The sequence below is a fragment of the Oncorhynchus tshawytscha genome, linkage group LG01, assembly GCF_018296145.1.
Source record: "Oncorhynchus tshawytscha isolate Ot180627B linkage group LG01, Otsh_v2.0, whole genome shotgun sequence".
NCBI lineage: Eukaryota > Metazoa > Chordata > Actinopteri > Salmoniformes > Salmonidae > Oncorhynchus > Oncorhynchus tshawytscha.
In genome coordinates this window covers 44996785-45113943 of record NC_056429.1, presented here as the reverse complement: position 1 = coordinate 45113943, position 117159 = coordinate 44996785, and the positions used below count along the sequence as shown (strand labels likewise).

At 42.6% G+C, this 117159-nt stretch overlaps 2 protein-coding genes across 4 annotated transcripts; one reads left to right on the top strand and one right to left on the bottom strand.

Annotated features, from left to right (window-relative positions):
- Positions 1-26129: 26129 nt before the first annotated feature.
- Positions 26130-38864, bottom strand: LOC112251186 (zinc finger Ran-binding domain-containing protein 2). Of its 2 annotated transcripts, XM_042321826.1 has the most exons (10): positions 38661-38859; positions 33174-33226; positions 32742-32850; positions 32543-32625; positions 32357-32433; positions 32067-32219; positions 31543-31703; positions 29417-29497; positions 27500-27643; positions 26130-27284 (listed from the first exon to the last, which is right to left on the bottom strand). In XM_042321826.1, exons 1-10 carry the CDS (start codon positions 38726-38728, stop codon positions 27227-27229), a joined length of 987 nt encoding a protein of 328 aa, XP_042177760.1. In that variant the 5' UTR covers positions 38729-38859; the 3' UTR covers positions 26130-27226. The 2 variants fall into 2 exon arrangements, with proteins under 2 accessions (XP_042177760.1, XP_024277783.2); XM_024422015.2 differs by having other exon boundaries at positions 26130-27643; positions 38661-38864.
- Positions 38865-38894: 30 nt separating this feature from the next.
- On the top strand, positions 38895-107367 carry LOC112251177 (rho guanine nucleotide exchange factor 18). 2 transcript variants are annotated; one of them, XM_024421997.2, is made up of 17 exons: positions 38895-39023; positions 70939-71122; positions 72453-72565; positions 73219-73359; positions 73668-73918; positions 80772-80894; positions 81104-81221; positions 86781-87035; positions 87142-87218; positions 90040-90218; positions 94085-94155; positions 94362-94547; positions 96297-96437; positions 96718-96836; positions 98689-98874; positions 99103-99310; positions 106949-107367. In XM_024421997.2, exons 2-17 carry the CDS (start codon positions 71007-71009, stop codon positions 106951-106953), a joined length of 2289 nt encoding a protein of 762 aa, XP_024277765.2. In that variant the 5' UTR covers positions 38895-39023; positions 70939-71006; the 3' UTR covers positions 106954-107367. The 2 variants fall into 2 exon arrangements, with proteins under 2 accessions (XP_024277765.2, XP_024277756.2); XM_024421988.2 differs by lacking the exon at positions 38895-39023 and adding an exon at positions 61321-61387.
- Positions 107368-117159: the final 9792 nt, after the last annotated feature.

Here is a 117159-nt window from a genome sequence, read left to right as displayed (position 1 = left end):
GCAGCCGAGGTGAGTAAGACATTTAAACGTGTTAACCCTCGCAAGGCTGCAGGTCCAGACGGCATCCCCAGCCGCGCCCTCAGAGCATGCGCAGACCAGCTGGCCGGTGTGTTTACGGACATATTCAATCAATCCCTATACCAGTCTGCTGTTCCCACATGCTTCAAGAGGGCCACCATTGTTCCTGTTCCCAAGAAAGCTAAGGTAACTGAGCTAAACGACTACCGCCCGTAGCACTCACATCCGTCATCATGAAGTGCTTTGAGAGACTAGTCAAGGACCATATCACCTCCACCCTACCTGACACCCTAGACCCACTCCAATTTGCTTACCGCCCAAATAGGTCCACAGACGATGCAATCTCAACCACACTGCACACTGCCCTAACCCATCTGGACAAGAGGAATACCTATGTGAGAATGCTGTTCATCGACTACAGCTCAGCATTCAACACCATAGTACCCTCCAAGCTCGTCATCAAGCTCGAGACCCTGGGTCTTGACCCCGCCCTGTGCAACTGGGTACTGGACTTCCTGACGGGCCGCCCCCAGGTGGTGAGGGTAGGCAACAACATCTCCTCCCCGCTGATCCTCAACACTGGGGCCCCACAAGGGTGCGTTCTGAGCCCTCTCCTGTACTCCCTGTTCACCCACGACTGCGTGGCCACGCACGCCTCCAACTCAATCATCAAGTTTGCGGAAGACACAACAGTGGTAGGCTTGATTACCAACAACGACGAGACGGCCTACAGGGAGGAGGTGAGGGCCCTCGGAGTGTGGTGTCAGGAAAATAACCTCACACTCAACGTCAACAAAACTAAGGAGATGATTGTGGACTTCAGGAAACAGCAGAGGGAACACCCCCCTATCCACATCGATGGAACAGTAGTGGAGAGGGTAGCAAGTTTTAAGTTCCTCGGCATACACATCACAGACAAACTGAATTGGTCCACTCACACAGACAGCATCGTGAAGAAGGCGCAGCAGCGCCTCTTCAACCTCAGGAGGCTGAAGAAATTCGGCTTGTCACCAAAAGCACTCACAAACTTCTACAGATGCACAATCGAGAGCATCCTGGCGGGCTGTATCACCGCCTGGTATGGCAACTGCTCCGCCCTCAACCGTAACGCTCTCCAGAGGGTAGTGAGGTCTGCACAACGCATCACCGGGGCAAACTACCTGCCCTCCAGGACACCTACACCACCCGATGTTACAGGAAGGCCATAAAGATCATCAAGGACATCAACCACCCGAGCCACTGCCTGTTCACCCCGCTATCATCCAGAAGGCGATGTCAGTACAGGTGCATCAAAGCTGGGACCGAGAGACTGAAAAACAGCTTCTATCTCAAGGCCATCAGACTGTTAAACAGCCACCACTAACATTGAGTGGCTGCTGCCAACACACTGACAATGACACTGACTCAACTCCAGCCACTTTAATAATGGGAATTGATGGGAAATGATGTAAATATATCACTAGCCACTTTAAACAATGCTACCTTATATAATGTTACTTACCCTCCATTATTCATCTCATATGCATACGTATACACTGTACTCTATATCATCGACTGCATCCTTATGTAATACATGTATCACTAGCCATTTTAACTATGCCACTTTGTTTACATACTCATCTCATATGTATATACTGTACTCGATATCATCTACTGTATCTTGCCTATGCTGCTCTGTACCATCACTCATTCATATATCCTTATGTACATATTCTTTATCCCCTTACACTGTGTATAAGACAGTAGTTTTGGAATTGTTAGTTAGATTACTTGTTGGTTATTACTGCATTGTCGGAACTAGAAGCACAAGCATTTCGCTACACTCGCATTAACATCTGCTAACCATGTGTATGTGACAAATAAAATTTTATTTGATTTTGATTTGATTTGAAGTGGTATTTAAAGTGCACAATAATTCAACACTAACCAATGCCCCATTGCCCTGACTTCATGAAAATGTGTATTTTGCTAGAATTCACAAAGTTGGCAAAATAACTGAAAGGGCATACGTGAGACTGTAAGGGGGGATTGGTTTCCTCTACTGGAGCTCTGTCAATTGGATAATATTCATAAAATAATGTATATCTTTCATAAAATAATGTATATCTTTCCTCTATCCAATAATGCTCTCACCATTTCATATTCCGGTTTTCCTTCCTTCAATCACAATGAATAAGATCACATGGGATAGAGGACCTGATCCTAGATCAGCACTCCTACCCTGAGATGCTTTATGAATACAGGTCCTGGTTTTTACAACGGAGATTTACATAACTAAGGCCAGACAGGAGCTACAAGCAAAAATCACAACAAAGACTGTCAGGAACATTGCCAGAAGAAAATACTTAAAAAAAAAAAAATGGCCACTCAAATGGTTGATTGCTGCTTGATGACATCATCCTCCTGTAGTTATCTGTGTCTGTGGCCTTCATGCTCTTTTACTGGGAGTAAGAGCCAGATGTCCATCAAACAAAGAAAACCAAGCTCTCTGTCTCCATGGGAGGAGATCATATCAATTTAAATCCAAAAATGGTAAGACATCAAATGAAAGGTTTGGAGAGCATGGCACTTGCAACGCCAGGGATGTGTGTTCGATTCTCACAGAGGACCAGAAAATGTATGCAGTCACTGCTGTAAGTCGCTCTGGATAAGAGCGTCTGCTAAATTACTAAAATGTAAAATGTATGATAACATTAACACTAGAACAGCTGGGTGTCGATGCCCCCCACCCTTCAAGCTAATGAGAAGTCATTTTGACTGCAACATTCTTGGTGTAATTCATATATGCTAAAGCAAAAATAATCATTTTGTTGTGTTTATGAAGGCCTTGGGTAACATTAGAAAACAATTTGTATTTTATTTCAAGTAACACAATAGCAGACGTGTGGTCAAATGATGAAAACATCAGTACCCTAAACATCATTATAAGCGCGAAGTGGCCTTAACAAATTGTGCAACTCAGCACAAAAGCAATAATGGCATTATAATGAATACAGTATGTGTCGATATGACAGCAGTCCAAAATAAATTGTCAGCTCGTGCTTGTGTGCATCTTCACGAAGTAGCATTAGTTGGGGCATGACATTGATACGGCGGTAAAATGCGTACATGACATTGAAGTGAAGAAATTGTCCATGGTGACATTGCTCCCCTTGCCAACATAAGGTTCCACAAGCCTCATCACCACATTCTCCAACTCTCACACCTGCTAACCGATGTGGATATTTTTGATAGCCATTCAGCATGTACAATTACGAACGTTTTTACCGTGTAGTCTATTCCAAGTAGGCCAGAGTAGACTGATAAACCTGCTTTGATTTGGTGAACTGATATAGGGTACATACCATTTTAAGATTAGACATATAATTAGAATGGATCAATACAATAGAATGGCCTGCCCTCATACTTTAATTTATTTTATCTGTTATGTGTGAAATTAGTTTCGGTATAGTTTAGGTTCAGTTTCTAGGCAATTGTTGAGGCGATTATCAGTCAAAATGACTGCTTAGTGGTTTTAGTGTTAAGGCATTTTGTCATCTACAGATGCATTTAAATGTGACAAGAATCTTATCAAAGTAACAACACAAATGTTGTTCCTTTTCAGGAACCTCTACATTTGTCAAATGTAGAACCAAACACTAGCACATATTGTATCAACACCTGATATAAACTTCAATATTACCTCATTCAAATTCAATATTTTTTATGTACATCAGGAAATAGTCCATAGTTTTCCTGCAGTTGGACTGTGTTGGTGACATCTTGAAACCAAACACTGACCCTGGTGTTACAGACTACATGTGCTATGCAGAGGCAGGGAAAATCACCCAACTCTCAGGGAGTTCTGGGAGTACGATACAGCCAGCATGCAGAGCTGTGAGCAAATCCAAGTCAACAGCAACGCCACCATATGTTCCTGCAATGACCTCACACACTTTCGCCATTCTTCTGTCCTCTGGACGGGCCAACGTAAGTGTCCACAGCATCGATGTGAATGTATTCCAATCCACTGTGAATATCTTGTTGGTAATCTAAATGTCTTGGATCAAAGGCAAAATTGAATTATTATCTTTGATGATATCCAATTGGTGGTTACTGTCTTAAATACAACATTGCTGCAACTCCCATATGGACTTGGGAGAGGCGAAGGTCGAGAGCCATGCGTTCTCCGAAACACGACCCCACCAAGCCGTACTTCTTTTTGACACACTGCTCACTTAACCTAGAAGCCAGTCGCACTAGTGTGTCAGAGGAAACACCGTACAGCTGGTGACTGAAGTCAGCGTGCATGCAAATGGCCCGCCACAAGAAGTCGCTAGAGCGCGATGGGACAAGGACATCCCGGCCAGCCAAACTTTCCCTAACCCGGATGACTCTGGGCCAATTGTGCAAATCCTCATGGGTCTCCCGGTCGGGTCGGCTGCAACACAGCCTGGGATCAAACCCGGCGCTGTAGTGACACCTCTAGCACTGCGGTGCAGTGCCTTAGACCGCTGCGCCACTCGCGGGGCTTATCTTTGATTTCAATAGAAAACACTCGCTGACTTGTATCTATTATTTTTTTTTAAAGGGTACTGGAATTGAACAATTTTTGTTTATTCAAAAATATAAGTGGATATACAGTGGGGCAAAAAAGTATTTAGTCAGCCACCAATTGTGCAAGTTCTCCCACTTAAAAAGATGAGAGAGGCCTGTGATTTTCATCATAGGTACACTTCAACTATGACAGACAAAATGAGAAAAAAAAATCAAGAAAATCACATTGTAGGATTTTTCATGAATTTATTTGCAAATTATGGTGGAAAATAAGTATTTTTAAGCACCATTAGACATGCACCTGCATTAGGAGTATGTGTCTGCATAATATTTTTGTATTATGGTTACGCCACCAATAGAATCTATGCCCTAATGTCAGTGCCAATAAGAGGAGGGAAAACCAAGTTAACTTCATATGGCTGCAGGGGCAGTATGTAGCTTGGATGAAAAGGTGCCCATTGTAAACGGCCAGCTCCTCAGTCTCAGTTGCTAATATATGCATATTATTTTTAGTATTGGATAGAAAACACTCTAAAGTTTCCAAAACTGTCAAAATATTGTCTGTGAGTATAATAGAACTGATCTAGCAGGCGAAACCCTGAGGAAAATCTAAACAGGAAGTGGCTTCTATTTTGAAAACTCCATGTGCCATTGCCTCCCTTTGCTGGATTTAAAGGGATATGAACCAGATTCCTTTTCCTATCGCTTCCTCAAGGTGTCAACAGTCTTCAGACATAGTTTCAGGCTTTTATTTTGAAAAATGAGCCAGAACAATAAAATTGCGTCAAGTGAGTTTTGCTTGCGCAACAGAATTTGGACAGCCATTTCCTTTCCCTCTCCTACTGTGAAAGACATTTGCGGTTGATATATTATCGAATATATTTTAAAAACAACCTGAGGATTGATTATAAAAAACATTTGATATGTTTCTGTGGACATAATTGAAGCTATTTGGAATTGTCGTCTGCGTTGTCGTGACCGCTCTTTCCTGTGGATTTCTGAACATAACGCGACAAACAAACGGAGGTATTTTGGATATAAAAATACACTTTATGGAACAAACGGATCATTCGTTGTGTAAAAAACATCCGAAGATCATCAAAGATAAACAATTAATTTGATTTGCTTTTCTGATTTTCGTGACCGAGCTACCTGATGCTAAGTGTACTTAATGTTTTATCGTGCGATCGATAAACTTACACAAACGCTTGGATTGCTTTCGCTGTACAGCATCATTTCAAAATCTGACACGACAGGTTGATTAACAAAAGTCTAAGCTGTGTTTTCCTATATTGCACTTGTGATTTCATGAATATAAATATTTATAGTAATATTTATTGTATGTAGCGCTATGCTATTCAGCGGTTGTCGATGACACTTATCCCGATAGGGGGATTGCAGCCATAACAGGTTTTAAGATAGGAGTCAACAAGTTAGAAGCAAGACAAAGAGTTAATGGTGGCTGAATGCCAAAGGATATTAATCATTAACATAAAGAGGAGTGACTATGTATGTGATGTAAGGATGAAACTGTATAAAAGGAGTGTGCCGAGACTGGGAAGACAGTTGCTCCATGGACCAGCTTGGCTTGTTACTTTGTAATAAAGTTTACTTTGAATTCCAGTATCTGAGAAATATTATTGGACCAATATTTCTATGACATATGATAAAACATTACTTTTTACTGTTCTAATTACATTATTAACCGGCTTATAATAGCAATAAGGCAACCTGGGGGTTTATGGTATATGGCCAATATACCACGGCTAAAGGTTGTACCCAGGCACTCCGCACTGCGTCACGCTTAAGAAATGCCCTTAGCAGTGATTTATTGGCCAAATACCATACCCCCTTGTGCCTTATTGCTTAAGCATAGCAGTCAAACAAGTTCAATCTACATTAATTGGAAAATATTTTCTCTTGCCACATATTCAAATTCCTTTTTACGTCATGTCATAGCTTGCAATAATTATGAGGAAACCCAAATTTAGCTTCTAACATCATTACAAGTTACTATGATATTCCTTCTTAATTGGCTTGATAACGTTATGGAAAAAGAGTTTATTCTATAAATATGACAACTCCTCTCTTACCGTGGGGAAAGAAATAGGGCTTGTTTTCAGGGCTTTAGGTGGGCTAGAAATTGGGCAATTTGTTTTAGCTTGACCTGGCAACCCTGCTAGAGACAGCCATTAGTTGAGTTAAGAGAGCTACTATAAACTCACTGTACATTATTTTTAGCAAAATAATAATTCTGGTCGACCAAGGGTGTTCCTCAAAATGCATACTACTGTGCTCCGAGGATGCAAAATTGGAGCATGGGAAGGTCGGAGTATCAAAGTATGCGAAAAGCGAGCATGGAAGGCACTTCTCGAATTTGTACTCAGTTTGTAAATATTTTGACAAATGCATCGATGCAAGCTTCAACGGGAAAGTAGGCAAAGAAATATGACGCACCAATGTAAAAAACAATGCCAAATTTATTGAAATCAGTGGCGGACATTATTTGAACTGAAGCAAGAGAAAAACAACTCAGAATTCGGATTAAAATGTTGCCTATTCACATCTCATATGTTGCTTGACTATAATATTTTATCTTGATACGTTATTAAATACATGCTGTGTCAATTTTGGCATGTTTATCTGCCTACGTACCCTAGCCCCATAATCAATCAATAAGGCTAACTGGCTAGCTACTAATATAGGCAAATTAACTGATAGACTGATATCCATGACCAGTCAAATGTGTTTTCAGCTGCTAACCAACTAACAATTAATTAATTATTGTTGATCTATCCTCAGTTCTCTTATCACAACCATTAAACTCTGTAACGGTTTTAAAGTCACCATTGGCCTCATGGTGAAATGCCTGCAAAGTTTCCTTCCTCTCTGGTAACTGAGTTAGGAAGTACGCCTGTGTCTTTGTAGTGACTGGGTGTATTGATACACCATCCAAATTGTTCAAGGGATATGCAATGCCTGCTTTTAAATTGTTACACATCTACCAATAGGTGCCCTTCTTTGCGAGACATTGGAAAACCTCCCTAGTCTTTGTTGTGGAATCTGTTTTAAATTCACTGCTCGACTGAGGGACCTTACAGATAATTGTACTTATTGACTCAAGACATTTCAACTTGAATTTTTTTATTACATTTGTAGAAATTTCTTAAAACATAATTCCACATAGATATTATGGGGTACAGTGTGTAGGCCAGTGACAATATCTCAATTCAATACATTTTAAAGTCAGGCTGTAACACAACTACACGTGGAAGAAATCATGTGAAGTGTGAATATCATTACCAAAATTACATCTCATTACCGAAACAAACCTAAAAAATTATGTGGGGATGAGAAATGTCTGTTTTGTTAATGAGAAGCAATTAGCTCAATCTGCAAATAATAGAAGACCGACATTATGAGTTGGCAAACAATTGACCACATCAATGAAATGGTTCTCTGACTTTTTCCACTCACATTTGAGCTTTTTAGTCATTTCTTCTCATGAGAAGGCCAAGTGGGGTAAAGGGATTGTTTGAGAATAAGAACCTCCTTCTGAAGGCATATAGGCAAATACATTCACTTGTGGATATCAAAAGACTACTCCTCTAGGTGATGCATATTGGTGAATAAACCTTTTTTTTATGATTGGAGTTTGAAAAAGTGTTACGTAATGAGACACTGTTTTTACGTAATAAATATCATAATTTAATGTCAACTTCAACTAGTATACAATTGTTTATGGATAAACAGCAAAATCGTATTTTAGTAGAATAAGTTTGGTTTTTCTAAAGTAAAATTGTATAAAATGACCCGAGACTTTAATCTGGATGCATTTCAGTAATGAGAATTTGGGGTGAAAAATGTTGTAAAAAATTCTGCTGGAAATGTAAGAGAGTTTGCCAAAAACTAGACATCTTACTCTTCAGAATGACAGTTGGTTTTGTAACTCAATTTGCTAGAGACATGTTTGAAAACTGGTTTCATGAGAATCATCCACCTGATAGTACAACCTCACCCACTGTAATTAATGAATACCATTACACTTATCTATAGCCTAATCATTTACTCACACTGACCAGAACTCAATGACATTTTACACAATCTACAGCGGCAATCCCTTTTTCTAACATACATTGCATTCAGAAATTATTCGGACCCCCCCCCCAATCTATACATAATACCCCATAATGACAAAGTAAAAACAGGGTTGCAAATTGATTTTAAAAAATGTCAACTTAAAAATCACATTTACATAAGTATTCAGACACTTTACTCTGTACTTTATTGAAGCAGGCAGCACCATTTTCTTGTTTTTACATTTTATGGGATAGCCCTGGGCACACTCCAACACTCAGACATCATTTACAAAAGATGCTTGTGTGTTTAGTGAGTCTGCCAGATCAGAGACAGAAGGGATGACCATGTGTTGTCTTGATAAGTTTGTGAATTTGACCATGTTCCTGTCCTGCTAAGCATTTAAAATGTAACAAGTATTTTGGGATGTCAGGTAAAATGTATGGAGTTAAAAGTGCATTGATATTCTTTAGGAATGTAGTGAAGTAAAAGTAAATGTCAAAAATATGAATAGTAAAGTAAAGTAGATATCCCAAAAATGACTTAAGTAGTACTAAAACTGATTTTTACTTAAGTACTTTACACCACTGGTATTTGGGGAGTTTCTCCCAATCTTCTCTGCAGATCCTCTCAAGCTCTGTCAGGTTGGATAGGGAGCATCGCTGCACAGTTATTTTCAAGTCTCTCCAGAGAAGTTTGATCGGGTTCAAGTCCTGGCTCTGGCTGGGCCACTCAGACACTTGTCCCGAAGCCACCAAGGATCTCTTTACTTTGCTCTGTTCATCTTTCCCTTGATCCTGACTAGTCTCCCAGGCCCTCCCACTGAAAAACATCCCCACAGCATGATGCTGCCACCACCATGCCTCACCATAGAGATGGTGCAAGGTTTCCTCCAGATGTGACGCTTGACATTCAGGCCAAAGAGTTCAATCTTGGTTTCATCAGACAAGAGAATTTTGTTTGTGGCTTATGTCTTGCCACTCTACCATAAAAGGCCTGATTGATGGAGTTCTGCTGAGATGGTTGTCCTTCTGGAAGGTTCTCCCATCTCCAGAGAAACTCTGGAGCTCTGTCAGAGTGACCATTGGGTTCGTGGTCACCTCCCTGACCAAGGCCCTTCTCCCCCGATTGCTCACTTTGGCTGGGCGGCCAGCTCTAGGAAGAGTCTTGATGGTTCCAAACTTCTTCCATTTAAAAAGGATGGAGGCCACAATGTTCTTGGGGACCTACAATGCTGCATAAATGTTTTGATACCATTCCATAGATCTGTACCTCGACACAATCCTGTATCGGAGCTCTACGGGCAATTCTTTCGACCTCCTGGCTTGGTTTTTGACCTGACATGCACTGTCAAATGTGGGATCTTATGTAGACAGGTGTGTGCCTTTCCAAATCATGTCCAATCAATTGAATTTACCACAAGTGGAATTTACCACAAGTGGACAATCAAGTTGTAGAAACATTTCAAGGATGATCAATAGAAATGATGGATGCATCCAAGCTCAATTTCGAGTCTCATAGCAAAGGGTCTAAATACTTATAAGATATTTCTGTGTTTGTTTTGTCATTGTGGGGTATTGTGTGTAGATTGCTGAGGATTTTTTTTTTTAAATCCATTTTGGAATAAGGCTCTAACGTAAAACAAAAAGTGGAAAAGGGGAAGGGGTCTGAATACTTTCCGAATGCAATGTATGTCAACTCCTGCTGTCTTTGATTTCATTCAATGTTACAAAATTACATAAGCCTAATGGTACAACTAATACAAAGACAAGAAACCACTACCCTCTACTACGTCGTCATCCCGGCCTACTTCTGCTTCGACAATTCATCGTTACAGGAAAACTCTGACGACAACAACCGTCTGTGCACCTGACCTACATATAATTCACAGACATCCCTGGACAGAATCACATGCTCAGAGCAGCCTCAGCACCAGGCTCACCAGTGACGTCATTAGTCCAAAAAGTTTCAAAGTTTTGTTTCTTAGCATAATAGTCTTCCATTGCACAAAAACACAGAAAGTTGTTACTTCCACCATATATTATCCATCGGCATCTTTCTAAACATTCCAACCTACTGAATAGGCTCTTGGTGAGGGGGCTGATCTGCCCTGACTGAGTAGCGTAGCCTGTCCAGTGCACCTGACCCAGCCCTAGGGTTAGAGGCCAGCAGAGCAGTCAGTCAGGTGTGGAGAAGCTGTGTCCTAACAGGGGTAAACTCAGAGCCACTGGAGTAAGCTATTTTGCACTGGCACACCAGCCAAGCACAATTAGCACCATGTGACCCTGACCCAGTGAGCTAAGAGCACAGAGGGTTTGGTGGGAAATGTGAACACCTAGTCCAGACATGGGCCTGAGTGTTTGAGTGTTTTTCACTCCCAAATTAAGCATGCCAAAATGTGATAACATTTATTCTTATGAAGTAGCTAGTGCATTAGTTTGAGATTATACTTTGAAAGCTACAATGCCAGAATGCAGTTCAGAAGTGATTTTCTAATTTACACGTGATATGTTTTAAATATACATATATTTTAAAAGAGAGCCAATGTCATCTTAAAAATATAAACAAACCTTTGTGAGGGAAAAGCCTGTATATTGTAGCCAATGAAAGTTTTCGGGACTTGGTAGTATTTGAGAGCATACAATAAGCAATACCAGGGTTCATACACATTTTGACAAATGAAATTATGACTTCTCCATGACCTTTAACCAAATTTCCATGACCAACGATTGGCGGCGTCTCTATGTAAGTATGAAAAAAGTAAGCTTAATGTGGTAAGCTTAATGTGCTCTCTGATCCCATACCATCTCCTGTTGTTGAGCAAGGCATCTAACCCCCCACAATGTAGAATATCTGTTTGGCAACTGTGTAAAACACATGTGGTCAACATTCAGTCTGGAGAGCTACTGGATGTGCAGGCTATTGATGAAGCCCTGCTCAAACACATCAGTCAGTTATTTGATTGATACAGTATTTAAAAACAGTGCCTAAATTATGTACATTAACATAAATTATTACATTCATTTCCATGACTTTCCCAAAATGTCAGATTTGATCATTTTCAAAATGCTTTCCAGGCCTGGAAAAAAACATTTAAAAAATCCATGACTTTTGCAGGATTTTCATGACCGTACTAACCTTGCAATACACTATTGAAAACATATGGATGTACTTTTAAACTAACATGAAAAATGGCTAGCCCTGTTTGCTAACAGCAAGCTAAACAAAACTGATCAAGCTAATTAGCTACTAGCTCAATGTGTGTGGAAAACATTTCATCACAGGTAAAAACTTCTTCTTCTGTGGGGTTTATCGGCGGTTGGCATCCAACGTTATGGTGCATTACCGCCACCTACTGTACTGGAGTGTGGGCCAGAAACTAAATCCCACCTGCCAGCACCTTTGCTCTTAAAAAATATAAAATATTTAAGACGATATCTAATGATGTTCTACTCATTATACTCTTTAAACTGATTTCCTGTATCCTCTTCTCCCTCATACTATATCTCAGCCTCCCCCTTTCCCTCTGATACTACCCACACTGTAGCAATAAATGCTCCACAGTCTCTGTTTCCTGGCAATAATCACACTTTCCTGTTTGATGCTTTCCTATCACATTTAAAGGTCTTATTCAACCGGCTGTGTGCCCCCCTTTATCTTGTACAAAATAGCCTCCTCTCTTCCATCCCTTCCTGCTGTCCTCCCATCCCCGACAATCCTCTGCACATTAAATAAATGCTGGCCCTTATTATCTCTATTCCACTGCTTCTGCCATCTCTGCACCATCACTATCCATACCAGGCTTTTTGCCTCTGCCTTGCTCATACAACCTAAACATCCCCATTACTAAGTACTTGTTTAGCCAGTACATCAACTGCCTCGTTCCCCTCCACCCCCACATGGGCTGCGACCCAAGTAACTCTTATCTGTGTACCCATCTGTCTAATCCTGCCATGGGCATGTAGCACCTCATAAAGCAGGTGTTGTCTGCTACATGAGTTAAAGGACTGGAGACTCCTAATCTGCAATGGCATATCATATCTCCACCTGTAGTGCAGCCAGCGGGGAGGTCCAAAACAGTCCTTGCCCCTGTATGACATCTAACCTTTCCAATGAGGTCCGGGCTGCCCAACCATACGCTATACTGCCATAGTATATTACAGATTGGATCACTGAAACATGCATGGTCCACAATGAGGAACGCCCAGCCCCCCACTCCTTCCCCGTCAGACAGCGCATCACATTTAGCACCTTCTTACACTTTCCCACTACTCTCTCAGTGTGTTCTGCCCAGGTCAGTCTAGTGTCAAAGTATACCCCAAAGAATCTGAAGGCCAACACCCTCTCCAAGTTTCTCCCATATAACCTCAAGTGTACCTCATCTCCCACCTTTCTCCTGGTAAAGAACACTGAGTTTTCTCTACAGAGAACCTGAATCTCCACATTAATGCCCACCACTCTACCTCATCAATTGCATCCTGTACCTTCCTGACTATGTATGGCATATTTCTTCCCCTCTTCCATAAGGCAGCATCATCTGCAAATAACGACCTCACAATATCCGGCTGTACCTGAGAGTTAACATCACTGATCATGAATGAGAACAACAGAGGACTAAATCCCACTCCCCTGTGGTGTACCGTTATCTACCTGGTAGCTGCCTTATAGAGACTTCCCCACCCTCACCTGGCAAATCATTTATCCAGTTGTACGTTCTTCCTCCTAACCCCATAATATCAAGCTTGATTTGTATTTGTATTTAATGTGGATCCCCATTAGCTGCTTCCAAGGCATCAGCTACTCTTTCTGGCGTCTGGCAAAATGAAGGCCGTTATACCATTTTAAAAACATTACAATACATTCATAACAGATTTTCTGTATCCTCTTCTCCCTCATACTATATCTCAGCCTCTCTCTTTCCCTCTGATGCAAAACTCTAAGTGTGTACCCTCAGGCCCCTACTCCACTATCACATATATACAAACACAAAATCCATGTGTACGTGTGTGTATAGTGCATGTTATCGTGTGTGTGTATGCATGTGTCTGTGCCTATGTTTGTGTTGCTTCACAGTCTCTTCTGTTCCATATAGTTTATTTTTATCTGTTTTTTTATCTGATTCTACTGCTTGCATCAGTTACCTGATGTGGAATAGAGTTCCATGTAGTCATGGCTCTATGTAGTACTGTGTGCCTCCCATAGTCTGTTCTGGACTTGGGGACTGTGAAGAGACCTCTTGTGGCATGTCTTGTGGGGTATGCATGGGTGTCTGAGCTGTGTGTTAGTCGTTTAAACAGACTGCTCGGTCCTTTCAACATGTCAATACCTCTCACCAATGCTAGTAGTGATGAAGTCAATCTCTCCTCCACTTTGAGCCATGAGAGACTGACATGCATATTATTAATGTTTGCTCTCTGTGTACATCCTAGGGCTCTGGCTATCTACCCAGCTAGATTTCAAGACGATCAGTGGTCATTGGGTTAAAATACAGTCAATCAACGAAACAGAGGTCATATCATTGGTGCACAATGATGTCATTACTTGTTGTCTTCAAATCGGTTTCTTTCAGTCAATACGTCCCGCGAAATGACCCATCAGGTTTGGTTGTGTTAGAAACAAACCAGTTGATTGCAATGAAACCAAACATGACTGGACAAGTCACGTTTAGTGTGTGTATTTTCATCGAATGTGTCGTCGAAAATGGAATGAGACGGAATTCACGACACAAGCAGTTCACAAAATGTTTCGTGTTAGGCTATAAAAATGGATTTTATCAGAGGAAGATCGTCAAAGGTAAACAATTTATTTTATTGCAGTTTGTGATTTTGTTACGCCTGTGCTGGTTGAAATAGTTGTTTTTTATGGGGCTCTATCCTCAGATAATCGCATCGTATTCTTTCGCAGTAAATCCTTTTGTAAATCTGACAACGCAGTTGGATTAGCAAGATTCTAGGCTTTCGAAACATGTGAGACACTTGTATTTTCATGAATGTTCATGACTATTTCTGTAGCGATCACCGTATATTGACGAATTTCATCCCGCTAACGGGTTCGGTGCGCAGAGAGGTTAATGAAGGATGAGAAAGACCAGGTGAGAAAGTTGGAAAATGTGACCTCGCTTCACTGGATCTCTCACTCCACACTCGAGACCTCTCACTGCAAACCATGACAGATAAGTATGAGGCCGAGCGGTGCAAGGGCTACACCTACGTGTCTAAAATAAACACCCTCAACTCCCAGGTTGATGCGATGCAGCAGAACACCACCCTTAAGTATCATCTGGAGAAAAAAAATCCAGAAAATCACATGGTAGGATTTTTTATGAATTTATTTGCAAATTATGGTGGAAAATAAGTATTTGGTCACCTACAAACAAGCAAGACTTCTGGCTCTCACAGACCTGTAACTCCTTCTTTAAGAGGCTCCTCTGTCCTCCACTCGGTACCTGTATTAATGGCACCTATTTGAACTTGTTATCAGTATAAAAGACACCTGTCCACAACCTCAAACCCCAACCCCAAAGAGCTGTCAAAGGACACAAGAAACAAAATTGTAGACCTGCACCAGGCTGGGAAGACTGAATATGCAATAGGTTTGAGTTTGAGTTTAAGTTTAAGTTTATTTTTATTTTTACAGGGACAGTGCACATTAATCAACGTTTCAGTAAATGTGCCGGTTTTAGCCAGCCGGGCTAATTTTCAACCGCAGTCCCTGGGCAGGTTATTAAAAACAATTACAATATAGACAATAGCAACATAGAACAAGCAAGACATAGCAACATAGGACAAGCAAGACATAGCATACAGACAGAGCAACATAGGACAAGCAAGACATAGCATACAGACAGAGCAACATAGAACAAAAAGCAGCAAGACAAAGTTCATAAAAGCAACAAAGTGTTTCCACACCTCACAAGCTACAGACAACAGACAACATGGAGAGCGGCAACACACAGCTAGGGACCATGTTCACAAATCTGATTGACCTTTAGCCATGTCTTCAAGCATTTTGTGAAAGTGTGATATGTGGTGCAGTTATGTGTGTCTGATGGCAGTGTATTCCAGACATGGGAAGCTCTCACAGAGAATGCAGATTTACTAAAGGTGCTTTTCCTTAGGGGAACTATACAGTCACCTCTCATGGCAGACCTTGTGGATCTGCTGCCATATGTCTGGGTTTTCTGTTTAACAAAAATATTGAGTGGAGGGGGAGCCAGGCCATTAAGGATCTTGAATAAAAGACATGCGTCGGTGTATTGCACAAGATTTTCCCAACTCAAGAGCTCATGCTTTCTAAGGATGTGACAATGATGATAAGGTAAGCAGCTTGGTTTGAAGAAATCAACTGTGGGAGCAATTATTAGGAAATGGAAGACATACAAGACCACTGATAATCTCCCTCGTAAGATCTCACCCCGTGGGGTCAAAATGATCACAAGAACGGTGAGCAAAAATCCCAGAACCACACAGGGGGACCTAGTGAATGACCTGCAGAGAGCTGGGACTAAAGTAACAAAGCCTACCATCAGTAACACACTACGCCGCCAGGGACTCAAATCCTGCAGTGCCAGACGTGTCCCCCTGCTTAAGCCAGTACATGTCCAGGCCCGTCTGAAGTTTGCTAGAGAGCATTTGGATGATCCAGAAGACGATTGGGAGAATGTCATATGGTCAGATGAAACCAAAATATAACTTTTTGGTAAAAACTCAACTCGTCGTTTTTGGAGGACAAAGAATGCTGAGTTGCATCCAAAGAACACCATACCCACTGTGAAGCATGGGGGTGGAAAAACATCATGCTTTGGGGCTGTTTTTCTGCAAAGGGACCAGGACGACTTATCCGTGTAAAGGAAAGAATGAATGGGGCCATGTATCATGAGATTTTGAGTGAAAACCTCCTTCCATCAGCAAGGGCATTGAAGATGAAACGTGGCTGGGTCTTTCAGCATGACAATGATCCCAAACACACCGCCCGGGCAACGAAGGAGTGGCTTTGTAAGAAGCATTTCAAGGTCCTGGAGTGGCCTAGCCAGTCTCCAGATCTCAACCCCATAGAAAATCTTTGGAGGGAGTTGAAAGTCCGTGATGCCCATCAACAGCCCCAAAACATCACTGCTCTAGAGGAGATCTGCATGGAGGAATGGGCCAAAATACCAGCAACAGTGTGTGAAAACCTTGTGAAGACTTACAGAAAACATTTGACCTCTGTCATTGCCAACCAAGGGTATATAACAAAGTATTGAGATAAACTTTTGTTATTGACAAAATACTTATTTTCCACCATCATTTGCAAATAAATTCATTAAAAATCCTACAATGTGATTTTCTGGATTTTGCAAATAAATTAATTAAAAATCCTATAATGTGACTTTCTCATTTTGTCTGTCATAGTTGAAGTGTACCTATGATGAAAATTACAGGCTTCTCTCATATTTTTAAGTGGGAGAACTTGCACAATTGGTGGCTGACTAAATACTTTTTTGCCCCACTGTACATTAGTTGACACTATTGATATCGTCCTGCGCTGTACTGTTTCAAAATAAGAAAACCAGAAAAATAGTTACAAAAACAAATAACTTAAATAATCCAACAATCTCCGATTATGCGTTTCTGTAGGATGGAGTTCCTTTGGCTGATCCTGACACTCTGTGCCCCGGTCAAAACCAACCCAGCAGACATAATCATGAACGGACCCCGTACGGGAATCATTCTCCTTGATGACCCAGGACTCCTCATAACTAACTGCAGAGTACACACGCATAGGGTGTATGTCCGCCTAGATGCAGAGAATGCGTACCGCCAACACATTCCACCTGCGGCGCATTTGAGTTGGGCCGAGGCTGACTGGACCAGCCAGGCAATTAAGCACGCCCAGCTAGACACTGCCTTTTGGCTCAACTCCAAAAGTTCACAGTAACTCAGTCAGAACTAGCCGAGCCCAGGCGAGAGAAACGATTTGTCGGGTGCTACTATCGACAGAGGCAGCCGTAGGGTCACTTTTTGCCCTAGGTACCACTGCCGTCAACGCAGTCAGTCTAGCCACAATCAAGAGGAATGTTAGGGACATTACTGAAGAGATGCCACTTATCCAGCAGCAGATGAAGGCACAGGTCCTCAGGTTGCAACATGTGGGAAAGTCTTTCCAGGACACTATTCTGGTGGTCAACACACACGCTACTCTCCTGAACAAAACTATCCTGTCTGTAGGAAAGCTGGCAGAGGTCATGAACCATGACTATGCCCATGTCCAATTGGTTCGATTGTTACTGGAGGATTTTCTCCATGAAGTTAGCTCTTCTATGGACCATTTGGCCATGAATAGAATCCCCTCATATCTAGTGCCCCTCTCAATGGTGCACAACATATTGACCTCAGCTACTTCAACCACGATAAGGCCATTACAGTCACATTTGGCCTATAGTCTGGTGTCAACCATCCCAATACACGTTGATGTTGTTCGTAAGGAAGTGGGATTTCTACTGATGCTGCCGGTTGTTGAACTGGAGAATATCTATAGATCGAAAACAGTTCTCAATGTAGGATTTTGGTGCGACAGTACCCACGTAAAGATTGCCACGCCCCCAGTTGTAGCTCACCAAGAAAACAACCCAGATTTCTATCTCACCCCTAACCTGTTAATGTGTACTCTAACCAAAGATGTCCACTACCTCTCTCCTAGCAAACCGTTTGTCAGGGATAACACTGAGCGTCTTTGTGGTATTAAAGCTATCACCAGCGAAGAACGCTGTAGAGCCAAACTAACAGCCAGGGATGGGGCCACCACCACACAAGTGGAGGTGGTAGGGAAACGATGGTTGGTCAACACACCGTTCGCGTCCGCCGCTATGACTTACGAATGCCATGACTCCATCACCCAATCGAACCTCCCCAACCAGACTGTTTTTGTTAAGGTACCAGAGGGGGCGATTATTCACATAGATGACCTCGCTCTATACCAACTTCCCGCCGACAGGATAGACACAGAGATTGAAATGCCAGACACTTTTGCTAAACGTTCCCTTGAGTTACCACAAGCCATTCAAAACCAAATCCAGTACGAGGGACCCATGACTGTTGATCTTAGCGTACTGGATGAGGCACTTTTAATTGACCCGACTGACTACAGGCCAAAAGATTGGTCTGTCGCCCGCTCTTGGACGGTGCCGGACAGTATCCTGACTGTTACCATGATCCTTGGTCTTATTTCCCTTGGCGTGTGCACCTACTACGTACACAGGTGCACACGTGCAATGGAAGACCTAATGAGGTCTTATACTAGGATCACCCATGGGACGGAAGCGATTCCGATTTTTGGAAAGTTGGCAATAGATCCTGAAACCCCCTTAGGGGGCCCAGTCCCAGCCTCCTCTCCAACCCCGAACCTCTCTCTCCTTCCTTCTGTACTCTTCCAGCAGTTCTGGGTTGGCGTAGACCTTTTCTCTGAATTTTGTCAGCCTTCGCTAAAGCTTTATTTTTCTGCAATTAAACAGGACAAACAAAATATCAAGTTAGTAAATAATATTTAAATTACTAGTTAATTATATATATTTATAAATATAGTCTGTATGATTACATTCTCATTACCAAAACAGAAGTTCTCCACCGCAACTGGCCTTAAATTACAGCGGTAAGTGAGAATGGTGTTGCGGAGGATGAGGAACCTAAGCATGTTCTGCTAACAATAGAGAAGACATGAGGACAAAGCACATTTTTACTCAATGTACATAATTAGACATGAATGAAGTATAATTTTAAATCTAACGTTTGTCTTAATGTGGAAAACTCCCTGGAACGGTAATGATTATCAATACCGTCATGTACGCAGTCTGCCAAGAGAACGTTTAACTTTTAACTGGATAAATATAAAGAGATCTGCTTACCTGGTTGTCATCTTGAAGGTACTGGCAGATGTGTTGCTTCATTCAAAATCAAACCTTATTTAAAAATTTGTGTGTGTGTAAACAGTCCTTCAAAAATGTTGCAGAGGATGAGAACATCAGTCATGGACACTTCATTTTTCCACAATTATTATTATTATTTTAATTAATATTCAGTTAATAATTTCTGTCATTTGAAAATATCTAGTAGAACATCAGGGAGACAGGGCGGACAGCTGATGGTCCACGCAGTGGCAGACCACGTGTAGCAACACATGCACAGGAATGGTACATCCGAACATCACACCTGCGGGACAGGTACAGGATGGCAACAACAACTGCCCGAGTTACACCAGGAACGCACAATCCCTCCATCAGTGCTGACTGTCCGCAATAGGCTAAGAGAGGCTGGACTGAGGACTTGTAGGCCTGTTGTAAGGCAGGTTCTCACCAGACATCACCGGCAACAACGTCACCTATGGGCACAAACCCACCGTCGCTGGACCAGACAAGACTGGTACAAAGTGCTCTTCACTGATGAGTCGTGGTTTTGTCTCACCAGGGCTGATGGTTGGATTCACATTTATCGTTGAAGGAAATAGCGTTACACCTAGGCCTGTACACTGGAGCAGGATCGAATTTGGAGGTGGAGGGTCCGTCATGGTCTGGGGTGGTTTGTCACAGCATCATCGGACTGAGCTTGTTGTCATTGCAGGAAATCTCAACGCTGTGCATTACAGGGAAGACATCCTCCTCCCTCATGTGGTACCCTTCCTACAGGCTCATCCTGACATGACCCTCCAGCATGACAATGCCACCAGCCATACTGCTCGTTCTGTGTGTGATTTCCTGTAAGACAGGAATGCCAGTGTTCTGAGGACTAGGGCCATTCCCCCCATAAATGTCCGGGAACTTGCAGGAGCCTTGGTGGAAGAGTGGGGTAACACCTCACAGCAAGAACTGAAAAATCTGGTGCGGTCCATAAGGAGGAGATGCAGTGCAGTATTTAATGCAGCTGGTGGCCACACCAGATACTGACTGTTACTTTTGTCCTTTTGTTCTCCCGACCTAGAATACCTCACAATCAAATGCCGACCCTATTACCTCCCAAGAGAATTCTCTTTGGTTATAGTCACAGCTGTTTATATTCCCCCTCAAGCCAATACCACGGCGACACTCAAGGACCTACACTGGACATTCTGCAAACCACATATCCTGAGGCCAAATTTATTGTAGCTGGGGATTTTAACAAAACAAATATGAGACCAACACTACCGAAGTTCTATCAATACATTGACTGTAGTACTCACGCTGCTAAAACACTCGACCACTGCTACTCCAATTTCCGGGATGCCTACAAGGCCCTTCACCGACCCTCCCTTCAGCAAATCAGATCATGACTTTATTTTGCTCATCCCTTCCTATAGGTAGAAATTAAAACACGAAGTACCCGTGCTAAGGTATATTCAACTCTGGTCTGACCAATCGGAATTCATGCTTCAAGATCGATTTGATCACTCGGACTGGGATATGTTCAGGGTAGCCTCTGAGGAAGTGTATAGCAGATGTTGTTCCCACTGTGTCTATTAAAACATACCCAAATCAGAAACCATGGATAGATGGCAGCATTCGCGCAAAACTCAAACGGCGAACCAAAGCATTTAACCATGGCAAGTTGACTGGGAATATGGTTGAATACAAACAGTGTAGTTATTTCCTCCGTAATGCAATCAAATAGGCAAAACGTCAGTACAGAGACAAAGTGGAGTGAGAACTCAACGGCTCAGACACGAGACGAATGTAGCAGGGTCTACAGACAATCACGGATTAAAAAGGGATAACCAGCCACGACGCGGCCTGCTCCCAAGGATTGTGGGCTCTCGTTCTCTGTGGCCAACGTGAGTAAGACATTTAAACTTGTTAACCCTCGCAAGGCCCAGACAGCATCCCTAGCCACGTGCTCAGAGCATGGCGCAGACCAGCTGGCTGGTGTGTTTACAAACATATTCAATCTCTCCTTATCCCAGTCTGCTGTCCACACTTGCTTCAAGATGTCCAGCATTGTTCCTGTACTCAAGAAAGCAAAGGTAACTGAACTAAATGACTATCGCCCCGTAGCACTCACTTCTGTCATAATGAAGTGCTTTGAGAGGCTAGTTAAGGATCATATCACCTGTACCTTACCTGACACCCTAGATCCACTTTAATTTGCATACTTCCCCAATAGATACACAGACGATACAATCTCAATCGCACTGCCCTATCCCATCGGGACAAGAGGAATACCTATGTAAGAATGCTGTTAATTGACAATAGCTCAGCCTCCAAGCTCATTATTAAGCTCAGGGCCCTGGGTCTGAAGCACGCCCTGTGCAACTGGGTCCTGGACTTCGTGACGGGCCACCCCCACGTGGTGAAGGTAGGAAACACCACTTCGCTGATCCTCAACACAGGGGCCCCACAAGGGTGCATGCTCAGCCCCTTCCTGTATTCCCTGTTCACCAATGACTGCGTGGCCATGCATGCCTCCAACTCAATCATCAAGTTTGCAGACGACACAGCAGTTGCTTATCGACTGAACTGATTACCAACAATGACAGCCTACAGGGAGGTGAGGGCCCAGGCGGAGTGGTACCACCTCTTCCTCAATGGCAACAAAACGAAGGAGCTGATCGTGGACTTCAGGAAACAGCAGAGAGAGCACGCTCCTATCCACATTGATGGGACTGCAGTGGAGGTGAAAAGCTTCAAGTTCCTCGGCATACACATCCCCAACGATCTCAAATGGTCCACCCACACAGACAGTGTGGTGAAGGCGCAACAGCGTCTCTTCAACCTCAGAAGGCTGAAGAAATTTGGCTTGGCCCCTGAGACCCTCACAAACTTTTACAGATGCACTATTAAGATCATCCTGTTGGGCTGTATCACTGCCTGGTACAGGAACTGCACAGCACACAACAGCAGGGCTCTCCAGAGGGTGGTGCGGGCTGCCTGCCTGCTTTCCAGGACACTAACAGCACCCAATGGCACAGGAAGGACAAAAAAATCATCAAGGACTTCAACCACCCGAGCCACTGCCTGTTCACCCCACTACCATCCAGAAGGCGAGGTCAGTACAGATGTATCAAAGCTGGGACCGAGAGAAGCTGTTCATCAGTCTCTCAAGGCCATTAGACTGTTAAATAGCCATCACTAACCAGCTACCACCCCACTACTCAACCCTGCACCTTAGAGGCTGCTGACCTATATACATAGACATGGAACACTTGTCACTTTAATAATGTTTATAATAATGCCTTATTAATTTCATATGTAGTGTATTCTACCCTATTTTAGTCAATGCCACTAACATTGCTCATCTGAGTATTTATACATGTCTTAACTCCATTCTTCTACTTTAGATGCTGTGTACTGTTGTGAATTGTTAGATATTACTGAACTGTTTGAGATAGCGAAATGCTTGTGTTCCTACACCTGCAATAACATTTTCTAAATGTGTATGTGACCAATAAAATTTGATTCGATTTTACCTAGTGTTAGGTTTAGGGTTTATTCAACAAAAAACTGTATGGGTTTATAGCTCTATTCCTCCTCCCCGTGGCCATCTGAGGGACTACATACCTCATTTGCAACACTAGCTGGGCTCATAATCTGAGGTAGCAACTGCGTCAGATCAACAAATCGATACACTAGACCCATCCATTTGTTTTGCAAACCAGTGAACCTGCGCAGCATACGCACAATTCGATGCCTACGTACAAAGGAACAGATTGATGCATATCAAATTACCCAAGCAACTAATTACCCAGAAATAATTTTAAAATATATATATATTTCTATTTTAAAAATTATTCTGGCAATTTAAATTGGCCAGATCTTGGAGAAGAAGAAAAAAGACAGGGACACGCGTTTTGTTTAAGTTTTGATTTACAATTTAGTCTAACGCAGTGTCCTGTGTGAGGTTCTACAGAATTTAAAACACAGCCAAAAAAGATGGAGTGATTGTTCGGATGGAATACAGCCATACTGCACAATCCGTCTTGCTTTAGGGCAGGACTAGCACCAAAACTAGGAGAGAATTTGTAAATAAACGATTATAAAATAATTAGTCTATGTAGTTTGTAGTATCTGGGATCTACATCTGTTTATATTAGTTACTGTGCTGTTACTAAACAGTAATGCATTACGGCAGTGTTACGTTACTACACCTAATAGGAAATGCACATGCGCACTGGAATGCCGCGAACTGTAGAGCACGAGGGGTTTGGACTAAACGAAAACTAACAGTACTCTCGTCTCCTGCCTGGTCATTTCTCCACAACACAAATATTACATAGTTGTGTAGGTAAATAGCACTACTGTAAACGCACTACCTCTGTTGCGAAAAGAAAATGTGTGAAGTAGGTAAGAATTATTTTAATTTTCAGCATCAGACCTGCCCTATTCTCACCTGAAATATAGTTTGATTCTACTTTGATAAATTACACATTTGGTTAACATTGACTTCAGTGATTGGATTTGCAATTGGTAGTATGACATTTCAGATTTAGATATAATTTCTCAGTCATTTAGATAGTGAGCCACTTAATCATCTTTATTTTCTTAAGGGTAGCTTAAGTTTAGATGAAATTCTTCCAGTGTGAAGTAATTGTTAAACTATATTTTCACAGTAGCTTCCCCAACACTGCTGGCATCACCAAGATTTATGTGCAAAGCGACTGCATAAAAGCGCATCAGACCATTTAAAGCACAAGAGGCGGGCCTATCGTTCAACACTTATGACTCCAGCAGGAAAATTTTGCCAGCTAGACAAGGGTCAATTCATTGAATACATTAATTTAAATCATGTTCACTTTTCAGCTGAAATTAGACAACAAAAGTTGTAGCATATGCTAGTAGGCAGCTATGCCTTAAATATAATATAGGCTATCATCGGCTTTGATAGGTCCATGATTGATCTCACCTGGACTAAGTGTTCTGATTCCTTCTGGGTTAATCAGAGTTTTCAAATAATCCAAGACACCCCAGTAAAAATATGAAATTACACTATGCCGGTCAGTTCTTGCATTAAATGAGACATTTGGGCCTTGCTGTTGATATTTATTTTTAAAGGTCCCGATGCCCCTTGGTCCAATGGTTGAAAATCACCGACCTAGGATACTTCAGAGCCATGGGCAAGCCTAGGCCTAGTTGTTGCATTTAAGAAAATGAAGCAACCTATATCCTTCACAGTGCAGTTTTAATGCCATTTTCTGCCCTGAAAATGAACCAGAATCTGGGTTTAGAGGAATGTTGAATATGGCAATTCTCCTTTAAACCCAGGAAACAGCCATTCAACATGCCATGCACCAGCTTTAAGCTTAATGTCAAAATATGTTCGGTATTTATCAAGAATGGAGTTTCACTGAGCAACTATCATTACTGCTGTTATGTACTCCCAAAAAAAGGTCTAAATAGAAAGTATTGTTATTGATCAAGTGTGCTGTGCCAACTCCACCTCTTCTGCACCTCCAATAAAATCCCTCATTGCTGCCACGCACAGGTCGGCTGATATAGAAGTAGGAAAGGTAATTGATTTTAATCACCTACAACAGTATATAAACGCATCATCAATCTGTTGTTTCATCCATGCTACACGTAATGCAATATTTCATGCAAGTAGATTAAGTAGACAATAGAGAGTACGTTTTTACAGTGGTTGTATATTTCTAGATAAGCTTTGTGTATTTTAATTCAATTCTTAATATTGTAGGTGAGGAATAGATGGATTTGGCGCATACGCACTTGGTCAAAAACAATATTCTTTCCAGACAAGGCATTTTTTCAGTTGCATGTAACTTTTTATTTAGATTTTTTTTTGAATTACCGCCCGTAATGACAATAGTTGGTAAACAAAACTCTCGGTAAGTACCGAATCTATTTTGATATAATTCATGAAACGCTGGTGAATGGCAAGTAGAAAGGCTGCTTCCTGGATTTAATGTAGAATTGCCATATTCAACACGTTTCCTGTAAACCCAGATTCCTAACCCTGTAGTGCGTTTCTACATAGCCTCCTGGACGATATGATCTGGTCTGAAAATTAACAGTGGGCTCCATAATTTAGTCTGCTAGTATTTTAAGTGCCACCTAAAGACAAGACTGAATGTCAATAAAATAGGATTAATCCGTAACATTATGTGCTTTGATTATAGTAGTGCCCTCAAGGTCAGTAGAGGGTGGCATTTGAAATTCCTGGACAGTGGGGTTCAAAACTGGGAAATCAGACTTTTGAAGTCATCCAACTCGGATTCTCAAATCGGAAACTCGGGCATCTTTCCAGAGCGCTGACTTTCCGACCTGAAGATCACTGATCGTGATTTGAACTCTTTTTTTCCCCCCCGAGTTCCCGGTTGTCTTGAAAGCGCCAATAATTTGCATACTTTCCCCACGAGGATGCATCGGCGTGCATCATGGATTACATAGAACGCTCAGTCACCTGTGGTAGGCGATTATTGCGACAACCAGAGATACATTTCCCACCGTATTAAGTTTACACAGGCCTAGATCGGGCACGCTGTCATTTAAAAATGGTCTCCTGACATTCACACCTAGTGAGTTTTGCATTTAAAAATAGCACAGCAATGATTGACGGGATTTTATTCATGCTGCTTACATTTCAGTTTATTTTTAGAGATCGAGATCTTAACACATTCTATTGATACTGTCATTTTGAAGAGAAAAAATATGTTTTTAAATTAATCCTTACTGCACAGTAATCATGAACTGTTTGAGTATACAACAGAGCAGAGAAACAAAGCAAAAAGATTTTAGCTTTCACAATAGAAAAAGTAATTTCATGAAATCCTGTTGAGTTTCACATACACACTTACCAAAGTTGAGTAGTGATTTTATAGGCTCTAAACATGAATTACTGTAAGACATATACTTAGTATTACCTCAACTGTCATTGGTGGCCTAACAACTGTCAGTACCAAATCATTTAGGGTTATTTCCTAAGCCTAAAACACCATTGGAATATCTTGCACTTATTTAAAACAAGAAATATCAGAAAGTAAAGAAAAATACTTACCTTCACTTTACCTCAAAACATAGAAAAGACTTAACAGGACATCAAATTAGTTTAGCAAGCTTATTGGTGAACACAATAGATATTTCAAGATGGTTTTACAGACCCGAGTTGGTCATTTTTGCCTCACTTATACAATTTCACACACACACAAGAATGTTCCCGAATCATTGAAAATCAGGGGTTAAGACCAACATCTGTAAAACATCCTTGGTAAAAAATGAAAGTTCATTCTATGCTATTTTCATTTCTCAAAACCTAACAATGACTGGATTAAAATGTTTCCTGCCATGATATTGTGCAGTTTGGATTAAAATTGGATGTTGCCTCTTCACAATATTATTCTGTTTCAACAACAACAACAAAAAGGACCAGACACCATAAGCCTATTGAACACCTAAAGTTACACACTTGATACAGACAGGGAGCTTAGTGAGCTCTAAAAAGGCAGCATGTAATGAATGGTAAAAAGAGACATGTCACTATTTTCTTTTTTTAAGGAAAATATTTGTTGTGTACTGCAAAGCTCTGGTAAAATGAACAGCATAATGAACGGATCTGTCCTGTTTCTTTTTTTTTTTTTTTTTTTTTTTAAACATCATTCACTGGCATTAAGATTCCTTTTTCCTGTTTTACGGGCTGCTTTAAACTTATTTCTGTTTTGAACTTGAGCCAGAATGGGAAGATCCAGAGGACTGGCCACGGCGCCTGAAACGAAACAAAATACCAGAGAGGTGAGTAGGGTGGACAGGCACGACCCTCTAACTAAGGCTTAAATTCAACACATGCACCTGATATTACAGCATTAAGATAAGGTACTGTAGTAAGTCACATCAAAATCTTGACTCTCGTAGTGAAAAGGGTAGTAGATGGCAAGGCTAATATTCAGTACACCATTTGCGGTATTCCACAGAAACCCAAACCTTTCGGACGATCGTGATCTAGAGCGCCTTTTTTTCCTCTCTCCAGATGAGGACCTGGAGCGACTACGCTTCTTTTCTCTCTCTGGTGAGGAGGAGGGCGAGCGAGTCCTCTTCCTGGGAGAAGAGGCCTTTCCAGACCTGGAGCTTTTGTAGAGATAAATCAAGTAATCAGTGAGGCAAAAACAATAACAAACCAGGTACAGTGCATACGGAAACTATTCAGACCCCTTAACTTTATCCACATTTTGTTACGTTACAGCCTTAATCTAAAATTGAATAAACACATTTCCATCAATCTATACACAATAGCCCACAACGACAAAGCACTTTTTTTTTTTATTTTTTTATGTTTGCAAATTTATAAAAACAGAAATACCTTATTTACATAAGTATTCAGACTTTTTGCTATGAGACTCAAAATTGAGCTCAGGTGCATCCTGTTTCCATTGATCATCCTTGAGACTTTTCTACAACTTGACTGGAGTCCACCTGTGGTAAATTCAATTGGTTGGACATGATTTGGAAAGGCACACACCTGTCTATATAAGGTCCCAGAGTTGACAGGACATGTCAGAGCAAAAAGTAAACCATGATGTCGAAGGAATTGTCCATAGAGTTCCGAGACAGGATTGTGTCGAGGCACAGATCTGGGGAAGGGTAGCAAAAAAAAAATCTGCAGCATTGAAGGGCCCCAAGAACACAGTGGCCTCCATTCTTAAAACAGAAGAAGTTTTGAACCCCCAAGATGGTGAAGCATGGTGGTGGCAACATCATGCTGTGGGGATGTTTTTCAGCAGCAGGGACTGGGAGACTAGTCAGGATTGAGGGAAATATGAACATAGCAAAGTACAGGGCTCCCGAGTGACGCAGTGGTCTAAGGCACTGCATCTCAGTGCTAGAGGTGTCACTACAGACACCCTGGTTTGAATCCAGGCTGTAACACAACCGGCCGTGATTTGGAGTCCCATAGGGCGGCACACAATTGGCCGGTGTAGGCCGTCATTGTAAATAAGAATTTGTTCTTAACTGACTTGCCTAGTTAAAGGTTAAATGTGTATATAAAAATGTAAATAAAAAAGACATCCTTGATGAAACCCTGCACCAGAGCAATCAGGGCATGTTGGAAGGTTCACCTTCCAACAGGACAACAACCCTAAGCACACAGCCAAGACAACACAGGAATGGTTTCGGGACAAGTCTCAATGTCCTTGAATGGTCTAGCCAGAGCCCGGACTTGAAGCTGATTGAACATCTCTGGAGAAACCTGAAAATAGCTGTGCATCGACGCTCCCCATCCACCCCGACAGAGCTTGAGAGGATCTGCAGAGAAGGGAGAACCTCCCCAAATACAGGTGTGCCAAACTTGTAGCGTCATACCCAAGAAGACTCTAGGCTGTAATCGCTGCCAAAGGTGCTTCAACAAGGTACTTAGTAAAGGGTCTGAATACTTATGTAAATGTGATATCAGTTTATTTTTAGTGCATTTAATAACAACCTATTTTTGCTCTGTCATTATGGGGTATTGAGTGTAAACTGATGAGGAAAAAAACAATTTAATCCTTTTTAGAATAAGGCTATTACGTAACAAAATGTGGAAAAAGTCAAGGGGTCTGTATACTTTCCGAATGCACAGGAAGTGAAACACTGGGGACGCAGCCTTAAAATGGATATGAAAAAGACCAACGGACATAGAAATAGTTGTTCAGAAACAGGGACAAACTTGTCATTATGTTGTGACACTTTCCATAATTAAATTGGGGACATCCAAGGAAGGAACCGTATATGGAGAAACTGTAGGATTTGAGGTCATCAATGCACAGCCTCTTCTACACTTTAAATAGGGCAACATGGTTTCTGGAACATTCTGCCCAGTCACATACACTCTCTCCTAAGGGGAGTGCATGTCACCTCATTCACCTGGAGTTGGACCTGCGAGACCGGCCTCGCTCTTGGGAACTGGAGCGAGATCTGGAACTGGTTGAGCTTCTAGATTGGGATCTGAAAAATAGAAAACAAGAAATGTAACAATATTTTCTAAAGAGTGAAAAACAAGGGGCATGCACATGGATGATAACAAACAAGTTACACTAACAGTCAGTCAGTGGCAAAAGAGATAAATGTTGCACATAAACCAATGATCACTGGCTACTTTGGACCATTTGTGACAAATCAACTTATCTAAAACTGGACTATACAAGGGATTCATTTTTAAAAAATTTAAAGTATCTAATTCAAGCTAAAATAAAAAAGGTCAATCAACAATAAACCAAGTATTAAACTGGCAAGCATTAACCAACCATTCTAAAGCATGAAAAGATGCACACTAGTGAATATGCCCAGTCCCCCCCTGCCTTTTGATGTCATACGCCATCTTACATTGTTGTATCAACTTTTAAGTCATGGCAGTAACCTTCACTTTGTAACCAATTGACCGCAATACAGAAATCAATAACATATCTGAAAACATTAGTTGAAACAAATTACAAACAGATTATACTTAATAAAAATATAAACGCAACATGTAGTGTTGGTCCCATGTTTCATGAGCTGAAAAATATTTCAGAAATGTTCCATATACACCACAAAAAGTTAAATTTTGCTTACACAATTATTATTATTTTTAACATCCCCGTTAGTGACCATTTCTCCTTTGTCAAGACATGCCACACTTGTCAGGTGGATGGACTATCAAGACTGATTAAAACAGCATGATCATACACAGGTGCACCTTGTGCTGGGGACACTAAAAGGTCAAAAATGTGCAGTTGTGTCATGCCACAGAAGTTGAGGGAGCGTGCAATTGGCATGCTGACTGCAAGAATTTCCACCAGAGCTGTTGCCAAATAATTTGTTAATTTCTCTACCATTTTAGAGAATTTGGGAGTACGTTCAACCGGCCTCAACCGCAGACCACGTATAACCAGGCCAGCCCAGGACCTCCACTTCCAGCTTCACCTGCAGGATTGTCTGAGACGAGTCAGCCAAAGAATTTCTGCACAAACTGTCAGAAACAAACTCCGAATTACATCTTGTCGTCCTCACCAGGGTCTTGACCCGACTGCAGTTTGGCGTCATAACCAACTTCAGTGGGCAAATGCTCATTCGATGGCTATGCATTTGAGAAGTGTGTTCTCGGATTAATCCCATTTTCAACTGTACCGGGCAGATGGCAAACGGTGTGTATGGCGTGGTGTAGGTTGAGCAGTTTGCTGATTTCAACGTCGTTAACAGAATGCCCCATGGTGGCGGTGGGGTCATGTATGGGCAGACATAAGATATGGACAACAAACAATTGCATTTTATCTATGACAATTTGAATGCACAGAGATACCATGACGAGATCATGAAGCCCATTGTCGTGCCATTCATCCTCCGCCATCAACTCATGTTTCAGCATGATAATGCACGGCCCCATGTCGCAAGGATCTGTATACAACTCCTGGGAACGTCCCAGTTCTTCCATGGCCTGCATACTCACTAGACATGTGGCCCATTGAGCATGTTTGGCATGTTCTGGATCAACAGCGTGTCCCAGTTCCCGCCAATATCCAGCAACTTGGCAGAGCCATTGAAGAGAAGTGAGACAACATTCCACAATCAACAACTCTATGCGAAGGAGATGTATTGCACTGCACGAGGCAAATGGTGGTCACACTAGATGCTGACTGGTTTTCTGATCAACGCCCAATCAATTTTTTTAAATTTAAATGAAAGGTATCTGTATTCCCAGTCATGTGAAATCCATAGATTTGGAACTAATGAAATTATTTAAATGGAAATTTCCTTATAGGAACTGTAACTCAATAAAATCTTAGAAATTGTTGCGTTTAGATTTTTGTTCAGTGTACAAATAAGCACAAGTACCCTTTTTCACATTACGATTAGGGGATAAACCCACACACATACTGAATCACTTAAAAGACAAAACAGGAGAAAAAAAGTAGCACAAAAGTACATAATTCATGAGGATCAATAGGTTATAAGGAATATTGAGCTGATACTGACATTTTGCCTGGAGTTACCCTTGACCTGTACCCTTTTACCTGGACCTGGACCGAGAGCTGGAGGAGCCCGAGGAGGATTGGGAAGACCCTGGGGTGCTATCCTTTATTGCGACTGGCTTGTCCTTCTCCCCCTCATCACCACTGGCATCCAGATCGTACTTTGACAAGTCCGCATCATCGTCGTCGTCGTCATCCTCATCCTGGGGAACCAGAGATCACGGTTTCAAAATATAGCGGTGTGGTGCTAACTAGGTACAAATTATATTTTTAACTTTAAGGTTATGGACACTTCCATCCCTGTTTAACTGAGGTCCTCTCTGAAAGTGACCAATAAGAAGCTAATTTTCCTTTAATGTTGCACAATATTTTACTGCAATATGGCCTATTAACAACTCGTGTGGCGAGCTTTCTGATGCAATGTGGGTTCTCCACATTGTGCTGCATACTGATATTGGACAAGAATGTTAAGCTATGGAAAAGAGCCATATTGCCCCCAAACTTGTTCAGTTAATGCGGAGCACAGGTTGCATTTTATTTCCCCATCTCAGGGACCATGTCCTCACATCTAGTTTGTATTTTGAAAGGTCTCCTTCCTCTTCGTCGTCATCCTCCTCCTCCTCCTCTTCTGGCTTCACTGGTTCCGCCTTCTTTTCACTCTCCTTCGAGGAAGACCTGCTACCAGGTTTCCCACGGTACTTTTTTTTTTTTCTCCCAAACTGGCAGATATTGAAATCCAAAAGTATTAGTGTAAACGGAATGGCAACATACATTGTTGTCTAAAGTATACCAAATCATAAACCAGTATTACTTGAAAGTTATAAGCCCATAGTGTGGCTTCTTAAAAGAGATTCACCTCGTCGTATTCTCCATCAGATTCCTCTCGGTCAATGTACTCCACATTCTCCCTCTCATTGAATCCTCCACCATATCCTGATAACAGGAAAGGGCAATGGAATTAAGAATTAACTAGGAATATCCAAGGAGGCAATGCATTTCAAAACATGACAGAAAACCTCTAGGGCAGTGTTGTGTAATGTACCTGTTCTCTCCTCGAGCTTGGCATATTTAGGTGTGTTACACATGTTGCACTCAGACCTCCTGGCCCAGTTCACATTGCCGCAGCTATATATTAAAAAGGAATACAATCATGTGCTTATCAGACACAGTCAAAGCATAACCCGTGTCGAGATCCACCATGCACGAGTCAAAGTTTAATGAAGAGTTAGCTAATCACTTACGTTTTACACTGCCAATCGTTTGCACTAAAGAGGCCCCGACTCTTCTCAGCCAGGGTCTTGCCAATCTCTGTCCCTCCTGCTTTCATCATCTTTGCCTCCGTTGTCTTTTCTGTTTTGGATAGATAGGGATTCACATTGGTGTGACAATCCTTTGACTCCGAAGTCAGTGAAACAAATCCTGGTCATGTTATTCCTTGATACCGCCTAACATGAATTGTCAGTGCTTACTTTTCTGATGGACTCACAGATTCCTTTACAGGCTGACTGACATCAAGAGAACTAGCATTTACAACTGTAAGTCTCATCACAATGAATCTCTCTATTCCTCCAACCAAACGATTGTACATTTGCAGAGCAATTCATCTTGACAAGTGTAAAGAGTCATGACAGGGTAGTAAGTGTAGTACTGGGTCATATAGAGACATAACTTACCACTACCACATCTATTACAGCTTGTTCTTCTTGCAAAGTTCACATTTCCACACCTAGAGGAAAATAATGTGTCAAAATGAGCACATGTCCAATCAAAAACTCTTTTGAACAATGGGTAAAATGTTCTTGCGTTTTTGGACACCCTACATAAAGCACAATACAACAATTATTTTACTGTACAGAGACAGGACAGTGAAGCCATTTATTTTGGATCGATACTTCTGCATTTTGAAACACAGAATGTCAATCAACACTCCTTGAGGCCATGGCCATATAATGCAGGGGTTTACTGGGTCTGAAGCCAGTGAGGAGGAAGAAGGGGAAAACAAATTCAAACGTTTGGGGATCACTTAAAAATGTCCTTGTTTTTGAAAGAAGCACAATTTTGTCCATTAAAATACCATCAAACTGATTAGAAAGTGTAGATATTGTTAATAACTATTGTAGCTGGAAACGGCAGAATTTTAATGGGACATCTACATAGGCGTACAGAGGCCCATTATCAGCAACAATCACTCCTGTGTTCCAATGGCACATTGTGTTAGCTAAATCCAAAGCTTTAATTTTAAAAAGGCTATTTGATCATAACAAACCCCTGCCTAGAAGCCAGCATCCCGGAGTCACCTCTTCAGTGTTGACGTTCAGACTGGTGTTTTGCGGGTACTATTTAATGAAGCTGCCAGTTGAGGACTTGTGAGGCATCCGTTTCTCAAACTAGACACCAATGTACTTGTCCCCCCATTCTATTCTGGTTAGAGCCAGTTTGCGCTGTTCTGTGAAGGGATTAGTACACAGTGTTGTACGAGATCTTCAGTTTCTTGGCAGTTTCTCGCATGGAATAGCCTATATTTCTCAGAACAAGAATAGACTGATGAGTTTCAGAAGAAAGGTCTTCGTTTCTGGCCATTTTGAGCCTGTAATCAAACCCACAAATGCTGATGATCCAGATACTCAACTAGCCTAAAGGCGGCCTGTTTTATTGCTTCGTTAATTAGCTTAAGTTCAGCTGTGCTAACATAATTGCAAAATAATTTTCTAATGATCAATTAGCCTTTTAAAAGGATAAATTTGGATTAGCTAACAACGTGCCATTGGAACACAGGAGTGATGGTTGCTGATAATGGGCCTCTGTACGCCTATGTAGATATTCTATTTTTTTTTATCAGTCGTTTCCAGCTACAATAGTAATTTACAACATGAATAACATCTACACTGTATTTCTGATCAATTTGATGGTATTTTAATGGACCAAAAACAATTGCTTTTCTTTCAAAAACAAGGACATTTCTAAGTGACCCCAAACTTTTGAAAACACCCCAGTACCAGTCAAATTTGGACACCTCATTCAAGGGTTTTTATCTTTACTACTAGACATCAAAACTGAAATAACATATGGAATCATGTAGTAAATCTAGATAGTTGTTAAATTTGAGAATCTTCAAAGTAGCCAACCTTAGCCTTGATAAAAGCATTGCACACTCTTGGAATTATCTCAACCAGCTTCATGAGGTTGTCACCTGTAAGGTCAGTATAGGTGCATCAAAGCTGGGACCGAGAGACTGAAAACAGCTTCAAGCTCAAGGCCATCAGAATTAAATAGACATCACTAGCACATTACAGGCTGATGCCCTATATACAGTTGAAGTTGGAAGTTAACATGCACTGAGGTTGTAGTCATTAAAACGAGTTTTTCAACCACTCCAAAGTTCTTGTTAACAAACTATAATTTTGGCAAGTCTGTTAGGACATCTACTTTGTGCATGACACGTAATTTTTCCACCAATTGTTTACAGACAGATTTCACTGTATCACAATTCCAGTGGGTCAGAAGTTTATATACACTAAGTTGACTGTGCCTTTAACCTCTTAAAGCTAGGGGGCAGAATTTTCACTTTTGGATAAATAGCGTGCCCAATTTCAACTTCCTGCTACTCATGCCAAGAATATAAGATATGCATATTATTCATATATTTGGATAGAAAACACTGAAGTTTCTAAAACTGTTTGAATCATGTCTGTGAGTATAACAGAACTTATGTAGCAGGCAAAACCCCAAGGACTAACTGTTCAGAATTTTTTTCTCCCTCTCTGTTCCCTATATTGTCTTTGCCCTTGGATATTTAATAGGAACCTATTTTCAGTTCCTACCGCTTCCACTGGATGTCGCCAGTCTTTGGAATATGGTTGATGTTATTCCTTTGTGCTATGAAGAAGTAGGCCAACTCGGAACTGGGGACACTTTTGTGAGTTGCGCAAGACGTGAAAAGTAGTGCTGGTTTCCTTCCTTTTCTGTATTGAATACAGATTGCCCAGTCTACAATTTGATTGATTATTAACATTTAAAAATACCTAATGTTGTATTACAAAAGTAGTTTGAAATATTTTGGCAAAGTTTATAGGCAACTTATGAAATATTTTGTAGTGACGTTGCATTTTTGTAAGCCGTTTTTATCTGGATCAAACGCGCTTTATAAATGGACATTTTTGATTTATGGACGGAATTAATCAAACAAAAGGACCAATTGTGATGTTTATGGGACATATTGGAGTGCCAACAAAAGAAGCTCAAAGGTAATGCATGTTTTATATTTTATTTCAGCGTTGTGTAGCGCCTATTATGCTAGCTCCTTTGTTTACTGCTAGTGCAGATGGTGCAGGCTATCAGATAATAGCTTCTTATGCTTTCGCCGAAAAGCATTTTTAAAATCTGACATGTTGGCTGGATTCACAACGAGTGTAGCTTTAATTGAGTATCTTACATGTGTGATTTAATAAAAGTTTGAATTTTATAGCATTTTATTTGAATCTGGCGCTCTGCATTTCCCCCAGCTATTGGCCAGTTGAGATGCTAGCGTCTCCCCTATCCATAAGAGGTTTTAATCCACATGAAAGTTCACATGTTCTAGAAAGCATTTCTGCAACAAAAAAAAAACACATTTTGGGTTCAAACTGCTCTCATGTGAAGTAGTGACCCTCGACATAATCCTAGTTTCCTGAAATGAGTCACAAATGTGAAGGGGTCTGAATACTTTCCGAATGCACTGTGTGTGATATATACACAAACATGTATGCATGTATATCTATAAATCTATATACACACACATGCACATAGCAACCACCAACCACAGGAGGATTCAGGAGCCTGTCTCAAAGAGTGTAGACAGCTGCTGCCGCTCTGCTATTTGTCAGATTTGGAGGCGACGAGGTAGGGGGCCCACACATGGGTAAGTGGGGGGGCCCTGCCTTGATTAGATAACTGATTAATAAAAATAATCCATAATCCATTGCATAATAAATAAATGTGACTGGTTATGTGGGAGTTGAGCCCAAGCCCTATGCCCAAAAAACAAAAACATGTATTTTTTACACAGGAACGTAAAATTATCAAAAAGCATTTTTTGGCAGAAATGCCTTCTCAAACATGTGAAATTTCATGTGCCTTAATAACAAACTTGTATGCCATCTGTAAATACGAATACAATTGTTAAATTACAAGCCTAGTTGGTTTAGCCACAGAAAAAGGCAGCAACGTTCCCACTAGCCATGATTGGCTGAGATAATGAGTGGGCTGGACATGCAGACCAATCCAAACTCATCTCGGCCATATAGCACGCCTCTATTTGAGCTGGTCAGTATGTCAAGGTAATCCTGCTAGTGCGGCATTTAAAAAAAAAATAGTGTAGTAAAACTGCATAAGTGTTGCTCTCCACTTTCTGGAGGACCAAGTTTCGAAAACAGTGGAATTCGAGTATGATAGGTGTTTTCTCCATCTCCGGATTACATCTTGAAACTAAGGGCAACCACGGAATCCGACAGGAGATGCGTCCATCCATGATGTATACGGTTAAGAGTCTACATTCAGATATTACACATTTCTAACGGGCAGAAAGTGGTTTCATTTCAAGTGTACCGTTAGCTAGTTAACATTAGCTGGCTGTCTCACTAGCTAATATTACATCTGTGATGTTATTATTCGTATCTCAGAGCCATTTGCTTGGCTAGTTATAGCCTAATGTTAGCTAGCTAACATTGAACCTGGTTGGTTAGCGACCTGCAGATTCATGCAGGGTATTAACATGAGTTGGGATTATGGTTCATTGTTTAGCTAGCTAACAAAAGACTCCACTATGCATGTAACCCTTTTGGGTGCGTTCATAAATTCAGTTTGGCCATCTACTCCTATTTCAGAGCACTCGCATCCAAGTGTGCCAGAACAACTAATTTACTTACACTCAACACCCATTGAATATGTCCAGTGTCAGTAAACGTCTGCTAAAAATCGTAATTAAATTGTTGCCAGCAGCAGTTAGTCACCAACACTCTGGATAACACGAAAACAGCCTAACCAGTTCTACTATGGTGAGTAAAATGGTCCGTTTGGGTGAGGGCTAAAGCTTAAGAGGGTGTGAACGATGCTGAATGGGTGTACACAATGAAGAGCTCTTCAGTAGGTACCCCAAAAAATGCGAGGGCCACTTTTTCAGAAGTGAGGTTACAAGTTTATCATCTTTCAAAGCAGAATTTACTTTTCCATTGTTACTCTAATGAAGTATATGAAATACAATTGTGTAGCTCTGTGTCTCTGCTTTTATGCAATGTAAACACACAGTTTCAAATTTTGCTACATAAGACCGAATCAAGGCGATCGGACAAATGTTGGTACACGGATTTGTTAATAGAAAATTGTGTGCTGGGAAGAGGAAAGCCCCGGGGCCTAGGATTTTTTTAAATTTCAATACGAATTGGTTAGCTAGCTTGTATCACTTGAATTAGTGATAGAGAAAATGTTATCGTACAGTGTGGGCCACTTTAGTAGAGAATGCCACTTGCAACGCCAGGGTTGTGAGTTCGATTCTCACGGGGAACCAGTATGAAAATGTATGCACTCGGTACTGTAAGTCACTCTGGATAAAAGCGTCTGCTAAATGACTAAAGTATGACTGTAAATTGTCGAGTGGACAAATAATTGACCAACAATAGCGAGCCACCATCTAACGTTAAACCCCCACTTATCATTGGCACACTGGCTAAAATTAAACCAGTTTTGACATAACTAACGTTAACTAACTAGCCAACACTAGGAAGTGTCGCTAGTGTGTGCTAGCAAGCCATCCTTTCATTGAACATCGGGGTTAGTTGCCCAACAAGCTGCACCACACATCAAGGGGAGTTAGGCTCGCAAACGATTTTATATGCACTGGCTGCACACACGTAACGTTAGCTGGCTAGCTAGTGAGTTCTGGTTAACAATACAGCTAACGAGATACGTTAGCAAATATAATTGTTGCTAGCTATAACTACCTTTAGTGATTTTAGTATCAAGGTAGCTACAATATCAAATCGTTTTGGGCCTTGTCCTTTGTAACGTTAGCTAGCTAATTCACGTTTCGCTAGCATGTGGTGAAAGCTAGACACATCAAGCCTAACATTTTATTTGAATGCTTCATCAACATGTCTGCTCAAAATGTAGCTTGTTCGTTATCTTACTTCTTATCAGGGCAAATCCAGTCTCCGTCGCTCACGCGAAAACTCTTCCCAGATATTTTTGTATCCATTGCTAATCGCTAGCTGGCCTCACGACGCCTGAAAGAAAGAACCTTCTTCTTCTTCTATGCTATCATGGTGGTCCACAAACAAACGTTTAAAGTGCATGCCGCCACCTACTGTGCTGGAATGTACTACCAATCATGATCTGCCAAATTCTGTACTACCATGAAAATAAAACGCAAAACCAAATAAATGCGTCAGCGCTACCATGTGCCTATTAATACAGCGCGCTGTGACAGTTGAAAGGTCATGTCAATATCATGTAAACAAAACCGATTGACCATTTTGCAGGATGGATTTCTGGTAAGTTTTATTGCAGATGGCTTGCCGTTCATTTTATTATATATTTTGAAATGCGTGAGTAACAGTCTTGTGGCCCTGATTACCCGTTGTCTGAACATTATGACAACTTATTACAGTGTTTGAAGTAGCTAGGTCTATAATTGTATGTTGTTGATCTGTGCACGTGTATGGACTACGGTAGCTAGCTGTGATGGAGTTGGCTCGTTATGACGTTGTGTGGTACTGTAGATTTGGACATAATTGTGTCAAGTTCTGTACCTGATCACATCCATGATCATGATTGGTTTATAATGGCACAACAATATTCACCTGAATGACCCCTGATTTCCTAGTAACCACAGAACAGTCATGAGCTGTTAGTCTGCTACAATGGATGGCCGACCGACTGCCTGGTTGGTTATTTGGGTAGCTGTTTCCTCGCAGAGGGTTTGGAAGGTGCTCCTTTTCAGTCTGATGTGCATTTTGAAGTCATCAATCGCACAGGTACACTTTTCGGCATAGTCTAGAATCCGTGTGTGTGTAAATTACGGATTGGGTGTTAACATATTCCGGATTTCCATGTCAATGTTGGCAGTGTCATACTCTTAAAAAAAACATGAAAGACTGCTGTAACAAGCTAGTTACTGTATCTGTCTAGAATAGCCTGATATGTTAATAGCTAAGTAAGTTCCGTTATACTACTCTAGCTATTGCCATTCCAGCTGACAATCAGCTGATTGCACTTGCTAACGTTAGCTAGCTGGCTAGTTAGTTAGCTTGATGTTACTGTAGCTAAACAAGGTTAGTGACAGACGGTCACGCCAAATGCAAGTTAAGTTGCAAGGCCAATGTGTTGATCTTACATTGTCTTCAACACTGTCGCTGTCAGCCAGTCTAAAAAATAGATGAAACTACATTGTTTACTAAGCAAAAGAGAGCAGTCACGCCTTCTCTCTTTTCAGCCATCTTTATTTGGGAACCTTTCATCGTTCGTAAATTCGTCCTTATCAAGCTCTAGATGCTCGAACCAGAGCGCTCGCATTTCTGAGCAGAGCATCCAGAGTGAATTTACGAAGGCGCCCTATATCATGCTGAAACACTCCGCCCTTAGGATTGCATAGAATTGGATTGTTCAGCAACTACTTCAATAGTAACATCTGTTATCCCCCAATATATATTTTTCCATCTCCACAATAACCTTCAACCTGACATTTCTGCTTTCCACAACCCGAGTCATATTGATAACCTTACCAATAAAAGCTATGAAGTCAACTTTATTAATTATCAAAGTGTCCTTTGACACCACACAGGTACATCCATGTAAGCTCCATCAGTCTGCACTGTAGTTATTCGGCCTCTGCATATGATGCATCATGACTGATCAAATCAAATGTATTAGTCACATGCGCTGAATTACAACAGGTGTAGAGACCTTACAGTGAAATGCTTACTTACGAGCCCCTAACCAACAGTGCAGGGTTAAAAATATGGATAATAGTAACAAGTCATTAAAAAGCAGCAGTAAAAAATATATATATATATATACTGCTCCAAAAAATAAAGGGAACACTTAAACAACACAATGTAACTCCAAGTCAATCACACTTCTGTGAAATCAAACTGTCCACTTAGGAAGCAACACTGATTGACAATAAATGTCACATGCTGTTGTGCAAATGGAATAGACAACAGGTGGAAATTATAGCCAATTAGCAAGACACCCCCAATAAAGGAGTGGTTCTGCAGGTGGTGACCACAGACCACTTCTCAGTTCCTATGCTTCCTGGCTGATGTTTTGGTCGCTTTTGAATGCTGGTGGTGCTTTCACTCTAGTGGTAGCATGAGACGGAGTCTACAACCCACACAAGTGGTTCAGGTAGTGCAGCTCATCCAGGATGGCACACCACAAATGTGCATGTGTCTGCTCTAACGGTCAGAAACAGACTCCATGAGGGTGGTATGAGGGCCCAACGTCCACATGTGGGGGTTGTGCTTACAGCCCAACACCGTGCAGGATGTTTGGCATTTGCCAGAGAACACCAAGATTGGCAAATTCGCCACTGGCGCCCTGTGCTCTTCACAGATGAAAGCAGGTTCACACTGAGCACATGTGACAGACGTGACAGTCTGGAGACGCCGTGGGGAACGTTCTGCTGCCTGCAACATCCTCCAGCATGACCGGTTTGGCAGTGGGTCAGTCATGGTGTGGGGTGGCATTTCTTTGGGGGGCCGCACAGCCCTCCATGTGCTCGCCAGAGGTAGCCGAGATGAGATCCTCAGACCCCTTGTGAGACCATATGCTGGTGCGGTTGGCCCTGGGTTCCTCCTAATGCAAGACAATGCTAGACCTCATATGGCTGGAATGTGTCAGCAGTTCCTGCAAGAGGAAGGCATAGATGCTATGGACTGGTCTGCCCATTCCCCAGACCTGAATCCAATTGAGCACATCTGGGACATCAGGTCTCGCTCCATCCACCAACGCCACGTTGCACCACAGACTGTCCTGGAGTTGGCGGATGCTTTAGTCCAGGTCTGGGAGGAGATCCCTCAGGAGACCATCTGCCACCTCATCAGGAGCATGCCCAGGCGTTGTAGGGAGGTCATACAGGCACGTCGAGGCCACACACACTACTGAGCCTCATTTTGACTTGTTTTAAGGACATTACATCAAAGTTGGATCAGCCTGTAGTGTGGTTTTCTACTTTAATTTTGAGTGTGACTCCAAATCCAGACCTCCATAAGTTGATCAATTTGATTTCCATTGATGATTTTTTGTTATCAGCACATTCAACTATGTAAAGAAAAAAGTACTTAATTAGAATATTTCATTCATTCAGATCTAGGATGTGTTATTTTAGTGTTCCCTTTATTTTTTTGAGCTGTGTGTGTGTATATATATATATTTATATCAGGAGGGGGTGTCGGTACAAAGTGTACCTGGCATCCACCAAATGCTGCACTGTGTTCTCCCCCACAAGTACAGCACTTAACCTTTACATTGCTTCCACATTCACTGTCATCATGTTCCCCTACACACTTGGCACATCTTTCCTTTACACTGATTAGCTACATGTCCCATTGATTGGCATTTAAAACACCGCAGTTCATATGGGACAAATTCTCTAACATTGCTACTAAGGAATTCTATCTGCACTTTCCCGGCAAGAATTTCTCAAACCTCAGCATCACTGATAAGCTTTCACTTTTTTGACCCTATTTCCTACTGATCAACCTTTTGGCCTCAATCACTCTGCCTTCCTTCACATTTTCTTTCATATCATCTGCGGAGATAGATATTGGGACCCCAGTAACGATTCCCCTCAAATCTAGCATAAGCACCAGGGACATGGCTTTTAATCTTCTACCAATTAAGCTTTTCCATGTTTAGAATCTTCTCTTGCAGAGCCTGGCTACCACACAATATTAATAATCCACCATTTCCAATGAACCAAGCTAATTTCACTTCACCTACCTCTTTCTCTACGGCATTAGTTAGTCGGATAGGGTGTAAGCGAGGCCCTGTGGTCTCATCAAACACCACTTTCCACTCCCAACACATCATTACTCTTGCTTCCTACCTTGGCCCTCTTTATGCTTTCTTTACTAGACCCTTCACTGCTTTCTGTATCATGATCTCTCTTCTTCCTATGTCTTTCCACTGCCGACCATTCCGGTCCTTGACCCTCATCCACCCGCTCCATACCATCAGCACTGACACCCATATTATTCGCATTCCAGCACAGCTGTTGTTTCAACAACTTTTTCTAAATTTCTTCCATTTCGTTCGCAATACTCGCCGCCATTTCGACCCCCACGGCTAAAAAGAACGGACATGTGTGAAGCTAGCCACAATAAGGATTTGCAGTTGGCTTTCAAAATAAAAGTCCCCAAATGAAACTGATCCAAACTGATACAAATAACTAGAACTTTAAAATAAATACAATAATGAATGAATGGCTTCAGAGTGCATGTCTAATGAACCTCAGGGGACTAGTTGATGGCTTCCCTTAGCTTAATGACCCCAACACACACAATGGTTAAGCCTATATTGATTCTGCTTACTACTCTAAAATGCATAACACATGTACTGGAAAATCCCCAATACATACCTGTGGTATATGGTCTGATATACCACAGCTTTCAGCCAATCAGCATTCAGAGCTCGAACCGGGATAATAATTGTAAATAAATCCCCTTTGCACATGTGCATAACTATAGTAAATCCGACAGGTGAGTTTGAGTAATGGAAGTTGGACAGAGGATCTTAATCTCTGAGCAAGAAATACTTGGATGAAGCAAAAAACGAATGGTGGGCTATTTTCTGGCAATTGTGGTGTTATTATGTGCCAGATGTTAAGGCTACAAACCGTTATAAATGGCCCATTTGCGAGATTGACTTGTCATTTCCATAAGCATAGGCTACAGAAAATCTGGGTTTTTGACTCTAATTCAATTTTGCCATGGTTTGTTTAGCTAAAGGCAGGTAGTCTATTGTCACGACTTCCGCCGAAGTTGGTCCCTCTCCTTGTGCGGGCGGCGGTCGACGTCACCGGCGACCATCAATTACATGTTGTGTATTTAACCATCTGTTTCCCCCCCATGTCCTTGTCCGGAATTGTTTCTTGTAGTGTTTGTGCACGTTATGCTGGTGGATACCGGGTTTTGTTTGACCCATTCATTGATTGTTCTGTTTACGGTGGTTTTTATGTTTATTAAATTAAACGACACCGTTGTAAATCAGTTTTCGACTTGCACCACGTTACATCTTTAGCCTCTGATAGGCTGACATCTCATTTCAGATCGTCTACAGTAGTCTAGACAAGATGTAGGCAAGATGTAAAGTGAACGATTTAGCAGCTTGCTTGGTTCAAATTAACAGACACATTTATTCAACATGAATAGCGAGGCGATTTCGAGGTAAGAAGTGCTTGCTTGTGCTTCCGAATAACCTGCTGGAATAGGCTACTGAGGATGGGGTCATAATTGCAATCACTGAATTAAATATGAATAATTTGTACAGTACCTGTCAAAAGTTTGGACACCTACTCATTCAAGGGTTTTTATTTTATTTTTACTATGTTCTACATTGTCGAATAATAGCGAAGACATCAACACTATGAAATAACACATGGAATCATGTAGTAACCAAAAAAGTGTTAAACAAATAAAAAATATATTTGAGATTCTTCAAAGTAGCCACCTTTTGCCTTGATGACAGCTTTGCACACTCTCAACCAGGAATCACCTGGAATGCATTTAAATCATTAACAGATGTGCCCTGTTGAAAGTACATTTGTGGTATTTCTTTCCCCTTTAATGCGTTTAAGCCAATCAGTTGCGTTGTGACAAGGTAGGGGTAATTTACAGAAGATAGCCCTATTTGGTAAAAGACCCAGTCCATATTATTACAAGAACAGCTCAAATAAGAAAATACTAACAGTCCATCATTACTTTAAGACATGAAGGTAAGTCAAGCCGGAACATTTCAAGAACTTTTAAAGTTTCTTCAAGTGCAGTTGCAAAACCATCAAGCGCTATGATGAAACTGGCTCTCATGAGGACCGCTACAGGAATGGAAGACCCAGGGTTACGTCTGCTGCAGAGGATAAGTTCATTAGAGTTCCAGCCTCAGAACTTGCAGCCCAAATAAATGCTTCACAGAGTTCAAGTAACAGACACATCTCAACATCAAGTGTTCAGAGGAGACTGTGTGAATCAGGCCTTCATGGTTGATTTTCTGGAAAGAACCCGCTACTAAAGGACACCAATAAGAAGAAGAGACTTGCTTGGGCCAAGAAATACTTGCAATAGACATTAGACCGGTGGAAATCAGTTCTTTGGTCAGTCCAAATGTAAGACTTTTGGTTCCAACCGCTGTGTCTTTGTGAGAAGCAGAGTAGGTGTACAGATGATCTCTGCACGTGTGGTTCCCACCGTGAAGCATGGAGTAGGGGGTGTGAAGGTGCTTTGCTGGTGATACTGTCAATGATTCTGTCACATCTGCTCCCGCTACGCCCTCTGGTGTTCATCTGGTGTCTTCTTGACCTGCAGTTACCCCCCCTGTACATTCTCTCTCTCTCCCTCTCTGTGTGGTTGGAGACAGGTGTGCTGGAGTCAGAGCAGATCCCTACCAGCTGCTATTTTGGGGTTAGGTCGGGGTGTGACTAGGGTGGGCATTCTAGTTTCTTTATTTATAGGTTGGCCTGGCATGGTTCCCAATCAGAGGCAGTTATCTATTGTTGTCTCTGATTGGGGATCATACTTCGGCAGCCTTTTCCAACCTGTTGGTTGTGGGATCTTGTTTGTGTATAGCTGCCTTGAGCACTGCATAGCTTCACGTTCGTTTGGTTCTTTATTGTTTTTTGCCGGTTCACGTAAAAATGATGATGAACCCAAACCACGCTGCATTGTGGTCCGATTCTTACAACAACGCTCGTGACAGTAAGGATAATTATTTTGGTTCATTCATCCCCGTTTCCTCATCGGAGTCTGCTCTTGGGTTCCCCTGTGTCGCTCTGCTTAACAGATTCAAGGCACACTTAACCAGCACAGCTTCCACAGCTTCCTGCAGCGATACACCATCCCATCTGGTTTGCTCATAGTGGGACTATCATTTGTTTTTCAACAGGACAATGACCAAACACACCTCCAGGCTGTGTAAGGGCTATGTGACCAAGGAATGATGAAGTGCTGCATCAGATGACCTGGCCTCCACAGTCGTCCATCCTCAACCCAATTGAGATTGTTTGGGATGAGTTGGACCGCAGAATGAAGGAAAAGCAGCCAACAAGTGCTCAGCATATGTGGGAACTCCTTCAAGACTGTTGGAAAAGCGTTCCAGGTGAAGCTGGTTGAGAGAATGCGAAGAGTGTGCAAAGCTGTCATCAAGGCAAAGGGTGGCTACTTAGACAAATCAAAATATATTTTAGATTCTTCAAACACTTTTAGTTACTACATGACTCCATATGTTATTTCATAGTTGTGATGTCTTGACTGTTATTATACAATGAAGAAAATAGTAAAAATAAAGAAAAGCCTTTGAATGAGTAGGTGTGTCCAAACTTTGGACTGGTAATGTATTTGAATTGAATGCGCTTGTCAACAAGTGTTTATTTTTTAGAATTTGTTTTACCTTGTAGCCTAATCTGACTACTGTTACCGTCAATCAAATGCATTGTAACAACTGCTCTAGCTGCTTGATCATTTCCAATTAAATTAAGAAAACATTTTCCATTAATAATTGCATTAAAACACAAGGCTACAACAATAAACTGAAGTAAAAGGCTATTCAATTTGTTTGTCCGCTTCAGGTAGGCTACACAAGTGGCACAAATTGATTTGCAATGACTCCAGGGAAATTGACATTTCAAACTATTTATTGTATCAAATGGCAGCCTACAATGGCATATACATTAATGGGATACCTGGTGGTTAGCAGTGGCAAATGTAGCTATCTCCACATATGGCCTAATGTCAGCTTCATTAAGGACTTTTCCCCATGAAAAGAACCACCGAGTTCCCTTTCAAATTTCCACTCGGGCAGCCCCGAGACCCAAGAAGTGAGCATGCATAAAGCACTTGATGCCGTTTTCTTTAGGCAAAGTCAACATTTGAATGCAGTTTAGTTTAAACCAAATCCGAGAAAAGGGTTGGACACGGGTGTCTCCATAATGTCAATCTAAATAGCCTACCTACAACTGGAAAAAAGTTGTCAAGATGTGCACGAGTGCTGCTCTCGCTCCTCTTGCTCATGTGACTCAGCCAATACTTGTGGTGCTCTCTCAACACACACACACTCACACACACCCCACTCACTTACTCACTCAGCAACAACCTGAAAGACAGTTGATTTGAAAACCAATAGAACATGATGGAAATAGGCTACTGGTTTGAATGGCATATGGAAGTCTTCATAAAATAATTTTGGCTAGGTTATTTGAAGCTAGGTAAAACATGCCTCAATGTAAATTACACTGAACAAAAATATCAATGTAAAGTGTTGGTTTTATGTTTCATGAGCTGAAATAAAAGATCCCAGAGATTTTCCATAAGGACAAAAAGCACATTTCTTAAATATGTTGTGCAGTGATTTGTTTACATCCCTGTTAGTGAGCATTTCTCCGTTGTAAGATAATTCATCCACCTATCAAGTGTGTCATATCAAGAAGCAGATTAAACAGCATGATCATTACACAGGTGCACCTTGTGCTGGGGGGGGGGCAATAGAAGGCCACTCTAAAATGTGCAATTCCACAGATGTCTCAAGTTTTGAAGGAGTGTGCAATTGACATGCTGACTGCAGGAATGTCCACCAGAGCCAATTAATTTAATGTTAATTTCTCTACCATACGCGCCTCCAACGTTGTTTTGGAGAATATGGCAGAACGTCCAACCAGCCTCACAATCGCAGATCACCACGCCAGCCCAGGAAATCCACATCCAGCTTCTTCACTCGCGGGATTGTCAGAGACATCCACCCAGACAGCTGATGAAACTGAGGAGTATTTCTGTCTGTAATAAAACCCTTTTCTGGGGAAAAAAAACCCAATTCTGATTGGCTGGGCCTGGCTCCCAAGTGGGTGGGCCTATGCCCCCCAGGCCCACCCTGACTGCACACCTACCCAATCATGTGAAATCTATAGATTAGGGCCCAATGAATTTATTTGAATTGACTGATTTCCTTATATGAACTGTAACTCATTGAAATGGTTCCATGTGGCGTTTTATAATAAGGACGGTACCACTTGCTGTGCGGTAGCAGAGAGAACAGTTTATGACTTGGGTGGCTGTTAGGGCCTTCCTCTGACACCGCCTGGTATAGACGTCCTGGATGGCAGGGCGCTCAGCTCCAGTGATGTAATGGGCCGTACGCACTACTTTCGGTTGCACCTTGTGGTCGAATTCCAAGCAGTTGCCATACCAAGCAGTGTTGCATCCAGTCAAGATGCTCTCAGGTGCAGCTGTATAACTTGTTGACGATCTGAGGGGCCATGCCAAATCTTTTCAGCCTCCTGAAGGGGGAAGAGGCATTGTCGTGCATTATTCACGACTGTGTTGATGTGTGTTCATCATGTTAATTCCTTAGTGATGTGGACACTGACGAACTTGAAGCTCTCAACCTGCTCCACTACAGATGTGGATGGGGGCGTGCTCGGCCCTCCGTTTCCTGTACTCCACGATCAGCTCCTTTCTTGCTGACGTTGAGGGAAACTGACCTCCCTATAGGCTGTCTCCTCGTCGGTGATCAGGCCTACCACCGTCGTCAGCAAACTTAATGATAGGGTTGGAGTTGAGCACGGCCACACAGTCGTGGGTGAACAGGAGGTGACTAAGCATGCATCTCTGAGGGGCCGCCGTTTTGAGGGTCAGCGTGGCTCATGTGTCAGGAAGTGCAGGATCCAGTTGCAGAGGGAGGTGTCAGTCCCAGGGTCCTGAGCTTGGAGGGCGACATTTGGACACATTTTTGTGTGACGACCGACGAGGCCTGGCCTAGGGTGACGAAGTATTGTGTGAAGATTATTTCACTAGGCTTAGGAGCCAGTTTTATTTTCCTTTGTTTTTATCTTGTCTTCTTCCACCTCCTCTCCTGTCCTGGGCTAGTTAGAGAGAGAGCTCATCTATGCGGGCCAGCACCAGTGTCTCACAGGGCCATGGCACTGGCAGGCCTGCTCTCACTTGGGGCCAAAGCCAGACCACAAGTAATTTCCAGCCTGCATTTACATAACAATGGCTAAATGTGAACCTTTACACCTCACAAAGCGACTGTTTTGATTATGATGATTCTGCACTGCACAAGTCCTCACTGTCTCTCCTGTCACACCTAGCTATGGAAACTCAAGGGCCAAGTTCAGTAGCCAAACGATGTTGAGCGTTGTAGATAGAAATGGCTGAAATAAACCTGACGTGATTCCTTATTCTAAATGTCAGAGGCATGTTCGGTCTACATAGCATGCCGAATGCACCCCAGGTGTTTGCAGCATGTCAACATGAACATAAACCCTAGTTTTCTGTGAGCACTCCCACTAACCTGAAGAATAACGCAAACGACAACCATTTGGTGTGTGCTGCTTAATATATAGGGCGTGACACACACGTACATTTGCTACCTAGTCTAATGCACAGGAAGAGCTCACTAGTGTTGAGAGCTCCCACAGGGTGCAAAGCCTGTGCCTCACTAATGGCTGCATTAAGCTTGGTTGTTTACCTCTATCTATCTAGGCCTCTCTCTTCTCTAATCACTCTCTTTATTAATCTTGTTTATTCACCACCAGCCTTCCTCTCCACTCGGCTGCATACATCGACATCAGGTGAAGAGTCTTGTTTTTTTCCCTATCCATAAGCCTAGGCTCCAAAATGTGAAACCTTGCATTTGGTCTAAACCCATGGGGTTCGCCATAATGAAGGGTTATTTAAAAACGATAGATCAGGAGCCCAGCCTTAGTTGTTCATTTGATTTCCAGCCTACATGTTTAGGTGGGCTTGCTAGCTTTATAAAGGAACTTTTAAGTGAAGAGAATGCCAAGATTAACATGGTTGGTTTGGTTACCTGTCTCAATCAGGGGGCCAAGGTTCCGTTCTGGAAGCACGCTTTCCACTGTGCCCAGAGGGCACTTTCAGTATGATATCTTCTAATGGCTAAGATATCGATATGACAACAGCCAGTGAAAGGGCGCCAAATTCAAAATAACAGAAATCTCATAATTAAAATTCCTCAAACATACAAGTATTTTACACAATTTTAATGATAAACTTGTTGTTTATCCCACCACAGTGCCCGATTTCAAACGACGAAAGCACACCAAACGATTATGTTAGGTCTGCACCTAGTCACAGAAGAGCACAGCCATTTTTCCAGCCAAAGAGGAGTCACAAAAAGCAGAAATATAGATAAAATTAATCACTAACCTTTGATCTTCATAGGACTTCATGTTACACAATACATGTATGTTTTGTTCAATAATGTTCAAATTTATATCCAAGTTTACATTGGTGCGTTATGTTCAGTAATGTTTTGCTTCCAAAACATCCAGTGATTTTTGCAGAGAGCCACATCAATTTACAGAAATACTCATCATAAATGTTGATGAAAATACAAGTGTTATGCATGGAACTTTAGACAATTCTCCTTAATGCAACTGCTGTGTCAGATTTCAAAAAAGCTTTACTGAAAAAGCACACCATGCAATAATATGAGTACAGTGCTCAGACAACAAAACAAGCCATACAGATATCCGCCATGTTGTGGAGTCAACAGAAGTCAGAAATATCATTATAAATATTCACTTACCTTTGATGATCTTCATCAGAATGCACTCTCAGGAATCCCAGTTCCACAATAAATGTTTGATTTGTTCGATAAAGTCCATAATTTATGTCCAAAAACCTCCTTTTTGTTTAGTACACAATCCAAACTCACGAGGCGCGGGCAAGTCCAGGCAAAAATTCAGATGAAAAGTTATATTACAGTTTGTAGAAACATGTCAAACAATAATGTTCCAACCAGAGAATTCCTTTGTCTGTAGAAATGCGATGGAATGCAGGTTGCTCTCACGTGAGCGCGCGTGATCAGCTCATGCCACTCTGGCAGAGCCCTGACTCATGCAGCTCTCATTCCCCCCTCCTTCACAGTAGAAGCCTCAAACAAGGTTCTAAAGAATGTTGACATCTAGTGGAAGCCTTAGGAAGTGCAATATGACCCCATAGACACTGTTTATTCGATAGGAAATGACTTGAAAAACTACAAACCTCAGATTTCCCACTTCCTGGTTGGATTTTTTAATGTTATACTCAGACATCATTCAAACAGTTTTAGAAACTTCAGAGTGTTTTCTATCCATATCTATAATGTGCATATATTAGCAACTGGGCCTGAGTAGCAGGCAGTTTACTCTGGGCACTTTATTCATCCAAGCTACTCAATACTGCCCCCAGCCATAAGAAGATATATAGGACGGCCACCCTCTGCTTTTAACCACTGGTCGGCATGGTGTCTTTTGTCCCCAAGACTGCCCATAGGTTACTTCAGTGTTACTCCAGTGCTGTCCAGTAGATGTTCAACTCTATTTTCAGATTGTTTGGTAACACTTTACATTAAGTTTCCCCTATTACTATGTAACTACACAGTAATAACTGTAGTAACAGGCGTTACTGTGTAATTACATGGTAATAGGGTTTAGCAGTATCAGTTATTACACATTTGGAATAAGGACGGTAATTATACAGCCATTTTCTGAAGTTTATTCATCATGTTTAATTATTAATGTTATTACATTTTCTTGTTCCACTATAACTTAATTATGTTTGAAAGTCACCTGTGAATTACCACATTAAAAACGGCAAACAAATTGTGACCTTGTTACATGTAACTGCATGGTACCACTACCGTCAAATCCACAGGTAATCCCAGGATTGATCTCAATCTAATTATGTAAATAGGCTAGGACTTGGTAACAACAATTGTAACAAGGCACACCTTGCTATTAACTACAGGTTGTTTTCAGTAGTTTATTTACACGTTATAACCCGGCCCAAAGGGTGTATATTGAATCCGATGTTATGGAACTAAAATGTTGTTACAAAGGATACACCTGTAACCAATGTTCCCTCCCCCAAAAATTGGCACTGAGCAAATTGCAAGTCTGCCAAGTGCAAACTTGAACGTTGTGAAAATTCTGTGCAACTTCCAGCGCGCATTTACTGTGAACACTGAGGCTGTACAGCTTTAAGTTACAGTTTTAACAGTGGCCATGTAGGCAACTGTGGCTATTTAATCATAATGTAGGCCTACCAGAGTGGCCTACCATAAAAAAAACAATGGAGAAAATGCATCCCATGTCATTTTAACATGGAAATAGTTTGATCATTCAGCCTACAGTAGCAGTCAGTGTGTGGTGTTCAATGTAGGCCTACATTCCATGAGACTTTTGAAGAAAAAAAACATACAGGGCTTGACATTACCTCCTTCAGACAAGGAGGTGGCTGAAAATGTTGTTGCGTTGTTTGATGCAAAAAAAACATTATACAAAATAAAAAAGCATTATTATTCACATACCATTCACATGATTTGATTTGATTTGATTTGATTTTGACCATTTATTGCAGAGAATCAGACAATTATGCTACCCTCTTCCTATTGTCTACATAGCTTATTCAAGCCTGTCTCAAAAAACACTGCCCCTTTAAGACAAAAAAAACTCTTTACCTGACTCGCCTTTCAAAGATGCCTTGAAATGTACACATTTTGTGCCCTTGTAGGAAGCAATCACTCCTCTATTGCTGACTACACATGATCTATAACTGGGCTAAGAACTCACTAACAAGCAAAGGATATGAACAAAATGTGCCCGTGGCTACATGCAGCTCTCTTGTTGATCTCAAAACAAATGCATCTACGTATGACCGCTCATGCTGTAAACACAGTCCAGTTCAAAGTAAATGGCACAGATGTAATAGAATCCTACTTCGATGCGTTCTGCCTAAAACAAAATTGAATAGTTCGTTTTTGTTTCGGTATGTTGCATTGAAAGTGGCTAATATTGTGTTCACAATTGCCACAGTAAAAGGAAACGTTGATTGTGTTAAATAGGAAAAACTCTACACATTCTGGGTCAAGATCACTGTCTGAGTCCAAATGCAAGCTGAGATCTACCGCTCATATATATTTTTTACATAGGAAAAATGCAAGCCTATGCAACATTAACCAATTAAAAACAGTACAGTAGTCAGCTATAGGCCCAATACATTATCACTGCGTATTGGCTTTGCTTGAATTGCCCTGCCAATGCATTGTTGTTCGGGCCATTTAAAAAATATATTTTTCAATATTTGTGAGTCACAGCTGACTGAGCATACATTTAAATAATTAGCTTTTTATCTTATTTTTCTGGGCTCATGGTGCCTGCATCTGATGGTCAGTCTCAGCGGAGGGAGCAGCAGACTGGGGGTCCGCCTCTCAACATCCCTACTCTTTCCCTTTCCTCCACTGACATTGACCAATAAGGGACACCGTTTTCCAGTTGATTTTGGAAACTTGAGTCGCACCGCATTACTTCTGCCTCATCCACAAATTCATGTTGTTAATCCTATGAAGAGAGAAAGTGAAATATTCCTCTATATTAAGAAGGACCCAAGCCGCTAATAATAACAACAAACAAAGCAAGCTTATAAAATACACTTTCCTACTCATTCATTACTGCTGCACTGCTTGTTGTAGCGCTGAGTGGAAATAGTAAGAATGCAAGAATTTTACGGCTTACAAAAGTGTTGAATACAAAGTGTTGACAGTGCTGAGTAAGAACTTAAACATGCTCTTTGCTGTATTTGTTGACAGTCTCTCTCTAGCCATGGTTTTAAACATTTGTAAATCTCACGGTACCAATTTTGCTGTAGCTTTCTTTTATGCCTGCTACATTACTGCAGACACCGTAATCTGAGCCATCCGAGGTGTACTTGAGGCAGACGTTGTACATTCAGGCAAATTAAATGGTTCAAAATGGCAACAGTTCTCGCCTACCCGGCGCGCAAGGCAGCTGAATTGGGTGCACCTACTGTCAACTGCCCGAGACAAAAAAATAAAAAAAATAGGAACACAAGGCATAATTCGTTGGGTTTTTTACAGAAATGTTTGGTAATTGACTAGTGATGCCGACTGGTTGGTGATTACTGCTGTGATTACTGCTCTCGAAAGTTGAGTGAACTTCAATCAGTTACATTGCTTGTAACTGTAATGTACAGGCTTAGGAGCAAGCAACATAAGTCAAATTAATGTATAGTAAAATAACTTGAATTACTATGTACTTACAATGTAACAACAATTTTGCAGAAATAGGCTAACAAGAAGTTAGGAGACAGAGTTTTAGGTATAACCCTTTTAGTTGCATTGTACTTACAATAAAACAACCTTTAACAACCAACTATGTTATTACAAAGAATAAACATGTATTTACAATGTACTTACCCAGGAAAGGGGCAAACCTAGTCAGTTGTACTACTGAATACATTCAACTGAAATGTGTCTTCCGCATTTAACCCAACCCCACTGAATCAGAGAGGTGCGGGGGCTGCCTTAATCGACATTCACGTCTTCGGCGCCTGGGGAACAGTGGGTTAACTACCTTGCTCAGGAGCAGAATGACAGATTTTTACCTTGTCAGCTCAGGATTCGATCCAGCAACCTATGGGCCAGTAATCTTTCGGTTACTGGCCCAACGCACCTACCCGCCAGGCTACCTTCCTTCAAACTGCATGCAGAGACATAGAAATGGTATCCACGAGTTCATCTGACTCTGGGGAAGTAGATAAATGGCCTCTTACAATCTCTCTCCACCTGGTGTAGCACTTCTCTCCACCAGGTGTAGCACTTCTCTCATCGTTTAAAAACAAGAAATGGACAGTGACGAGGGTAAGGGGGGACACCTAGTCATATTTTGCGTCGTCACTGCAAGCGATCACGACTCTTAAAAAAACTGTTTACTTCTGAAGATCACTTTAGCACCGTCCTAAAAACCCGATTTCAAATTCGACACAAACCTCCAAATAGGTATGTAATCACACGTTATATAAACTCTTTATAGTGTTTTATTTACATTTTAGAGGCGATAAGGTGATAAGTTGGACAGATCGAGTAAAAAAAAAGAAGCAATTTCCCACACAACATCTCTCCTTCTCACTATCACGCATTAGTTTCACTTCTCCACCCACCATTTTTAAAAAGACCCGACGGGGCTCATTGCCTGCTTGAATCATGCAGAAACGGGCAGCGTTTAGGTCATGTAATTTATTTTGTTGCAAAGGGGAGAAAGTGTGCTTTACAATGGTATTGACATTACAGTTGATCTGTAACTATTACGTTTTTGGGGCGCTAAAATAAGGTCAATTGTACGGACCAAGGCGATGTATAAAAGTGAGTGAGTTTACGTTACATTTTTAAGCTAGGACTCCGGTACACAGACGGGCGGTGGGGACTACACCACTAGCTAGCGAGGACATCGGTAGACCACATCCTTTGCCCCTGCCTGCCATGCACTGCTTTCCTGCAGTTATGTTAACGTTACAATTTTGTAACGTTTATTGACCGAGTTGGAAAACATATTGACATTGTTCCAGGGCTTAGCTAGCTGCTTGCTAGGTAGCTAGCTCGCAAATTAATGTATGGGAGGAATGTTAGCTAAGAGTCTGAAATTATTAATTGAATATGAATCTTTCTTAAATCCATTAAAGAAAAGTCAAACTGAACAATGTTCTCCTGTCTCCTTACTTTGCCTATTGACTGCAAAGGTTTTTACATTGTAACTACATAGTAATTCAATATTTATTTTTCTCCCCAATTCATATCCAATTGGTAGTTACAGTCCCATCGCTGCAACTCCAGTACGGACTCGGGAGAGGCAAACTGATTTTTGACACAATGCACGCTTAACCCGGAAGCCAGCCGCACCAATATGTCGGAGGAAACACTGTACACCTGGTGACCGTGTCAGCGTGCATGCACCCGGCCCGCCACAGGAGTCGCTAGAGCACGATGGGACATGGACATCCCGGCCGGCCAAACCCTGCCCAAACCAAGAAGATGCTGGACCAATTGTGTGTCGCCTCATGGGTCTTCCGGTCGTGGCCGGCTGCGACACAGCCCGGTATCGAACCAGGATCTATAGTAAACTTAGACCGCTGCGCCACCCGGGAGGCCCCCATAGTCAATAGTTATTTCACTTACATTAAATTACTTGTTTGTAGGTAAGTACATTGTAAATACATGTATATCCTTTGTAACAACTTTGTAATAACAGAGTTGGTTGTTAAATATTGTAATTGTAATGTAAACCTAACTAAAATGGATATACCTAATCAGGGCAAGAGAGTAAGGCTCGTCAACAAAAAAAAGTAAAGATAAATAAATATAGTCTGACAAACAATGTAGATTTCAGTTTTTCGAATAGACAAGTAAAAGATCACTATCAAACAATTACTCTGATCAGAATTGGAGAAGGCAGCACACAGCAGGGCAATGCATGGTTGACATTCTGAGTAAAATGCCTATATTCCAATTTTCTATAGCCTATTTAAACAAACATGTTATATTTACACAAAGCAAGAGAACAATGGAGACTGAGCTAGTCTCACCAAAGCAGCGCAAAATATCCGATCATAAATACATTTTTTCTCTTGAATGTCAGATTATCTGGGCCAATAGCCAAAGTCTGTTTTTATAGCGGACACTCCGGTGTCTTATTGTTACAGAAGCCCAGATTTTCTATTATCTCTACATTTGATATGAGTATTGGCCTATTAAGCCATTCTTACAGTGCGACAGATGCTAGATTTCTCCTGCCGCTCAGTAAGTTTGAAGTTGTTTTTGAATGACCCAAAAACATGGGAGCTTAAGGTAATAATGAGAGATAAAAGAAACAAAAGTAACATATAAAAATCTAATGAGAAATTTTAACCTGAGCAAAGCATTATAAATCTGAAATTATTTCTTGTCATTGCGAACCAAACAACCAAAAGTATAATCCTGAACATCTTGGTCATGTTCTGTTAAAATCTCCACCCGGCACAGCCAGAAGAGGACTGGCCACCCCACATATGCTCTCTCTAATTCTCTCTTTCTTTCTCTCTCTCGGAGGACCTGAGCCCTAGGACCATGCCCCAGGACTACCTGACATGATGACTCCTTGCTGTCCCCAGTCCATCTGACCGTGCTGCTGCTCCAGTTTCAACTGTTCTGCCTTATTATTATACGACCATGCTGGTCATTTATGAACATTTGAACATCTTGGCCATGTTCTGTTATAATCTCCACCCAGCACAGCCAGAAGAGGACTGGCCACCCCACATAGCCTGGTTCCTCTCTAGGTTTCTTCCTAGGTTTTGGCCTTTCTAGGGAGTTTTTCCTAGCCACCGTGCTTCTACACCTGCATTGCTTGCTGTTGGGGGTTTTAGGCTGGGTTTCTGTACAGCACTTTGAGATATCAGCTGATGTACGAAGGGCTATATAAATAAATTTGATTTGATTTTTGATTTAATCCCACTAACTGAAATATCATAAAAACATTCAAACAAATGAATGTTATGAAGAGTATTTTTCAAACTACTCTAATAAAGTTTTAAATGTTCTAAAGTTGCAGATTTTAAATTGGAATAATTCTAAACTGATGTGTATATATATATATATATATTTTAGACTTTTTACCCCTTTTTCATAGTTACAGTCTTGTCCCATCGCTGCAACTGTACAGACTCGGAAGAGGCGAAGGTCAAGAGCCATGCGTCCTCCGAAACACGGCCCTTCCAAGCCGTACTGCTTCTTGACAAACTGCTTGCTTAACCCGGAAGCCAACTGCACCAATGTGTGGGAGGAAACACCTTACAACTAGCTACCGAAGTCAGCGTGCCCGTCACGCCATAGGAGTCGCTAGAGCGCGATTGGCATAGGACATCCCGGCTGGCCTAACCCGCACTACGCTGGGCCAATTGTGCATCGCCTCATGGGTCTCCTGGTTGCGGCCTGCTGTGACACAGCCTGGGTCTGTAGTGACGCCTCTAGCACAGCGACGCAGCGCCTTAGACCGCTGCACCACTCGGGAGGCTCACAGATTTAATTTAAATTACAAATATTTTAGGCCACAAGTAGTGAAATTGAGCAAACAATACCAAGGTGACGAGTTGAGAGAATTTAGGCTGCAGCTGAGGAAAGCCTATGAAAGAAATTATGCATTGTGGACCTTAGCCTATTTCCTTAGTTTTAATATTGTCATGTCTCCTAATTTCTCCTGGTTAGCCTATATTGTGCAAAAATGTTGTTACATTGTAACTACATAGTAATTCAAGTTATTTCACTTTACATTAAAAACCTCACTCTAAGAATTTGTGGGTTTTACTAAGCTAACATATGGAATTGTTTTAAGCTGGTCATACCATGGATCAATTAGCTATTTGATTTAGAATTTTAAGAACCCTTTAGGTGTATATATATATATATATATATATATATATATATATTTATATATATATATATAATTTGAGAAAATCTAGAATTTGTCCTTTACTACTATCGCCCATAGAAACACATTGAGTAATACATTCATAAATGGCAAATAAGACAGTAAAAAAAATAATCACAAGGAACAAGGTTTTTAAGTGTCTGTCGTATATCTAGAGGAGATATAAGAAAGCTCAGGACACATATTTAACCCCTGATTTTTGTTTGCACAAAACTACCTCTGTACAGTACTTCCATTCCATATTCATCGACCTGGCCAAGGCTTTCGACTCTGTCAATCACCACATCCTCATCGGCAGACTCGATAGCCATGGTTTCTCAAATGATTGCCTCGCCTGGTTCACCAACTACTTCTCTGATTAAGTTCAGTGTGTCAAATCGGAGGGCCTGTTGGCCTCTGGCAGTCTCTATGGGGGTGCAACAGGGTTCAATTGTTGGGCCGACTCTCTTCTCTGTATACATCAATGATGTCGCTCTTGCTGCTGATGAGTCTCTGATCCACCTCTACGCAGACGACACAATTCTGTATACTTCTGGCCCTTCTTTGGACAATGTGTTAACAACCCTCCAGACGAGCTTCAATGCCATACAACTCTCCTTCCGTGGCCTCAAACTGCTCTTAAATACAAGTAAAACTAAATGGATGCTCTTCAAATGATCGTTGCCTGCACCTGCCTGCCCGTCCAGCATCACTACTCTGGACGGTTCTGACGTAGAATATGTGGACATCTACAAATACCTAGGTGTCTGGTTAGACTGTAAACTCTTCTTCCTGACTCACATCAAACATCTCCAATCCAAAGTTAAATCTAGAATTGGCTTGTGTTGTCAGTCAGACACGTAACGCAGGAGTCACGCAGACGTTAACAAGGTGTTGGTATCTTATCATGTCAGGTGGTACTGTTGCCTAGGCTTATATTTCCCTTAAGTCGGCCCATGTTGTGTTTTGAATCTCGATAGTTAACTATAGCTGACTACACGGAACCCAAACCAGCTGCCCGCGTGCGCCATCGTGCATACATTTATTTTATCCCCCCACAAAAAAACGCAATCACGACACGCAGGTTACAATATCAAAACAAACTCTGAACCAATTATATTAATTTGGGGACAGGTCGAAAAGCATTAAACATTTATGGCAATTTAGCTAGTTATCTTGCACTTGCTAGCTAATTTGTCCTATTTAGCTAGCTTGCTGTTTCTAGCTAATTTGTCCTGTGATATAAACAGTAGGTTGTTATTTTACCTGAAATGCACAAGGTCCTCTACTCCGACAATTAATCCACACATAAAACGGTCGGTCAACTGAATCATTTCTAGTCATCTCTCCATCCAGGCTTTTTCATCTTTGAATTTATATTGTGATTGGCATTTAAACTTTTATAGTATTACCACGACAACAGGCAACACAGTTCGTCTTTCAAACACCCACATGGGTATAACCAATGAGGAGATGGCATGTGGGTACCTGCTTCTATAAACCAATGAGGAGATGGGAGAGGCAGGACTTGCAGCGCGATCTGTGTCAGAAATAGAAAGGACTTCTATTTTAGCTCTTGGCAACGCAGACGCTCGTTGACGCGCGTGAGCAGTGTGGGTGCAATAATTGAATAACAGATTTCTAAATGTATTTTGCAACACGAAGCGCACTTGAAGCGAACGGTGTAGTCAGGGTATTTTACACTATGTTGGGATAAACATTTTTTGAGTATAATGCTTATATGGATGTCATCCCCAATAGATGTTCATGTCATCTTCACCAATCAACTGCATTACACTTAACTTCCAACACCAATTTCTGGCTAGCTATGCTACCATCTTATCCGAATGGGAGTTAGAGGTTAACAAAAACAAAATCTAAACCCGAAAAAGGACCACTTCTAAATATTATGCAGCAAAAACAGACAAATCTATAAAATCCAGATTTTAGTAACCACATTGTGGGCTTGTTAGAACACATAAATTATGACCGATTAGACAAATATCCACTTCTTATACCAGGTTATTTGAATGGGCGCCAATTACAGCTTCCTTGTGCTATTCCCCACGGTATGTGTTCTAATGATCTCTTCCCGCATGCATGCTCACTCTACAGAGTCACAGAGCACTTCTAACCAATAAAACAATGTGTCTAGACTAGAGACAATTATTGAACTGATTTGGCCAATGTCATGTGCTTTGCAATCAGTAAAAATGTTCTCTCTCTCTCCAATTTATCCTGGTCAGTTTTTTCCACTGTTAGATAATCCCATGTTTTTCTCCTGATAGAAAGATTATCTGCATTGGACCTCTGCAACCACCTCTCCTAACCTAGGTGTGCAAAACTGACACACACACTTTGACCTTCACTGGTGAAACACTGGAATGACAACACACATAATGTAGATTTTCCATCTTTAATAGACAGAGAAACCCATCAACATGATCTCTATCTCATGGTCTTATTCCATACCCTCCGCTGTCTCTATCTTTACTTCAGTCCTTATATAGCCTGTCAAGTGTGATCTAAATGGGACATCAAAGCCTTCAGCCCCCTCTTCCCCATCTCCCCATTATCTCTTCTCCTCGACATGGCAAATGTGTGGTCTCCAGGACATGTCTTATACTGGTTGGGATGCAGACAGTTAGCCTCTGTTTGCTTACCTCCACCATGCTGCCCTGTGATTGGTCAGTCAAGCCGATCCCTGTTTTTGTCTATGGATGCCAGGGAGAGGAGGAAAGGGACAGGGTAGTAAGTGATGAAGGAGGAATCAGGGGTGACAACAACAAGGAGGAAAATAGGGTAAGAAGGAAGAGAGGAGATGGACAAGGAAGAAGGAAAATAGATGGAGTAAAGAAGGAGTGGATAAGGATGTTACTGGTCCCTGAGAGTCAAATTAAAGGTGTCCTGCAGCTCCTCATCCAGGCTCCAGTGGGAGGTGGATTAGTGGAGTGCCAAGGTTGTTATGATGATTGCTAATGACAGGCAGCCAGGCAGGGGCTTTTTCCGCTTAAGTAAAAGTTAATAAAGCTTCAAGTTTTCCTTCATATTCGAGATTACAAAAGTGGGAGTTCTTGAATCCTTGTCGGAAGAACCTTAAAACAGAAACTTTTAAAGAAATGGAGGAAAACAGTAAATCACTAAACCCCAGAAGGAATTCTGATTAAATTGTATTGGTTCTGGAGTCATTAGGTTAAACGTTCAGACTACATAGGCAAGTTACCGGTGTTAATTATTGTTGAAAAAGAATCTCTGGTAAAATAAAGGTAACATTTATTAATAGGTCTAGATCATATTAGCACTTTAAAAATCTTCTCTCTGTGCAGTGGAAGGCTCTGGTGTTTTCTTCAATGCCCGCACCAACCTTCTTAAACCCCGGAAGGAGGCAGAGAGAGGAAGATGGTCAAGGTAATTGGGACACAAACCAGGTTTCCATCCAACCTTATTGTGCGAGTAAAGTGCATGTCATGACAGGCCTGATGGAAACAGCTAATTTGTCTGTAAACTTACCAAATGTTGACAAAACAAAATACGCCAGACAAGGTGGGATCTTTTTGTCTTTAAAATTCATTATCGAACCTAACTATGTTGTGTGGTCCTCGCACTACAACTCGGGGAAAGCATGCAGTTTATTAGGCTAGAGATGAAACATGTTATCATGAACTTCACAGGGTGGCGAAAGTGCAAAGTCATGAGCTTGATAAACCTTTCCAATAAATATTGAGGGTCTTATTCTGGTGAAATGATAATCGATGCTTGGCTGCCGTTTGACAAATAAAAAATACTTGCTCTTTTCACCAAAATAATCTCATCATGTAGTCTATACCCGCTCTGTATCTGCGAGCTGTTGGCTGGAGGTCACGTGCCAATTTGAGTGGGCACATCACTATAAAGTTACATTTTTTTGTGACAAAATCATCTGTCGAGTTGAATGCGATAGAAACCCATTTAACTTGTATTTTATATTCTCTGCATGGGATTATATCGCACATTTTTTTTATGTGCTCTACTTTTATCACGCACAGCATTTTGTCCGCAAGAAGTCAATTTGATGGAAAGACATCTCAGGTGTGAAAATGCGCGTATTGTTTTTGTGCAGATTTTTTAACATTGAATGAAAATCTGTCGCCAATTGGATGGAAACATAGCTAATGTGTGAGTTTTTTTTCTACCTGCAAAGTGAGGAAAATACAAGCCACAGTTTGTGAGAGTGAGATAGCGAAGGTGTATGTGTGTGACCAATGAGCAAGCAAGCAAGCCGACAGTCTCTAGAGGTGATAAGGAAGTGAAGATCACGTCTCCAGGGAACCAGGCATCTACAGTATATTAGACCATTCCCATTAAACCTGGAACCTTCTAGTTGCCACAGGGCAAGTGTTGTTGTTTACTCCTTTTTGTTTGGAAGGACCTCCCATGAAATATTGCATGACAGTTACACATTTAGTTATCATGTTTAGTTGATGAGTTGAAATGTTTTCTTTTTTTTGTCCCTTAAAGGATCACTTTATTAAAGACTATATATTTTTGGTGTTTTTTTTAAATTAGTATTTGGCCTCGGTTGATATGGTCCTTAAAAGTTAAAAGTGTGCATGTCAGCAGTTACATTTTCAAGATGGAGCACAAGTGTGATGATGTGTTTTGCATCACACTTTAGCTTTTTACTGAAAGTGCTTTATCTTAAAGGGGCAATCAGCAGTAGAGACACTAACAAAGCCAACTCCACGCCACTGCTTTGGTAAAAAGGTGAGGGAAGGAACTGGAGAAATGTAACCGTTCTCAAACTCATAGACAGAGCTATGGATGCAAGGACTGACCATCCATGATATAAAAATTATAGTTTTAAGCATGTTTTGAGGCTATACAGTGTTTGTTTAGATTTACTTTGTGTATAAACATTTCCGTAAAACAAGCTTATATTTTGGGTGCTTGATGGGTTGAGACATTTGAACTACACTCATATATTACCCAAGAATCAATGGGTACATATCATTAATTTATAAGACCATAAATGGATCTACCAACTGCAGATTGACCCTTTAAATGTTGCTGCTGACATGCACAACCTTCTGAGACCATATTAACAGTGGACTAATTATCAAAAGTAAAGTTATCCTTTAACTCCCCAACAGAAAAAAGGCTCCATACTTTACTTTCCGATTTCTGTTTTGTGTTTATGTGGATATGGCAAAATATGTAGACAAATCTTGTCACTCAGACTTGTTGACTGTTGGATGAGGGTTGACGCTACACTGCTCATCCTCAGTAGCAGCAGTCTGGTGGATGAGGGTTGACGCTACACTGCTCATCCTCAGTAGCAGCAGTCTGGTGGATGAGGGTTGATGTTAGCAGCAGTGTGGTAGATGGGTGATTCTCATGAAACCAATTTTAACAATGGCCGTAGCAAATTGAGTTAGAAAACCATGATGCATCTGCAACAATCCACAATCATTCTGATGACTAAGATGCATAGTTTATGGTGCAGTGTTTTGTAGTATTATCTAAAATAAGGACACACAGCAACGAGGTTCTAGCTCCAGCATGTTTACTAACCTAACCCTCGCATGTCATACATAGGTACGGATACCCCCAAGGGACATCCTACTACATCTTCCCCTCTCCCATGAACAAGAACTCAACATGCATAACCACTGAAGCATAACTGAAATGCAATTTGGAAACCAGTATTATTCTCTAACATGCTACTTCACATCCTGAAACAGTATGAAAGCATTAAATCACACAGTATGAACATTAACTTATAGGTACAGTCTCTTTTTGCTGGGTATGGTCCCTAACAGTATGTTTTCTCTTCACGTAACATAGTATTTCAGCCACTCATCCCTTTTTGGGCGCACTTGTGACTCTGTGAGCATTCTCTTTCCTTCACCCTCTTTTTGTGCATTTTCTGTGGCCTCAGTCTGTGTGGCTGGTAGATCTGGAAGATCTCTGAGGTGTGTTTTGTTCCTTCGTACCTCTTCTGAGCCTGTGTCCACCACATAAGAGCGTGGGGCATCCGCTTTCCTAAGCACTATTGCTGGTGTCTTTGAGTTTGTAATCCACACACATTGACCTTCAGTCAGCTCTGGCCTCGCCGTAGCACGGTGTATCCGATTAAAGTCTCCAGTCTGGGTTTGTTTCAGCCATTTGTCCCTCTCAGCGAAGGCCTTCCTGTTAGGCCATCGGGGTTTAAGCTGAGCCGGCGAGACAGACAATGGGGAACGCAGCCTCCTGCCCATCAGGAGCTCGGCAGGCGACGGCCCACGATGCAGTGGTGTAACTCTGTAAGCTAACAGAGCCCTGTATGGATCCTTGTTATTTTTTCAGCAGTCCCTTGACTGTTTTCACAGCTCTCTCTGCCTCACCATTACTCTGTGCATGGTAGGGGCTACTGGTCATGTGTGTATTCTGCGACAAAAGCAGAAAAGGAGCTTGCAGAGAACTGGGGAGCGTTATCTGTAACCAGGACCTCAGCGACCCCTTGCCAGGAAAATATTGACTTTAATCCATTGATAACACCAGCTGATGTGGTTATGGGTGTCTTTGCTATTTCAATGTATCTTGAATAGTAATCTACCACTAGCAGATGTGTTATTTTTCCAATAGAACATATCTGCCCCTGCCCTTTGCCATGGCCATTTTGGCAGCTCCGTTGCCATCATTGGCTTCGGATGACAAGGTTGACATTTTGTACAGACCTCACACTGGGCCACCATCTTGGCAATCTGAGTACTCAGACCAAGCCACCACACCGACTGTTGAGCCCTCAGTCTGCATGTGACACTCGTGCACTCTGTCTAGCATTTCTGGTTGTAGAGTCTCTGGGCTAACTATCCGTTGTCCTTTCATGAGAAGGTCTCCATTACAGTAGAAGTCACTTTGGTGCACCCAATAGGGCTTCAGCAGCTGAGGCAGTTCCTCCTGCCTGGGCCATCCCTTTTTGCACTGCTGCACTATCTGTCGGCAGATGTGGTCTCGTTGTTGCTCCTCTGCAATCTGCTGCAGTTTGGTCTGAGATGCAGGTAGGCTGTCCCTTATTGCATTAATGGACACCTGTACCTCACCCTCTAGACATTGCTCCTCCTCTGATAATGGATGTTTAATTGGGGCCCTGGAGAGTGCATCTGCTGTGATCAGTGCCTTCGCTGGCACATACACCATCTTGTAGGTGAACCTCAGTAATCTGAGGCGGAAGCGCAGAACTCTGGGAGGCAAGTCGTCCAGTGCTTTTGTCCCTAACAGAGCCAACAGTGGTTTGTGGTCAGTCTCTGCTGTAAACTGCATGCCAATAAGGTATTGGCTGAGCCTTTCACATGCCCATGTGATAGCCAATGCCTCCTTCTCCACTTGAGCATACCTTTGCTCTGTGTCGGATTAGCTTCGGGAGATGTATGCTATTCGATGCCACTCCATGTTGTCCTGCATCTGTGTGAGGACCGCCCCTAGCCCAAAGGATAATGCTTTGTGAAGACTTGTCCACTGCTCCACTGATGGTAAGAGGTGTCTCTCTCTGCAGAGTGCCTCATTCAAGTTAGTCATGTCCACACAGATCCTTATGTCCCCATTGGCTTTTGGGACCACTACCATCCCTGCACACCAGTCTGTGGGACTCTCTATTTTAGACACCGCCCCAATTTCTTCCATCCTCCCCAACTCTTCCTTTACTCTGGCCAATAAAGGGATAGGCACACGGCAGGGGGTGGTAAGGGCATAGGGGACAGCATCCTCTTTCAGGTGTATTTTGTAGTCACCTTCTATCCTTCCTAGACCAGAAAACACTTTTGGGAATTTATTTTTGAAAACTTCACCTGGGTCCTCCAGTTCGCTCACTCTTTCAATGAGTTGCAATGCTTCAATTGCTGGCAGCCCCAGCAACAGTCTGGCTAGAGAGTCAATGACGAAGACAGGCTGGATGACACTTTTGTCTTTACTCTCCAGTTTAATCACCAACTGCCCTACCACTGGTAATATCTTATTACTGGGCCCGTACAGTTTTTTGTTTGTAGAGAGCAAAGGGCCATCTCTGCTATAGCTATACAGCCTAGTTGGGATAGCTATCACTGCTGCCTCAGTGTCTAGTTTAAATGACACAACCTTTGTTGTGTTGTTGTTTCTGTAGTTTGTCCATAAATCATAAAAATGGAATGCTAGTTGAAGTTTACATTAAACTATAATATTTATTACGTGAAAGCACAGTGTCTGTGGACATGTTTCTCATTACCGCCACACTTTTTCAAGTTGCTGTAAAAAAAAAATTTGAAATAGTTTTATTCACTCATAATTAGGGTTGCAAAGGGTCGGAAATCTTCCAGTAAATTTCTGGAATTTGGGAAGTTAATTTTGCTTTAATTCATCAAAAGGTTTGCTTATAACAGTGACCCTTTTTGTGGGATACACAAGGCAATTCTAGGTATTGGGGCATATTTTGGTTCAGCTATCCCCAATTCAATGGAATTGCAACCCTCTGCATGCACAGTGCATTCTTCCATCACATGTGCAGTGCACTCTTCCATCACTTGTACAGCTGATTCTCAAGATCTTGCACACTAATGAGATGCTATTGAGCCCACACTACTACACTATCTGAGCCAAGGACTACATGCTTTCTGGTAAGTTTTGATTACAATACTGGGTGGGGTGAATATATTTTATATGACATACATGTTTTTTTGTTAACTAGGAAATAGTAGCCTACAGCAAAGTAGGCTTGTTAACACTTTTTGATAGTTAGTTTGTGCTACCCTGTGGGTTTTAGTTTGCTTGAACCTGCTAACTGAAGAGTGTTAATTCACCTGTTTCCATACATGTTTAATTTTAAAACATTTATCTTACAAAGGAGTTGTTTAATCTAACTACTTGACTATTTATCTGTACATGGAATTGTATTTGTTATTTTTTTACTCATTTTTAAAAATAATCTTTATAGGAAAATGTCACGGGCACTATCTGATATGTGAAGACATTTCACTGCAGCTAATGTAGAATGAAAAGCTGTGTACATTTAAAAATACTCTGCCAAACCATATGTGAAGAATGCAAAAAAAGATGCAGAATTATCTGGCAAAGTGCATAAAGTTCCCTCAGCGCTTGCAACAAGAAACCTCTGACAGAAGTCCCTCTACTTCTATTCGAGGTGAAAATTATGAATCAGGCACCTTATCGATAGCAACAGCTCATGGTCCTCCTGGAATCAGAAGCTTTTTTGACTCAATGGAGGAACGTAGTCAGAGAAATGTCTTACTCGAGCTGTGTATGCAACTGGTTCACCTCTGATGCTCACAGGCAATGTGTATTGGAAGAGATTTCTGAATATTCTTCACCCAGCATACATCCTTCCAACATGATATGCTTTATCTACTAATTTGATGGATGCAGAGTTCAACAGAGTTCAAATGAAGGTCAAGCAAATCATAGAGAAAGCAGATTGTATTGCAATCATCGCTGATGGGTGGTCGAATGTTTGTGGGCAAGGAATAATTAACTACATCATCTCCACCCCTCAAGCAGTATTCTACAAGAGCACAGACACAAGGGACAACAGACACACCGGTCTCTACATTGCAGATGAGCTGAAGGCAGTCATCAATGACCTTGGACCACAGAAGGTATTTGCAATGGTGACAGACAATGCTGCGAACATGAAGGTTGCTTGGTCTAAAGTGGAGGAGTCCTACCCTCACATCACACCCATTGGCTGTGCTGCTCATGCATTGAATATGCTCATCAAGGACATCATGGCACTGAAAACAATGGATACACTACAAGAGAGCCAAGGCAATGGTTAGGTATATGAAGGATCATCAAGTTATACCAGCAATCTACCTCACCAAGCAAAGTGAGAAGAATAAGAGCACCACATTGAAACTGCCCAGCAACACCCATTGGGGTGGTGTTGTCATCACGTTTGACAGTGTCCTGGAGGAGAATGAGTCTCTCCAAGAAATGCCCATATTACAGTCGGCCAATATGGACAGCCCCATAAAGAGATTCCTCCTGGTTGATGTTTTTTGAGAGAGAGTGGTAAGCAGCCTGAAACTCCTGAAACCTATAGCAGGTTGCCATTGCACGGATTGAGGGACACAATGTCATCCTGTCTGATGTTCAGACCGCTTGCAGATAGAAGAGAAGAAATCCGTACTGCCCTGCCCACTTCACTATTGCTGCAAACTATCATTTTACAGATGTATGTTGAAAACGTTTTTGGGAAATGCGATGGATCATTGGGGATCATTCAATATTCCCTGTCTTTTGGTGTTCAGTGAAATCATCCCATGTGAAGAGTCAACTAATTTATTTAAAGTTCAATTCATAACAATTTTTTTATTTTTTATTTCTCTTGGAAGGATTTAATAATTTGCAATTATGTCTACTTATGATAAGGTAAAAGGTTTATGTTTCTGTCTCCCTATGATATGGTAAATATATCCAATGCAAAAAACATCTACATTTAAATGGTAATATTAATTTGCATATATTTCTGGTAATTCCCATATATTCCTGTTAATTCCCATATTTCTGTTAATTCTCACAGAAAGTTTCCACCTCTGAATATTCCCCAAAATGTGCAACCCTACTCATGATGCAACATCTAGAGGAGAAGTCCTTAGATGAGCACAAGTTAATATAATTTCTTCACATATTCAGTGCATTCGGAAAGTATTCAGACCCCTTCCCCTTTTCCACATTTTGTTATGTTATATCCTTATGCTAATATGTATTAAATACATTTTTTCCTCATCAATCTACACACACAATACCCCATAATGACAAAGCGAAAACAGTTTTTCAGAAGAAAAAAAAACATACCTTATTTACATGACTATTCAGACCCTTTGCTATTAGATTCGAAATTGAGCTCAGGTACATCCTGTTTCCATTGATCATCCTTGAGATGTTTCTAGGGTCTTGTGGTAAATTAAATTGATTGGACATGATTTGGAAAAGCACACCTGTCTACATAAGATACCACAGTTGACAGAGCAAAACCCAAGCCAGGAGGTCGAAAGAATTGCCCGTAGAGCTCCGAGACAGGATTGTGTCGAGGCACATATCTAGGGAATGGTACCAAAACATTTATACAGTATTGAAGGTCCCCAAGAACACAGTGACCACCATCATTCTTAAATGGAAGAAGTTTGGAACCATCAAAACTCTCCTAGAGCTGGCCGTCTGGCCAAACAGAGCAATCTGGGGAGAAGAACGTTGGTCCAGAAGGTGGTCTGAATTCTTTCTGAATGCACTGTATGCCTTCAGAATGAGGATGCACTTCTGATGAGCATTTCTCCTTTGCCAAGATAATCCATCCACCTAACAGCATGATCATTACACAGGTGCACCTTGTGCTGAGGACAATAAAAGGACATTCTAAAATGTGCAGTTTTGTCACACAACACAATGCCTCAGATGCCTCAAGTTGAAGGAGCATGTAATTGGCATGCTGACTACAGGAATGTCCACCAGAGCTGTTGCCAGAATGTAATGTTAATTTCTCTGTCATTTTAGAGAATTTGGCAGTATTTCCAACCGGCCTCACAACCACAGACCACGTGTAACCACGTCAACCATTGAGCATGTTTGGGATGCTCTGTATATCCAGGAACTTCGCACATCCATTGAAGGAGAGTGGGCCACAATCAACATTCCACAGTCCACAATCAACAGGCTGATCAACTCTATGTGAAGGGGATGAGTCGCGCTGTATTAGGCAAATGGGGATCACACCAGATACTGAGTGGTTTTCTGATACATGCTCCTACCTTTTTTTTCTGTGACCAACAGATTCATTTCTGTATTTCAAGTCATATGAAATCCATAGATTAGGGTCTAATTAATTTATGTCAGTTGACTGATGTCTTTATATGAACTGTAACTCAGTGAAATCTTTGAAATTGTTTCATGTTGCATTTATATTTTGGTTCAGTGTATATTTGTTTCAGTGTTATGTGCAACTCAGGCTTTTTCATTAGGTGAGCAATGTTTAAAAAAATACATTTATTTGTTCATAACTGTTTTGGACTTCAAAAACTGGTAATTATAATTTTTGCGTTGCTAGTTGTGGAAATGTTGGTAAAATGCATAATATCTGACTAATATACCTCATAATAATTATGAAGTAGATACAAGCAGATCCTAATCTTAGTGATCCAAGAGGAATTATGTTGTCAAGAGCCAGTTTCATGAGAATCACCCAGATGTTAAACTGCTCATCCTCAGTCGCAGGAGTCTGGTGGGTGAGGGCTGAAGCTACACTGCTCATCCTCAGTAGCAGCAGTCTGGTGGGTGATGGCTGAAACTACACTGCTCATCCTCAGTAGCAGCAGTCTGGTGGGTGAGGGTTGAGTCTACGCTGCTCATCCTCAGTAGCAGCAGTCTGGTGGGTGAGGGTTGAGTCTACACTGCTCATCCTCAGTAGCAGTAGTCATCTGAAGAGCAGCAGGACTCTGACTGACAGACACCTGTGTTCTCATCTCCCCTCCTACTTGTTGATCTCTGCCTATTATCACACAGCCCACCCCAGCCCTGCCCCCGCTGGAAACAGAGAGGTGGAGGAGGGAGAGAGCGAGAGAGATATAGAAAAAACGAGAGAGAGAAAAGGAAAGGGGCATGTGTGATGTCTAGAATATACTTAATCAGGAGTCGGGTGGGCATATAAAGCCATGTGTGTATTTGTCTCCGTGACTATAGTGCGAGCAGCAGCATCACCTCTACTCCTGCGAGACAGACCGACACTATGGAGCTGGAGGTTAACAAGGGGGTTGGTCGGGCCAGACCTGCGCGGAGTAGGGTCAATGTCTGGGGGCCCTCCTGGGGTCTGCCTGGCCGTCTGGGGGTCCGGGTGCTGATGCACAGAGACCACCTCACCTGTCGCTTCCTGCAGGGTTCTCTGCCTCGCATCTGGCTGCAGCATTACTGGGGCAAGCAACGCTTTTGCCATCTCTCATCCTTCTCTCGTCTTTCACCAGCCCTGAGGGAGCGGGACAAGTCCTCGCTGGCCCCTGAGGGCCCCTCCGGCTCGCCGAAAGTCCCAGACATGACCCTCAGCCCACGGAGACCCCGTGCTCAGCCTGCTGCCTCCAGCAGCTCTTCCTCCAGCAACAGTCACACTGCTGCAGCCAGCCTCAACCACTGCCACAACAGCAGCTCTGGGTTAGTACTAACAGCTAGCCACCTGACCAATCAGTTAGCAGGCTACATAAGCTAGCCGCTGGTCAATAGCAGTGTATTGACCGCCACTATTTAAAAAAAAATTTTTTTAACCTTTATTTTACTAGGCGAGTCAGTTAAGAACAAATTCTTATTTACAATGACGGCCTAGAAACAGTGGGTTAACTGCCTGTTCAGGGGCAGAACAACAGATTTGTACCTTGTCAGCTCAGGGGTTTGAACTTGCAACCTTACGGTTACTAGTCCAACACTCTAACCACTAGGCTACGCTGTGTAGGCTATACCAATGTCATAATAGACTGTAGTTATAGATTATACCACTGCCCTATATTGTCTGTATAGACTCTATACCACTGCTCTGTATAATTTAAATTGTGAATTTAATGTTAGTTTTTAAGCAAATACATTTTACCTTTCTGGTGGTTGTGGTGCATGTAAATCTAGGCTATTTATACATTATTTCCTTCCAGCTAAAAAGCTGGTTTTGGCTTAATTTTTTTTATACATGTCTGTGATGTGTTATTAATAGGTGACATGCTGCAGCTAACTGTCAAGTGGATTTTTCAGTTCTTTGATTTGAGTTGAGACAGTCGTAGACAGGGCATCTTGCAGGCAGGCAGGCAGGTTGCGGGAGGTGTGTAGCTGTGTCTTTGCCATCTTTGGTAGTATAGTCTCTCTCAGCATACATGACAGTCTAGCTGTAGTGTAGCTGTGTCTTTGCCATCTGTGGTAGTATAGTCTCTCTCAGCATACATGACAGTCTAGCTGTAGTGTAGCTGTGTCTTTGCCATCTGTGATAGTATAGTCTCTCTCAGCATACATGACAGACTAGCTGTAGTGTAGCTGTGTCTTTGCCATCTGTGGTAGTATAGTCTCTCTCAGCATACATGACAGTCTAGCTGTAGTGTAGCTGTGTCTTTGCCATCTGTGGTAGTATAGTCTCTCTCAGCATACATGACAGACTAGCTGTAGTGTAGCTGTGTCTTTGCCATCTGTGGTAGTATAGTCTCTCTCAGCATACATGACAGTCTAGCTGTAGTGTAGCTGTGTCTTTGCCTCCTGTGGTTGAGTAATGTCTGTGTAGTATCTCAGCATGTACAGTATGTATGCCATTTTAGTGTAGTGTAGCTGTATCTTTCTCCTATGCCAGGGGGGTGTTGGTGTTAGTGTGTCTTGTTGTAGTTGTAACATCTCAGTCCTGTATGTCATTCAGGACCTCTGTATTGTAGCTGTGTCTGTAGTGTTAGTGTATAGTAGTCTTGTAGTCTCTTAGTATGTATGTCACTCTGGACCTGTGGCGCTCCTCTTTCAGATCCCTCCCAGGGGACATGGACGAGATGGACAGCCTCCGCTTCGGGATAAAGCGCTTCAACGAGTATGCGGTGTCCCTGACCCCTTCCACCACCGGCTCCATCATCGTAGAGGGTGAGTGGGTTAGGGAGGGAGCTGCTCTTTAGAGCTTAGATACATGAGAGCGAGTACCGTACAGCCGCGGTGGACAACCACTACTGAGTGTGCAGGCTTTTCCTCCAACCCTGTTGTAACTAACACGTTTCAGGTAATCAAAGTCCTATTGGGCAGCCAATTAGTAGAATCAGGTGTGCTAGATTAGGGTTGGAGAGAAAGCCTTCAGGAGGGTAGCTCTCCAGGAGGAAGGTTGTGCAACCCTATCGTTATCCTAGGTTATGAGACGGGTTATGTGGCTGGCATATAGAGAGCGTTGGCTGTTGGGAGAAAGATGGGACCTCACCCAGTTTCATTAAGCTGGAGTGTGTGGAATAGACTGCACGATTATCCCAGGTTGTCAAGCAGTGATGTAGCTAGTGCTGCTATAGTAGCAAGACAGAAACAGTCATCCACCCCAACTACGGGAGATCAGTATGTGTTAGTGGTCATAGCGTAGGATTCTTATTTTAGCATTTATTTGCACATATTGCTAAATCATGTGATGTGACTTTAACGAACATCACCTATTGAATGCATTAGAAATACATTGGAGTTGTGCTACACAAGAATACAGTCATACTGCGGCAGCCAGCCTCAACCTCAACCTGTTTCATGCCCCTTCCCTCCCTCAGATGCATACTACTCTGCGGTTCAAGCTGATCTGGAGTCAGATGCCCAGGACTTGGATGTGGAGTCATGGAGCCTGGCTGTGGACCAACAGTACCTGAAGAAACACACCAAGGAGATGGTCAAGAGACAGGACGTCATCTACGGTCAGTTTGTCATACACTATCTTTGTTGTCTTTTGATGTCTTATTCATCTTGTTATATTTGTCGTGTTTTATGTGGGCTTTCGATGTGTTTTTCTGGTTATATCTGTGGTTAAGTTTAGGATTAGAATGTGAATTATGAGAAGGGAGAAGCTCAACTCTTTTTGAATGTCAATTGTTCCATCCATCTCTGTCTGGCTCTACAATCAGTAAAGGAGTCCGGTGGAAGAAAAGCAAATTCCTGTAAAAGGCTAATTAGATGTTGAACCCCTTGTCTGTCTGTCAGTCATTCTGTCTATTTATCCCAACAGAGTTGATGCAGACAGAGATGCATCACGTACGGACCCTGAAGATCATGTTGCGTGTGTACGTGAGGGAGCTGAAAGAGCACCTTCAGATGGATGTGCGGTGTCTGGATGGTCTGTTCCCGCGCCTGGAGAGCCTACTGGAGCTACACACACACTTCCTGTCCCGCCTCAAAGAGCGGCGCCGAGTCGCCACGCAGCTCAGCAGCGACAAGAACTACAACATACAGAGACTCGCTGACATCCTCACCACACAGGTAGAGAGACACCACACACACACACACACACACAGTGTTACACACACTTTCTCTAATTCAGTCTCCCTTACATACACAGTGACTTGTATTTTTCCCGTATTTGCAGGTAAAGAAAAATACATTCAGATGCTGTATCCCATTACCTTGACTGGAAATTCTAATCAAAAGGAAGAGAAAGACTAGATTATTCAAACAACAACTTTATTCCAAGATTTGCTCATCTGGAGCAATTAACAATCCACCCAATGGTGCAGTGTTAAGAGCCCAACGAACAAGAGTTGGGTCTCAGCTTTTATAACGTTTGTCGACATGGCAGTTTAGCAGGTGTTTTGAGAGCATGATGGGAACATTATGCGCAATTTTGTTACTCCTTTCTAGCCGATATCTAGGTGCTGCTGCTCAAGCTAGCCTCTGTTCTCTTAATATCTCCACACAGCTGTGCCCTTGAAAGATATGAAAGGAACAGGATGGACCAAAAACTGGTCACTCTCAGATGGCCCTTTGTCTTTGGCTGCATGACCAAGTTACTCAGAAACAAGAGTGATTCATTTGACATGGGAGGATTGGACATAAATTCTAAAACTAAGACAGACATTGCAGCGCCAGTCTCTACTAGAAATGCAATTGACTCACCATTGACGAAGAGACGAACCATTGGCTCCTTACGGGGGCTTGAAATAATCTTTAAATGCTGTCCAGGGGTGTCAACTGTAGAGGTCGACCGATTAATTGGCATGGTCGATTAATTAGGGCCGATTTCAAGTTTTCAGAACAATCGGTAAATCGGCATTTTTGGACGCCGATTACATTGTAATCCACGAGGAGACTGCGTGGCAGGCTGACCACCTGTTACGCGATTGCAGATTGTCAAGCTAAGTTGCTAGCTAGCATTAAACTTATAAAAAACAATCTTAATATAATCACTAGTTAAACTAGTAATATCATCAACCATGTGTAGTTATCTAGCTTGTCCTGCGTTGCATATAATCAATACGGTGCCTGTTAATTTATCATCGAATCACAGCCTACTTCGACAAACGGGTGATGAAGCGCATTCACGGAAAAAAAGCAATGTGTACCTAACCATAAACATCAATGCCTTTCTTAAAATCAATACACAAGTATATTTTTTTTGAACCTGCATATTTAGTTAATATTGCCTGCTAACATTAATTTCTTTAAACTAGAGAAATTGTGTCACTTCTCTTGCGTTCTGTGCAAGCAGAGTCAGGGTATATGCAGCAGTTTGGGTCGCCTGGCTCGTTGCAAACTGTGTGAAGACCATTTCTTCCTAACAAGGACCGGAATTAATTTGCCGGAATCTTACATAATTATGACATGACATTGAAGGTTGTGCAATGTAACAGCAATATTTAAACATAGGGATGCCACCCGTTAGATAAAATACGTAACAGTTCCGTATTTCACTGAAAGAATAAACGTTTTGTTTTCGAAATTCTACTTTCCGGATTTGACCATATTAATGACCTAAGGCTGTGTGTTTATTATATTAACTAAGTCTATGATTTGATATTTGATAGAGCAGTCTGACTGAGGCGTGGTAGGCAGCAGCAAGCTTGTAAGCATTCATTCAAACAGCACTTTCCTGCGTTTGCCAGCAGCTCTTTGCAATACTTGAAGTGCAGCGCTGTTTATGACTTCAAGCCTATGAACTCCCGAGATGAGGCTGGCAATACTAGTGCCTATGAGAACATCCAATAGTCAAAAGGTATATGAAATACAAATGGTATAGAGAGAAATAGTTCTATAATTCCTATAATAACTACAACCTAAAACTTCTTAACTGGGAATATTGAAGACTCATGTTAAAAGGAACCACCAGCTTTCATATGTTCTCATGTTCTGAGCAAGGAGCTTAAACGTTAGCTTTTCTTTACATGGCATGTATTGCACTTTTAATTTCTTCTCCAACACTTTGTTTTTGCATTATTTAAACCAAATTGAAAAGGTTTCATTATTTATTTGAGACTAAATTGATTTTTATTTATGTCTTATATTAAGTTAAAATAAAAGTTCATTCAGTATTGTTGTAATTGTCATTATTATTACAAATCGGTATTGTCTTTTTTTGGTCTGCCAATAAATCGGTATCAGCGTTAAAAAAATCATAATCGACATCTAGTCAACTGTCTCATCCTCGTGTCAGTCTCTGTGTGGGTTGTAAAAGGATCGTTTTCGGTGGCGGTCCTGTTCTCCAGTTACCTCCCCCACCTGATTCGTTCTTGCAGTCTTTTGCAAAATGTCCACTCTTTCCACAAGTATAGCATTATGGTTGCTGTCGTCTGGCCCGTCCGCACCGTCTCCCCCTCCTCTTCTACCTCTTCCTTTTCCTCTCTGTCAATATTTTTGGAGGTTGTCCCTGAGCCTGCTGGCCCTGTCTTTGAGAATGCCAGCTGTGCATTCTACCTTTTCCATTTTCTGTTTTGTCTTATCTTGACACAGTTGCTGCCTCTCAGCGTGTTTACAGTTTTCAATGACCGTCTGTAGGGTAGTAGTTTCCCAGCCAATGCAAGTCATCTTAACCTGTTTACCAAGGGCTGGCAAAAGTCCATTCATTAGGGCAGCCTTCAAGAGGCTGTTGTAGTCGTCGGTTGCTGTTCTGATGCCACTGTGTTTGCGGAAACAGTTCTCCAATCTATGCCTGTAGTCCTCTTGTGAAATGGGAGTCATTGTAGGTGGTGTGTAGAACAGGTTCCTACTGCTCCGGGGCTGCCTCTTAGGGGTCTGACAGTTGTATCAGGTCTTGTTTCGGGGTAGAGCTGCGGTAGGCGAGGCGGCTAAGCAGGCTGCTTTTGGACAACCAGGGCGGGTGCTGGTGCAGTGGATACAGAGGTATAATAGGGAGGTGGAAAGTCATTGTTTCTCCTTTTCTTATCATTCACCATTATTCCTTTCATTTTCTTGTCTGCCCTTCTCTGCTTCTCTTTCCCATTTCCTAAAATCATCCCAGTCTATTCTACTTGCCTTGCCTTTCTTGATTTCTTCGAAGTCCTGTAACTTCTTTCTACATTCTGCTAGCAAAACTTCACTTCATGTACCTTTCAAGGGAAAGTCTGCTAGCTTGTGCCAGAAGCGGTACCTGTTCCAGAATGTCCCTGCCCCACTTATCCACCATTACCTTCACCGGTCCGGTCAGCGTGTCAGGCAGACAAGTTTCTTCCCTGCTACTCTTGGCTCCCATTGTGAAACTCTGTCTATACAAACACAAATCAAATACTATTTAGTTAGGAACTTCTTCCTTTCTTAAAATACATTATGGGTTAACTCAAAAGGGGGCATTTCTTCGCCATCAAAATATTTGTTTATGTCTTTATGTAATTTAGAATTCTGTACCCATATAGTATTTCCCCCTATAGAAAATGCTGTATGTGTTTTATGCACATAACCAATTATTTCCCCAAGTACACTACCGGTCAAAAGTTTTAGAACACCTACTCATTTAAGGGTTTTTCTTTAAGTTTACTATTTTCTACATTGTAGAATAATAGTGAAAACATCAAAACTATGAAAAAACACATATGGAATCATGTAGTAACAAAAGTGTTAAAATGTATTTTGATTTGTTTATATTTGAGATACTTCCAAGTAGCCACCCTTTGCCTTGATGACAGCTTTGCACATGCTTGGTATTCTCTCAACCAGTTTCATGAGGTAGTCACCAGGAATGCAATTCAATTAACAGGTGCGCCTTCTTAAAAGTTCATTTGTGGCATTACTTTATTTCTTAATGCGTTTGAGCCAATCAATTGTGTTGTGACAAGGTAGGTGGGGGTATACAGAAGATGGTCTTTTACCTAATACGGCTAAGTTCATATTATGGCAAGAACATCTCAAATAAGCAAAGAGAAACAACAGTCCATCACTAATTTAAGACATGAAGGCCAGTCAATCCAGTCGCAAAAACCATCAAGTGGTATGATGCAACAGGCTCTCATAAGGATCGCCACAGGAATGGAAGACCCAGAGTTACCTCTGCTGCAGAGGATAAGTTCATTAGAGTTACCAGCCTCAGAAATTGCAGCCCAAATAAATTATTCAGAGTTCAAGTAACAGACACATCTCAACATCAACTGTTCAGAGGAGACTGTGTGAATCAGGCCTTCATGCTCAAATTGCTGCAAAGAAACCACTACCAAAGGACACCAATAAGAAGAAGAGGCTTGCTTGGGCCAAGACATTAGACTGGCAACGGACGTTATCTCAAAATTTGAGATTTTTGGTTCCAACCGCCATATCTTTGTGAGACTATCATTTGTTTTTCAACAGGACAATGACCCAACACACCTCCAGGCTGTGTAAGGGCTATTTACCAAGGAGGAGAGTGATGGAGTCAGATGACCTGGCCTCCACAATCCCGACCTCAACCAAACTGAGATGGTTTGGGATGAGTCGGACCGCAGAGTGAAGGAAAAGCAGCCAACAAGTGCTCAGCATATGTGGGATCTCCTTCAAGACAGTTGGAAAAGCATTCCAGGTGAAGCTGGTTGAGAGAATGCCAAGAGTGTGCAAAGCTGTCATCAAGGCAAAGGGTGGCTACTTTCTCTGTCCTGGAAACACATAACTCATGCATTTACATCTGATGATTGCAAACCATGGAATATCAATTCATATTAAGTACTTTGCCAACTAATGCTCATTTGCCTGGGAATACCTCTTATAAAACAGGGGTTTTCTCCACACACAGTAGAGCCCTTCTTGTCACTAAGACAGGGTCTTCTTCACACACAGTGAAAACTCACCCATCTCTTACCAACTAATCCCTGCTCCTGCAAGGAACCTAGTCAGAGATGTCCCTGCTCCAACAGGGCAACTCGTCCCAGAATTTCTCCTTTAATTAATGATATCTGTTCCAACAGAGTTCCTAATTAAATATTGTAATACTTCCCCTATAAGAAATAACTCTACAACAAAGTTTATAGCTAGGGGTGTCTTTGCTCCAACAAAACCTAATGTGCACAACCTGTTCCCAGAACAGGATTTTCTATGTGGAGCAGCGGAGGTGTATTTGGAGGGCAAGTTGGTCAGGATAATGTCTATCAGGGTGCCCATGTTTACGGATTTAGGGTTGTACCTGGTAGGTTCATTGATGATTTGTGTGAGATTGAGGGCATCTAGCTTAGATTGTAGGACTGCCGGGGTGTTAAGCATATCCCAGTTTAGGTCACCTAACAGAACGAACTCTGAAGCTAGATGGGGGGCGATCAATTCACAAATGGTGTCCAGGGCACAGCAGGGAGCGGAGGGGAGTCGATAGCAGGCGGCAACAGTGAGAGACTTATTTCTGGAGAGGTTAATTTTTTTAATTAGAAGTTCAAACTGTTTGGGTATAGACCTGGAAAGTAGGACAGAACTTTGGCTCTCTCTGCAGTAGATTGCAACTCCTCCCCCTTTGATAGTTCTATCTTGATGGAAAATGTTGTAGCTGGGTATGGAAATCTCAGAATTGTTGGTGGCCTTCCTAAGCCAGGATTCAGGCAAGGCAAGGACATCAGGGTTGGCGGAGTGTGCTAAAGCAGTGAGTAAAACAAACTTAGGGAGGAGGCTTCTGATGTTAACATGCATGAAACCAATGTTTTTTCGATCACAGAAGTCAACAAATGAGGGTGCCTGGGGACACGCGGGGCCTGGGTTTACCTCCACATCACCCGAGGAACAGAGGAGGAGTAGGATGAGGGTATGGCTAAAGGCTATCAAAAGTAATAAAGTAATCACAGGTGTTGATTTGGAGAGCTAGCTAAGACAACAACAACAGCTAATCAGCTAAAACAACAACAGGTAAAATGGCGGTGAATGGGCAGAGGGTCGGTTAACTACACACAGAGCCTGAGTTTGTTGCTGGGGCCAGCAGATAAAAAATAATAAATAAACCAGACCTTTCAGCTGGTGGTGCGGCGGGCGCCGTGTCGACTAAGGATCCAAGCCAGGTGGCGAAAGAGGTATTGTAGTTGTAGAAATGTAGTTTTCTATCTGGGAGATGCGCCTGGCTCACGGCTAACTGGTGCTAGCTTCGGGGCAGAGGCGTTAGCCACTAAGCCACTCGGTAGCAGCGGTGATCTGGTGCCAAGGTCCAGAGTTTAGGGCAAGGATCCGGTGGAGTAGTGTGTTCTAGCCGTGTATGGATGGAGTCCAGGTGAACAATTGAGTAGGCCGGGAGGTGGGCCTCAGGGATAGCTTCGGTACTGGGTAACTCGGTGGGTGCTAGCTAGCTGTGAAGATCAGGAGAATGGTCCAGGGATTACGGCAGGAATCCGGCGTTGTAGTGGAGAGACAGTCCGTTACTGGTAGGCGGCGAGCAAAACACGTCTGCACTGCTACGCCATGTTGGATCAGGATACCTGTGTGTATCAATCATAGTCCACTGCCCTAAGGACATCCAGTCAACTTCACACAACTGTGGGAAGCATTGGAGTCAACATCCCTGTGGAACGCTTTCAACACCTCTAGTCTATGCCCCAACAAATTGAGGCTGTTCTAAGGGCAATAGGGGGTGCAATTTAATATTAGGAAGGTGTTCCTAATGTTTTGTGCACTCAGTAAACCTGTCAGAAAGTGCCGGAGTCTGGTGTAGTGGTCAAAGTCTATGTTGACACAGGTACCCAATTCTGATATTTTTCCCAATTATGTGCAAGTTGTCTGATAATTTGTCAAAGACCAATTGGTGGCAAAATATCAGAATTGGCTGCCTGTGTAAACAAAGCCTGAGCTTCCAACTCCAGATCGCATTTGCTACCCTGGCGATGGGTGTTCGAGCCCCTTGTCAGTGAAAGTAGATCAGAGGAGCCCGGAAAGACTAACAATACTGAGACTGTTCTCATCCTTGTCTCCGCTCCAGTTTTCAGGTGAGATAGGGGAGCGGATGAAGGAGAGCTATGGTGATTTCTGTAGCCGCCACACAGAGGCTGTCAGCTACTACAAGGAGCAGCTGCACAACAAGAAGTTCCAAAACCTCATGCGGGTACGTTTTTGGTTCTACAACAATAGAGACATTGACAAATCCTGTCCAATCCACCATGTGCTAACTTAAAGGAACATTAATGACAGTGGGCCATTTAAGAAGATATGAGACTTTTTCCACATTCAGCTATTGTGTGTAACCAGAAATATTTATAGATTACACTACATGGTCTATGAACTGTGTATAAAATATGTAGCTTTTTCTTCCAGAAAATCAACAATTTGTCAATTGTGAGAAGATTAGGAGTGACAGAGTGTATTCTCCTGGTGACACAGCGCATCACGAAGTACCCAGTGCTGGTGGAACGCATTGTCCAGAACACAGAAGGTAAGGAGACCCAATCCTGACTTAGGAATTTATGTCTTTCCTACCCACTCAGTATTTGGTATTCAGACTCACCTTATTCAGTCGTGTAACGTGCTCTGCAGGTGTGACTACCTTGCGCTCTGAATACATTTCATTGAACTGCTGAACCCCCCCCCCACACACACACACACACACACACACACACACACTTGCTTGCCAACAGATTTTCTTGTGGTTTTCAGTACATTTGTCTTAAGCCATCCCTTTAAATATGGTGTAGCTTGAATTAGAACTTTGTCGACGGACTCAATAGAATACAGTGAGAGAACTAGTTCAGAATATATGGGTCAATGAAAGAATGCCATCTCTTCGTCTCCATTTCAGCACCAGCTTGTATATTTAAAAAATACTCTGGTTTTATAGATGATTTAGGCATATTTTAGGGTTAAGGAAAGTACAGTTGAATTCGGAAGTTTACATACACTTAGGTTGGAGTCATGAAAACTCGTTTTTCAACCACTCCACAAATTTATTGTTAACAAACTATTGTTTTGGCAAGTCGGTTAGGACATCTACTTTGTGCATGACACAAGTAATTTTTCCAACAATTGTTTACAGACATATTATTTCAGTGTATCACAATTCCAGTGGGTCAGAAGTTTATATACACTAAGTTAACTGTGCCTTTAAACAGCTTGGAAAATTCCAGAAAATTATGTCATGGCTTTAGAAGCTTCTGATACGCTAATTGACATAATTTGAGTCAATTGGAGGTGTACCTGTGGATGTATTTCAAGGCCTACCTTCAAAGTCAGTGCCTCTTTGCTTGATATCATGGGAAAATCAAAATAAATCATGTTGTGGGGTGTTTTGCTGCAGGAGGGACTGGTGAACTTCACAATATAGATGGCATCATGAGGAACGAGAATTATGTGGATATATTGAAGCAACATCTCAAGACATCAGTCAGAAAGTTAAAGCTTGGTCGCAAATGGGCCTTCCAAATGGACAATGACCCCAAGCATACTTCAAAAGTTGTGGCAAAATGGCTTAAGGACAACAAAGTCAAGGTATTGGAGTGGCCATCACAAAGCCCTGACCTCAATCCTATGGAAAATTTATGGGCAGAACTGAAAATGCATGTGTGAGCAAGGATGCCTACAAACCTGACTCCGTTACACCAGCTCTGTCAGGAGGAATGGGCCAAAATTCACCCAACTTATTGTGGGAAACTTGTGTAAGGCAACCCGAAAAGTTTGACCCAAGTTGAACCATTTAAAGGCAATGCTGCCAAATGCTTAATGAGTGTATGTAAACTTCTGAACCACTAGGAATGTGATGAAAGAAATAAAGCTGATTTCACATTCTTAAAATAAAGTGGTGATCCTAACTCACCTAAGACAGGGAACATTTACTAGGATTAAATGTCAGGAATTGTGAAAAACTGAGAAAAACTCTATTTGGCTAAGGTGTATGTAATCTTACGACTTCAACTGTATGTATGAATCATAAAATAGGTTTAGAGCCTTTATACACAAAATATTTATAAATAAATAAATAGTGGTTTGATTCAACCTAAAAGTTGTCCATTTCAAGTCCAATCCATTAAAATATTGGATGGTGGGGGGAGGAAGTGTACATTTAGGGGTTGAACAATAGTCCTATAAATCTAACCTAATTCTCACTTATCATGGAACTGTATGACAACGGTATAGTCGTTGTGGACCACACTCCAGATTTGACCTGCTACGTGTGGTCTCAGTTCCATAATGATTCAAATAGGCTACATGTCCCAAATTATTGCGCAATGTTTCGTTAGCCTAATGTGATCCACTAATGCTATAGCGACCCTCAGGAACAACTTACACGGATGTGACAGAGGAATGAAAGGTAAACGGCATGGAATTATGCAAACTCTAAGCTTCAAATCGAAGAAAATGAACACTAAAGTAACAGTGATAAATGTATGTGGATATTACTGACTGTGGCTGATATTTAACATGATACAAATGGTCAAATAATTTAATAATCTAAAGCCCATACATCAACTCGGGAGGTTAAGCCTTGGGTGTCCAATTTTCATCCACGAAAATTAGGAGGGCTCCCAAAAAAATGTGGAATAACAGCACAGCTTTTTATAGCCTATTTCACTGTGGAAAAGGGGCCATAATACATGTCATGTTGATATAACATTCAGTTTGCTTCCATATGACTTGTTTCACATTCATCTCCAGGGATCATAAGGAAAACTCATCTATAACAATTCCTATGTGTATTTACAATCCTTCTCCAAATGTATTACTCATTTACCTAGCGTCTATCAATAGCTCTTCTTCATTTATAAATTAGAGTGCATGGAGAATGCTGTTATTTCTATTGGAAAAAATGAATAACTGGTAGGTTCACTAAACCTTATTATTCATGGTTTCTTCACTTGTAAAGGTGGTGGAATTAAGTCAAGGTCAGAATACGGCATATCTATAGACACCACCGCCACACCTTCATTCGATCTCTTACCCAAAACGAATAGCAGGTGAATAAGCATGCTGTTCTCATGCTTAAATTCAAGGTCATAGAGAGAAAAGTGCATAAAGGGAACTACGTTCCTTTTCCGTGCGCTTAACTCAGGTCGGGAATCGGGGCCCCATGTCTTTCCCCTCTGCTAGCTCTTGAAGGTTGAGGCCCACCTTTTTGTTAAGGTCTTTGTGACAGGAACTTGAAAGACTGTTGGAATAGAAAGAATAACATTATTTCTCCCTAACATTCAGAGATGGCCTATTGCAAAGAACATTGGCCAGCGTACTAACAAGGTCATCTCTCATTAAACCTTCAATAAATAAAAAAATATCACCCGCACAGCTGATCTCAGTTGCAACCATCACGGACCACTGATTTTCCGCTCCATAACTCTTAGACTACGATTTACACACCCCAGTGTGAATTCAATTAACATATATATACTTTTTAAATCCATCCATTTAAACTACGTTTCTTTTTGTATGAGTTGCGTCTCAATCCGTCTCAATTTTTTTGATAACTTATGGGGTCTTAAAATGTCAAATCAAATAGCTAAATGGTCCTTGGTATGACCATCTTTAAGAGAAAAAAAAAAGTGTCCATATGTTAGCTTAGAACCCCCTTCCCCGACAGACTCCAGAGGGTTAAAGTGGATGTCGAGGTTCTTTTAGACCTGAGCCCTATACAACTTAAGTTGTTTGAGGAGTTAGCGAGGTAACTTTGTCCAACTCTGAGTTCAACTCGGGATAAATCAGTACCATGAAAGTGGCTCACCGTTTAGCCAGGTACATTTTATTTGGCAACAAATCCTTCAGAACTAACCTGCTCCGGGGCAGGCTAACTCAGGGATAACTCCATTTATCCTGAATGAAGTGTCTGATCTGTGAGTTGAGGACCAATGAAGTCAGAATCACTCCCTCATAAAGATTGCGTCATCATTTGAGGAAGACTGATTAAATATTTTTATTAATTAAAAGATATTTCATATACAAAAAAAACTATCACAGTAATGACAGGATGCATTTGAAACCTTTACACACAGTCAAACTTTTATATGACTTAATAAAATTGTTTTATCGATAGTCAGTTGCGGTCGGTGCCGTTTAAGATGAGGGAGGATGCACCTTTTTTTTTTGAGCATGGCCTTATTTCCATTACAACATATTGGATGATTGTTATTCATATTCCATTCACCCAGCTCAATGAAGCATTGATAGGTTTAGGCTACTTACATGATACTCAGATTTACCCACATGAGGTTGCTACAACCTAGCCTATGAATTGAAGTTTACAATGTAGGTACACAGGTAGAGAAAAATGAGAGTAATCAAGGTGACAGACATTGACACATTCTATACCATTAGTCCAACAGTTGCAAACGAGAGTTTCTATTGGACAAATTCAGGTATGTTTATCCCAGTTTCGTTCCATTTGCTTCTGTTTAAGAAACCTTTCAACAGAATCGGTGGAACGAATACACCCCTGATCACATGCAAACACAGTTAACTTTCATAGCTGCCACAAACATACAGCATGATCCCTTTGATCGTTGTAGAATTCCTTCTTGCATCTTCGCACTGTCCTCCTCTCACCTTTTCCCTTTCCTTGTGGACTTCAGTGCACAACACAGCAGCTGTCTGGCCAGGCAAAAAAAAAAAAAATACCTTCATATCATAACGGTGTAGGCTGTGTGTAGCAGTTGTCACCATATTATGTCATAGAACTAACTCGTTAGTAAACCCGCAATAATCATGCAGTACAGTCAGCATGTAGTTACACCGGCGGGACCCATTTATAAAACCAAAAGCTTACATTAACTTGGAATAGTTCCAGAGTTGGATGGCCATAGCCAGCTAGCTGACATAGCACCATCTCTGTTTGAACCGGGTGTTTGAGTAGACTAAACTAGCTAACTGCGTTCACTAGCTAAGTAAGTGAAATAAAATAGCTAGCTTTCTCGCTCTCTCTCTCTCTCTCTTACTACTTCATTTTTGAAGAAATGAATTTGTTCAAAACTGTTCAACTATTGTCTTTCGCTCTCTGAGTCAACTACTCACCACATTTTATGCACTGCAGTGCTAGCTATCTGCAGCTTATGCTGTCAATACTAGATTCATTCTGATCCTTTAATTGGGTGGACAACATGTCAGTTCATGCTGCAAAAGCTCTGATGGGTTGGAGGACATCCTCTAACCTGTCATAATTACTTTGTAAGTCTATAGAAGTGGCTGAGAACCACAAGCCTCTTCAGTTTTGTATTGAAGGCAGTGTACCAAGACGAGGACGGAAACTAGCTGTCCTCCGGCTATACCATGGTGCTTCCTTACAGAGTGCTGGTGAGGCTACTCTAGACCTTCCTTGCAAAACAGTACACTTTAATCAATTATTTGGTGACGTGAATATATTTAGTATAGTTTTCTTCGAAAAAGGAGAACTTTTGAAACGTTTTACTTTTCATTTCTGAGATTCACTGAGGAGGATGGTCCTCCACTTCCTCCTCTGGGGAGCCTCCGCGGATAGGAGTGGGTTAAAAGGTGCTTGTGCATTGATAATCACACCAAAGACAGTATTAATAATAAGTAATACAAATATAGCTGCGAGCAGCAATGAATGTGAATCACAGGATGACAGGACACAATATCAGTGGGATAACAAAGCAAGTATTTAGGAACTACAGTATCTTCCTTTATGTGCAAGCATAAGTCAGAATACAAAATCTGGAGTGAATCTGACACATGGTTCATGAGGAGATTATTTTTAGCACTGAGTATACCAAACATTAGGAACACCTTCCAAATACAGGTGCACCACGTGCCCCCCACCCCCCAAAGAGCCTGTGTGTGGAAAACAGAGAAATAGTATAGAGAGAGAGAGCAGAGAGAAGAGGGAGCAAGACACACACACACACTGACAGTAAAAAAAACATTAGGAACACCTTCCTAATATTGAGTTGCACCGCCTTCTGCCCTCAGAACAGCCTCAACCATGTTAAGTTTTGCCCGTTTGTTGCAATCGACCCAGTGTTTCTGAAGTTGACCCGGGTCTTTTCTTTCCTCCCTCCAGTGGGCACAGAGGAGCATGAGGAGCTGACGAGATCTCTGGGTCTGATCAAAGACTGCATCGTCCACGTTGATGCCCAGGTCAACCTCCATCAGAAGGCCTCGCGTCTCCGAGACATCGCCCACAAAATGGAGCCCAAGTCTCTGGGCAAGATCAAAGATGGCCATGTGTTCCGCGGAGAGGACCTGGCCCTGGGTAGACGCAGGCTGCTGCACGATGGGACCGTCAACCACAAGGCTGCCTCTGGCAGACTCAAAGGTAACAGGATTACCTCTCCTCAGGCTGCATCTCCGTAGTCTGAAGTGACCTCTTCTGTCTGCATTGATCTCACACAGGTCTAAAAATGAAACTCCTTTCATTTCAGATATTCTTGCTGTGCTACTGTCAGATGTTCTGTTGTTACTCCAAGAGAAAGACCAGAGATATGTCTTCTCTACTGTGGTGAGTCAATCATTTTTGTCAGTTAATTCCACCATGTAACATAACTAACTTGAGCTTTGCCACTCTAGAAAACACTGACAAATCTGGCATACTAACTCAACAGAAAGCTATACTGAACAAAAATAAACGCAACAATGTCAAAGGTTTTACTGAGTTGCAGTTCATATAAGGAAATCAGTCAATTGAAGTAAATTCTATGGATTTCACATGACTGGGAATACCGATATGCATCTGTTGGTCACAGATCAGAAAACCAGTCAGTATCTGGTGTGACCACCATTTGTCTCATGCAGTGTGACACATCTCCTTCGCATAGAGCTGATTAGGCTGTTGATTGTGGTCTGTGGAATGTCGTCCCACTCTTCTTCAATGGCTGTGCGAAGTTGCTGGATATTGGCTAGAACTGGAACACGCTAACGTATACATCAATCCAGAGCAGGAACTCAGGATCTCGTCATGGTTTCTCTGTGCATTCTAATTGCCATTGATAAAATGCAACTGTGTTCCTTGTCCCTACTGCCACCATCGGGCACTCTGTTCACAATGTTGACATCAGAAAACCGCTCACCCACATAACACCATACACGCTGGTTGTCATCTGCCCGGTACAGTTGAAACTGGGATTCATCCATGAACACTTCTAAATCGTGCCAGTGGCCGTTGAAGGTGAGCATTTGCTCACTGAAGTCGGTTACGATACCAAACTGCAGTCAGGTCAAGACCCTGGTGAGGACGACAAGCACGCAGATGAGCTTCCCTAAGACAGTTTGTGAAGAATTTATTTAGTTGTGCAAACCTACAGTTTCCTTAGAAGTCCGGGTGGCTGGTCTCAAACGATCCCGCAGGTGAAGAAGCCGAATGTGGAGGTCCTGGGCTGGCGTGGTTACATATGGTCTGCGGTTCTGAGGCCAGTTGGACTTACTGCCAAATTCTCTAAAATGACGGCGGCTGCTTATGGTAGAGAACTTCCTCAGGCTATGTTCCTTTTTTCTCTCAATTTCCACTGACTGACGTGCCCAAAGTAAACTGCCTGTTGCTCAGGCTTTGAAGCCAGGATATGCATATAATTGGTACAATTGGAAAACACTTTGAAGTTTGTAAAAATGTTAAAATAATGTAGGAGACTATAACACAATAGATATGGGAGGAGTAAAACCAAACCAAATTATAAGAGCCCATGCTCTTATAATGGAACGTATAGGGAAATAATTAAATCTCCCAGTATGCAATTCCTATGGCTTCCACTAGATGTCAGTAGTACTTGTTCATGGTTTCAGGCTTGTTTCTTCCAAAACGAGTAAGAATAATGAGTTTTACTAAAGGAACACAGTATGTGCGCTTGCGATGAAGAGGACACACACCTGCTAATACCATTTTCCTATTGAACATACTTCTTTCCTTATGAAATATTATAGTTTAGTTACATTTATGGTATCTATGGATTAAATAAAAACATTTTGACTTGTTGAAACAAAGTTTAGGGGTAGATTTTCAGATTCCTATTTGGGCATGTTGAAGGACTGGATTACTCAAATCGATGGCGCCAACTAAACAGACTTTTTGGGATATAAAGAAGGATTTTACCTAACAAAATGACACTACATGTTATAGCTGGGACCCTTTGGATGACAAATCAGAGGAAGATTTTCAAAAAAGTAAGTGAATATTTAGTCGCAATTTGTGAATTTATGGAACCTGTGTTTGAGGCACCGTCCTCAAACAATCGCATGCTTTCGCTCAAAAGTCTACTGCAAATTGGACAGTGCAGGTAGATTTTAAGAAAGAATTTAAGCTTTCAACCGATAAGATACTTGTATGTACCTAAATGTTTAATATCCATAATTTATTTGAATTGCGCGCCCTCCAGTTTCACCAGATGTTGTCCCGTTAGCGGGATGCCTAGCCTTAAGAAGTTCAATCTCTGGCAACAGCTCTGGTGGACATTCCTGCAGTCAACATGCTGATTGCACGCTCCCTCAATTTAAGACATCTGTGGCATTGTGTTGTATGACAAAACTGCACATTTTAGAGTGGCCTTCTATTGTCCGCAGCACAAGCTGCACCTGTGTAATGATCATGCTGTTTAGTCAGCTTCTTGATATGCCACAAATGTCAGGTGGATGGATTATCTTGGCAAAGGAGAAATGCTGACTAACATGGATGTAAACAAATGTGCATTTTTTAAAAATAAATAAACTTTTTGTGGATATGAAACATTCCTAGGATATTTTTACATCAGCTCATGAAACATGGGATCAACACTTTACATGTTGCGTTTATACTTTTGTTCAGTATAGATACAGCAGTCGTCTGTACATCTGTCTTGAAAGAGGGATGGGCAACTCCAGTCTTTGCGGGCCAGAGTGGTGTCATACTTCCCCCCCATCCCTAGCAAACACATCTGATAAAACTAATTGCATTCTAAACTGAAGACCATGATTAGTTTATTATTGGAGTCAGGTGTGTTTGGCTCAAATCCCCAAGCTGACAAGGTAAAAATCTGTCGTTCTTCCCTTGAGCAAGGCAGTTAACCCATTGTTCCCCGAAGACGTGGATGTCGATTAAAGGCAGCCCTCCGCTCCTCTCTGATTGAGGGGTTGTGTTAAATGCGTAGACACATTTCAGTTGAAGGCATTCAGTTGTATAACTGACTAGGTATTCCCTTTTCCCTTAGCTGGGTCAGAAGTGTGATACCAAATCAGTCTCCCGAGGACTGGAAATACCAATCCCTGGTCTAGAACTATGAATAGTGTCTCCATTTTGCTTTCTGGTGTTATTTTCTTTCAATTTGACTTCTAGCTGCCTTCCGTATCTCCCCCAGGACAACAAGCCATCCGTGATCTCCCTCCAGAAGTTGATTGTGAGGGAGGTGGCCCATGAGGAGAAGGCCATGTTCCTAATCTGTGCCTCCCCCAATGAGCCTGAGATGTATGAGATCCACACCGCCTCCAAGGAGGAGCGCAAAACCTGGATACAACACCTCCGCCAGGCAGTGGAAAGGTACACACACACAGGTTAAAGAAAAGGACTAGGATGGACTGTATCTTAAGCTAGGTTGAGGAGTGATATTGGCACTATGGTGCAGGAATGACGAATGCAGGAATGACGGTCAAAGGTAAGGTTTCCCAGTTCTGGTTCTTTTATTACTAAACTAACAAGGCACAGCACAAGGACACAGGAGCGTGGGGGTCACTGGCCAGTGCTATGTGTTATTATATACCACAAAAAAAGCACAGTGTAAAATATATATATATATATATATCTGTCAGTACGGTTCGGATTAGGTTGGCAGAGTTGTGTGAAAAGGGGATTATACTGAACAGAAAAAATAAATGCAACATGCAACAATTTCAAAGATTTGACTGAGTTACAGTTCATATAAGGAAATCTGCCAATTGAAATACATTCATTAGGCCCTAATCTATGGATTTCACATGACTGGGAATACAGATACATATCTGTTGGTCACAGATCAGAAAACCAGTCAGTATCTGGTGTGACCACCATTTCTGCCTCATGCAGCGAGACACATCTCCTTTGCAGAGTTGATCAGACTGTTGATTGTGGCCTGTGGAATTTTGTCCCACTCCTCTTCAGTTGCTGGATGTTGGCGGGAACTGAAAAACGCTGTCAAACACGTCAATCCAGAGCATCTCAAACGTGCTCAATGGGTGACATGTCTGGTGAGTATGCAGGCCATGGAAGAACTGGGACATTTTCAGCTGCCAAAAATTGTGTACAGATCCTTACGACACTGGGCTGTGCGTTAATTAAGCTGAAACATGAGGTGATGGCAGTGGATGGCTGGCATGACAATGGGCCTCAGGAGCTCTTCACAGTATTTCTGTGCATTCAAATTGCCATCGATAAAATGCAATTGTGTGGTCCTCCTGGGTGGCGCATTGGTTAAGGGCGCTGTACTGCAGCGCTAGCTGTGCTGCCAGAGACTCTAGGTTCGCGCCCAGGCTCTGTCTCAACCGGCCGCGACCGGGAGGTCCGTGGGGCGATGCACAATTGGCCGGGTTAGGGAGGGTTTGGCCGGTAGGAATATCCTTGTCTCATCCCGCACCAGAGACTCCTGTGGCGGGCCGGGCGCAGTGCACGCAAACCAAGGTCGCCAGGTGCACGGTGTTTCCTCTGACACATTGGAGGAAACACCGTGCATCTGGGTTGGATGCACGCTGTGTGAAGAAGCAGTGCAGCTGGGTTGGGTTGTGTTTCGGGGGATGCGTTTTTGTCACTTGCACCGAATAAAACAGCTTTAGACCTTACCAACAATGCAGCTCCATTGTCTTGCTTATGTTAAGGGAGAGATTGTTGTCTTGAAACCACACTGCCAGGTCTCTGACCTCCTCCCTATAGGCTATCTCATCATTGTCGGCAATCAGGCCTACCACTGTTGTCGTCAGAAAACTTAATGATGGTGTTGGAGTAGTGCTTGGCTATGCAGTCATGGGTAAACAGGGAGTACAGGAGGGGTATCTATATCCACAGTAAAACGAGTCCTATATTGACATAACCATTGAGGGGTGTGCAGAGGGCGGTGTTTAGTCTCAGGGTCCTTAGCTTAGTGACGAGATTTGTGGGCACTATGGCGTTGAATACTGAGCTGTAGTCAATGAACAGAATTCTCACATAGGTGTTCCTAGATTCAGATTGTGTCATCTGTGTATCTGTTGGGGGGGTATGCAAATTGGAGTGGGTCTAGGGTTTCTGGGATTATGGTGTTGATGTGAGCCATGACCAGCCTTTCAAAGCACTTCATGGTTAATGATATGAGTGCTATGGGGCGGTAGTCATTTAGGCAGGTCCCCTTCGCTTTCTTGGGCACAGGGATTTTGGTCTGCTTGAAACATGTACAGTTGAAGTCGGAAGTTTACATAAACTTTGGTTGGAGTCATTAAAACTTGTTTTTCAACCACTCCACAAATGTCTTGTTAACAAACTATAGTTTTGGCAAGTCGGTTAGGACATCTACTTTGTGCATGACACAAGTAATTTTTCCAACAATTGTTTCAAGACAGATTATTTCACTTATATCACAACTCCAGTGGGTCAGAAGTTACATACACTAAGTGCCTTTAAACAGCTTGGAAAATTCCAGAAAATGATGTCATGGCTTTAGAAGCTTCTGATAGGCTAATTGGCATAATTCGAGTCCTGTGGCTGTATTTCAAGGCCTACCTTCAAACTCAGTTCCTCTTTTCTTGACATCATGGGAAAATCAAAATAAATTTCTTTCATCTTTGGGAGCAATTTTCAAACGCATGAAGGTACCACGTTCATCTGTACAAACAATAATACGCAATTATAAACACCATGGGACCACGCAACTGTCATACCGCTCAGGAAGGAGACACGTTCTGTCTCCTAGAGATGAACATTCTTTGGTGCGAAAAGTGCAAATCAATCCTGGAACAACAGCAAAGGACCTTGTGAAGATGCTGGAGAAAACAGGTACAAAAGTATCTATATCCACAGTAAAACGAGTCCTATATTGACATAACCTGAAAGGCTGCTCAGCAAGGAAGAAGCCACTGCTCCAAAACGGCCATAACAAAAGCCGGACTACGGTTTGCAACTGCGCATGGGGACAAAGATCGTACTTTTAGGAGAAATGTCCTCTGGTCTGATGAAACAAAAATAGAACTGTTTGGCCATAATGACCATCATTATGTTTGGAGGAAAAAGGGGAAGGCTTACTAGCCGAAGATCACCATCCCAACCGTGAAGCACGGGGGTGGCAACATCATGTTGTGGGTGTGCTTTGCTGCATGAGGGACTGGTGCACTTCACAAAATAGATGGCATCATGAGGAACGAAAATTATGTGGATATATTGAAGCAACATCTCAAGACATCAGTCAGGAAGTTAAATCTTGGTCGCAAATGGGTCTTCCAAATGGACAATGACCCCAAGCATACTTCCAAAGTTGTGGCAAAATGGCTTAAGGACAACAAAGTCAAGGTATTGGAGTGGCCATCACAAAGACCTGACCTCAATCCTATAGAAAATTTGTGGGCAGAACTGAAAAAGGGTGTGCGAGCAAGGAGGCCTACAAACCTGACTCAGTTCCACCAGCTCTGTAAGGAGGAATGGGCCAAAATTCAACCAAAATTCCCTTATTGTGGGAAACTTGTGGAAGGCTACCCAAAACATTTGACCCAAGTTATACAATTTTAAAGGCAATGCTACCAAATACTAATTGAGTGTATGTAAACTTCTGACCCACTGGGAATGTGATGAAAGAAATAAAGCTGAAATAAATCATTCTCTCTACTATTATACTAACATTTCACATTGTTAAAATTAAGTGGTGATCCTAACTGACCTAAGACAGGGACTTTTTACTAGGATTAAATGTCAGGAATTGTGAAAAACGGAGTTTAAATGTATTTGGCTAAGGTGTATGTAAACTTCCGACTTCAACTGTAAATGCATTTGAACGTTGTATGCTAGTAGGTGCCAGGCACACCGTTTTGTGTCAAGAACTGCAATGCTGCTGGGTTTTTCACACTCAACATTTTCCTGTGAGTATCAAGAACGGTCCCCCACCCAAAGGACATCCAGCTAACTTGACACAACTGTGGGAGGCATTGGAGTCACCATGGGCCATCATCCATGTGGAACACTTTCAGCAATTTGTAGTCCATGCCCCAACGAATTGAGGCTGTTCTGTGGGCAGAGGGGTACTCAATATTAGAAAGGTGTTCCTACTGTTTTTTACTCCGTGTATGTCTGTGTCTTGCTCTCTTTTTCATTCTCTCTCGCTCCCTCTTGCTGTCATTCTTACTCGCTCTTTCTTTCGCTAACTCTCCTTTCCGCTCTACTCTCCTTCACTCTCCTCTCTCTTCTCTCTCTCTTAGTTGTCGACACACAGAGAGGCTCTTCAGTGAGGAGGAGGAGGTTCGAGCCGCCAAATTCAAAGAGTTCCAAGGTAACTAACGACGGAACAACAGACAGTCAGACAGACCACCTATCTTTGTAAAGTAGTGTAATGTCGATGCTAGGCCATAAGGGTTTGCTCATGCACCAGTCAACAACATTCACATTTGCTCAATGCTTCTCTTCCTTGTATTCCATTTATTTAGGAGAATCTGATCATTGAGAACTCTATTCTTCTGTCCCTCTCTCCTCTCCCAGATAGTCTGATCCAGAAGGATGGCCAGATCGTGGCAGGTCTGACAGAGAAGCTGCAGCTGTTTGCAGACATGGCAGAGTCCGTGGCTGGTCTTGAGGATATCGCCTCACGCTCCCATCTGCTGCTGCGTGGTGACGCCTCAGACCTCCACCAGGGGGAGACGCTGCTCAAGGGAGCCATCACTGAAGGTACAACAGACACAACACGTGCAGTACAGAATACAATACACTGGCTTTTGTTATAGTGTATAGGTTTTTGATCCAACACAAGACAACAAATTATTAATGTAATTCCCAAATCATTCAGACTGATTAGATTAGTTTGTGTTACGTACGTTTCTACTGACAATTAAGAGGTACAAACTATGGCTTAAGGGTACGACGAGAGGATAAGAGGCAATCCGTTATTTCGATTAAGACATTAATGAGCGAGCTAGGACAGATGTAGTCAATATAACTATTTGTTCAGCACTTTTAAAATGGACAGTGACAGAATTCTAGAACTTGGGCCGTTCTTACAGTATTCTTCCTGTACACCAAGCCAGAACCGTATGATAAATAAAGGGGGCATATAAGCAGACAATGAAAGCTCTTACAATATTAAATGATTACATTTCTCTAAAACAGGCTATAGGCTACATGTGCACCACCAAGTCAAAACAGTATGTGAAATTAGGAGGGGAAACGGGACCAAATTATTAGGGTGAGACACATGGGCTACTAGCAGCTTACTACACAACATACACTTAGTATTACTTTCTTAGCTACAGTATACATATATCCCTGGCATATTACATAATTAATGCAGCAGCATACAAGACATTTTTGGACTCAGGAAGGTCCTACGTGGGCAAATTTTGTCCTCAAACTTTGTTATCAAAGTCTGCCATTCTCTGGATTTATGGTGCTTTCAAGACAACTGGGAACTGGGGAAAAAACAAGGTTGAATTGTGAATGACGACAGTGATCTTCAGGTCGGAGCGCTAGAAAGAGGCCCTAGTTTCTGACTTGCAATTCCAAGTTGGATGACCGTTCAAAACGTATTTTCCCAGTTGGAGCCCGTTTTTTCCAAGTTCCCATCAGATTTTCCAGTTCTGAGTTTCCAGTTGTTTTGAGCCCAACATAAGTCATGCTGGATTGACACCATGGCCAAGTTTGAATGTCCCTATAAGCTTGGAAAAGAGACTACACACCCACTCCACTGAATAGCAGGCTAGTGAATGCTTTGCAACGCTTGCAGTTAGCCACCGATACGTTTTATCTATAATTTCTCTTCATTATTTCTCTTCATATGACAAGGATTAAAAAGTATTTGCCAGGAGATTGTCGACCTGATTCATGATGACTGCTAGCTTGTTAGCTAAGATTTTGAAATATGTTGTTGACATGATCAGTCCAATCAAAGCTGCTGTAAATATAATGTGATTTGACATCATTTTATGTGTGGCCAATGACCTTGAGCCTTCGTGGTTGGGCACTTCTAATGTAACTCTATGGCAGTATCCAAGGTGCTTGAATTTTCGAGCTCTACCCTTAGATTTGTCGGTGACGTAGTGTCCCCATGAGTGACAGAACACTGAGCAAATCATAGCGCAACTAGAGGACATTACCAACCCCTACGCTCCGTATTTTCCGCTGGCTTGCCCCATCACCACAGAAAGCACTGAGCTAGGCTGAAACACCTGCATTTTGGAGCATTTGTGCAGCTTTATTAACCCCCCCAAAAAAGGTACTTTGTTTGCAAACTCATGTGTCACAGATTAATGCCAAAAATAACATGCAAAACAGCCCCCCAACAAAAACAAAAATACGGATTGCAACTGTACCCAACTGTAAAGAATAGTAGGGTTAGCTCCGTCCTCACTACTCTTGTTCTTTCTTAAAACATTATTATTAATATTTCTTTCTACCTGCCTCCATCTCGCTCACGCTCTCCAGTGGAGAACCTTCAGAACCTGTTGTTGTCTGGTGTGACAGAGCTAGCGCCACGTCCAGAGGAGGGGTTAGGGTCCGGGGCTATGCCCAGGAGAGCAGACACCTTCGAGGGCTACGACAGCAGCCCCACCATCCTCAACAAGAGTAAGTCCCCTCCACCTGCCTGCCCTGGTCTACATGTGCTCAATCACCATTGTATTCCCATTAGGGCTGATGCAATACCACAAACATTGTGTGCTATAGCTTAAATGTGACATGGGATGTCATCATTAGGATGTTTGTTTCCAACATTAGGGCTGTTTTCCTAAAGAAGTTAAGTCCGCTTTGTGTTTCGTTTCCTATCCATGATACTAACGAGTATTGCAATACTGGTATCGTCCCAGCCCTAATTCCCATTTTGTGTGTGTGTGTGTGTGTGTGTTAGAAGGCAGTGTGAAGAAGAACTACAGTGGAGGGGACAAGGCCAGAGACAGGAGCCAGAGAGCCTGCTCTGACACCCAGCTTAAGGAGATTCAGGCCAGCCAGGCCCTGGAGCAGCCACCGGTTGGTCACACACACTCACTCACGTTAACAAACACAGAGAAATTGGATGAGATAATGTCTTGAAAGGACAGACTGAGCCACAACTTAAGTTCCAGGGTGACCAGGGCAACACACTCCCTGTCCCCACAACAGGGCCAGCAGTGTAGCTTATGTTGAGTAAACAGTGATAAGAGCATCACACCAGGTCGTTCAGAAATGTTTTTCAGGGCTACTCAACCTGAACTGTTAGTTAGGTAGCGAACTGTACCAGTATTTCCAGATAAATAGATTAGATGACCCAGTATTCCAAATGGGGACAGAACAAAAGCTACTTTACGCTATCATTACTTAGTAATGAAAGAGTAATCCATCCACCTGACATGTGTGGCATATCAAGAAGCTGATTAAACAGCATGATCATTACACATGTGCACCTTGTGCGGGGGACAATAAAATACCACTCTAAAATGTGCAGTTTGGTCACACAACACAATGCCACAGATGTCTCAAATTTTGGGGGAGTGTGCAATTGGCATACTGACTTCAGGAATGTCCAGCAGAGCTGTTGCCAGTAAGTTAAATGTTAATTTCTCACCATAAGCTGCATCCAATGTCATTTTAGAGAATTTAGCAGTAAGTCCAACCAGCCTCACAACCGCAGACCACGTGTAACCACCTTAGCCCAGGATCTCCACATCCGGCTGTCGGATCAGCCACCCGGACAGCTGATGAAACTGTGGGTTTGCACAACCAAAGAATTTCTGCACAAACTGTCAGAAAATGTTTAGAGAAAGCTTGTCTGCGTGCTCGGTGTCCTCACCAGGGTCTTGACCTGACTGCAGTTCGGCATTGGTGGCCACTGGTACGCTGGAGAATTGTGCTCTCGGCGTACACATCACAGGCAAACTGAATTGGTCCACCCACACAGACAGCATTGTGAAGAAGGCGCAGCAGCGCCTCTTCAACCTCAGGAGGCTGAAGAAATTTGGCTTGTCACCAAAAGCACTCACAAACTTCTACAAATGCACAATCGAGAGCATCCTGTCGGGTTGTATCACCGCCTGGTACGGCGACTGTTCCGCCCACAACTGTAAGGCTCTCCAGAGTGAGGTCTGCACAACGCATCACCGGGGGCAAACTACCTGCCCTCCAGGACACCTACACCACCCGATGTCACAGGAAGGCCATAAAGATCATCAAGGACAACAACCACCCGAGCCACTGCCTGTTCACCCCGCTATCATCCAGAAGGCGAAGTCATTACAGGTGCATCAAAGCAGGGACCGAGAGACTGAAAAACAGCTTCTATCTCAAGGCCATCAGACTGTTAAACAGCCACCACTAACATTGAGTGGCTGCTGCCAACACACTGACTCAACTCCAGCCACTTTAATAATGGGAATTGATGGAAATTGATGTAAAATATATCACTAGCCACTTTAAACAATGCTACTTAATATAATGTTTGCATTACCCTACATTATTCATCTCATATGTATATGTATATACTGTACTCTATATCATCTACTGCATCTTTATGTAATACATGTATCACTAGCCACTTTAAACTATGCCACTTTGTTTGCATACCCTACATTACTCATCTCATATGTAAATACTGTACTCGATACCATCTACTGCATCTTGCCTATGCCGTTCTGTACCATCACTCATTCATATATCTTTATGTACATATTCTTTATCCCTTTACACTTGTGTGTATAAGGTAGTAGTTTTGGAATTGTTAGGCTAGATTACTCGTTGGTTATTACTGTATTGTCGGAACGAGAAGCACAAGCATTTCGCTACACTCGCATTAACATCTGCTAACCATGTGTATGTGACAAATAAATTTGATTTTGATTTGATTTAGGCCATCATCACCCAGCAAGACCGCCACATCAAGCTGCAGCGCAGCTCCCTCACTGAGCGTGCCTCCTTCCCCGGCCGTCACCGCAGCAACGTGCTCCTGGAGCAGGAGAAACAGAGGATGCTGGCCCTGCAGAGGGAGGAGCTGGCCAGTTTCCACAAGTTGCAATTACTGCACCGACAGGAGCAGGTGGGACACAGTCGAAATTAGATGTATGGTCGCCCTCCACTTTGTCTTCATTACAATTGCACTATGTAGATCATGAAATCTCATAATACTAGTAAAAGGGAACCACATTAATACGATCATGATACTTCCCGCCAAAACAAGACAAACTCAAACTCACCCTGTGACTTTTACTTAATGCAGTATTATTCCAGTCTGCATTCAGTCAGGTTGAATCTTGTTTCTACCCAGGCTCGTTGGGAGAGCGAGCGGGAACGCCACCGGTTGCAGGCAGAGGCCGCAGAGGACAGGCTGAGGCAGAGCGAGGAGGAGTGCAGGAGGCTGGAGGAGAAGAGAGAGGAGCTGGAGAGACAGAGGGAGATGTACCAACAGGATCTGGAGAGACTGAGGGAGTCGACCCTCAACGTGAAGAAGGAACACCTGGAGCAAGACAATCGAGGTGGGTGGCGATGTTTTTATTTTACCTGGCAAGTCAGTTAAGAATACTTATTTACAATGCCAGCCTACCGGAGAACAGTGGGGCAGAACGACAGATTTTTACCTTGTCAGCTTGGGGATTCGATCCAGCAACCTTTTGGCCCAACGCTCTAACCACTAGACTACCTGCCGCCCCTAACGCATAAACACACAATCACACGTATACACACACGCAATCCCACGTGTATACACACACGCATACACACACTTATACCCTAGATCCATGTGAATAGCTGTGCTATCCATACTTGCACATGGCTTACATGGCCCAACCCTACAACACAATGGTGGTTCCCAATGAAAGCTTTTGGAGTTGTCTGGTGACCAACCAAGTGAACAAAACCAAATTCACCAAGCTATAACCTAAAAAGAGTGGTTGTCCCTGATCTGCCATTTTGGAAGTTCACACTTCCCTATACTCTCTTGGGGGCTACAAAGAATCAGAATCACCGTAAGTCGAATTGTGTCATCGTCCGTAAATGTTACAGTTTTAAAGGAAGTTTGCTGCAATTCGACACATTTTGCCATGAGGTGGATCGAAGATTTAGCGATTTCATAACTAATTTCATGCAATTCTACTCATTTTTCTCTGGGGCGGAGAGAATAATTAGCAGTTTTACTGGTAATTTCCTGCAATTCTACACATTTTGCCATAGGGCGTAGAATTGTTTTCCAGTTTTTAATATGATATCAGAGTGAGAGTGACTAACAAAATCAATGGGGCCCCCCGGTTGGTAATTCGACCATGATTACTGCAAGTTTAGATAGCAGCATACCACCCTGCATCCCAGTGCTGGCTTGCCTTTGAAGCTAAGCAGGATTGGTCCTGGTCGGTCCCTGGGTGGGAGACCAAATGCTGCTGGAAGTGGTGATGGAGGGCCTGTAGGAGGTGTTCTTTTCTCTGGTCCAGAAAATATCCCAACGCCCCAGGGCAGTGATTGGGGACATTGCCATGTGTAGGGTGACTTCTTTTGGTTTGGGACGTTGAACGGGTGTCCTGACTCTCTGTAGTCACTAAAGATCCCATGACACTTATCATAAGAGTAGGGGTGTTAACCCCTGTGTCTTACCTGGTAAAATAAGGGATAAATAAAAAATAACTTAACAATCTTAAACATTTTTGCTGAAATGGGCTGTCAGTGACTGACATAACAAGAGGCAAACTGCTGATGCACAACCAAATTTTGAAATTGCACCTTGTGTATTCTGCTATTCTAACTCAGCAGTAAGTTGAGACCCCAACTGAGTTCCTGATATAGACCATGCATAGGTTATATGTATGGTCCAATATGTTAAAATAACATAATTTTTTACCAACATGTTATTGGATTCATTTCTGGAGGTGGAAATTATATGTCAGCATAATTGTATTTTCATACAATTTGGAGTAGAATGTCCTTTCAAAAAGTCCATCTACAGAAATTATCCTGGCGAGGACCCCGGAACCCCTAAGCAAGAGGACTGGAATTGGTCAAACTCGCAGTTTAATACATGTACAAAATGATCCTCTGGCCTCCCGAGTGGTGCAGTGGTCTAAGGCACTGCATCACAGTGCTAGCTGTGTCACTAGAGATTCTGGGTTTGAGTCCAGGCTTTGTCGAAGCCGGCCACGGCTGGGAGACCCATGGGGCGGCACACAATTGGCCCAGCGTCGTCCGGGTTAGAGGAGGGTTTGGCCGGCAGGGATGTCCTTCTCCCATTGTGCACTAGCGACTCCTGTGGCGGGCCGGGTGCAGTGTACGGTTGCCAGGTGCACGGTTTTTCTTCCGACACATTGGTGCCGCTGGCTTCCGGGTTAAGTGGGCATTATGTCTTGGTTGGGTTGTGTTTTGGAGGACGCATGGCTCTCGACCTTCGCCTCTCCCGAGTCCGTACGGGAGTTGCAGCAATGAGACAAGACTGTAACTACCAATTGGATACCACGAAATTGGGGAGAAAACAGGGTACATTTTATATAATTTTATATTAAAACATAATAACAATTATCCTTTTCCCAAAAAGCATACTTTTTTACATGAAAGGTGAGGTTAACTTGGCCCCGCAGACAATCGATCTGAGATCAACTTAAATTTCAGTCATGGTATTTTTTGTTGTTGCTGTAACCCCTGCCTCTCTCTCTACCCTCCCTGGCCTTTCTCCCTAACCCCCTTGTACTCCCTAACCTCCCTCACCTTCCTGGCATCAGCTAAATATTATATGAAAAATCATCGGCCCTGAGCTAGAGGCTCTAAACAACGTGTTACTGTGCAGGAAAAAGGACTTGGGTCTGTCTGCCCCCCAGACACACACACCCATGCCACCTCCCTGAGCCTGTTTACTGATAGGCAGTGTGATAACAATAGCAGCAGCCCAGCTGAGGGGAAACACACACACACACACACACCCTGATATCTCAATACAGTTCTACCCAGTCACCCAGGAAGCCACCCACACAGGCAAAGCAGTCTTTCTCTCTCCTTCCTTTTCTCTTTCCTTCTCAATTTCTCTTTTACTGTTAAGCACAATGCGTTGTATTGTGTGTGAGTTTCAGGGAAGAGGACACTTAAGGAAGTTGTGCTGTAATTTCAGCTATAGTGTTAGTAGATATGTCTGTGTGAAAGCTATCATACCCAAGACTGGGTTCAATGGTTATATAGTGTTGCTCTCCGTTCAGCAACAAGGTATGTTTTTAGATAGTCTTCAGAGGTTGCTTCAACTGAGTTGCCTACATAAATACTTGATGAATAAACCGCACACATACAATGACCCAGTCAATACTGATTGAGGTTGTCTCTGTCTGAGGTCATCAGTACCACTTTGCTGTCTGCCACTCCTTATTGGTCAACAGACGTGTGTCCATTTTCTAATTGACCTATAGAGGCGTGTCTGTCTTTTTTGACTGAACACTTATCTCCCAAACAAGAAATTGCTCATCCAGAAGCAGCGCTCCTAGTGGCGGTGGACTTTAATGCAGGCAAACTTAAATATGTTTTACCTCCTTTCTACCAGCATGTCACATCCAGAGGAAAAAAACTCTACACCACCTTTACACCACACACAGAGATGCGTACAAAGCTCTCCCTCGCAATCCAGTTGGATAATTTGACCATAATTCTATCCTCCTGATTCTTGCTTACAAGCAAAAACTAAAGCAGGAAGTACCAGTGACTTGCTCAATACGGACGTGGTCAGATGACGTGGATGCTACGCTACAGGACGGTTTTGCTAGCACAGACTGAAATATATTCCAGGATTCATACAATGGCATTGAGGAGTATACCACCTCAGTCACCGGCTTCATCAATAAGGGCATCGATGTCATTGTCCCCACAGTGACCGTACATATCCCAACCAGAAGCCATGGATTGCAACATCCGCTCTGAGCTAAAGGTTAGAGCTGCCGTTTCAAGGAGCGGGACACTAATCTGGACGCTTATAAGAAATCCTGCTATGCCCTCAGACAAACAATCAACCAACAGGCAAAGCGTCAATACAAGGCTAAGATTGAGTTCTACCACACTGGCTCTGACACTCGTCGGATGTGGCTGGGCTTGCAAACTATTACGGACTACAAAGAGGAAACCCAGCCGCGAGCTGCCAAGTGACGTGAGCCTAACAGACGGGCTAAATGCCTTTTATGCTTGCTTCGAGGAAAGCAACACTGAAACATGCATGAGAGCACCAGCTGTTCTGGATGACTTTGTGATCACGCTCTCCATATCTGATGTGAGCAAGACCTTTAAACAGGTCAACATTCACAAGGCCGCGGGGCCAGACAGATTACCAGGACGTGTACTCAAAGAGCATGTCCTTTCTCATCGACCTGGCCCGGGTATCTTGGATATTGACCTCATCCCGTCAGTAGAGGATGCCTGGTTATTCTTTAAAAGTGCCTTCCTCACAATCTTAAATAAGCATGCCCCATTAAAATAATGTAGAACCAGGAACAGATATAGGCCTTGGTTCACTCCAGGCCTGACTGCCCTTGACCAACAGAAAAACATCCTGTGCCGTACTGCATTAGCATCGAATAGCCCCCATGATATGCAACTTTTCAGGGAAGTTAGGAACCAATATACACAGGCAGTTAGGAAAGCTAAGGCTAGCATTTTCATCCAGAAATGTGCATCTTGTAGCACAAACTCAAAGTTCTGGGACACTGTAAAGTCCAAGGAGAATAAGAGCACCTCCTCCCAGATGCCCACTGCACTGAGGCTAGGAAACACTGTCACCACCGTTCAATCCACCATAATTGAGAATTTCAAAAAGCATTTTTCTACGGCTGGCCATGCTTTCCACCTGGCTACCCCTACCCCGGTCAACTGCCCTGCACCCCCCACAGCAACTCGCCCAAGCCTCCCCATTTCTTCTTCACCCAAATCCAGATAGCTGATGATCTGAAAGAGCTGCAAAATCTGGACCCCTACAAATCAGCCGGGACAGACAATCTGGACCCTCTCTTTTTAAAATGATCTGCCGAAATTGTTGCAACCCCTATTACTAGCCTGTTCAAACTCTCTTTCGTATCGTCTGAGAATCCTGAAGTTTGCAAAGCTGCCACGATCATCTCCCTCTTCAAAGGGGGAGACACTCTAGACCCAAACTGCTACAGAACTATATCTATCCTACTCTGCCTATCTAAGGTCTTCTGAAGCCAAGTTAACAAACAGATTACTGACCATTTCAAATCCCACCGTACCTTCTCCGCTATGCAATCTGGTTTCAAAGCTGGTCATGGGTACACCTCAGCCACGCTCAAGGTCCTAAACAATATCATAACCGCCATCGATAAGAGACATCACTGTGCAGCCGTCTTCATCGACCTGGCCAAGGCTTTCGACTCTGTCAATCACCACATTCTTATCGGCAGACTCAACAGCTTTGGTTTCTCAAATGACTGCCTCGCCTGATTCACCAACTACTTCTCTGATAGAGTTCAGTGTGTCAAATCGGAGGGCCTGTTGTCCGGACCTCTGGCAGTCTCTATGGGGGTGCCACAGGGGTCAATTCCTGGGCCAACTCTCTTCTCTATATACATCAATGATGTCGGTCTTGCTGCTGGTGATTCTCTGATCCACCTCTACACAGATGACACCATTCTGTATACTTCTGTCCCTTCCTTGGACACTGTGTTAACTAACCTCCAGACGAGCTTCAATGCCATATAACTCTCCTTCCGTGACCTCCAACTGCAAGTAAGACTAAATGCATGCTCTTCAACCGATCGCTGCCCGCACCTGCCCGCCCGTCCAGCATCACTACTCTGGACGGTTCTGACTTAGAATATGTGGACAACTACAAATACGTAGGTGTCTGGAATCAGAATCAGCTTCCTATTTCGCAACAAAGCATCCTTCACTCATGCTGCCAAACATACCATCGTAAAACTGACCATCCTACTGATCCTCGACTTCAGCGATGTCATTTACAAAATAGCCTCCAACACTACTCAACAAATTAGAATGTGGTCTATCACAGTGCCATCCGTTTTGTCACCAAAGCCCCATATACTACCCACCACTGCGACCTGTACGCTCTCGTTGGCTGGCCCTCGCTTCATACTAGTCTCCAAACCCACTGGCTCCAGGTCATCTACAAGTCTTTGCTAGGTAAAGCCCCGCCTTATCTCAGCACACTGGTCACCATAGCAGCACCCACCCGTAGCACGCGCTCCAGCAGGTATATCTCACTGGTCGCCCCCAAAGCCAAATCCTCCTTTGGCCGCCTTTCCTTCCAGTTCTCTGCTGCCAATGACCGGAACAAACTGCAAAAATCACTGAAGCTGGAGACTCTTTTCTCCCTCACTAGCTTTAAGCAGCTGTACATAGCTGATCTGTAAATGGCCCATCCACCTATCTCATCCCCTTAATGTATTTATTTATTTATCTTGCTCCTTTGCACCCCAGTATCTCTACTTGCACATTCATTTTCTGTATATCAATCACTCCAGTGTTTAATTGGTATATTGTAATTACTTTGCCATCATGGCCTATTTATTGCCTTACCTCCCTTATCTTACCGTATTTGCACACACTGTATATAGACTTTTTCTACTGTATTATTGACTGTATGTTTGTTTATTCCATGTGTAACTCTGTGTTGTTGTATGTGTCGAACTGCTTTGCTTTATCTTGGCCAATGTGTCAATGAGAACTTGTTCTCAACTAGCCTACCTGGTTAAAGAAAGGTGAAATAAAAATGTGCAGACCAGCTGGTCGAGTCTGTAATACCTAATACCAATGTTTCAACCAGACCACCATAGTCCCTGTGCCAAAGAAAGCGAAGGTAACCTGCCTAAATGACTACTTCCCCGTAGCACTCACGTCTGTAGCCATGAAGTGCTTTGAAAGGCTGGTCATGGCTCACATCAACACCATTATCCCAGAAACCCTAGACCCACTCCAATTTGCATAACGCCCCAACAGATCCACAGATGACAAACTCAATCGCACTCCACACTTCCCTCTCCCACCTGGACAAAGGGAACACTTATGTGAGAATGCTGTTCATTGACTACAGCTCAGCGTTCAACACCATAGTGCCCACAAAGCTCATCATTAAGCTAAGGACCCTGGGACTAAACACCTCCCTTTGTAACTGGATCATGGAATTCCTGACGGGCCTCCCCCAGGTGGTAAGGGTAGGCAACAACGCATCTGCCACGCTAATCCTCAACACGGGGCCCCTCGGGGGTGTGTGCTCAGTCCCCTCCTGTACTCCCTGTTCACCCACGACTGCTTGTTCAAGCACGAATCCAACACTAATCATTAAGTTTACTGACGACAATGGTGGTTGGCCTGATCACCGTCAACGAATAGACAGCCTAAAGGGAGGATGTCAGAGAGGCCTGGCAGTGTGGTGCCAGGACAACAACCTCTCACTCAAATTGAGCAAGACAAATGAGATGATCGTGGACTACAGGAAAAGGAGGGCCGAACACGCCAACGTTCACATCGAATGGGCTGTAGTGGAGCAGGTCAAAATTTTCAAATTCCTTGGTGTCTTACATCACCAAAAACTATCATGGTCCAAACACACCAAGAAAGTCATGAAAAGGGCAGTACAACTCCCTTTCCCCATCAGGAGACTGAAAAGATTGGGTCCCCAGATCCTCAAAAAGTTGACTGGTTGCATCACTGCCTGGTATTGCAACTGCTAGGCATCTGACCGTAAGGCACTACAGAGGGTAGTGTGTAACAGCCCAGTACATCACTGGCGTCAAGATTCCTGCCTTAATACTAGGCGTGTCAGATGAAGGCCTTGACTTGGTATCAGTACCCCCAGTATAAAGCCTCATTATTGTTATTTTAATGTTACTTTTTAAAGCATTTAAAGTGTTTATTTAGTAATATTTTCTTAACTCTATTTTCTTTAAACTGCATTGCTGGTTAAGGGCTTGTAAGTAGGCAGTAAGGTCTACATCAATTGTATTTGGCGCATGAGACAAATACGATTTGATTTAATTTTAGTCTTCCTGGGGTTCGAACACGCAATTAAAATAACATTACAGACAGAATCATTTACAGTTTACATTGAAAGATGGAGACAAAAGGGATGCACATTTCTGTCACTTTTGCTGCCGACTAACCGACCCTCATTAACTGTTATTTTTTTCCCACAGAGTAAAATGACATGACCTATAGAAAATAAAAGATGGAGGCGCTTTCCATTCATTCCATGCACCACGGAGCTCCGCTGACTATGCCTGTTTCGGATAATCTTTGGCGCTGCATTTGTGGAGCTGTCAATTCCAAGGTGATGAATCCCGGCCCAGGTTCGGCATTGCATTCGTTGATGTCGGCATTTTAAATGGCTTTGTGACTTGATAACCTATATTTAGAGGCTTTAATAGGGTCTACATTTCATTAAAGCTATGGTTTTGATGCATTTGATTTATCAACATAGAATTTTGTTGTATTGAGAGAATTTTCTTAGACGATTTGAATAAAATTGATCAGACATTTCGTGAATTCAAATGCACATTTTTAATCTTTTTTTAGCACCCTGGCAGATTAACTTGACTAAATAAAATCATGGTTCCCCTGATAACCTACTCCTGTGTGAATTGCATGCGTACAAGGAACAGACGTTTTCATTGAGAAGCAGCCAAATGTTAAAACCTTTAATTTCATTTTCTAAATTAAAACATTTATTTAAATTAGATATTAAAGGCATTTTGAAATAAATATGATACAATTTTGCATATCCTATTCTTCAAAAAGATTTTTCATAAATATGCAAAAAATGAATGGTTTTGTTTATTCTAATACTCTCAATAAGACAATGACAGAAACAACATTTGGCTACTATTATCCTACAATATATGCTAATTTTAACAACACTGTATTAACCTACATACAATATAGCCTAATTTTAATATACATTAATACCTGCATGTGTTTTCCGAGGGACTGTCATCCTTTCTGCAGAGGAGATGTGTTTGCAGGAGCCTGAATGTGATGGTGTATGTTTGAAGATGGACACCTTTCAGATGACATGGCGGTGGTTGCTCATTTTAGGGTTGCCAAGACATACTTGATCTCTGTCATTATTTGCCAGTGGTTTTCTGGGAGCTCGAGAGTCCTGGTCTCATGCAGCTTGGTGACAGTCGGGTTGGACAGCATGTCTGTCACTGCCCACCACTGCTCCACCAGCCTCTCAAACATGTCACAGACCGAGTTCCAGTGGTCTTACACGACTGGATCAAATTAAATCAAGTGTGTTTGTCACATACACGTGTTTAGCAGATGTTATTGCAGGTGTAACGAAATGCTTGTGTTTCTAGCTCCAACAGTGCAGTAATATCTAACAATTTCACAACAATACACACAAATCTAAAGTAAAGGAATTAAGAATATATAAATATTTGGACGAGCAATGTATCTTAGTCATAAACTAAGTAGTGTCACAGGCCGGCTCATAGCCTCTGGCAAAAATGAGGGGACACGAACAGGTATAGACCAATCAAAAAGGTTATTTATTATAAACCAAAAACTATTAACTTTAAACAAAGAAAAGGGAATGAGGTGTGTAAGTATCATAATGTAGGGTGTATGTAAAGTGCAGGGATGCGTGAATCTGTGTGTGTGAATATGACTGAGTGAAAACTACATAAATTACAAAGGAACAAAGAAAACAGAGGCAGGCAGGCTGGCAGGCAGGGGGAGAGCGAGAGAGAGGAGTGGTTAGTGAAGCAGTTTAAATACCCTGAGCCCAGGTGGCTCCAATCACTAACGACCCTTCTCTGCCTGCAGGAGGAACCGCCCCTGCAATGCAGAGGGGCCGTGACAGTAGAATAAGATACAGGAGAATAGGATAGAATTCAGTAGATGAGACGAGTAATGCAAAATATGTATACATTATTAAAGTGACTAGTGTTCCATTATTAAAGTGGCCAGTGATTTCAAGTCTATGTATAAGGGCAGCAGCCTCTAATGTGCTAGTGATGGCTATTTAACAGTCTGATGACCTTGAGTTAGATGCCCCCTCTGCTGTTTCCTGAAGTCCACGGTCAGCTCTTTTGTTGACATTGGCTGAGAGGTTATTTTCCTGGCACCACACTTCCTGGTCCCTCACCCTCCTCCTCCCTGTAGTCTGTCTTGTCATTGTTGGTAATCAGGCCAACTGCTGTTGTGTCATCTACAGACTTGATTGGAGACGTGCGTGGCCACTCAGTCATGGGTGAACAGGACGTACAGTAGGGGGCTGAGCAGGCATCCTTCTGGGACCCCAGTGTTGAGGATAAGCGAAGTGGAGGTGTTGTTTCCTACCTTAATCACCTGGGGGCGGCCCGTCAGGAAGGACCCAGTTGCACAGGGCGGGGTTCAGACCCAGGGCCTTGAGCTTAATAATGAGCTTGGAGGGTACTATGGTGTTGAATGCTGAGCTATAGTTAATGAGCAGCATTCTTACAGTGGTTCATCCTTTAAAAGTTGCAGCGTACTGCAGCACAGCTTGCATGGTGCCGCAGAATTCTATGGCACGTTATTTAAATGTCTACGACTGTTACCATTAATGCTAGTTATTGCTAGTTTGACCACCAGAGGGTAGCTTTGAAAAGCATTTCATAGCTTTCAATAGTGTCTGTACTAGAGAATTCTAAACCTTTTTTTGTAAGAACATAGTATATGGGATTGATTTTAAAAAATGTTGCTAAATTAGATTAATATTATGGTGTTTCTATTCCAAGATTAAACGAAAAACCCTTTGTGTTTCCGTTAGCATGGAACTTAAAATATGGAGCTGTACAACGTGACGGTTGGGAGTAGGCTACAGTACTGGGTTATTTAGCTAAAGAATCCCTGTGACATGCGGCCACGCAGGAGACCGGGGTTCAATTCCCCAATGGGGAATTGTCTAGTTAAATAAAGGTTACACTAAGAGCATAACATTTCTACACCCTAATTGTATAATTGTAGTCTAACCAATACCCAAACGGACATTCAGTGAAAAATAAAAATCTCATTGATTTTTCAAGACCAGTCCCCATGCTGGTCTCAGAGTAGCGCAAAACGGTGCTAAAATAGTTGGCTATGGCTTCAAATCCTATTGCTTCTAACTTCAATATGCTCTTTAAATAAATAAGACCTACACACTCATGTCGCCTACATTATATAGAAAAATATGACGTGTCTCTCCGCCAATAATTACATATAGAGGATTGGAGGATTCTAAATGAAAACAAAAAGCCGTCTAATGGGTCTCCCGGTGGCGCCCGGTACGGGTATTGAACCTGTATCTGTAGCAACACATTTTGCACCACTCTGGAGGCCCCATCCACAAAGTATCAAAATACAGAGAGGTGTTGGTTAAGGTATATTGTCCTGTACTGTAGTACTGTACATGGTGTCCAGGTCAGCCAAAACATGTATTTATTAAAGACTATCAGAAAGAATGTTGGTACTTATTTATTTTGATCCAAAGTCATGAATGAGTGAGTCACTCAGCTTTATGTAGGTGCCGGGCTATATGACTGTGCCATCAACTTGATAATATATATAATGATATTTTTGAGGTTATTTTGTTTTGTAAAAGATGAAAGTTAGCGATTGTAATCTAAATAAAGGCCAAAATAATATTTGTAAAGGCCAAAACATTTATTTCTGTTTTTAGAGGGAGAGAAATGCTGGGCCAATTGTGCGCCGCCCTATGGGACTCCCAATCATGGTCGGATGTGATACATAATAATACTTTTTGTTCTATTATTTGTTTTGTCTTTGGTGGATTATTTGTTTGTCTTTGGTCGATTAAACTGAAATTGCAACCAATCACGGCCGGTTGTGATACAGCCAACTAAGAAATACATTTGACGATAGCATTCTCCCCCTATCCTCCTTCTAGGAAAGTATATTGTTCAGCTACAAACTAATAGCCATAATGCCGCATTTAAAGGATTTTGAAGATTTAAGCCAGCTGCATTTGGTTATAGCAGAACAGCATACCGGTCCGGACGGCCCTTGCTGTGCCTGTTGAGCAGTTGGTCAAGTTCTGTTGTCAGAAGAGGAATGGAAATGTCTGGGTGAACAGATGACCTGATGAACCCGCCAGGTATGTTGACTCTGCCTGTCAGACGTGGAGTTCCAGAGCTCACAGGTGTGACTGGCATGGATTGTGACTCCATCTTGTTCCTCGCCCTCTTCAAAGCGTCATTCTCCCCCTGACTCTCCACCAATGCCGCCTGGCTCTGGACCAATGCATCAGCTGTCACCTGTATCTCTGCCCTCAGATAATGTTTCTCTTTCTGTTGGTCTGCCTTCAATGACTCGATCTCGGTCTTCAAAGTTTGAATCTGATCTACGTGCACCTTCATCAGATGAGCAGAATGGTACCGTCCTGAGCCCCCATTGAATACAATGGCATATGATAGAAACGGTAGGTCAAATAAGAATTAAAAGTTACTCCAACACACAAATGCTGCGTCACATTTTAATAATCTAGCAAAACAAATCGCATTCTTGGCAACCATGCCCAGAGAAGGAGCTCCCGTGCCATAAGATGGAGATGATGGGACCTCAGTCCACCCTGATGGTTTATGTAAGCCACCACTGTGGTGTTGTCCGTTCTCACCAGGACATGTCCTCCCTTCAGATGTGGAAGGAAAGACCGCAGGGCCAGCAGAACAGCTCGCAGCTCTAGTGTATTGATGTGCCTGCCGCTCCAAGGGGGTAGCCAGAAGTCGCTGGCCGACCTGCCCTTGGTCACACCCCCCCAACCGATCTGGGAGGCAACTGGGCTGACCAGCTCCCGGCAGCACATCCTCAGCATCTCCACCCTACCTGAGAGAAAGGAGTGACAGTGCCACCTCAACAATGCCCTGAGGCACTGTGCGGTCACCCGCAGCTGGCGGTGACGGTGGCACTTCAGGTGCAGCCGGTGGGAATTGAACCACTGTTGAAGTGGCCGGAGATGGAGGAGGCCCAGGGGAATCAGCAACGAGGCCGCTGTCAGCAAGCCCAACAGGTGTTGTCAGGGCAGATACCACCAGCCCCTGCCGAAAGTGGTCGAAGCAAGATAAGATCACCTGAACCCTTCTGGTGGGCAGGCGTGCTCTCACCCTCTGGGTGGGTGTTAGACAACTCTTTTTGTCGTTTACAGTAATGCCCAGCCTGCCGATATGGGTCAGGAGCATGTCTCTGTCTGACAGGACCTGGGACCTGGTCGGGTACAAATCAGCCAATCGTCCAGGTAATTGAGGATCAACAATCTTCGGGATGTGAGAGGTGCCAGGACAGTGTCCATGCACTTTGTAAGTGAGGGCTGCCAAGAAGAGGCCGAAGGGAAGAACCATGAATTCGTAAGCCATCCCTTCGAAAGCGAATCGGAGGTACTGCCAATGAGCTGGGTGAACAGGAACATGGAAGTATGCATCCTTCGTGTCCAGCGTAACAAACCACTGGTCCCTGGACACAGCCTGCAACACGCCGGCTGGGGACAGCATGTGGAACCTCAGTACCTTCAAGTACCCAGTGAGGTTGCGGAGGTGCAGAATATGTCAAATATGTTATTTTGTGGTCCCTCTTTTTGGGACCACAAAATAAATGGAGTAGAACCCACCTAGCCATTCTATCCTAGGGATAGCACCCTTGTCCAGGAGTGAGGAGATGTCCAGCCGCAGGGTTTTCTTTGTTTTCTTCGTGGTGACACAAAAGCCCCTGAAGGATGGGGGCCGGCACCGGATTTGGAATCGGTACTCCTCGAGCATTGTGGACATCACCCAGGGGGACTCCATAGCCTCCTCCCACTTTGCTCTTTGAGACCGGGAGAAGTGGCCGAGGCCAGGGAAGGGTGTGTCAGGTAGTCCTGCCTGGGCCCGCCTCTCCTCTGGCGCCCCGAGTGCCTGGGTCCCAAAGGCACGTCCTTATGGCAGTGAGGGTTGGCAGGTTGTTTCTCCACCACACTCTGTGACCCACCCAGCTGTCATCCCTCAGCACGAGGCGATGGGGCAGGAGAGGGACCCCGCGGTTGTTCGACGATCCATCTGCCTTGGACCCAGGGCCTGAAGAGGCGGCATGAACCGTCTCAGGGTCTCCCGGTCCCTACGATTACTTATCGGTCTGCTCCAGAATGTCATCAACCCTTTGGCCAAACATCAGCCCTGGGCTGATGTATGTTCTGTATGTTCTGGAGAGCAGCTGGGAGATGGGATTTGGTCCAGCTAGAGTTGGCCCTGGGAGGTAACCACCTGCGACATGGCCACATCCCTCTGGAGCAGGGAAAGTAGGCGAGACAACTATCACTTCCCAGAGGAGCTCCTCTGTGCCCTCCTGCAGCCGAGGCAACAGAGTCTGCAGGTAGGCCTGCAGCAGCATGGTCGCGTTGGTAAGGCGGCCAAGAGAGCAGAGGGACGCATATGTGGCTTTCAAGTCTGTATCAAAGACTCTGGAGGGTCCCAGCTTCAGTCGCAGGTTCCGCCCTATAATCTCCTGGTACGAGAGGACCATGGCAGCTATCATGATGTCCATGGTCGGGTACTCCCGGAGGTCAAGTGACTCTGCACCCGCAACATAACGCCATGGTCCAGTCTCTGCTGTGAATCGGAAGCGCCCCCTGGCAGAGGCCCAGCTCTCCTGCAAGGCCTCACAGAACTCAGCAAAGATGGGGACAGATGGAGAGTCACCACTGTCCACCAGTTTGATGTCCAGTACAGTGGCTACCTGAGTGAGTAGGGTCCTCATAGCCTTTTGAGCCGCTGGGGGGGATGAAGCCCCGCTGCCGGCTTCTGATGGCCTGTCAGACTGGTAGCCCCGCTCATGGTGGTGAACAGTGCCAGCATCGTCCCCCAGGAACAGCCTATCACTGGCCAACAGGGAACAGCTGTCGTCACCATCGAAGCTATCAACCTCCTGACGCAGAGAATGCGCCCTCCATTCAAGGTAGTTCCAGCGATCCGACTCCTACCCCCATCCAGGACTGGCAGCTGGTGGACTCTGCCTGCTGTGGCTCCGACCACTCGTCCTGGGAGGGGTACTGGGCTTAATAGAGGGACTAACAGCTCGCAGATGCACCATTCCTGAGGGAGGAAGCTCGTTCCCAACCTGAGCCTGGCTGACCCAAACGCGCATGGCCTCCAATCCCGCCAGGCGCAGGCGTTCTGAGAACACCACACAAAACAGGCATCCAGTAGGGTGCTCCACCTCCCTCTCAGCGTGGCTCAAACCCAGGCAATGCATACACAAGGTATGCGGATCCCCAGGGGGGATGTTACCATCACACCTGTCACAAAGGGAAGCCGTAAGCTCAGCCAAGCCAACAAGGCCACGGACCAGAGGTCCGACGCCCTGGGAAAGCTTATGTTGTGACCCGCTTGGAGGAATAGGAACCCGGTGAGGGATAAATTACCTAGTACCTCTGCAAAAAAACAGGTAAGACCTGTGTGGGAAAAGCAGGAAGACAATTAAAAAACAGCAACCAGGTAATAGATTTTATTTATTTATTTTTGTTTTACGCCAACTGCAATATTACCTAGCCGGTTTAATGTCCAAGCAGTAAAAACAGCACCATATGAGTTACCATATGAGTAACTCCGTTAATTAAGGAACTCCAAAGTTAATGTCTCAACGTCGTGGACACCACTATACTCTTACACTCTGCAGGGGAAAGAACAAGAAGAAAACAAACCTGCATGGTAATTAGCAGAGAATGGTAAAGCAATTCACACCACTCACATAGAACAAGCCAGTCGGCAAGTTGTGTAAGGTAAATTACAGTGTGTGGCAGCAAGAGCCACCATACTAATAGATGTACACGGAGTTGTTGTGTAATGCTAACGAAACACAAGTACAACAAACCACGGGCGGAAGATACAGATCAACCGTGCGCAGCAAGATATTACACTTACCAGTGACTTACCAAGCGAACTTCAGAAAGTTTGTCCCTCAAACAATACGGACGTCCGCTGAGAAAATGATAGAAAATGCATGTCACGGCCATGGGGTCTATATATAGAGGCGGACCCCAGCCGTGACACAGCTGTACACAGGAATACATCTGTAAATCCTCTCCTTGGATGTATCCCTCCGCAGCAGAGTGATAACAGTTTATTGGCGTGATCCAATATAGTGAAACATAACATTGTATTGCTAAGATGCTCAAACTTAACTTTATAGATACACTAGCTACACAGGATAAACTTTATCCCTCATGCTGGCCCTGACCAAACCGGTAAATCGCCCCTCACTATAGCTGCACTTCTCCACATGGCCAGAAGTGGTCTTCTTCCCTTTTAATGCTCTTATGCTCATCCTTGAAAAATATCATAAGGTCTAAAATAAATACCAATGTCGAAATACAGTACAAACAATTATCTAGGCTAAGTAAACAAAGTGATTTTTTTAATCTACTGTTCTGCTAATTAGCTAGCTAAAGTGTAGTCAGTGGCTAGCTAAGAAAGAGAAAAGGGACGCAAATTAATGGATTGGGTACAAAGGTCTCTGATAACTCTGGTGAACGGTAGCTGACAGTGTCGGCTCGAGATGACGTGCAGGAATTTTCTGCAGGAATTTGTAGACTTGCTGAGGTCTTCTCTGCTGAGGTTTTGCTGAGGTTTTACCACTAGGTTTCATGGGTATAATGATGCGTCCACTGTGCCGGTCTATGTACACTGAACAAAAATATAAATGTAACCTGTTCCATGTTTCATGAGCTGAAATAAAAGATCCCAGAAATGTTCCATACTCACAAAAAACTTATTTCTCTAAAATGTTGTGCACAAATTTGTTCACATCCGTATTAGTGAGCATTTCTCCTTTGCCAAGATATCCATCCACCTGACAGGTGTGGCATATCAGGAAGCTGATTAAACAGTATGATCATTACACAGGTGCACCTTGTGCTAGGGACAATACAAGGCCACTCTAAAATGTGCAGTTGTCTCACAACACAATCCTCAAGTTTTGAGGGAGTGTGCAATTGGCATAATGACTACAGGAATGTCCACCAGAGCTGTTGCCAGATCATGTTATGTTAATTTCTCTACCATAAGCCGCCTCCAACGTCGTTTTAGAGAATTTGGCAGTACATCCAACTGGCCTCAGAACTGCAGACCATGTGTAACCACGCCAGCCTAGGACTTGCACAACCAGTTTCTTCACCTGCGGGATGGTCTGAAACCAGCCATCCGGACGTCTGATGAATTTCTGCATAAACAAAGGGAAGCTCATCTGCATGCTCGTTGTCTTCACCAGGGTCTTGACCTGACTGCAGTTTGCCGTTGTAACCGACTTCAGTGGGCAAATGCTCAACTTCGATGGCTACTCCCATGCTGGAGAAGTGTACTCTTCACGGATGAACCACAGTTTCAACTGTACCGGGCAGATGACAGACAGGGTGTATGGCATTGTGTGGGTGAGCGGTTTGCTGATGTCAACGTTGTGAACAGAGTACCCCCATTGTGGCGTTGGGGCTATGTTATGGGCAGGCATAAGCTACAGACATCGCACACAATTGCATTTTATCTATGGCAATTTGAATGCACAGAGATACCGTGATGAAATCCAGAGGCCCATTGTCGTGGCATTCATCCGCCGTCATTGTCGTGGAAGTACTTCTTAAAAATATCTCTTAGACACCGGAGCTTGTGAATTCAATATAGACTTTATTACAAAGTAACAAGCCGAGCTGGTCCGTGGAGCAACTGCCGGTCCCAGACTCAGAGATCACTTTCTATACAGCTTCAGTTTGACACCACATACAGTGGGGCAAAAAAGTATTTAGTCGGCCACCAATTGTGCAAGTTCTCCCACTTAAAAAGATGAGAGAGGCCTGTAATTTTCATCATAGGTACACTTCAACAATGACAGACAAAATGAGAAAAAAAATCCAGAAAATCACATTGTAGGATTTTTAATGAATTAATTTGCAAATTATGGTGGAAAATAAGTATTTGGTCACCTACAAACAAGCAAATTTCTGGCTCTCACAGACCTGTAACTTCTTCTTTAAGAGGCTCCTCCACTCGTTACCTATATGAATGGCACCTGTTTGAACTTGCTATCAGTTTAAAAGACACCTGTCCACAACCTCACAGTCACACTCCAAACTCCACTATGGCCAAGACCAAAGAGCTGTCAAAGGACACCAGAAACAAAATTGTAAACCTGCACCAGGCTGGGAAGACCGAATCTGCAATAGGTAAGCAGCTTGGTTTGAAGAAATCAACTGTGGGAGCAATTATTAGGAAATGGAAGACATACAAGACCACTGATAATCTCCCTTGATCTGGGGCTCCACGCAAGATCTCACCCCATGGGGTCAAAATGATAACAAGAACGGTGAGCAAAAATCCCAGAACCACATGGGGGGACCTAGTGAATGACCTGCAGAGAGCTGGGACCA

Bases quoted from the DNA above. Each gene is read 5' to 3' on its own strand.
- LOC112251177 (XM_024421988.2), top strand. From the start codon at position 61,330: ATGCCCGCACCAACCTTCTTAAACCCCGGAAGGAGGCAGAGAGAGGAA. The intron at 61,388-70,938 runs GTAATTGGGACA...GTCTTTCACCAG, and splicing joins GAGAGAGGAAGATGGTCAAG to CCCTGAGGGAGCGGGACAAG. The intron at 72,566-73,218 runs GTGAGTGGGTTA...TCCCTCCCTCAG, and splicing joins CGGCTCCATCATCGTAGAGG to ATGCATACTACTCTGCGGTT.
- LOC112251186 (XM_024422015.2), bottom strand. From the start codon at position 38,728: ATGGATACAAAAATATCTGGGAAGAGTTTTCGCGTGAGCGACGGAGAC. The intron at 32,434-32,542 runs GTACATTACACA...TCCTGTTATCAG, and splicing joins CAAGCTCGAGGAGAGAACAG to GATATGGTGGAGGATTCAAT. The intron at 27,644-29,416 runs GTGAATGAGGTG...TCTCTACAAAAG, and splicing joins TCTCGCAGGTCCAACTCCAG to CTCCAGGTCTGGAAAGGCCT.